The sequence below is a fragment of the Lepisosteus platostomus genome, chromosome 3 (genome assembly GCF_059453375.1).
Source record: "Lepisosteus platostomus isolate fLepPlt1 chromosome 3, fLepPlt1.hap1, whole genome shotgun sequence".
In the NCBI taxonomy this organism is placed as follows: domain Eukaryota; kingdom Metazoa; phylum Chordata; class Actinopteri; order Semionotiformes; family Lepisosteidae; genus Lepisosteus; species Lepisosteus platostomus.
In genome coordinates this window covers 70125870-70251477 of record NC_142613.1, presented here as the reverse complement: position 1 = coordinate 70251477, position 125608 = coordinate 70125870, and the positions used below count along the sequence as shown (strand labels likewise).

The following is a 125608-nucleotide window of genomic DNA, read 5'->3' as shown; positions in this document are numbered from 1 at the left end:
CTCGCTATGACAAAATCAAACTGATTGTCTGCCAAAACGTGGCGACCTCGCGGTACTTCACGGCCATATACGAGATTAGGAGCCGTGATGAAAAGTCGTGAGGGAATCGTGTCATTACTCACCCCCTGCGATTCCTAGTCGTATAACTTGACACCCTCTTGGACAGAAAAGGCAGGGATATTCAGCAACTGCAGTCATTATATCTGACACGCTCTGTCATGTCGAGGCCTGTAGTGTGATGCCGGCTTTAGAATCAGGTGGTTAAATAATTAGGGAAAAAGTAACAAGTTCTGAGTCTGGGCCACCCTGTCCTGTATAGTGGTACGAACCTTTGCGGCTTTGTTGCAGATGAACAGGCAAGATTTCAAAGTTTCCTCCGAAAAGAGTTGTTTGTGTTCATCAATCTGCAGATGGTTACAAAACTATCCCTACACGTTTTTGGGCTCTATCCATCCACTGTCAGTCTACAGATGGAAACTTTTCAAAGTCCAGATCTCCCTGAGAGCAACCTGGAACATCACCCAGGAAGTCACAAACAACCCAGAGTAAGCCTCATGATCTGCAGGCCTCTTTTGTTGTGGCAAGAGTCGCTGTTCATGCCTCAGCCTTCAGGAAAACACTGAATGGGAGTGGAGGGATAGCCAGAAGGACACCATTGCTCTCTGTAAAGAATTTTGCCTTCTGTCTCAAATAGTAGGCCACAAGGAAAAAATGTTTTGTGTGGCGAAAACCAAATGTTCTCTTCCAACAGAGGAACCTCATCCCAACTGTTAAGGATGATGGTGGGAGTATCATGATTTGGATCTGCTTTGCTGCCTTGGGAACCTAAATAATTTGCCATCATCGACAGAACCATGAAGTCTGCACTGTGACAGCTGAAGAAGGCTCCACAGCCAAAATGTTGTGTGTCTTTTCTTTTCATCACGGAATAAATCTTTACTTGTTCCTTTACATACCAAATTTCTCATTTCAGACATGTGGGATACCTCAGAATACAGTGTGCTCCAAACATTGACAAACTACAATTATATATTACATATTATATTTACATAAACTTATAAAACTGCATAGAATTTATATAATACTTAGGCTTTATTTCTACTTATAGGTAATCAATTACTTTAAGTACTGGTAAAGTTATTTTGGTAAAATTTCAGGTAAGAGGTACAGAAAAATAAGTAGATCTATTTTTCCGTTAACATCCTTTACAAACCTTTAAATTGGGCTCTGTTGCTTCATTGTTAATCTCTGCCACTTGTAAGATATTATCCCTAAGCTTAACAATTTGTCTTCCTATTTTTACAACATTTTGTAAAGAAAGATAATGGTATCCAGTTCAAAACGTGACATTTATTTCTCACATTAAAAAAAAAAGATACGTTGGCGTTTCAGGATAATAATAATAATACAATTCTAGTAAAAAAAAAAGAATCAAACGCACAGCACTCGATGAATTACTTGAAAGATGGGAGCAACAGCTCTCTCAGCGCAGACAAGGCCACGCCGCTCCAGCTGGCTGGCTCAAGCTCCCTCATGGCTCGAGTGTTTACTGTCGGTGCTCTGACAACCGGGGTAAACAAGACAGCGCTGCGCCGCCGAGCTCGGCTTCGGCGAGCCCCAGTCGGCAGCATGGCTCTTTCCGAGAAACAGTACCTGGAGAGAACCGGAGCCCTTCAGCGGAATCTGCACGAAGGGTGAGCCCGGGCGGCGGAGCTTATTATTTCCGAGTATCACGGCGCATAAATCCATTTTCTGCTTTCCCCGTTGAACCGAACAGGCCGAAGCAGGGACCTCGGACTGGATTGAAGTGGTTTCCGGTCCTGCTCGTTTCTTCAGCGGAGGGGTTTTTTTTTTTGGGGGGGGGGGTCGGAAAACTGTGCATTATCGAGTGTGTAACGGCGTTTAAACTTTAACTTTAAGAAGAAAAAATGTCGCGTCCTACCAGACATTTTGAAGACATTGTTTTACGAGCGGGGGTCTAGTCGCTGTGCTAGTGTGAAACCCCGGTAATAGTTTTTTTTTGCATAGCTGCAGTAGTTTAAACTTCGATCTCTTGTGGGCAGAAACGTTTGTAAAGGGATTTCTTTATGTGTTGTTTTCTTGTATCATATTGGAAAATCTACAAGGTTGTAAAAACCGATTCGTCTGTATGCGATATGAAATTAAAATGTAACGATAGCAGGACTCAACTTTTCTCTAGACTCATTGATTTTTACCAGTACAGTAAATTATACTATTGGTAGTAAAATTATCTCTGTTAGTTGTAACATTCCTGGAAATTAGACATCCAAATGCACTAAGGTGCACATCGAGCGAAAGGACATATGCTGTTGTCTAATATATTGGTAGGGAGGCAGGCGTCTGTTTGCTGATGAAGGAGACAGTTTAACGTTACTGCTGTATTGTTCTTCTCGGGAAGCATGCAGTCCATGAATGTATATTGCATACAGAATTGTAATTCCAGTAAAGTGCAGTTTAATTTAGACCTCTTGGGTGTCAGAATGAGGATGGGAATAAGCGAAATGCTTCAACTGACTATTCCCAAAAACCAAGATAAACAAACTTAAGTGACTTCAGTCCATCAAAGCAAACATTTTAAACTTAAGAGACAAATGTGCAGATTGTCATATCACGAGTTACATTTTCAGTAGAGGGAAAAGTTCACCTTTTCGAATATACAGTGCTCAATTTTAATTTGCTTTGGATTCGAAAGCTTTTTTTTAATAAAAAAAACCTCTGAAGTTAGAAGCTTTGGCTTTATCTCTTGTGATGTCTTCCTTGACAGTGAGAAAAAGAGATTGGAGTTGGAAAGAGAGCTATTTACGTACTGCAGGTCTGACAGAATGTGAGTATGCAAAGCGGTTTTCTTCCTCTAGATGTGACTTCAGCCTTTGGGTTTGTCGAGCTTTTAAAAAAAAAAACATGGGAACAGTTGTTCACACATTGTAATCTGCTGATTACAGTATTGTAATAGTGAAGTATGGTTCACTGTATGTTTATTACGTTTAAAATGTATTTGAACTTTATCTCTGTCAATCTTTTTGTAACAAGTTTAAAAAAGTAAAATTGAGAAAGACTTTCCCCTCATATTGTCTGTATTCCTTTTTTAGTGTAATTCCATACATTTAACTATCTTCTTTATGACCACATATATAGTAAAGAGTGTAGAGCTTTAGAGCTTCATTTTAGTTAATACTTAAAAGGTGCAGGACAAGCTAGACCAGGAAACATTCCTTCTTGCTGTGCTATGAAACCATTATATATTAAAACTGCCCAAGTTTAGATATTTTCATAACTAATGAACATATTATGCAGAATTAATGAAATACATTGCATGTGTATTAGTGCCTGTGCAGGATAAAGCTAATTTCTTCTGTGGTTGAATTAAATCACATTTTTCAAGCTATGGGTGATTTTCTGCTTCCAGTGTAATAAATGTGCCCCACAGCAGGCACCAACACCACTTGCTCCTCCATTTTTCCCCAGAACAAAGTGTCCATATGTTGTTGTGATGACACTTAACCTATGCAACTTTTGTTTTAAAACAATTGGAGCAGTAACTTTTGGAAATGCTGTTTGCATCCCATTAAATGTTGATATGATTGCACTTGGAATGAGTACTCCAAAGCCTTTGTTTTAAAATGAGATGCATTTTAATCTGTGGTGTAAACAAACACATTTAACAGGAGAGACACTGGATGAAGTGATTATGAAGTGATTGGCTTGCTGATAAAAAAAAATAGAATGCCATGTTATCAAAATGTTTGGGAAACAATGATCTCGTTATCCTTTGCAGTGTACTATTAAAATGTAAATAAGAAAGTATCCGATTATAGGACAGTATAATCTTAAGATGCATTGTATTATTTTAGGAGACACCTTTAATTAGTGGGTTACCTTTACAATATTTTTAACTTTTCTTTTCAGATCCCAGATAAAAAATACAAAATTGCGCTGCTATCTGAAGGAGATCTGTGAAAGAGAAAAACAAGCTAAGATTAGAAACCTCCAGTTTCTGAAAGACTTTCAGCATATTGAATTGCATCTAAAGACTCTGGTTCCTGACTACAGCACATTATATCAGAAAAAGGTAATGCATTTAATGCATGTAGATTGGAGAATTTAATCCTTCTTCAGTATGTACATTGCAAACAATTTTATTTAATGTTTTGGTTTAACATTTTAATTTCATATACAGTGGGACCCAGGTCTTATGTTGTGGAAAATGAAACAGAACATCTACATTTTAGAGTAGATCTTCATCTTTATAGTGGGAATGTGTTGCATTTTTGATATGTAAATGCCTATGGGCCATGGCAGTGTGGCGGTTAGCTCTTAGACCTCATACCTCTTGGGTCCCGGGTTCGATTCTGAGTGCCTTCTGTGTGGAATTTGCATGTTCTCTCTGGTTTTCTGATTGTGGATAGATTGAAATTTGAATCCAGCCCCCCAAAAAACCCCAAGATTAAAAACAAGATGATTGTTTTTAAATCTCCACCGCATGACATCTTGGAGTTGTAAGAATGCAATTCTTACAATCTTGGAGTTGTAAGAATCCCCAGAGGCTCAAACGGGAAAGGCACTCAGTCGCCTGAGGGAGGCGCTCTTGTGCTTCAACAGTGCAGCGACCCCTGTGGTGTGCTCGTTACTTGCAGGCATACAGTGCTGTCAGTGAGGGACATGATATAGTGCAGAACCTGCTGTACAGGGCTGTGTTGTCTGTGTTAAAAGAGGAATGGACTCAGATCCCCTGTTACAATTCTGCCTTCTTTTTAAGGACACTCCCTATACCGCCTCCTTCTTTCCCTTGTGCGATCACAGGCTTTGTAGTTATGAGCCACAACACAAAACACACGCAATTGCTTATTCCACGATCAGGTGGGTGCAATAAAAATAATTGACAAATATAATTTACAATAAAAAATAGCTTACAACTTCAAAGTGGATGAGCTCCATCGAAGGTTTGTGTACCAAAGTGATAAGGACACATTTTCATGTATGTTGGAGATTGAAGAATAGTTTTTTAAATTTCAGTCATGTGAGTTGTCAACAGGTGCTGATCTGAGTAACATAATCTTTCATTTAGTGCTTAAATGTGGTGAATCTTATGTTTATATAGATTTTGCTAGTGGTGTTTTATTGTATATTATTGATAAATAGTTCTGCTTCTGCCTATATGTGTTCTGCATTTTGTGATGGTTCATTTTTTATTTTTAGAAAAAAAAACCTCATTTTTTGTGATTTCTATAAAAGTGCAAGTTATATCATAATGTCACTGACAGTTGTTAGGCACACAAGTGCTTTCAAAACACCTTATCTCTAATCTACCAATGGGAATGTTTCTGTTTGATCTGCCATTTTTGGAATCTGTAAAATTATATACAGTTTCATTGCAAACTTTAGAACCATTCTAAACATTTTTTCTTGGGCAAACATACCACAAAGACTTATTGTAAACTGTTTGGCGGGATTTTATATTTCTGCTGCTTCAAGTTTAATGGAGGTGGAAAAGAAATAGCTGTGGTTTCTTTCTGGATACTGTCGACTTTATTTTCATCATAATGTCCTTCCAGAATTAATTAAGTTGATTTGTTCTCCTTCTTGACCACATGTGTGAGCTTGAAAACTGATTTCCAATTCAGCATTTGCTATTGTGTTACACAGAAGCTGAAAAACGTACACATATCTGTGGCTATTACATGTGGCTTGAACAGCAGAGAAAATATTTCTGCAAAACCTTAGTAACATTAAATAACTCCTCGTTTCCTTTTGCAGAAATACTTTAAACAGGACAGTGATGTTTATTAACGTTTTAAAAGATCATGTCATTAGATGTTGACTCAATAAATATACATTCCTGAAATCTATAATTATGGACTCCAGACAGAAATTTAATGTAAACATATACAAAGTCATGGTTATAAAGAAGTTGGATTTGGGTTTGTTGGCTTTGTGTGACAGCACTAAACTTTGCAATCAAGAGGAATGCAAAGCTTGACCTTTTCTTGTCCTTTGAAATAGAATAGTATATGAAGCATATATTGAAAGTGCTCACTGTTCGATTCTTTTTTAGCAACGATGTACAGATTTTGTAAGTAAATTGGAAAATGGGCACTGCAGAAGAATTCAGAGATATACTGTAGGTCTACGTAAGCTTCTGTAAATATTTCTTCTTGCTTACCTTCCTAACAAGATGAGAAATGATCTTTATTGATATCTATTAATCTGCTTTGCACCTGGAATATTATTGAAGGTATGGGTCACAAAATATTTGGGATTTTAATTATTCATTTAAAAAGCTAATAAAGAGAAATGCATGAGGATGTAAAAGTAATACAGAGTATTTTAGCAATTTAAAGTCTTCAGGCTGCGGAATTAATTTTTGAAGGAAATAAACTTGAATATTATCTGCTCTAGATGACAATACTGCAGGCAAATATGTAATTAACTTAGTCAACAACAGCAAATAAAAAACACAAAGGTAGGAAAATGATTGATACGCTTATCATATCCACCAAATGAGTCAGATTATCACTTAAAAATGAATTGCAGTGCTCCAAATCTTAATATCAAATTAACAAAACTAGTTAATTATGTCCTTCCAAATTAATTGCCTAATATTGAAACATCACATTGAAGTGCTACAGAGCTGATGTTCTTTCTTCCCAAAGGAGTTGCTCTGTGGTACATCAGTTTTTTTTCATAATGATTTTTTTAACAGTTTACATGTTTTGTTTTTCTCAAGTGATAAGTCACAGTATGTCTAGGTTCTAGTATTTTATTTGTTATTTGTTGAACAGTGAGAGGCAAAGGTCTACAAAGTAGACATACTGAATTTGAAAAATAGAAAATATAGTTAAATTCTTAAATTCAGGATAACTACTGTAAAATCTAATTATATAAGAATGCATGTAACCTATGTGTTTGTACTTTTAATAATATACATTCTGTAGTGTAGGCCTGTATTTTTAATAACAGCTGGTACAATATATATCTTGAATCTGAAAATTCTTCTTTTCAGGAAGAAATTTAATTTAAAGCTTATTTTCTTATTCAAGGCAATTGAAAATACTGCATATTATTATTTTGTGGGAAAGCAAACAGATATGGATGAAGATGAAATCTGATAGAAATAATGAAATAACTGCTTAAAGCAAGCAATGACAAAAGAGTATTGTCTAAGAAAAAAATGTTTCAGATATCTGACTGCCCCTTAACCCTGTTATTTTTATTTTCCTATTTGTTAGGATTAAGGATTAGCAAAAACTCCTTCTGGCAAAACATTTAATTGATTAATTAGAAGTAATGCTGTTACATCAGCATTAGAATGAAGTGTTTAACATTGGGGGAAAAAAATCTTTGTTGACACTTAATCTCTGTGACCAATGGCCCATTTTTATAATGGTAGAAGAGATAAAAATAGAATTATTACTGAATAAATATGATAAATACTGTGTTATTTTATATTGCTACATTCCTGATTGAAGTCTTCTTTAAAATTACACCCATTACATAAATAACCTATTGTTTACAGAACCATTCTACAGAGTGTTTAAATAATTTCGACATCCATACATAATATGTGGGCTTAATGATTAAAATATGAATTATGTTTTCTGGCTTGCAAGATGCAGTGAACTGTCATTTTCTTGTACTTTCATCTGCAGAATACACTAAGGTTAAATGGTCTCTTAAGATATGTAAGTCTCACATTCTCAAGAAAACATTATTAAGGTTTGCTATGCCTTGATTTGTTTTGCTTCACAGTTTTGACGTAGTTTCCTTCTTTGTAGCTTAACTGAAAATACAGTATTTTGAATGTCAGAAGACCTAAATATTCATATTTCCAAAGGATCTGAAAATGTGATGTAGAACTTTGAAACAGATTCACTTATGTTCAAGTGATTTGTAATTATTCTTTAATGTAACAGGTGGAATGTGGCAATCAGATTGCGAAATTACTGGCATTATGGAAAAATGAGAAGGAAAATTTACAAGAAGAGGAAATCACAAATAAGGTACTAAAGTGATTCATTGTGTGACATTCACAGAATGAAAAATATTAATTTTGAACAAAATGGTAATAGTATTTTAAATGAGAAATTGTTCTCAATTTACTTATCTGGTTAAATATTTGTATATAATTGTCTTTTAGTCTGATGTGTTTCAGGTCTGCCACATAGATGCTGATGAGTTGCGACTCTTCAGACATATAGGCCTGTATTTAGATTGTAGTGTTTTGTCACATTGAAAGTATTAACTGTGGTGTTTTAAGAGGATATTTGAGTGTACTATATATGTAACAACCTTATTTTTGGTGTTTTAGTTGTGAAATCATGGTTGAACAGTATTTTAGTGATCAGGTGGAGCTGCATCAGCATGCGTAGGCTGCAAAGGAACAAGTAATAGGTTTATTCCATGGTGAAAAAAAAGAAGAAAGAGAACACAACGTTTTGCCCTTGGAGCCTTCTTCAGGTGTGTGAAGAACACCTGAAGAACACCCCACACCTGAAGAAGGCTCCACGGACGAAACGTTGTGTTCTTTCTTCTTTATTCACCATGGAATAAACCTATTACTTGTTCCAAATTAGTGATCATATTTCCTAAATCACTCTCAAAATAAAATATATCTGCCAGAAGCAATTTGTTTTTCCATATACAGTACACTATAATGTAAAGCTACAGGCATAGTCGTCGCATAGTGGTTATAGCACTGCTACAGCTCATTGGTCCTGATTAACATTGTGAGTACAGTTTGTACATAAGGTATACTGCACTACAGGTGTTTGGGTTGCTACAATCTATTATTTCAACATGCCTTATTCATCTATATTTTCAGTATTTTGGATCATTGTCACATCAGAACATTAAGCTCTTTTCAAAATATAACTTCCTGGTTGAATTCCATGGTGTTGTTGTATTTTCACATACACAGATAGTTCTTTCATCCTTATTCTACACAAAACACTGAGACATTCCCAGTGGTGTCTTCCCCGGCCCTGTGTTTCACAATCAACTGTAAACACTAGGATGTAAAACTGTGATGCTCACCAGCAGTTCTCCAGATTAATTGTCACTGCTGAGAAACTAAAATGTTTAACTTAACTGTGATACTAAATTTCACTATTCAGATTAGTTTCTTGGATGCAATCCCTCCATTAACACCTGTGGAAACAAATTTTCTTCCTAACTATTAGAAGACATAGGGAACATTCACATAGGTGGTTGTACTATGTGGTTGTTTTGCATGGCATCTTTATCTGTTTTGTCTGAACAGATTTGATTTATTTGAAACATAGTTTTGGTTGTACTCCATTGTAGTAAATCTTCAGGTTTTTATACTGTTGTCATGCTAAGTCTATAGTGCCACCATAATTATGCAGCTTTCTTTTCCCGATTGACTAAATATACATTGTTCCTTTTCTTCTGTCTTTTGGAATCATTATAATGTTTCCATAAATTACCAAGTAACATTAAAATGGTTTATAATTTTAGTTTTTTTTTAAAGATTATTACTCTCTCAAAGACGTGTTTTCATTTAAAACATTACTACTAGGTCTCATCCATAATTAACATAATCTAAGAAAAGCCATCACATAGACTACGGTGTATTCGTCCTAATTTAAGAACATTAGTAACACCAGCCTCCTGCTCATCGATAATTTATCCCCTATGTGAAACTATTTAAATATTTAAATATAGGTAATTTTCTTGGCATTAATTTTGATATTTTCCCATTTGCAAAAATAAATAAAAAAATTGTTTTAAACAGTTTTAATCTGAACTTGATATGAATACTAGCAGATTTTAAACCCTGGAATAAAACTGTGGTTTGGTGCTGGAGGTAAAGGTTTGCATGTCATTTTACAATTGCTATGGCCGTGTCTGCATGATAACTGTGATTCTTTAGGAGACTGACGGTTGAAAAGCGAGAGGTGATACAGATAACAGCTGATAACTCATCCATCCATTATCAGAAATGCTCTTTCCCCTGGTATGGGAAGCGTAAGGAATGGGCCAGGATGCCAGTCCCATCAATGACTCAGGGAACATCAATGACAAACAGGAGTGTGAAGGGGCAATTTCGAAAACAGCAATTGTCAATATGTTAATTGTTAATATGTTGTTGTGCATTACAAATCAATAATTGGAATGCTTAATAAAGTCTCCAGTTAAGAGATTATTTGTCTGACAAGGATATAGATTAGTGCTCACGTTTAGTGAAAATTATTTACAGTTTTAGTACCTAAAATGTAAGAATGATGTCTGTAGACCAATACAATCACATATTCATTAATGTCTGTAAGCCTTATGTGAATGTGTTAATATCTACATTTCTTTTAGTATGATGTCAAGCTTGTATGCTTTAAAATAAAGATCACTAAGCCTGACAGGGTTAACTTACAAATTATCACACTTTAGAAAATGCTGACGGGCTGATGTATTTTTTAAAGAAAACAATCTGAGAGACTTGTGTAGCTGATGTCACGGTAACGTTCTTTGATCCGTTGATGTATTTTTAAAAAAGGCTTAAAGAAAAATGGAGCATAGCATGGGACAACCATTATAGATATAGACTAATTATTTTAATGTGTCCTCTAATCATTATACTACAGTTGTGGACGTTGTAGCTCTTATATAAAGCAATTAAAGTGTCTAAGGCACTGGAATTGTTATCTGTGTTTTGTAGTAAAAGGCACAAAATAGTACCAGGTTTCTTTGATTTAGTGTTGCAACATCACATACATAATGTAAATATTTGCCAGAGACCTTCTGTTGTACAGTACATACGTTACGAAGGCATAGAAACATCTGAAATGTTTAAGTACTGATTGCCCAGTTTTACATTTATTTTTCCACAATGGGAAAAAGGCAAATGAGAACATTTCCACTAAATGACTGTAGGACCTGTAATTCTTACTCATAGGATATTGGGCAACCCAAACCAATGTTTAAATTTGAGCTGATAGTCATAAATGTTGTTTGCCTCTACATGGTTTGAGACTGATATCCACAAGAAGCCGTTCCCAACCTCAACCCCTGAAAAAACAGACTACAATTTATTGAATTGTAGTTAACCCACTCTAATTCATTTTCATCTATAACATATTTCACAGTTATTTCTGCAGTAGTGGTCTGTTTTTACAAAAACTCATTGCATTTATTGTAATTATAGCTTGCTTAAAGACTAAGTTTATTTTATGCTAAAATCCATATTCAGGATATGTTAAAAGGAACTACAGAAAAATCTGTTCATACATGTTATTCGTGTTTTATGTGAAAAAACTCTGAATTTAATCTTTGATATTCAAGAAGGAAAAAAATATTTTGGCCCAGTAGCAATGTCGGTGTTTTCAGCCTTTTGACAATAAACAAAAGTAGTCATCATACAAAGAAATCTGTAATATGGTATATATTTAGCGGTGTATCTGTAATAATGCAGGTGTCTAATCCCTGCTGGTGTGTCTGTATAAATGATGTAGTTCAAGCCCATAGCTGCTTATTCCTTCACTTAAAGCAGTTAAAGCTCTTTTAGATGAAATGTCTAAGACATCTCATAATAACTTGGAGCATGCTGTCTAGAGCAGTCACTTGTGACTATGTGCAAACCCCCCTCAGCTTGCAGATATTGTAATGAGCAAAATGGTACCATCACTCCATTATGCATACAAGCCATTGCTGGCAGTGTGCATGTCCCTTAGGCTGCAGCATTCATTAAGAAAAGCTTACCGGGCTGAAAGCTGGAAACAGATGATAACGGGATATGATTTTCATATTTAATACATTCCTTGGAAGAGCACGCGCGTGCCGCAGATTGATAGAAGAATCAATTGCTACTTTAGTGAAACACTTTCTACTTTGCCCTGCAGCTACCGATGGAATCACTCAGCCAAGAAATTAACTTTTCCTCCTTTTACCTACTTTGTGGATCTGCTGGGCAGACTGCATGGTTTACAGTGAATGTTATTAAGCAGCTAACTGTTTGGTATTTAAGACTCTTATCAGAAAAGAAACAGAAGCAATGCTTTTTGTTATTATGTTGGGAAGAAGATTTTAGCTTTTGCCCCCTTGGTGCCATACCAGACATAAATCACAACTTTCGTAAAGGATTGTTAATAAGATTAAAAGTTAAAACATTGATCTTGTAACATTTTTCTAAAGCAGTTTTAAAAAGAAATTTAACCTTGACCCACATAAACTGTAGTTTGATATCATTTAACAACAAACTATCACTTTCAAATATTGTAGTGGTGAATTGTGAGTGTATGATTTCAGTTGATGTTATGTATGTGTAAGGCAGGAGGAGGAAATGACGGCACTCATGCAAATATAATTGTGAGGGAAAGAGTGACAAAAGATTTAAAATGCACTTAATTAAAAATAAATTTACTACAGGACATAATCTTAAGGCCTGGTGCATGATTTTGGTATTTATAGTCTTTTGTAGTATGTTTTTGAATGTGATTTGTATATTTTTTAGATCCACAACGATATATCACTATACTTATAGGTTTTGTTAGGTTACCAGTACTGCGGTATCATAGTCTTAGTACCCATTGATACCTTTATGTATAATGTAATGCAGGGTTTATATGTCTTGCCATATATATTAAAAAATAAACGTAATACTTTATAGCCAAAAGGGCAGTGCAAAAGAGCACTGTTCATGGTCTGCAGCTGATTAAAAATTCTGCAACTGAGGACTAGCTAATACAGTAGGTGTAAGTCTTCCATATTTTTAATGGGCTTCACAATTGATCTCGTTCTAGGCAAAGATGTTACCAGGATCGATGCACAATAATGCCACTTTACACCTTGCTCAAGGACTATACCAGCCTGCTACTATCTTTATGGGCCGCCAAACCTCAAGAGTTTTTAACGTTGAAATGTCACCAATGAAGCCATCCCTTCAATCTGCAGATTGCATATCTAATCAGCATCCGCTTTCTCTGCAAGAGTTAGATTGTAAACTTCCAAGCAAGGCCAGTGTTACAGCAAAAGAAGCAGAATGCTTTACAGATTTGTCAGATGAAGTACGCAGTTCCCGGAATTTCAACACTAATAGAAGTGTACCTATAAAAAATGAAAACAGTGTTCCATCTGCTTCAGGCAGCATTCTAGGTCCAGTTTCTTCACCAAATCTTGAACATATGGCATCACATGTAATTGTAAATGCACCTGACAAAAGAGTGCCATCCCAAACTAGTGTCGGACAAAGGGAAAGTAATTCTCCGTTTTCAAGAAATAGTGATTTAAGCACTGACATCATGAAGAAAAGTCATCATGAATCTGGCAGATGTGTTCCTCATGTGGATTTGCATAAAACTGAATCTGGAAAAGTAAATCATAATAATGTTGGTATGTATTTTCGTTTTTTTATGTTTTTTTATATGTAATTTTTTTAAATGATCTTTTCTGCACCTCAGGATTTTATTTAATCTATATGTGGGTGTCATTTTTCAGATCTGGAAAATGGTCCCAAAAATACTGTCCCTAATGCAGCCATTAATATGGAAAGGCTGGAAAATGAGACTGCAGATACAGACAGTGATCTTACTGTTTCTCTGAGTGAGGATGGGGATCCTTCAGGGTTACTTGAGAGTGGAGGAGACAAGGACCTTGACAGCAGTAAGATTGATACATGGAAGAGCCCCAAGCAGGTCGTTACCGGTACAGAGCGAAATGTAGAGCACAAAAACGGAATTTCAGAAAGTGCTGTACAGTCTTTGCGCTGCAAATCATATGTGAAGACAAAAGATGAAGAGTAAGTATGCTTTTTATGCAATCATGAGTATTGTTGGCTGTTTCTCTAGAGAATCACATTTTGTTTAGAACTTGTTTAGAACTGTTAAATCTTGTGAAACTCTGTTTCATCTCTTGTAGTTTCATCTCTTGCAAATGTATGCTGGTCATAACCTAGGGAGAGCTAAAAATCTTGACTAAAATGCTTCAGTGTTTTAAGGAGAAATTCATCTTTAAGGTTCATGAAAGTGAAAATTGATTTAGGTATTGTGTCGTAGTAGTTTTGTATATGGAATGCTTTTAAAATATGGTAATCATCATGCTGTGACTGATTGCAAGACATCGGGTAAGTTACTCCCTGGGAAGTTTTGATGAACTGTTCACTAGCAGTGTGTTTAATGTCATTTTGGCATACAGTGGGACCTGGGAACTTTTGTTTTATTTGTGCACACTAGAGAGAAGTTTAAAATGACAAGTTATAAATGCTCTCTAGGGCAAGGAAGATGAAACATCAAAAGGATTCTACTTAATGGTGCAGCATTAAAATGGCCAGGGTTATTTTAATGTGGCTTAGTGATGAGAAGGCACAAGTAGAGATCCATCAAGATCCATCAGTCCAACTTCACCATCTGCAGCAAGCTCTGAGTAATTGTCTATTTTGGGCTCAATAAATGCAGCTGTGCTACAGCACACATTGCAGAAAGTACCCGGCAACACAGTGCATCAGATTATACGATGAGGAAAGGATTATGGATTTGTGGTAGATGAAAGATTTTGAGGCTGTGAAAGAAACCCTAAAGTGTGCAAGATCCTGAAAAAGAATATTTAGACTTTTCCCCAGCACTTGGAAAGTACTGTAGATTTAGTTCCACATCCTTCTCTTTCTGAGCTTTCCGTGTCCTGACTAAATGAGCTGCAGGTGATGAATGATTTGGCATTGCAGCAGTATTTTCTCATCCTAGCCCTGGGGGTATACGGATGGTGTAGGATTTTTTGATCCAACCAACAAATAACCATTTATTTTCAAATCTTCACTGCTTTACGTTTCATTTACATCCAAAGGATTTATGTAGCGAAATTGGCTGCAGGTATCATTCATTGTGTGCCACCATTCTACAGGCAACCTTTTTTTCCAAAATATTCCAATCAGAACTTGGAGAAAAGCAAAGCTTGGGCTGAGTGTATCCCCAGGACTAGGACTGGGAAATGCTGGCATTGATGATCCACACGTGGCTTAAATGTGACTGCAAGGGGGTGTGTGATCTGAGCATTTGTTTTAGCTTTCTATGTTGGAAGGTCTTGTTCCAGGAGTTTATGAGTTGTTCTGTTCTGAGGAGTGCATTTGTCAGTTGTCCTAAATTGGTTCTCGCTTGAGAAAAGGTTTTTGTCATTTCAGACATTTATCATCCTCCAGCAAGTATACCTGCAATGTGTGTAGCACAGGAAGCTAATGGTGCTTTGTAAAACAATAGAAATCAGAAGTGATTGCCCTTAAAGAAATTGAAAACCCATTAGATATTATGATGGTAAATAGTTTTCATCGGTTTAATCATACGTGCTAGCGTTGACAGACTTTTTTTTATTCTTGATAAAAATTTGTCACCACCGTACTTATAGGAAGAGAGCATTGTACTGTCAATAGAGGAAACTGCAAGATGCTGAGCCAGCTTCTGTCATTTTAGCTGTGTAGTTCTGACTGTAGCAGTAGTAAGAAAGGCGGTAATAATACTGTGCCAAATCTGCTTACTTTGGCTGTTTTCAAGTCTGTAGTTGAATATACTTCTTAATTTGACAAAACTATTTTTAATTGGGCTTTTAGGGTTATTAAACGACATATCCCATTTTAAACCATTATTCGCATTCTTTATTTCGAGGTTGTACTGTGCTTCTGTTGCCGTGTAAAGTCTGGCAATGTTATGTTGTTAAACCATTAAGCAAGAAAATAGATCAAGTTGGCTGGTTGAAATTCCGTTCGTTCAGTTCACAACATTTTCCAACACTCATTGCTAGTCTGACATTAGTTGAAGGAACTAAATAAACAGATACATGAGTGGTTATATTAATAAGTTCTACATCCTGGCACTGCATGCTTCAGCTCTTGGTGATATGAACAGTGAACTTTGATAGGGATTCCTCTAGCAGCAGCATAAAACTGGCCAATTGACATTGGGGCTGGGTGGGCCTGAGTTGGCACAAGTATCCTCATCTTTCTGTGCAAAAACAACACCTGCACCTCGTGTGAAATCCAGGCCTTTTTGAACTTGTCGTGTTGTCATTGAGAGCTGTGTCACTCTTCTAAACAATGCTAATTCTCCTATGCGTACCATGAGACTCACAGCATGGAAGATGTCAGATGTCTTTGAAAAGTGCACGTTCCTCATTCCCTTCTGTGGTGGTGTGAAGGTCGAAATGATGAACCAAGTTAATTAGCAAATGGAGTTCTTTACCAATGTATAAAAATACATTATAGGTGATTAGAGATTCTGTACCAAAGTAATAGAGAAGACATCTGAGGTATCAAGGCATGCTTCTCTTATAATAAAACACAATGGTACCGAACATTTTTTTTTGTTATTGTCCTTGGTTGAAATCTTGGTTTGTGTAGTAGTATTTGTACTCCTTTATGCTGCTTAATTACTTTTAGAGTGAAAACTGAATTGAATGATAAGAATTCCTACTTTTAATAAAACAAGGACCACCCGTGCTTTCAGTTAAAAGTGAGGAGCAAGCTATGATGAGATTTCACGAATTGTTTATGCTATTCTAAACAAAAAGAAAATTTGATAGAGGTGATTCAACCAGAATTTTATTTTTTGACAATCAAGATTCCACAGATGCTTTTAGTTTCTTCATTTCTTTAACATTAGTCATTTGAAACCATTTCACCATTGATACCTGAAAGTAACCTAGTTGTATTTTTATTGCTTGGAAGCCATTTGCAGTTGAAAGGACATGTGATGTGATGTTCTTGCAAGAAAGGAAATAGTCTCTAGATCTCAACAGTGAAATAAGTTAGAACACTTCAAAGTAATCGGTAAAAGAGATTATTTAGTATTTATAAACTTGGGATGCTAGAGAAACAAAACTGTTGAGTTGTTCCACTATCCAATGCAACATTTCTATATACTGTAGGCTAAAATGCTGTAAGTCCTGGCAGTGGAATTCATTCTGCAATGTGGCATTTATTTTTAGTTTTGTTAGATATTTTCTTATGGGCAGATGTGTGTTGAAATCCATCAGTAATATTCTAGATCCTCTCCTAAATGAATAACTAATCCATTGTTACTTTTCTACAGAATTAAAGAATTGTACCTTTATTCTAAAGCATAGCATGTGCTTCAGACTCTACAGCAAAATGTTGTGCAGGGTCAAGGTTAGCATTGATATCACTCTTACCATTCATCTGAGAAGGAGAAAAGCAAGGCCACACATCTCATGGTGTTATTCGATTATAATTCATTTCTGTGTGACCCGTGTGGTGATGTTCTAAAAATCACTGGCTGTTCCTTGGCCCTTTAGTAATACTGTGGGTCCATGTTTGAAAAATATTTGTCGTATATTGCCGTCTGCTAATTGGGTTTTGTTTTTCTGTTCCTTTTAATTTTAGACATGTATTGTTTAGAACAATAAAGACTATTAACATGATCAGATTGTATAATGGAATTGTAATTCACAAGTGCCTCTTTAGTTACCATCTTTTGAATGACTGCTGACAAACATGTGTTGTAATTATTTAATAAATGATATGCTTAAAGTAAGTAAATTTGGTGACCTGGGGACAGAGCTGTAATGTGTCAAAAGTGGGAAATCGCACACATTAGCAGATTATTATTTGCCTTACCTAAATTACCAGATCAAAGTGGCTTTCTTTTTTCACAAGTGCTGTTCTAAATTAAATATCCAAATGGTACTGAGGGTTCATTTGCAGTTTAGTTTATGTTTATTCTTTATTAATCATTTATTTTAATAAGATCCTCACATTAATTGCGTAACCAGCAGATGGAAAAAGATCATTTTGGAGGAGCTAAAAATGTGGAAGTAATTCTTCCATTACAATGTTATGTGCTCACAGACTTCTGTAGTTTTATATTCCACATAGTTTTTTCAAAATGCATTTTTTTTTCAGAATTTGTCGTCTTAAATTGTACAGTAACAATGGCACCTACCGTATGTTATCATCTTGGTGTTCTGACTCGGGTAATACGGTTTAAGGTCTGTGGATTACAATGTGTTCATATAAAAAAAAACGTAGCTCTGCAAACTAATTGTGGCCAACACAAAAAGAAGATTGTTTGAAATTACAAGGCTTATCATTTTCTAACGAACATTAAAATGGATTTAAATTCCATATTCCAAACAAAACAGTAACCCGAAATTCTGGGTAAGCAGTAATGATGAGAGCTGCGATAGGAAAGCTTTGTTCTGATGAGACAATGGTAGAAAATCTCTACATTGCATAACCATAAAATTGGTAAAAAGATTGAAGGAGAAGAATGTAAAGGACAGTTGAAATAATACTTAAACCTTTTGTTTTTTTAGATAATGTGTGGCCTCTGAACCAGTGTCCTGTTAAATTTAGAAAATAAGTGGACCAGCACAGTATTAATGTATGGTACATACTCAGTACATTTAGTTCGGTGTATGGGAATAAAACAATGACTTAATGTAACAATTCTGTACTATCAATAGATCGCTGTATATAGCAGTATACTGTATAATGGTTCACAATATAAGCACAGATGTATTGCATTTCACATTAATTGTCTCTTGCCTTGTAATGTGTAGCCAAAGTATTGCAACAATGAAGGAGGAAAATGGAAAAATGTCTGGGATGTAATTACACCTGTAGCCATTTACAACGCAGAAATAGAAATTAATTTACAGTGGAATATATGTGGATACAATGCCCTGGAAACATTATTACAGAAAAATACTGTGTTAATTCTGCAGTGCTGCTTAATGACTAGAGCACACAAAGAAACTCATGAAGAGGCTGAGGCCAGAGGTTTGCTGGTTTATTTGCAGGGTACAAATCTCAACAGGGCAGGGGAAGCTATTCATCCATCAGTTGTGCTGAACTGTCCCTTCGGTCAACTTTTCTGATCTTATTATCTACCTCTTCTTATTTTCTATTCTATCAACAGCCTAGATATACCATCCTATACTTAGAACCCACCACTAAGTAACAAATGGCCAATAAGGTTTTCTGACTTTATATATGGATACATTACTCATTTGTGACAGGCTGAGACATGAAGGACTGGTATTAAGTATAATTAGAGCAAAAAGTATTCACCCACCTTGGACTTATGAAGGACATTTTCTAATTATGCTATTATTGTGTTATAAGATGAAATCATCATGTATCTATTAGGATTATTTGCCATTGATGGACACAAAACACAATGTCGAAGCGAAAACAAAATTCTACAGATCCTCCTGAATTAATTAAAAAATATAAAACAGAAAATAAGTACTGCATAAATATTCACTGCCTTTGCTGACACACCTAAATAGGCTCTGGTGCAACCAATTGTCTGTGAAAATCATATAATTAATTAAATGGAGTTCTCCTGTGTGCAGTTAAGATGTTTCACATGAGTTCAAGTTAAATACACCTGTCTGTTACCTCTTTTCAAGAAAATGTGAAAAAGCCCATGGTGGGTGAATACTTTTAATAGACACTGTACAGTGGATCTGCACCTAGAGGCTGCTAAAGGACCTCTAAGCTCTATACAGGATAGGTGGGTGGTGAGGATCAGTGGGCAGTGATTGTCAGTTAATATATTATTGAAGATGGTGAGAATTGCGTATTTCCACATTGTGAATTTTAAACGTGTTTAAACCTCTCAAGGCTTCTTACTTAGGCCTGTCGCATTTGCGTACTCATCTGGGATTCATGCCATAGTGAACAAAAGTAATGCACACTCCATTACTTTTGTTCACTATTTGACTATTGACTATTTTTCTTTTACTTCTTTAAAAAACTGTGTGATGGGCAGGGACAGATACTGGCAGCAGCTGCCACAAGCCAGGTCAGTGATCCATACCACTGATTGGACCTCAGCGCCGGACCAGACCAAAGTGCCACATGGCCTTCTTAGGAGTGGCTAAGGTGCTAAAAGTCTCCAGCCCAAAGAAGAGAACAAAGAAAGGTCAGAAGTCCAATATGGGACATAGGAAACCAGCTGCCACTGAGGAAGCAACACCAAACAGACAGAGAGTCGGTAAGGTTTTCAGTTGGGAAGACTGCCAAGAATGTACCAAATTCACCTGTGATCTTAGGAAAAAGAATGAGGCCCTGCAGGCTAACGAAGAACAGAGTAAGAGCCTGGAGAACCGATTGCTGCAGCCCAGTCAGACTGAGAGCGAATATGCACATTGAAAGCAATTGAATTGAGCGCTCAACTGGAAAAGTCTTAGAGCAGTGGCCATGCCTCCAGACACAGCTGGAAAAGATCACGCAGAAGATGAGTATCTTCCCCGAGCTCCAATCCAGAATGACCAGCACTAAAATAAAGGGGCCGGGCAAAAAAAATGTCCCTTCTCAGACATGATAAAAAGGGACTGATGGAAGAGAAGATTCTCTACAGAAGCCTTTGCTGGAAACTTTCCCTGCATTTTCACCTTTCCTCCGTCTGGATAATCTCCAACTGAAAGAAGAAATTCAGCGGCAAAAGATCCAGGACCTGTTTGTTGGAACACTCAGAAACCATCAAAGCACTGGTATCTGCTGAAAGAGACAGTACAAGTTGAATTCTCCTTAGACAGGAAAGGGTGTTGTGGAATAGAAACTGAAGCAGTCACCTTAGGAAACAAGAGGTGCTCTTCTGATGCTTTCCCTCAGATGCCTTTTGGCACACAGAGAAGAATGACTGAATTCAAGGAGAACACGCATGATATTCTCAGCCATTCCACCAGAAATACACTGCACAAATGTGTACGTGCCGTTATTTGTGGTTGAAGGGCTTCAGAGAAATGTAAAACAGGAAGAGGTGTAAGACAGTAAATGTAAATGTAAAACAGAGTCTGCAGAACCAAGATGGCTGAGTCTAATGTCAGTTGAAAATGGCAAAGCTGACCAGAAAACTTGCTTTGATTATGTAGTATCAAGGGAGAAAGTGCTGCTTGTGCCCCAAGAGACCACAAAGATCAGGGAAAAGGTGTAGTGGTCTGTGACCCAGGAGTCTGCAGAGGAGAGTGAGGTTGCAATCAATGGCCCAAAACTCCCCATAGATGAGGGAAATGGTTCTCTGCCCACCACTGCCAAAGGCAAATAACGATGGACTGAACCTCCATAAGAAGAAAGGGACGCTTTCCCAAGGTCTTGGGCATCCACCCCATACACCCCAGTAAAAGCGACATTGAGGGGAGTCATGAGAAGGTCTCCGTTTACTCCAGTCTTCCCTGGAGCAGTGGAAAGAAAGGACAATGGCGTGGTGTCAGCCCCAGTGACTCCAAGCATTTCCCAAGAGGCCATTGAGGCTTTGATCTGTTTTTCAACTCAGATGGAAAAGAGGAAGCCAGCAGGAAAGGAGAATGTCCCCTGGACGACAACACCGCTTTCCCTGAAGTCTCTGTCAAAGGTGTAGTGGGTTGTGCTTTTTCAGGACAACAACGCTGTCCTCACAACATCCAAAAAATCATTGCGCAACATCCAGGCTTGTTAAGACAGTACAGATGACTGCTGCTTACAGTACCAGGCTGGGGAGTGCCTCACGTAGCAGGGTGTTCGATCTGCAGGTGTACTTGGTGAAGTTGTTGACCCCTGGCCTATATTTGACAGGGAAGCAGGTTGTTGCTTTCCCTGTTGGCTTAAGCTGGGGGAGGACATGCCATGAAGGGCTGCAATTACAGCTGACCTGCCCCCAGAAGGCGCTAAAGGAACTATGTTCTGTAAATAGTCACATTGGGTGGTGATTGTTAATTATTAATTAATTATTAACAATTGAGTATTGATGATGAAAGAATTGCATATTTCCACATAGGGTTAATAAATGGTTCCCTTTTTGCTACAGTGGATTTAAAAAGTCTACACACCTTTATTGAAATTGCAGGTTTTTGTTGTGTAAAGCCAGAAATCAAGATAAATCATGTGAGACATTTTTCCATCTTTACCGTGACCTTGCAACCACCAAAATTCAAGAGTAAAACAAATAGATAACTATTAGGAAAAATAATTGAAATTAAAAACCTACAACACCCTGGTTGTATAAGTGTGCACCACCCCCAGCTAATACTTTGTGGAAGCACCTTTTGCATTTATCACACCAGTCCTTGTGAATAAGTCTCTATCAACTTTACACACCTGGACTTTGCAATTTTATCCCACTCTTCGAAAAGTTCAAGCTTCTTCAAATTGCCAGGGGATCTCCTGTGCACAGCCCTCTTTAGGTCATTCCACAGGTTTTCTATGGGATTGAGGTCTGGGCTCTGACTGGGCCATTCCCAGACATTGATCTTTCTTTTCAGAAGTCGTTCTTTGGTTGCCTTGGATGTGTGCTTTGGGTCATTATCACGTTGGAAGGTGAAATTTCTCTTCATGTTCAGCTTTCTGAAAGATGCCAGCAGGTTTTGTGCCAAAATATCTTGATGTTTGGAGCTAGTCATTATCTCATCTATGTTGACTAGATCCCCTGTCCCAGCTGAAGAGAAGCAGCCCCAAAGCATGATTCTGCCACCACCATGCTTCACAGTAGGTATGGTGTTCTTTGGATGATGATCTGTGTTGTCATTGCGCCAAATATATCTTTTAGAATTAAGGCCACAAAGTTCATCCTTTGTCTCATCAGAACATAAAACATTTTCGTACATGGTTTATGGTGATAGAATGTATTTTTTTGCAAAATTTAGATAGGCTTTGATGTTCTTTTTTGTCTTGCCACCCTACCCCATAGCCCAGACATGTGCAAAATACGGGAGATTGTTGTCACATGCAAGGAGTGACCAGTACCTACCAGAAATTCCCTTAGCTTCTTTAATGTTGCTGTAGGCCTCTTGGTAGCCTCCCTGATAAGTTTTCTCCTTGTCCTGTCATCACCTTTGGAGGGTCGTCCTGATCTTGGCAATGTCCCTGTGGTGCCACATTTTCTCCACTTATTGACGATAGTCTTCACAGTGCTCCATGGTACATCCAATGCCTTTGATATTCTTTTATACCCCTCTCCTGATCGGTACCTTTCAACAATAAGATCCCGTAGATGTTTTGTCAGCTCCTTGTGGATGATGGCTATCCCAGTAGGACACAACCACGAAAGTTTCAAGGAAATCCCACAGGAACAGCTGATTTTTAGTTAGGGTTAATCAGAATCACTTTCATTGATGGCAGGTGTATGCTACTTACTGTACCTTTGGACATGATTTTGAATGTGATTGATTAACTCTGAACACAGCTACAGCCCTCATTATAAAAGGGTGTGCATACTTATGCAACCAGGGTGTTGTAGGTTTTTTAATTTCAATTATTTTTCCTACTAATTATCTATTTTTCTTTTGAATTTTGTTGGTTGCAAGGTCACATTAAAGATGGAAAACTGTCTGACATGATTTATCTTGATTTCTGGCTTTACATCACAAAAACCTGCAATGTCAATAAAGGTGTGTAGACTGTTTATATCCACTGTATATAAAGGACACACCCTTCCCAGGGGCTGGGTTTTTAGTTGCAAAGTGTGTGTATTTTTGTTTAGATTCAATAATATCAATAACCGCAATAAGACTCCTTCCCTGTACTTCAAGTCTAAAATCTTGTTTTGATGCGTTCCAACCCTCTTGAGCCACCTGACTAAGGTTGGGATCTGTCACACCATCATCACTAGCAAGTACTGATGGAAGTCTGGAGGTCCTGTGTAATATTTAGAATTTTTGCTTTCAACAGGAATTTTCATCACTTTCTTCATTCTTTTGTGGCTCAATAGCAGTGGCCAACTATACAGTGGCCATTGGTTAACAGCATAGAACCTTCTTTGCTACTTATTATTGAGTTCCCTAGCTCCATGTGTTTGCTTGAGGTAAAACTTAATTTTGCTTTTCTCTAACTGGAATCTGTGATATATATATGTAGACATTGCTGTTTGCTATTATTACAGGTGCAATACAGCTCAAGTATGGTGCTACTTCTGGGCTTATTTTTATTATTGCATTGCTGTGTGTACTCCATCGAATAGCAAACTTGGAACACATAAAATTTTGATTTATTGTAGCCCTTTTGTGCCTCAACATCCATATTGGTAATGTTTTTTGCATCAAAATATCATTGTAGAGCGTGGTGTTACTGGTCCAATAACAAATTTACGTGTACACAGAAACACAGTATGCAGAATCAGATCCTCAGAAAAAGCAACACCACGATCCCAGTTTGAGACTTATTGATAAAGCCAGCCATAATGCAGGTTTGGTGCACACAACAATATTCAGTTTTTTTAAAGGTCTCTTTTGAAGAGCACTGACAAATAAAGTGGATAGAAAGATGATGACTATTTCAAGGCCCACGCTGAAGGGAAAAAAGGCAGAGCTTTTGCTTGTGCTACTTCAGCTGCATTGAAGAGGACTTAGCGCAGATGGATTGTGCACTACAGAATGTCATGGATATAATTCAAGCTGCCAGCTTAATCAGGATGTTACCAGGAAACAACCTGCAAAAGAGAAGGACCAATTGTTTGCTGACCTTTGACCTGCAAGCCCATTATAGATTGTCATAAATTCTTTTTTTTTTCCTTTTATGTTGGGGGGCTCAGGATATCTGCTGGGTTTTGTGGAGAGTACAATGAGGGCCACCCAGCGCTTAATACTGAAGAAAGAGATAGGACCACAAAATCCACATGCATTAGGCATATATTTCTCATTTTGGAAGTATGAAAGACCAGATTACATACATCTCACTCAGTTATTTTGATTAATTGTTAAATGTATTTGTTGTAAAATATTTCTGTGTATGTAAGTGAAGCTATTATAATATGTGGTATCATGGCATGTAAGAAATGGCAAAGATAGTTGTAAAATATTTTTAAAAACAACAATTACTGTACTTTACTGAACATGATGACTGTTGACTATAATTTCTGAAAACTGCATTTTCAATATCTTCCTCTTATAATGAGTTTTCAGTCTGCACTTACACTTTCCTGTTCATTGTACTTTGAAAACATAACAAAAACATTAAAAAGGCTGTTTAATCTTTATTTAAGAAAAGACTTTACTGACATTTAATTTTTGACATGCTTGATTTTGTTAATATTTGTAATTTTTCATGTACATTGTAGTTTACTTTTAGTTAGGCATATAAATTCTAAACAATAATATAGACAAATAATATAGACAATCAAAGTGGTGTTTTGTTTTTTAACTTGCTGCACTGGATATCCATAGAGTTCTTTTGACATCAGTTTTCATCAGTTGTAACATTATTTCTAAACTGAATATTCATCTAGTGTTTTCCTTTGATCTGTTGTAGTGTTACCCATGAGAGCGTATCATTTTGTCTTCTTTTAAAAGGACTGACAATGACAGGACTGAATGGAGTTGTGGGATATTAGCCCTTCTTTGTGTAAAAGATTATGATGCTATTAATGTTGGTATTCAGATTTATTTTGGTCTATTCACTACTATTTGTTGCTTTATCTTAATAAGTATCGACAGAAGTAGTTCTGCCTTCAACTGGTGGGTTTACATAGAGTAATGCAGAGAAGACTTTTACAATTTCCTGAACAAAAATGTTGACCTCCTGGAGGTTTAAGACATTCAACGTTTTTTTTTATTAACCTAAAATGAATAATTAAATCTAGTGACTAACACAGAATAAGAAAAATTCCTATTTTAAATTAACTTTTTGGTAGAAGAATGGACATTCTTCAACAGTGCAAATGTACTGTGATTTCATTGGAGGGGAGTCCCCATTACCTGTAAAGTGCTTTGAGTGGAGTGTCCAGAACAGCGCCATATGGGTGTAAGCAATTATTATTATTGTCTCTTTATTCTGTACGAGTATGATTAAGGAAGAAGGAAATTATGATAAGTTTTGAAATGAAGTAAACTTTTATTGCCAGCAACTCTGGAACGTATTAGCTTCAAATATAAAGTTCAGATAAAGTTTGATGTAGAATTAATGTTTTCCTACTTGAAGCTAAAACATTTAGAGGAAAGTAACTAGATAAATCACATGTAAAAGTTGAACTAGCAGGTCAAAAAGTAAAGATAAAAAGTGACTTATTAAAATAACTGTAATAATTATTTCAAGAAAAGCAAATGTTTACCTATAGTTGGGCTTTCTTAGGCAGGAACTGCTTGCTGCAATGTTCATGTTTTTCATGCAAGCTTACACACTGTATACACTCGGCAAATTGCAGTCCTTCTCTAGAAGAAAACTATGGGATACATAGAAATTACTACTGAAATATGCACAACATGATAATTTTTTCTTGCTGCGGATTATTTTTACCTGAGTTTCTCCTACATTTATAAAGTGGAAAAAGGCTGAGCTTGACAAAGGAACACAAGAAAAAGAGGGGGATTTATGTTGACTTAATGTTATATCTTTGAGACAATGTATTGAAGCACTAAAAAGGACAAACAGTGTTAGGTTAGAGAGTTAAAAGCATTCATTTAAATCAAGGAATAGTTTTTTTTTATCTTATAACTGTAGTAAGGCCTAATTTCGGATAGTTCTATTCAGGGTGATACACAAAAGATATTGCTGCTCTGGAATCTGTTCAGGGAGGATCCATCACATTCCTGGGCTCAAAGGACTGTCCTGCTCTGAGAGATTAAAAGGACTGAATCTTGTTCAGTTGAACAGGAAAGATTATGGAGAGGATCTGATTCAAGTGTTCAGAATCCTCAGAAGCATTGACATAGTTAACCCGATGGACTTCTTCAAGATCAACAATGAAACACAAACCTGAGGATAAAAATGGCAAACTAAGTGGAAGGGCATTAAAACTGAGAACAGGAGGCACTTCTTCACACAGAGATCTGTTGATATTTGGAACAAGATGCCCAGCCATGTTGTCAGAGCAGATATCCTGGCTTGTTTGAAGAAACAGCTGGGGCAGATTTTGGAACCATTGGTTACTAGGCTAGATGGGCCAAAGGCCTTCTCTTTTTTCAACTTGTTCTGTTTTTGTTATGCTTTTTGCATCTTCAAAACATCACGATATTTTAAGATAATTCAATTAAGATTTTTATGAATGAAGTGCAGTCTTTTCTAGACAAGAGTTCACAACTTTGTCAGTGAGATATTTGTTGAGTAGCTCTTGAAATAGAATAATATTCTAGATGGAATTGTGGCTCAGAGATGGGCTTTTCCTTCAGGAAATATTTGTTTGCTATTGTTATTTGCTGTTCAGTTTGAGTAGCTTTTAAAAACGTCAGTGATAGCAAGGGTTTTGAAGTGAGCTCAGATAATACCTAACACACATAAGGTCACAGGTTGTAATCAGTGCTGTTTTCTTTTACTTCTGTTTTTGAACCTTTACTAGATGAGATAATTTCATAATTATCCAAAATGCAGTTCAACATTTTTTTTTATTTTTGCCTGCATTTTACCACTGTATTATAGACCATTGTTAAAGACAGATTAAATGTCACTTCTTTGCTCAAACTGACAGAATGTCTGATTTGATAGCTGCCTTGCAGCCGTCTGCTGTTTCTCTGTTTGGAGTTCAAAAGTCTTAAAATAACACCTGGGATACTCTCAGTCAGCCTCTTCTGACGCCTTTACATTGGAGATAGGATTGCCTAAGATTGGCTTTGAAACTTTGCTTCTGGTTTGAAATAAAGCCTTGAAATGTCTTAACGTGTAAGTGTTGTATGATGTTACAAGTTCCTTGAATACCTGCCTAAAAACATGGAGCAAAGTTTCTGAAATTTCCAGTATGATACTGCTTTTGTTGAAATATAGGCTTAAATTTGAATCTTTATATACTTGGAGCATTAAGTTCCAGTTCTTATTTGTGGTGTTTTGAATCCTTCTCTATAATCATAGATTTTTTTCTATATTTCTGACAGCTTTTTTCTTTCCTCCAGAATACTTTGATGTGTTTCATAAAAGTGTAGGATAAAAATAAATCTTAATTGATGCATTTCTTATGTAAACCCATGTAAATTATGACTTTTATTCTAGCTTTGCTCTGAACTGGATAGAAACGCAAGACATGGTGATTAAAGACAATAAACAGGTCAATCACATTTCTTAAGCCAGGGGACAGGTTATGAAAATAAGGTCCACGTAGTGAGGTAATCACCTCTAAATGAAGACCTTGCTTCATCTTTCTGACTGTGGATTTCTGTGATTGTCAGAAATCTCCACCCTCCTGTTCGGAGCGTTTGAACAAGTGAACTAATCTCACATGTCCCTCACCATGAAAACAGCCACAGAGGCATCCCAGGTGACAGGAGTGACGAGGATGAGGCACAGTAACTGTTTAACTTCCTTGACCTGGCCCTGTTGATAACACTTAGCCCTCACATTAGGACAGCCTTTCTTTTCCGGTTGGTAGGAGGTACCTATGAAGATAAAAACACTGCAGTACCTCCATCTGACTCTTCAGTCGTTGATTAATTTTCTTTTCGGCTCTTTTCTACTTCTGAATTCAGAGGTGTAATGCGAAACAGACTTTTCTGAGTCATTATTGAGATTACTTTCCTGTCTCTCAACCCACCCCAGTCAGTGGTGTTTTATGAAACTGTGGTACTGGGAGTTTAAAAAAAAAACATGCCAAAATAATATTTATGATATTTATGATAAATAATATAATATGATATAATAATATAATATGATATAACATATCAATATAAAACTATTATCTGTCAAACATCTTTTTGACCATACCTAATATAATTTCCTTGTATAGATTGATTTAAAAAATCTATTTTTTTATTTCATTTCTTTTGCCGCCTGAGTCAGAAATCTAGATTTTAACTGCAATAGGATTGCACATTTTATAGTAATTCTGCTAAAGCTTTATGATCAATATAAAATAGAAAACAAAGAACAGCAATTAAAAAGATTACATTTCACTGTTTCCAGTCTTTTACCTGAGGGACTCGTGCATTTAATGAAGAGCATAGAAGAACGACTGCATCAAAGAGAAAAATATCTGGAGCTCTATAAGACCATGTCAATTAGTAAGGAAAAGCTCAATGCATTGATAAGGTGAGATTTTTTTTTTACTTATTCATAACATCTTCCTTTGTCTTGTGCACTATGAAATAATCTCTAGTGATTTGATAAACTAGAGCCTTATCAGAATTTTTTATGACATATTAAGGATCTGGTCTTTGAAGTGATCTCACTTTATATCAAGTGTCATTATTTGGTATTAACAGCGTACTTACATTTCACTTTGGTTTCTAAGGGTTTTAACACCCACAATTCACATAGTAATTATATATTGGTCTGAATTATTACAGACATGACACTGAAAGAGGATATCTTAATTTCTCACAATGCAATGCATTTATTGAACATTTGCAGTGGATATGTATTTTTGAATATTTTATGATTGTCCAGATGAATTATATACTAGTTATATGCAAAATAAGCTAAAAAAGAACATTCAATATAATGTACTGTACCATTGCAGTAAGTATCTGATTTTGTTAAAAGCTGTAGTTTACTTTTTGCATTTTAATACTAATTTTATTTCTTAATTTATCCTCATGGTTAGGTTTTCTTCCTGCTTTCCTGTTTTAAGCTGAAAATCATTGATGGATCTAACCCATTGAGACGATTATTAATAATCTAATCACAAACGTGAGGTTTCTATCTGTTGCGTTTTTGTGGAACTGTTATAAGTGCATTTATTATCTCCTCAAATTACCTTGAAAATGAAGTCTTATTTTTTGTTGCAGTTTTGGGCTTGTTTCCATTCTTTGTTAATGGTGCAGGACCTAGGCTGAATGCATTAATTTACTGCATCTGTTCATTTTTATTGTCATTGTTAACATGCAGTCCCCATTTAATTCAGATTTCAACAGGAAAATTATAGAAGTACACAAGTCATGCTTCTCTAGGTTTTATTTTTCAAAAGTAATTTTTTAACATTATTTATTTGTGAATGTTGTAATGCTGTTTCTGCTGGGGTGCTAACTACTTTAAAGACAGTCGTTGGTCAGGGGTTCATCCATCTGAAAATGTATTCATAGAAAAGGCTTTCATGATGCACGTGTGTGTACATACTGCAGTAATGGTCAGTCAAGTCTTTTTTCAGTGTATGCATTGATGCACGTGTGTATTCGTCGATCAGCACATCCATGCACATGCATTTCCAACTGAACACCCACTGTTTTAAAATGGAAAGCAAGGAAATACTAAGAGCGCTGCGGTTGTGTTTAAATGGTCCAGAAATGGCCTTTGCCATATGTTTTCTTGAGTTGATTTATTTCATTCCTGACGCGCATCATTTGAATGGCTGTTGTGATCACAATCTTGACCAGCTGGCTCTGACTCTGACTCCATGGAAATGGCTCACACAGCTCTATATATTCCGCAGCCTTTGTAATCACAAGGCTTGCTTGAATGAAGAGGACCTTGAAGCATGTGGAGCAGTCGTCCTTCATCAGCTTCAGAGGTTGTCATGGAGCACGTCAAAGGGATGCTTATTACCCGAAGAGATAGTTAGCGGTAACTGGAACACTGTGGAGGAGAGAAAAATAAGGTATACCACTTTATATTAACCTGGAATCAAAATCAATTTGTTGCTTTTGCTTAAAATTACAATGCCTTTTTATTCTGTTTCGTGAAACGTTAACCACCTTCCTGTTTGAAATAAAAGATGAGACAAAAAACTATAACATGCATAGAATGAATATAATTATTATATGAACTGCAATGAATGGTGGTACTGCAATAAATGCAGTTATTGAATTGTGTGAGGTATGCTGTTGCCTAGCTTTTTATAAAAAAAGTTTTTTCTGAAAGCATTTTATTTACTGTATGTTTGAAGTTTTTTTAATTGTTAGAAAAGTAATTGAAAATAAGTTTTTTAATATGTTTTGTTATATAAGTAAATGTTCTATTCTGTTTAAAGAATTGCACAGTATTTTTATAAAGGTAAACATAAATGATATAACTTTATCACTGAAGATCATATTAGACCTTTGCAGACTTTCAAATGCAGTACAGGATGTTAAATGATGTGTAACATTTAATAGAGGATAGCTGTATTCATGCTGGAGAACTGATAGACTTCATTGCATCGAGTTAAAAAAACATTAATTGAAATGTGTAAAGACAGAATTAAGACTTTTCCCTTGCAGGGAAAGTAAGAATGATTTTTATGGAATTTCTTCATGTCGGGAAAGGGTAGAAAAAAGGAAACATTTTGTTTTACTATAACGTACTCTTTCTTCTCTTTGAGAAGTAAAGGGCATTCTTTTTCTTTCCACTCCTTTTCACCTGCAAAATATCATAAGCCCTAAGGAAAAAATCATCGTTGCCATGCTCCTGTACCGCTGTGAACTTGTGTTCTCATACTGGCCCCTCGTTTGGAGGTCTGTTGGAAAGGGGAGATAATGTCATTGATTTCCGAATTTTTCCTTTTCTGTCACCTTCCCCTTAGAACTGGATGTGGTGACTCAGCAGAGTAGCTGGTCTTGACAATACCGAAGCTCCACTACCACCATCTGTTAGAATCTGCAGTGTAGACATATTGGTGGATAGGCTCCCTCAGGTTTGCACATGAGCAGTTTTCAAAAAACAGAAATAAAGAAATCACTTTATTTCTTGTGTATTACATTTAGGCCACCCACTGGAGCATTGTGCAGCTTTAGGTTACTTTTATTGCTACAGAAATGTGTGTTTTGGTTTAAAGTGAAAATTCTAAAGCCATCACAAAGTGACAGTTCTTTGAAAATATTATGGAATTCTTTATTTGTTATTAGGATGTTTACTGCTTTATTTCCCAAAGCTTCAAAGTCAACATAGAGTTCAGTATAACTTTTACTCAGTTTTTAGTTGAGTGCTCATTTCAAACATGAAGTGTAAGATTGTACATCTTTACATTTCCAGAATATTTTTTTATACTTACTGAATTCCATTAGTATTATTTATTAGCACTCTGTTCCAAATATTACTCCTTCCATTATTCAGAAGTATTTAAGTGCTACAATTAAACATTTGTAAATCACTTGCACACTTGTAGTATGATTTTTTACAATCTTAATATGTCTAAACAATGTTTTGATGAAATTGATACTTTTCCTCCACAGAATTCCCTTTGGGGACAATTCCCCCACAGTTTACAGTCTTTAGTCTGATTTCTGTATTGACTTCTAAACCTTTCGTTAAATATCTTAGTTAAGGCATGATTTTACATATTGATAAAACGTGTATTGTTTAAAGATCTGAAACTTCCTTGTAAGAATGTTTAGAGTAATTTAATCTGTGCTTCAGTTCTTAGTAAATTTAGAAATAATTCACAGAAGAAAATAACAAGGGCTTTCAAGAACAAATCTCTTAAAATCAGTGCAACACAGTCTCAGAAGAGAAAGAGGTCCTAAATTATCATTGTAAAAGTCTTTACTAGGGAAAAATGTGACTATTCTGTATGAATATCTGACAAAACACCAATAGTGCATTTGAGAGTACTCAATTTAGAAAATATGGCCCGGTAAAGTTTAAACAAAGTAGTTCCACCTGAGGTGGAAAAGTGTGAAAAACATTTTCCAGAGTTTTGTTTTCATTTTAAATTGCAGTATCTAATATATTATACACCGGATGGAAATTCAGTTATTTTGAAAGGCTTCAGGCACTGTCATTATTGTCTTATGTCTTTATGCCAAGAGTTATAATTACCGCGTTCTCATGTCGTTTTTGGTGATGCCTTTTATGTTATATGCAGGAGCATTTATCACATTTTAGGGATTTTGATATGCTTTTTCCTGTTTACACAGATCCTGTCTACCTCCAGATTCTGCATTGTTGTGGGAGTGTTGGTACAAACATGCTCTTATTTTGGAAGACTGCCACATTTTAACCACTGATGAGATAATTGATTTATTCACACCATTACTGGTTTCTGAAAACTCTTCAAATATCAGCAAGGTAAAGGGACAAACGTCAGTTTAAATACTCAACAGTTTATCGATACATTTTCATTATAGGGTCTCATGGTTTAAGGTAAAGATTGGTGAATGAACATGAACAGTTCAAATAAATGTTTTCATGACAGCTGTGTACAATATTGGATCAAATGAAAAGTACATTATTTCAGACTGAGGTGTCAAGTTCATGTGATTGTGGATTGTGATTAATCCTGTTTTTTAGAATACAATCATTTATTTTAACGCATTTAGAGACAGAATGTCAAGTTTTATACATCATACTAGTGCCTGAAAAAAAAATACAAATATGTTGCTTTAGTATGTACAAGCTATATGTAGAAGGCAATTAATTATATGTGTTTAAAATTAAGCATGTGAATTAGAATAATTTCTAGAGCACTGACTTTTAATTAATTTATGTGGTTGACTGACTGCTCAATACTTAAAAGACATGGAAAAGGTAACACTTGTAAAACAAGATTCCTTGTTTCTGCTACGATTTATAGCATCTCATGAATCAGATAATGAGACGCTATAGGGTAGAAGGAACAAATTGTACGTATGTACTTTATAGAGTGAAAGCTTGTGAAAAAGGCCCAAAACGATAGCTGTACTTTTCTCAAGAAATGCGTTCCATTTAAAAGCATTCAGGGGAATGCCTACAAAACTTGATAACTCTCTTACTACATGGATGAAAGATTTCAGCAGCCAAATTTTACACAAACATGTTGGATTTGCAGTATATTGTAGTTTCTTATCGAAGACAGAGATGTCAACCAGCTTTTCTTTTCTGTATATGTAGCTATTCTTTTCCCTACGTAAAGCTGTTGACCTAAATGAATATCATGCAGCAGAAATGTGAAAACATGATGTGTTAGTCGGGTGACCCAAAAAGTTTCCATCTGTTGGCCCATTTTTATTTTCTGATGGGTGGGGGTGGAGATCATGTGGTGTGCCTGGTTTCTAGATTGTGGGATTTAAGTATCAATGTGGGTTCGGAAATTTGGAGCATGAGATACTCACATTGAGTTTCTGGATTTGATATGTATGATTAGTATGAAGGCCTCATGTCCCCATCACTTATGTCTGAAAACCAATGATGACAACACTGCAACAAAGTATTAACAAAACAGGCTTAGTGAAGTGAATCAGTCAATATACATTTATGCCTGGTGTTATGAAAAGCTGACTAGAATTCTGTAGAATAAAAGTGAATTGTATTTCACTTTTTTTAAATATATGACATATTAGTTTAAATGAAACTTCTGTATACAGTACATGATGACACTGTGGATGAGGACAAATTTCACTCTATTTGTAAGGACTCAGGAAAAGATCTCTCCTGACATGATTACTAATGACTCTTTTGATCAATTTAGTGTTAGTATGGCATACAATATTCTGTTCATAATTAATGTAACTTAGATGATATTCTTCTATCTTTACGCTATTGTGATTCTACTCATATTTTTGTTTAAAGTATTAGGCTGTTTGAAGAGGTCTCTTACTAAATCCTTCTGTCTCAACACACCTGTGCTTTTTTTTAAATTTGTGGAAATTATTTTAAATGGTAAGCCAGGTTTTGCTCAACAGAGAGAAAGAGAATCAGTATTGCATTTATCCTTAAGATTGTAAAAAGAACAGATTTTCATCACTTATTATCTTTTGAGAAATGTTTGTAATTTGAATAGCTGCATTACAATTCCTTTTCAGTCACACCTATACTAGAAGCAATTTAGTGATAAGATCGTGTTTGTTTTTATCCCAAAATATTTCATGTTTTATCTAATTTTCCTTACGACATAGATACCATTTTACTGTTTATATTCTGCTGACAGAAGAATTGCAAATGAGGGGAGGCCATTTGACCCACCTTATTCTATTACAATAGATGTGAAAAATATTTTATTTATTTTTACCAATATATTAAATTATACCATTCTTTTAGATTATGCTGATGGTGCTATGGAGGCAAAATAGTTGCAAACAGTTCAATTTTATCTTCCAGACCTTTTCTTTAAAATGTTATGATTTAATTTGCTATTATTACAGGCTAAAGCTTTACTGAAGACACTTCTTCCACAAATGTCTGAAGGAAGCCTTTCTATTCAGAGTAATGAATCGTCTCGCAGTCTGCCATCAATACTCAATGACAGTTGTGAAATAAAACAAGCAAAACCTGCTCAATGGCTCTACAGTACTGTCATTGGGAAACAAGGTAATTATTGTTGCAAGTTCTGGCTGCCTTTGCTACAAATGGATTTCTATTGTACTTCACTGTTCAACAGTGAATGGCATAGAACTGTGGAAGAGATGTTTAAGACTAAAAAAGGAGGCTTTGAGCATTTTTATTTACACCTTTAATTGGAACCATTAAAGCTGCTTTAATCTTTGATTATTTCTGCCAGGAGTCGTCCTCTCGCATAATAAACATCAGGAATAAATTTAGTACTAATTTCTATTTTATATATAGCATTTGTGCTTTGGGCGTCAGTGAGGATAAGTGAGAAGCTGCCGAAATCGGTAACCTTCAGATGACTTTTTCAAATGTCAGTGTGGCCTGTCCCACAAGGGAAAAACATGGGGACTTGATTATGCTGCAAATGCAGAGATAAACATGAAAGGCTTTTCATTATGCTATAAATAGGACAGTCCATAAGTTCAGAAAGTTAGAAGCAACATGACAGGTGATGTTCTGTCCATACTTTATATTAGAGGTAGTTATGATTAAATAGTTTTTCTGAAATGCTTGGATGTTTACTAGTTGCACCTCTTAATAATGCTGAGACAGATCAGTGTATCCCACTGACTGCAGGCTTGATCATGATCGCAAATGGTAAAATATGCCTTTTTCGATTTTTTTTTATTTTAGATTTGGTGCTTAGATTTAGTGTTTTTTTAGATTTTAAAGATGGTCATTTTTAAAATATGTGAAGAATAATCACAAATCAGCAAGTGTAGCAGTATTTCAGACTGTAATAATGTTTAATATGAACAAAAACGGATGGTTAGAATTTTATAATACAAAACATAAAGAGCCAAAATACAAGATAATCTGTTTTTTGTTTTAGATTCCTGTCGCATTAGCTAGCAAGCTTTCATACACGTAGTATACTTTTTGTTTTCTCAGGGGCAAAGTTAAATGACATCTTGAAATATTCTAACGTGCACACTCCTCTGTTGTGTCACCTGCAGGATTGAATAGGAAAACGTGATTCCCATATTCATCATTTGTTTTCTGCAGCGATGGAAAACTACACCCTATTCTGAGTTTCTTTCAGTTTATTTCTTACAGAACTACAAAGTGGTGAAGAGGACAGCAAGGAAGAGAGCTTAGTGGAAAGTATTCCTATTAGAGGTAATAAGGCAATACAAAAACTTGCATTCTGAAATTGTCTGTGACTTTGGTTTTCCCTTTACAGCACAGAATAATGGGGGCTTTTAAATGTATTAGTCTATGTGGATGATCAAGGTGAATCTAAGGTCAAACTCCCACCTGAAGAGCTGCAGAGTTCCTCTAATTATCTTGGAGAAACAGTACATGTCTTTGCTGGTCAAAGCGTACTGAAACTGATAATTCGTGCAGCATAATGCTGTAGTTTAATTGTTAGGATACCGAGTATAGTAAAAGATCTGTCATTTGTTCTCATTATCTTCTAAACACTGCTGTTTAAAAGCAGACATCAAATGTTCTAACTTGAAGGCCTCCTGAAAGTATCCACGCTACTGGTTGCCATCAGAACCTCAGAAATGTAAAATTATCTATTACAGTTTGCAATCTGACTTCACACCATGCTTTTTATGTGTAGGCATCCCAAGGCGCAGAACAACAAAACAAGTAGTAAGGCCACAAATTGCAACTAATCAAAAGCAATATAAAATAAACAGTTTTCAGCATAGTTGTATTAATATGAAAAGCATCTGATCTAACACGGCAGAAATTCTAATAGGCAAATGCAAAGCTACGACAGTATAGTTTTGTGAGAATGTAACTCTGTTATAAAATATTATTCCAATGAATTTATTTGTACTAAATCAATAGGCACATTATAATTCAGGATTTTGTAAAAGATTTGCATTTTCGAGGACCTTTAAAGGTTTACGACTGACAGTTTAAATGTCAATTTTTGGTTTATTTCTGTTGTATTTTTTTAATGTATGTATTCATTTTTTAACTTAAAGGGCATTTTCCTCAATTTGCAAAAAGAATAAACTATAAGTAGGTGAAGTGTTTGAACCTTAGAGGTCCATGCTGACTGTCACTGCACACTGAGTGCCCATCTTCACAGAATGATTACTGAAAAGCTACGCTCAGTGCTGGAAATGGAACATTTCTGAAAGAAATGTCTTTTCCATTTGTAGTATGTTAATTTTTGTGACAGAGTGCTCTTGCTTTATAATGTCTCTGTATCAAAGAATGAAACAGTAAGTTGGGATGTTACGTCTCTCAAATTAAAAGTTAAAAACCTCTAACATTGTTATAGCTACAGTACAGTAAGTAGGGGTTTTTATTATCCATTTTGTTTTTGGCAGTTGAAAGCAATTACTGTAAACCCACTGGGTGTTTTAATTAAAACACAGTTATATTAATTATAAACCAACCCTGAATGTTTTTGCACGTTAAACAATCCTTAAAATCACAAGTCTGAAAGGCAGTGAACAATGCTTAGATATGCTAAGCATACATTGAACGTGTAAAGAGTTAAAAATGTACGCAGTTGCAATAAACACATTCAAAGAATTGATCTCGTTCCTTTGTGTCTAGTGAATGGGATTCACAGTTTAAATGAGACCTATGTCTTATTTTTAAAAAAAAAACAGTTGTCAAAGCAGAAATCAATTACATCTTCATGAAAAATAATATTTGAAAAACAGGTACTGTGGCTGGTGCTTTTGATATTACAAACTTTCATGAAAACTATTGCTCCCTTTAGTTTATGTGCAAGTATGTTAATCAGAAACCTCCAAGGTTAAAAACTATAGGATGTTGTTTAACCAGATTCTGAATGTCAAAAGCCAAAGCTCAAAATAAATATTTAACTGGAGCATTTTATTATTTGGAATAAAATAACTCTATGTTATTGTTTTTAAAATAACAGAGACTAAAGAATATCAGCTGCTAAAACAATCAGCCGTGCAGCATGGAAGACAGACTTCTATAGAAGAAGATGGTCTATCGGATATGGAAATGTCAGGTATAGAGACAAAAGATTCTGCATACAGCTTTTGACTAAACCTTTGGTCACAGGAAGCATATATATTTTATATTTTCAAAACAATAGTTATAAGCCCTGCCCTGAATAATTCCCTGCATTATATAGTTAATGTACAGCTTTGATGACAATATTAAACTAATAATATGGATCAATATACTTCATGACATGTACAGTGCAATGTTGTTAATGACTCTAGAAGCCAGATCCATTGCATAATTTTTTTGTGTTTGTTTATGTATCTTTTACAAAGGACTAACACATGAAACTGTTAAGAAGGAAGAAGCATTTGAATCAAAAATAAATTCTACCAGTCATCGGGAAAGTCCTCTCTTTGGGTAAGACACTCCTTCCTTATCTGGTTTGGATTTGATTCTGAATAATGCTTTGAAAATATCAGTGTCATATTTGACATGTCACTGGGGCAATAATAATGACAATTATGTTAACTTGTCCATAATCTATGTTTTTTCTTTTTGAAATTGTGTGTTTGAGTGTTATACGTTGTACCATGCTTTAGGAATTTGTTTGCTCTTTTTTAAAGTCAAACATGAGCTGGTTATTCCAGCAACCAAACCTGTCTGTCAAAGTCATCCAGGAATTATAGTACATTTCCCTTTCGCTTAAATCCTTTAATTACCCAGATTGCTTTGATTTTCTTTTTCATTTGTACAGCTGGTTTTACGTTTTTAAATTTTAATGTATCAGTTCAGTGTTGTTTCTGGTTTCTACCCCTCAGTTTGATCTCCTTTGCACTTTGTTTTGAAGATAGCGGATGTCAAGAAAGTCATATTAGTTTGTTAATTAGGTACATTTTAGCTATCCAGTACTGTTTCACTTTAATCATTTAACTGTGTGTTATGCCATCAGATTTAAACAACAAGCGTCTTTTTTACACATAAAAAATGTTGGCATGCCAAATACACTTGCTTAAAGAGAGTAATTCAACTATTCACTTAAAAGGATGATGAAAACATTTGATGTTACATTGATGTTTGAGATGTTTATTGAATTGTATACCCACTGGGAGAGCATGCAGTAACTTAATATTTCTTTATTAACTGTATCTGCAAAATTTTGTGATACAGTTTAGTTAATAGTGTCTTTTACCCATGTAAAACAGAAAACTCTAATGATATGATTATGAAAGTAATGCAACCTACATAGATAATTTAGGCAAAGGAAAAGGAATAATTTTATAATTTTAATGCATACTTTTAACCACTGTACACGCCTTCACAGGATTACTTTTTTTAATACTAGAGATTTTACAAAATGCATTTTCAAAAATGCATAATAAAGTGTTTAAAAATAGACATTTGTATACTTTCATCGATTATGGAACATCACAGGGGCTCTCTTTGTGAGGGTAATGGATAACTAAATATTTTGAAAAAAATCTTTGATTTCATACAATTACTGTGCACCATGCTGACAGTAGGATGACATTGAAGATGGTATTTACTTCAACGCAAGAGTGTGTCAGAATATACTTAGGCTTTTATAATACGTTGACTAATGTTGCTTTTGGAATGAGTGCAGTTTTCTTAGGTGTTTTCTTTGTGGGATCTTTATCAAATCGTACAGCAGATTGCAGTAACCTTGTTCGCCTTAGTGTGAGTGGAGAAAACAAGTGTAAACATGCAAGCTATGGAAATATTTTTAACAAGTTTAGAATAACTGTGGTATAGCTGTAGAATAAAAAGACCTGGTAGCAATACATGGTTACAGACTCTTGACATCAATTTTACAGAGACAAGATTAGCTGTTTTAAAATAGACATAGAAGCTTAAAAGAGCTGAAAATAGAGAACTCAGGTGCAGTCTTCTCCTTTGTGGTGTGCACACAGTGAAATTTTTCAGATGCTCGCATTTAAGCATTCCACTTACAACAGTCACTTCTTGCGCTTTATTGCTTCTACAAGTGGTCTCGAAGCCCAGTACTTGAGCATAAGCATAACACTGCTGTATGTACTGCCGAGTTTCTCTGTTTTTTTAATTATTTGCTTTATTTTGTCAGTGAGCTGATGAGTGACATCAAAAGAAGCTCTAGCTGGACCCAAATAAAAAATGGCTTCCTCTGTTGTCTTACAGACAATAATTATGATGTGCCAGTTAAGCCTAAACTACAGCTGAGGGATTTTAGTTTAAAGCAGAGGCTTTGGCGCAAAAAATGCATTTATAGCTCTTTGTGTGGCACCTCATTATGTGTGGGCCCGATTCATTAAGTAATTGGTTTGCAGTTGTTTACATGAGTATTAAGGCTTTCTATTCAGCAGCCTTTGAGAGATACATTGTGCAAATGTTGCATGTTATGAATGCAGAATGAGAAGCAGGGGGCCAGTCCCATTGGCCAAACACTGCACTCAGCTGAAAAGCAAGAGAAAGGCATTGGGTGCTGCTTTGCATAGCAATGACTCCTTCTTAATAAGCTTTACAGATTAAATACATGCAGTCTATACAAGATGCAAAGAGATACTCTTAACACATTTATATGTGCTCATTTCACTATTATGGTATTGGAGATGGGAGAGAATTGAGGTCTTTCATATTCAGGGTTTTTTTTCAGGGCAATGTTTTGCAGCAAGAGACTTTATAGAATGTGCTGTTTATTGTATTATAAATCATGGGGATGTAGACAGATCTGCAACAGTTTATTAAGGATTCATTCATTATAAATCTTTTGCTGCTATTGTACACTCTAAAGCAAAATCATTTTGTGGTTGAGTGGGGATGAAAGGCATAACGTATGAAGGAGTGAGTCTTAATAAGCAGCTGCACTCCATGTTAAGGCCACTTGTTCCCTTTTGTTTGGAGGTGGATGCCACAGCTTCCTCTTGTCCAAGAATCATTGTAGTGTTTTACTGTAGGCATCTCAGATTGTTTTTGTTTAGTTTTTTTAAGTTCTTTTTTTCCCCCCATTATTTTCACTATCAGTCTGTGTGTTAAAACAGAATCTGCTTTAAAACCTGCTTGACAAAACCTTGACTCGACAATCTGAGGTCACAGCCTGCTCTACAACAATAGGATGTCTTCAGGCAATTGCCCCCCAATCACTTGTAGGCAAAGTGTCATCAGCAGAATGTGGACTTGTGTCATGAAGTAGCAAGGAGAGCGATGTGTGTGGCATTTCTCCTGCGTGTAGCAGTGAGAGTCACTGACCAGAGGAGGTCACTCTCTTTCTTTTCTACTTTCCACTGCTCGCCATTCTGTTCATTAAACTGCACCGCAACACTACAGTTTTAAAGCCCTCAAACGATACAAATCATTGTTATGATTGTTATTTTGAGTACATTTTAAAACAGATTTTTTTTTTTTAAGCAGACAAGGTCTACTGCATTATGTACAGGTATTATTTATTGTGCAGAGCTATTACTGCATTAAAAGTTATTGTATGTAGAAAATTGAGAATTAGACTTTGTCTGTTTAGTGTCTGTCTGTACAGAAGTTCCTTAACCTACGTAGTCAAGCTTAATGAAGGATTATCTTAGTAGAGACCATCATCTGCTCATGTTATGCTTATGTGTGTGTGGGCATGACTGTATGAAAGCAACAATAGGTCTAATTACATGTTTATTTCTATTTACATGTCAGAAAAATAATGAGACTGGAGATTTATTTGATCAACTTTCTTCCAATATAGAGATTCTGACAATTTAGTTTTGGGACCAGGGTATTTTGCTAGGAGCTGGATGTCTCACAGATATAAAAATATGGAAAATAAGGAATAAGAGTTGAGACTGCCATTGATCTGTGCTAACAGCTCACAGACATAAAGTTTACCTTTATCTAAAATTCAGTTATTTTTGTTTTTAGCATACGCATTTACAACTGTGACTTAATGAAGAACAGAAAAGAAATATGTAGATATTTCTAAGTTGGCAGAAGCCTTTTACCATTTCAGTAGTTTCAATAGATGTCCTTTTTTTTTAGTACTTTGTATTATGCAGCTTTCAATCAACGTAAGTATATATCTGGCCATGGCAACCTCTCTCTGTGTGATCACAGGAATCATGAGTAACAATTCTTTTTGCTATTTTTATATATATTTCAAAAAGGAAGCATCATCTGTCATTTATTTTCTCAAATTTCAACATTTCGTTAGGGTTTCAGTTTTTAGCGATGAATATGTGCTTCAGTATGTGTTCTTTAGTGATATGCGTTTGCCAGGCTTACATTGGAACAATATTAAACCTGGCAGAATAAATACTGAATATACAGTATACATATAGTCAGTTACAAAAAATTACTGCAATCCATGAAGTAAAGGTCATCATAAATGTCCAGGAAATACAGTTCTTAAGAAAATGTGGATTTTTAAAATATCCTATTTAAAATCTATTTCAGATTAAAAACATAATAATTGATCAATTGTACTTCATTTTTTCCTCACTTTCCTGATGTAATTATTACCCCCTGATAATGGAGTGTAAATTGCTCTCTGAGAAGGCAGTAGGCAGCTTTCAAAAGATGAATTGAGAAAAGATAACAATATGAAAATCTGGAACAAGGCAACATTTGATTGTCCAGTTCGTTTAAATGAAAGAGTGTGAATGGAGTTACCATGGCATAGAGGAAGAACATAAAATATAATTATTGTGTGTGCATAAATACCCTTCACAAAGAAGGGGGTTCTTTGCAGGCTAGTTGCAGAAGAGTTTTTTAAAGTTTTCAATCTAAATGCAACCCTTAAAACAGAACATTTGTTCATAACGAGTTTTGTTGTTTTTTTTTTGTTTTAAAACATCTTATTACTGTATATCACTTTTAATTGATGACCAATGTTTTATGGCAAAAGAGCAAGATGATTATCTTAATTTACTGGACATTTTTTTATTCAGCAATTTAGCAGAGCCATGATAAATACCACCATCAGAAAAAGAGCTCTATAAAAACAGTGGTAGTGTGGAACAGGGCTGAGAAACTGTAAACTCTGTAAGAGGAAGTGTGTAAAATGAAAAAGAGGTGGGAAAAGAAGGTTTCCAGCATGATAAGGTGGTACTGGTTGTCTTAGCTAAACAGAAGATGTTATAACATAGTATACATTAATTATTTAGTTATTTATCTTCTGAATTAAATCGAAAGCTTTTATTGGACAGATTTGACTAGATCAAAAAAAGAAGAATTCAGGAATTCATGAAAAATGCAAAGATATGAAATAATTGTAAAAAATAAAGATGTGCTGCTAAGCACGTGACAAGATGTCTAGTGTGCAGTATGTGCAACTGATTGCTAAGTGTGTATTTTGAGTGTATTTGATGAGGGAAATACTGAGGAAATGTTGTTGAATTTATTTTTGAGAATATTTTTAGGTTAACAATGTATGCTAGTTCCTCCTTTCTTAATTGTTTCATTAAAAAATCCCAAAAATATGACTGCTAGTTTGTGTAAATATTCACAAATACAGTACAGTTAATTATTGCAGCTGGCTTAACAGGGGGTATATAGGTAGCTACACAGGCATAGATGCATACATAGATTAGTTTGAAATATAAAAGCTAGTTGCAATAATTAAGCCTATTTATGCATAACGCTGCTATTGAAGGCTCTTATATTAGTGCAGTAGTCAAAAGTTTAAAAGCTAAATTCAACCCTTAACAGAACACTTGTTCAGAACAATACTGTTCATATCTGCAGTTTAAAAGCAGATCCTATTCAAATAAATTAAAAAGAAAAGTCACTGCGGCTACCCACCTGTGTTTTGTGACCGATAAGCAAGATGACGGTCTTTGAATGCTTGATCAAAACCCCAGATGCATCTCTCAGAGTGTGACTGCTGGTGATAGCAGCCATTCAGCAGAGACTTTAAAACAGCTGCAGCTGCCCCTCAGAGCCAGCAGGGGTCACTAACACTTTGAAAAAGCCGAGAAAGGCCCAGTGCATACCTTACAGCCTACTTTTAAGTGATTTTAGTGAAGCAAAGCTCTAACGTTTGAAACAGTCCAAAACTGAAGCAGTCTGCTGCAGGTCATAACTGGGACGGGAGTAGGAGTTGATGGGAGTGATGGGGTGCCCCCTTCTTGCCTTCCACACAGCGTGGTTCTGGAGTGCTTGCTATTAGCATTTTCATGTGGGTGTGAGGGGCTTAAAAAAGGGAGGGTAAATAGAGGCAATATTTTTATCAGGTTGCACTAATTACACATGAAGTGCTAGGTAAGTACTATTTTAATAGATTGTCAACCTTTTTAGCTTCTTTATTCCCATTCTCTGTACATAATGTTGGATTTCTGTTCCAACGTCACAAGACCCTAATCTTCCGTTTCCTTCAGCATCAAGACGTAGTGTTAGCGGTTAACACTCTTTCCATTGTTAGGTCATTTACCAATGTTTTGCGAAATTGGGTAGTATTGTACCCATAGAGTTAAAACATAGTTACAGGAGGAATATGCTTTTATTTATTAACTTTAAATGTCTGCCCTAATGTAACACCCTGTAATGTGAGGTTGGTAGAAAGAACAATGATGAATTGAGAACATTCTTCTTCAAAGTAATAAAATTCAAGACCTTCGTGTGTAAGTGTGATGTGCAGCCCAGTACTCATTTTTGGACTGGCACTTTTATCCAAAGCGACAACATTTGTACCCATTAATACAGTTGGGCATTTTATTTCACTGAGTGAAATACTTTGCCCTACCTGAGAGTTCAACCCAAAACCTTATAGGTACAAGTACCTGAGCCCTAACCACAGCTGTTCTTTACAGAGTTTACAGAAGAGTGTGCTTGTTGCATGACACACAACTGAAGGACATTGCATGTTAATTGTGCTGCTAACTCTGAACACAGTTTCTTTCCTCTATTAAGAACATAAAGAAGGTTACAAAGAAGAAGAGGTTATTTGGTGCATCTGGATCATTCAATTCAACTTTATTGTCATTAAACTTACACAGGTGCATAGTATAATGAAAAGTGTTTCTCATTAGTCACTCAGGTGCAGTATATAAATAGGACAGAAGATAAGACAATAGACAATTACACAATAGCAATAACAGTAACATGTAATAACATAACATAAATAACATGTAATCAAGTAATCATGTGATCTAGTGTTGATCTCATCCAGCCGTTTCTTTCAAGAAGACAGGTTATCAGCTTTAATAACGTGGCTAGGTAGTCAAGAATCCAGAATGGCAAAGCCCTTTGTGTAAAAAGTCTTCTTCTCGGTTGTAAATGCCCTTCCCCTTAGTTTCTGTTTGTGACTTGTTCATTTTAAAGTGCAGTTTCACCACAGTTTAAGCAGTAGCTCAGACGTTTTCCTATTGATACATAATTTACGGGCAACACACAAATAGTCTCCTGCTGTACAGCATTTTGTGTGTAAGGAGGACAAATTAGGGTGCCGTCATCCCAGTAGTCAGAGTGAATAACTACAGGCATTGCTCCCAGTTGCTCTGAATGTTTTATTGACTGATTTTTTTCATGTGGTTTTTTGAAGAAGCTAACACACTTAGTCAACACAAATTATACTTATGTTCAAACAAGAACACGTTGCCACCATTAAATCAGATTTGAGAACATTACTTAAAAGAGACTCACTTCAGATTTCTCAAATGTGTGAAGCAATGCCATTCCTATATGTTTTTCATTAACACATTTTTTTAAAAAAAATTCTCACAAATCTAACAAATACTGCCCCAAAAAAAGTTTCCCCTCCCCCCACAAAGTAAATTCAAGGAGTTGTGTTTAATTTCTTGATGAACATTTTTTCTCTATTTGACATTTTACTGAAATGGCTGTTTTTACTTGCATTGATGAAAATGTTTGAAGAATTCTCCTAAAACTGTGCAAAGTGCTGTATCTGTAAAAGAATGTATTATCAGCATTTACTGAAAACTGGCTTTAGTGTGTGCTCTACAAGTGTGTAGATGTGATTTCTAAATACTATACAACATTATAGAAATGTTCATCATATTGTACAGTACTTTCAGTTCTGTTTTTTTTTTTTGGACTGCAGAGCTCAAAATAGAGACAATTGCAAGTTAATATTCATATCATTGCTTCACATACATAATGTAAAATTTAACACATGATGAACCAGCATAAATGTTTATGGAAACAGAGTATTAGATTTAAAGGGTCAAAGCCATTTTCAGCTTTCAATGGTAATAGCAAAATCTTGAAATCAGCCCGATCATAAATAAAGTGAGACAGCTGATATGTAATTTCCATGTTCAAGAAAATAATGAATCTACCCTTTTGCTGGACCTACTGTATAACTACCTGAGAATGACCATTTTGAATGACCATGTAGTTACATTTTTTTCATTTATTCATATTTTTATGTACCATCTTATTGTGTGTAATTCTTGCATGTGGTTCCCTGGTAATCACAGTTGAATGGTCACTGAGAAAAGTACCAGGTTTTTTCATGAATAATGATAACAGTCTGTTAAATATGAAAAGGATATATACTGCCTGCTGTGGTGTATATGTGATACACAACAGGCATTCTTTGTCTTTGTGTTTGGATGTGTATATATACCATGTACTATAAATAGAAGAGGTAATCAAACATATATAATGTATAATCATTGACACCAACACATACCCATTGAAGTCTCATATAAATTATGACAAAATATAATTTATTTCTGAGAAAATTAGTAGTGTAAACAATGAGATCATTACTTATACTGTGGGCACATCTAAGTACAAAAATGATTAAAAAAGGCAATTTTACTGTACATTGCTACACAAATATGGCAAAAACCTTTTATATTCTTAGAATGGCAGCATGAGCAATTATGGAGAAGTACAAGCAGGCAAGTGCAGCCAAGACCCTCTACATAAACACCAAATAAAATACAGGGTGTGTGCAAATAGGGAGGATCAATAGTTCAATAGGTCCACCGAACCAGTCTCCAGGGACTGCAGAAAGGGTGCAGTGGTACCTGAACCAGCAGGGCAACAGGACTGTATTGCATTGCATTGTATTGTGATAATGTCAGCAGAAATAACTAAAAAAACTTTAAAACACATGTGTAGAAAAATGATGAGTACTTTGATGAATATTCATTAAAATTACATTTTTTATTGATAATTCAAATTCTTTATGCTGTTTTTGTATGTAGCTTCAATGCATGAGATACCAAGAGAGTATACCAGAAGTAAAATAATATATTTTACTGTGAATTTGATTAAAGTATTTGATTATGCACTTTTTTCCTTCCAGTTTTACTTATTTCAGTACATTTTGTATAATTTTGACTACTTTGTTACAGGGTAAAATAGATTTATTTTACATATACAATAGAGAGTTTGCCTTGACCATTTAAATATTTGAAAGAATGTCTTCCAATGCTTTTTTAACTCACGTCAAGTAAGAAACATACTCTTCTTATGTTTTGATGATGCAAAGCAAATGTGATATTTTTATTTAAACGTGTCTCTCAAAACCAGCTGAACCAGTAACTTTAAACATTTTAATTTGTATTGCTTCTGTACATACGTGGCATTTGGACATAGCAGAAAAAGGGCACATCGATATAAGATGAAGGGGACACATTGTAGGGATTTGAAAAGGCCTTGTGATGATGTAAATAGAAGAAGAGGCTTTTAAAAGCAGAACAGACTGCTGCATATGCATCAATGCAGATCAAAGCCTGCTCAGGGGTCACGCATTTACATAGCGATATCACTGATGCTATGGGAACCCAGCAACCCTGTTCTTAGAACACTTGTAAATAATGAGAGTCTTGTGGAAGTCCTTTAGTACTATTAGAACAGAAGTCAATGAAGTTTCTTGGGTTTATGTCTACACATAAAGGGCTTTACATATAAATCTTTTTCCATGAGAATTAGTCCAGAACTGAAATTGGGCACTTTTCCTCCTCCTCGAATGTAAGAAAAATACTTTGCTTCATTGTTTGCAATTTTCACATTTTGGGGGTGTTCATAAGAACGATGTTTTTTTTTGTTACCATTAGGGATGAAGGCAAGAAGAAAACAATTTCTGCTGTGAAATCTAAAGGTGAGTCTCATAACAAACTTCAATCTTTTTGTTAAATTGCTTATGAAAATCATATCCTAAAGAGTAGTTTAAATTGTATTACATAAATATGCATATACAGTATGTAGTGCATACTAATGAGTTACTTTAGACTGTTTAATTATACTATAGAATTACTAGAATTCCTTCACCATCTGACATTTAAATAGTAAGAAAACTCAAAATCAAATCTGTAGACTGAAAACAGAATGCGTACATTTGAAGTATGCACATAATCAGTTCCTTCTATGAAATGCACCACCTTCAGGATGGTTAACAGCCTGTAAATCATCACTAACTACTATATTGTATATTTCACAGGAACGTTGATTATAATCAGAATAGCCAGTTTTCTCACTGTTTGTTTTCATGGCTGGTTTTGTTATGGACTTTCTTGTTGCTGGTAATATAATTTATTCAGCTTTCTTATTTTGAAAGGGAAGACAGAAAAACTCATTACACTGACTTTGACACTGATTATAACGTTGCCGACACTCAACTAAATATCACTGTCCCTGGCCCAATTTAAACAACAGCAGGCCAAACAATGGTACTAAAGGCAACTGTAGTTTGAAAGTAGTAACAAAACATAAGTAGTCTCATATGTTTAAACTATTCATCTGGGGTGACAGTTTTTGTGATTCAGTTAGCAAACTGTACATCTAGCTCAGTATTCCTGTTTCCCTCCATTTACCCCTGTGCCACATCCCGTGCCCGTGACTGTAATATGAGTGCGGGTTTCAGTGCAGACCCCTTCGCTTGTGATTTATTTCACTCCACAAGCCCTGCCTGATAAGAAAACACATATTTTACTAGTAAAGACAACAAAACAGTTGAGACTGAGGAAGCTGAGAAGAAACACAGCCAACACAGTTATTATTTCTATAAAAATCGTATGTCTGTTCTCGATCTCCAATTATATAGTTTTCATCTGAAATATGCCACTTTAAACTAAAGGCCTAAATTAAAGATATTCGGTTTTATCAATCAGGTTAAAAAATAATGTTCTCTGTGTCTTCTGAAGTCGTGGAGCTGCACAGCACTTTATAGGTATCCGTCTGATCTGAAAAAATAGTAAATTCAAGCATTCAGACGTTTTAATCGTCACAAAGTCCGGAAAGTAACCAAGTAGTGGCTCACAGCAAATCTTACAGTAAACATTGACTGAGCCGTTATTATTTTAACCAAAATGGCTTGTAAAGCTGCTGCCGCCTTATCCCTGCGCAGTGTGTCCCGCCGCCTAGCAACATGCGAAGACGGCCCTCGTCACTGGACGCTGGTTAAACACAGAAATGATCTTCTGCGAATGGCTTATTGCGATGAGGTGGCCAGGTAGCGTTAGTGGTTGTGTGGGGAACTGGGAACTCCCACGAAAAAAAACCCACACAAAAGGGCACCACCGTGGTCCAGACGGTGGCATCAGTCGTACTGGTTCCTAATGCCCTGAAAAACATTTCATATTTTACATTTTTTGTCCGTTATCTTTTCGAAATTCTGCTGAATTCTTTCTTCATGCCTGCCAGCACACCATTTAAGAACACTGATCCATTGTATTAAACAGCCTCTTTATATGCTGCTGATTCTTGACCACATTTTAAGGGGAGGCAATTTATAGAACTTAAAGTCTTATGTATACAGTTTGTCATCAGTATCTCTGAATATGCTGTAAAATCTGATATTATTTGAACGTTGAAATGACAAATAATACATTCACATTGTTGATATCATTTTCTTAAGAAAAACTGTTTTCTTCTTTTGAGATCTCTTGAGCACGATCTCTACTACAGTTCTCCTGTAGGTGAATTTGCTTGGCAGTTTTGCCAATCTGGTCTTTGAATTTGTGGGTCATTCTATCTGACTGAATGGTTGGCACACAATCTCTTGAGATTGTCAGTAGAAGTGGGTTATAGTTTAACTCAGATCATGGGCAGGCATAATTTTAAATTGTATGTACTCAGTGGACATAGCATTAAGAGCATGAAAGTATCAAAATATTAATACATTTAGTTAAAAGAATATGAAGACTTTATTTTACCAATATTGGAGATTCACATTAAATTTCCCAAACGTTGCTGTAATTTATGTATCATTGTGAGAATTATTTATTGAATTTGAATTTCTTGGAAGGGCAACCTTAAAATCTGTATTTGAGATTTTGCACAGTGCACTATGCATTTCACTTTATTACACTTACTTGTTTCTTTTCTCTTCAGCTTTCTGGGGTGAATCAGATGACAGCAACACCGATATTGAAGCTGCCTTGCGTCCTCAAATTCACAGCACAAACAGTGACGACTTTGATGACTTCTACGACTAACTGTGTGGCTTAGTCAGACAGATTAATGAAAAAGGACTGTTTATTAAAAGTATCATTGTAATGCATTTTGTACAGTATCTTAATTACAATTATGTATTTAAATGAACAGAATATAAGAAATACACTTGGGTTTTCAGATGCATGTGTCTGATTTTTCTTTTTTTTCATATTTTCCAAAGTTAATATTAAATGTTAAAAAGTAAGGTCTCATACATTGTTAACAGTGCTATATCACGAGCATTTGCCCTTAATAGTCCGTAACAGTTTGCTTGAATTTTAATTGTAATGTACTTTGGTTCTGGTACACAAAAAGCAAAGGTATTTTTATTTCCCATGTTAAATATTCATTCAGAAAAATGAAAGATCGGGACACCTCATTAGCTTTAAACAAATGGTTCCCACAAGCCAAAACAAGGTCTCAGGATCCAGGTCCCAGCTCTGCCAGCAGGCACCTGTGACAGAGATTGTCTGAGCCGCAGGGTACTGTGCCCGAGGGCTGTGTGTAGCAGTTTTGAAAGTACATTTTTAGTGAAATACCCACTCATTCCTAATCCCTGCTGTTCTGGTATGAGGTTTGTAAACCTGACTTCATGAACGGTTGTCTTTTCCTAATTAAAAGGGTACAATCACCATCTATTGCAATTTGTCTTCTTTTAGTGGTATAATCACAAAAAGCTGACATCAGGCATTTTCATATTTAAAAGTGCTCATTTAAATAGCTGCAATTTGGATATAAAAGAAAATTAAGTTTTTAATTGTAGAATTAAGCATGTCTTTATTATTGGAAATATACTGTATATTCAAATGCATGCACTTTGACCCTGATGTTAACCGTGTTTGAAATATTCAATCTAAATGACTTTTTGGATTGGAGATTAATAGATGAAGAGATTAAACTTGATTTTAAAAGGGGGATTGTTTTTAATTTTAAGTGTTGTGGAGCTGGTACCTAGGCTTCCTTCAGGAAAAGGCTGGATAATATCCTTGGATCAATTAGCTACTAATTGCCGACCAGGCCAAATGGCCTCCTCTCATTAAAAACTACTCTTATGTTCTTATGAGATGACACAATAAAATAACAGCTTTTAATCCAAGGACAGTGAGCCAAACACATTAATATTGTAATTACAATTTAACACACTATTTAGTGAATTGTGTAATACTCCATTTGAAGCTCTAATTATCCGCGTTTACATAAAAGAAACTTTCAATTTATTTTAATGTCATTAATGTGAAAAGGGCAAAACATTGAAGAAAATTCCAACTTTAACTGAATTTCAAAACTGACAAATACACACTCTGAACACATTATGCCAAAGCCATTCTATGTTGTTACATCTTTATAATATTGTTGGAGAAATTATACTAACCTAATATCTCTGTGCGTGCTGTACCTTTCTGATATTATAATCATCCAGCTTCTTAAAATCACGAGTATTGTTTATGGGTTGTTTTCAGTGAATAACTGTTTACAAACAAGACTTTCGAAATCAGAAAATGAACCAAAAATATGTTTTCATTAGTCTTAAATACATTACATAGGTGTGAATTGCCAATACTTCTGGACAAAGACATTTTACTTAATTTTCAGAACACTAGAACACCATATAAATCCGAATGTTTCAATGTTCAAATGTTTCAAATTTCATTACGAATGTCTGTTCCTCTACTGTTTAAAAACTCCCATTGAGTTACATCTAAAAAAATGGCCATAAAGGCACTTGGAGTTCAGGTTGAGCCAAATAGTCCAGACATTATAGAGCACAGGCCGTATAACGGTGTCTTGGCAGCTCAGTCCCAGTGCACGATATCTAGGTAAACTGGCATCTCTGAAGGGAACTCCCCTTCCCCTGAATGCCGAACTACTGAAAGTGGAGGGATGGGTTTTCCCCAAAGCAGCACTGTACAATTGGCTGAGCATCTTGGGGTTTGGATGGACTCAGTTTCTCTTGGATATTGGGGCTACAGTGACACAGGTGCTTGCAAGGTACTGCTCCTGTCGTCAGTGCTACAGCTACAGCTACAGCAGGTCTCCTGCAGGCCTCTGTGCAGCCTGTCAACTGAGTTTGTGACAAGTGGGTGTGTTGGAAGAGCTGATCCACAGGTATTCTTCCTCCCCAGGGGGTATAGCTAATCATGTAGCTATAAAACCTAGATATAAACAATTAGCAGCGACAGGCTGCGTCAGTTTAAAATACAAAACTATGAAGTCTCTTCCCATTTGGCATGGTTGATCGTTTAGTTGTATTCTTACAGTTTGTACATGCTCAACTGGGGTTTAAAACTGTAACTGAAAGGCCTATTGTCTTCTTTTTTTTCTAAACTAAATAGCCAATAAATTGATTTCCTAAATATTTTCTTAGATATATAGACGATTTTTCTCAAGGCCTTTTACAAAAAGAATTGGTTTAGACTCCAGGTAGCAGTCCCTGATACAGTTTAGATTTTGAATTGCTGATTTATGTATTCTAGACAGTGTTGAACCTGTCCACTGTACATAAGACTTCCTGCTACCATTCCTGTGCTATATTTAATTTTTCTGAATCCACATCATTCTCTGATATGAAAAGCACTGGCATTCAGTATACCAGCACGATTCAGATTCCATTAGTCAGCTTAGGTGACTTTATATGCCTGAACCTTCTAAAGTAGGAGGACTCCACACTCATTACCAATAATGGCTACAGTTTGCCTTGACCTAACATGGAAGGTGAACGTGTCTGAATAATTTTGAGTTTGCTAAAAAGCTCCCTCACATAATATCTGTTAAGGAGCATGTCAACAGATACTTGTGCACAGCCGATAGCACCGTAAGAGTCGAGTTATATTGTACTAATATGTAACAACACAATAAACATTTTTTAAGAGAACTTTTCCTGAAAAAAATCTCCTCATCATGAGTCTCCATTAGTTTGCCTCTATTATTTTGATGTGCTATGAAACCGAGTCAGAAAAACAAGGAATTTGTGCTAGAATTTTTTCTCTTGTTAAATAAATAATGGAAATACATGCCCCACCCATATTAAAGCGTGTGTACTGTAAAAATACAAGAAACATGCAAATTGATTTTATAAGATATTTATATATATTTTTTGTCTTCTTGCACAAGCTGCTTAGAAGTGGTGGGGATGAGAAATTGTCAAGTGGTCTATCATTATAATGTGAAACACGCCGACTTGTATTTTCACAGTGTATCTGTGTTTAATGTAGTTTTTTTTTATTTTTCGCTTTTCTGCGTGGATTCTGATCAATTTACGGTACGATTCAGCACCGATCAGAGCCAAACGTTCCAATCGTACTATAATTCCTGTCCTATGGGAGAACGTAAATGTATTTTCGCAGGCAATTGCTACTACATTAATATTTGTGTTTTGAGATGTACGGTATACAGTTTGTCTTAACAGTGTACTCGTGGGATGAAATATATTAAACATCACCCTTAAAAGATCTGCACCACCTCCACTGTTTCTGTTTTCCTCTGCAGCTTTCCTTTCCCAATTTACAGTTTATGATTAAAAATAATAATAGTAAATTAATTTAAAAGCAAAATTCCACGATGAAAACGAGGGGAAAACATCTCTACATGTAATCAGAAACATGTAAACAATATTTTATCTCTGTCAGGCATTTAATACTCATGCTCACGTTTTGTATACAACAATGAAAACCCAAGAGAGTGACCACTTTTTGTTTGCAATGTACAAAGTGAGAAAAACTTAAACCTGTTTTAGTTGCCTTTTTGCAAACAATTTAATTGAAACTAAACCACACATGTTTTTTGGATCTTTCTCCAGCTCACACAGGCAACTTTCCCAAGATACTATATGTCAGTCAGTGAAATCGAGTACAGTCAAAACATTGTGAGCAATTGCTTTTAAAAGGGAATTTTATTTTTTGCAACAAATACATCCTCTGCTAAACAAGCTTTACTCTACAACTTTTTTACACCTTCAAATCAATATGTAAGCCTACATGAGGCAAATAAAAAGCAAAAAAAAAAAAGAATTGTATAGTAATTGGTTAATTCAATTTTCGAATTTAATTTAAAACATGAAACAAATGCAGCAAATTATATAAGTCATTTCTGGTAGTGGAGACAGACTGCATGGGTTATCCTGAAGAGATTTTCAATGTTTTGCACTATGCAGATCATTGGGGGGAAAAGCTGTGTGTCCACACTGGAGAAGCTTTATCAGAAAGCACAAGTCAAAGGATGTATTAAAGTCAGAGCCCTAGGGAAAGCGTATATTCTGTAGCTCAGATACTTAAAGGAGCTCTGTTTCCTGACCGTCTGTTGGTGGAGCTTAGGCTGAAAGAAAAACAACTAGATAATCCACTACTGTTGCCTGCTCTGGTAAGAGATATCTAAGTGGAACAACATAGCGAATCTTAAGAAGGCATTTGCACATCCTCCAGTTCAAGTTCATCATGCCTGAACACCTGCTGTCTCTGTCCTACAGTAGCTAAAGCCAAAATGGATCATTTGAAAGACACCAAAAAGCAAATCTCATTTCTTGGTGTTCAGTCATCACAAGCAAGGTTCATGTCTATGTAAAGAAGACAGTATGCAAAGCCACTATTCATCATCCTACAGTATTAGTTCTCTGGTAGACTAGGGGACTGAAAGAATGCCCACCAAAGCTCTGAGTCATGGCTCCATCCAGAGTTATCTGTTACGACTGAGTACAAGATATACACAAAATAAGGGAACGCGTTAGATGTGGAAATGTCACACTGGTTGCAAAACTTCTTGAGGCTCAAGTACGTTAAGCACTTGGATAACTGCAAAGGTATCCAGTGGAGCACAGTCACGAATCCCTTCCATTGAAACAGAACTCCACTTTACAGCCTTATATTCTTGTGAAAATTGTTCTTCTTACTAAACACCAAACAGGCAATACTGGTCCTGGCCAATAATGGAAAGTGTGTCTGCAGGATTTTTAGATTTTTTTCAAAGCACCAACACCTGAAGAGCCTGGAGAAGTCATTAAATTGGTTAGCCAATTAAAGCTATAATAAACTCTAGGTCAAGGATCAGAATCAGAACCAGCTGGGCCGTGTGATTCTAAAACCAAGATAACATTGAAATTAGGATAGATTTACAATGTAATCTCAGAAACCACGTCACTGTTAACAGTAATATTTCAACAATACTACCCAGACCACCTGAGCCCGCTGCTCACTGCTGTTTTTTTAGGTTGAGAAAACACAAATGTCCACATCTTGATATTGTTAGAAACGTTAGCTCTTGTCTGCTATCAGTTGTTGACCAAACCAATTCCCCATCCAATAAGGACTGATGCTGCAATGTTTGGAGTACTTGTTTTGTGATCTAATTGGGGCTGAGTACACAGAAAATCTAAAGCTCTACGATTTGTGCCATAGGCAGCACAGTGGCACAGTGGCTAGCATTGCTGCCTCAGCGCGCTAGGGCCCTGGGTTCAATTATGGACCTGGCTTGCTATCGGTGTGGAGTTTGTGTGTTCTCCACATGTTTGCATGGGTTTCCTCCAGGTCCTCCGTTTTCTCCCAGTCCAAAGACACACTGGTACGTTAACTGGCTTCTGGAAAACAATGAGCCCAGCTGTGAGTGTCCGTATGTGGTCGTTAATGGACTGGCGCCCTTTCCAGGACTTCCGGGTTCCACTGTGACCCTAGACTGGAAGATGCAGTTAGGAAATGGAGAGATAGGTACTTATCTGCGAGAGACAGTTGATCTTTGAAAAGTGAGAAAATTCATTTTCTGTTGTTCACTGGTGAGCAAGGTAATAAGAGAAAAAAATCAAGGAAAATAAAAAGGGGAAAACCAGCACTGAGAAAGGACCCACTGGCTCTCAAAGCAGGAATATTCATCTTGGTATCCATGTTATCTTTCTGAGGGACATATCGTCTGTGAACTGGTGAACTGTGGGCTGGAGAAGCCAGTGGCACAGCTGTTAATGTCATTTCACCATCACCTCCAGGTTCACTATTAAGGACATTAGGAAGGTTCTAACAGAAAAATCCAGGACAGTCCCACATTTTTTTTAGAATGTTTGCTCTAGTGCCAAATAAAATTAAAACAATGTTAAAGTGATTAAAAAATGAATTCTGGATAAAGAAAACTTAATACACATTTTCTACACTTTAAATGCACTATAGGGGTTGGTCACTTATTGTCAACATTACAAAGGAAAGACAGATTTTGAGATACCAGGATTGTTGTTAGAGATTGTGACATTATTGAATTTAGCGGAGATTTTACTTTCTGACCATTTTATTTAATCCATATCATTTATATTTATATATTTGATCCATACATACCTTATTACCGTCTAAACAGTCGTAGATACATTCAGTGTCTGTGCACGAATTAAGTGTATAATGATGTATAAGGTAATTCCCAAAATATTTTTTTGTACACCGATGAAGAGATAGAGGTTAATTTACTCAACTGTGGAGGTACTGCGCACCCTAATTGAAAACCTACTAAACCCAGACAACTGAAACAATGTAATTTAAAACCCTTACATTTGCATAAAATAAAGTGGTTTTTTTTGTATATTATGCATCTACTACCCCGTATCGGACTGCAATAGCATTAACACTTTTAATCTGTAAAACCGCACAATCTGAAAATCTGCACAAAATACATGTATTGCTCTCCTGTTTTAAGATTATCCTCCCCACAGTTTACATAGAACACAGATCCAGAATTTAGAATAATTTAAAATTAAGACATTTAGAGAAAACGCCTATTAAAACATGTTTTTATGTTACATATCAGGGGGGTAGGTTGTGATATGTAACATGTTACATATGTACAGCGTTACATGTTACATGTACAGCGATATAACATGTTACAGATCACGGGCTGCCTGAATCTATGATAACTATCTTATTAGTGAAACGTTTAATTTTATTTTCATTCCTGTACCGTTTCTGCTCGATACGCTACACACAACCTAAAAAAAATCCAACATACTATTTTTTGTTACCAGAGTCCACTGTTCTAAATTCGTTGAAATACCCGACGTCACGAACCCAGCCAGTCCTGACTCGCGCTGCTGTTCAAACCTCTCCCCGTGGTAACGCGAGCGCTCCCGCAGAGGCTCGGGCGTCACTACCCACAATGCTCTTCAGTGAGGTTCACAAACAAGCCGGAGGTGCGTCATGTGGTTCCGGTGGCTCTTGGTCACGTTGTGGATGCAAATTTGTCTCTGGTTTGTTTTCGTCTTTTAAGTGCGAACGCATTTTTTAATAAAAGGAAACCTCGCTGGGAGCCAGTTGTCTTGAATATTTTTTATCGGAGATGGGAGTCCCAGCGTTTTTTCGCTGGCTGAGTCGGAAGTATGCCTCAATTATTGTTCACGCCGTGGAGGAGAAGGTAAGTGTGTTGGTATCGCTATTAGGCTTGTTAGTATTAAAGTTATCAAGGCCTGAAGCATCACCACAAAGGGCCTAACATTTAAAATTTCATTTCTTTCGCCTCGTTATTGCAGCGAATTCGGGTTCTTCCAACATCCCTGTTATGCGCAGGGGCGTATTCGTCACATTATTTTATGAAGTTTGCACTCGTTCATAATAATGTTAATAACTTAAACGTGAGTCATAAATTTTACTATTTAAAAGTTTTTGCAGAATTTACGCAGGGTTGTGGTTTACATTCCAAATGCTTTATTCAACATGCTAAAATTTACGAAAGGGTACAGCTTTGACTCTCGTGGGAACTGGCGCCCTGACTGTCTAATAGGGTTTGGGACGAATTCTGTATCCTCATGGTTTCTGTTATCCCCAGAGCGATTTCTTATCATTGTGGAGCTCCACTGTGCCCCTCAGTATGAGCCAAAATTAAAAGCAGGTTAGGGCTGCTAACCTGCTTTTAGCGATAATAAACGATCAAGGATTCTTTTTTAAAAAAAGCTTTCATTTGTTCATACTTGTTAAGAGGTGATATGCCATGACGTCCGAAGAAATGACTCACGAGTAGAAATGTTTAGGTTTCTTGGCACAACAGTCTCTCCACATTGACATGGGAGAGTAAGGCACACCAGGCAGTGAAGAAAGCCAATCAGAGACTGTTTTATCAGGCAGCTCAGAAAGTGAAGTGTGTCTCGGGAAGCCGTGGTTCATTATTGCAGGCTAACCGCCGAGAGCGTTTTTACTCGTTCTGTTACGGGCTGGTCTGGGAAAATAGCTGCAGAGAGCGGCCCCCTCAGCTTCTGAAATCCTGGCTTTGACCTGACATCGGTTGCTTCCATATACGCAACACGTTGGAATGGGGGGAAACTCTGAAGGTTATCAGTGACCCCTCCCACCTAGCTTCTCCCTTCAGCTGCTTCCCTTGTTGTAGATTTGATTTAGATAAGAACTTTATTGGCTGTATACAATTTATTGTATTAGGAATCTTGTCTTTTCGCAGACCCCAGCTTGCTCTCCATGAGACACACAGACAGGGAGAGAAGCTGAGGGTCAGAGCGCAGGGTCAGCCATTTATACAGCTCCCCTGGAGGAGTTGGGGTTAAGGGCCTTGCTCAGGGGCCCAACGGAGTAGGATTCCTCTGCCGGCCGCTGGATACAAACCGGCAACCTTCCAGCCACAGAGCCAGAACCATTTCCCCCAAGTTCGAGTAGGGAGCTGCATCAGCATGCATTGGCTGCAAAGGCGCAGGTAAAGGTTTATTCCCTGTCGAAAGGAAAAGAGCCAGAAGAAGGCTCCACAGCTGAAACGTTGCACCTCTTTTTTTTCCCCTTTCAGCAGGAAAAAAACCTTCACCTACTCTTTTGAAATCTAAAATTGAGTAGTTCCACAAGAGCACCAATCCTGAAGCTACAACTGTTATAAAAGTGCTGAAAATTTTGCAGAAGTAGATATTACAGACTAGTACTTTGCATTATAATGAATGTATTTCTATCTGTACAGCATTGTATTGTATTTTGTATATGACATGTGCATGTTATTTACGCCTTTTCTTTCTCTGATTTCTATCTCCGTCATCTTGGAAGGCACCAAAAAAATCCTAACAACCAGAGAGTTTGTTTTGGCACCAAAGTTGACTTTGACTTGAACTGGAAACATAGAATAAAGCGGTTTTTACTTTCTAATCTGCAGCAAAGATATTGAATTGATCTCACTTGTTATAACTGGTTTTCCAGTCAGCGGGAGCTTCCTCGGCCAGACTGGTCTGTTCGGGCAGTAGGGTTGGATAAACAACGCATACAGCTCCCACAGGAAAAACATTTCAATTGTGCGGGCTGTCTCAGAAAATGTGAATTTGCCCTCATTAATATGCGGAAGGCCGAAGTAACGTTTTTAAGATCTAAAATTGAGGTGCTTCATATCGGAACTAAATGTCGTGTCATTTATTTTTCTTATTGTTAGTGATAGCACACCAGAACCATGTCTGTGGTCAGAGTAGTGTTTGAGGTGTGAATTCGGTTTGTGCAAAATGTGAAACTTCTAAATCGCAGTTTTTGCAAATCTGCAGCAATCGCTGTTATTCCACATTCAAAATGGTGGTGCATTGCAGTGAAACTTAAGGTTCTTGATTTTTATGGTTGTCTCGTTGATTTTTTTTTTCCCTGGAAAATAGTTTGTTCTTTCAGAAAGCTCCAGTTGTCCTAAGTATTGCTCTGATCTTTATTTAGGCAAAAGAATGCAATGGAGTTCGCATACCAGTTGATACCAGCAAACCTAATCCAAATGAAGTTGAGTTTGACAATTTGTACCTGGATATGAATGGAATTATTCACCCATGCACGCATCCAGAAGACAAGTAAGTAGTTTTCTTATTGTTTTTTCTTGTTTTTGTGTCCTCACTCCTGTATTTATTTAACCACAATTTGTTCCATTACATTTTCAGACCTGCCCCAAAGAACGAAGATGAAATGATGGTGGCAATTTTTGAATACATTGACCGGCTGTTTAACATTGTTCGTCCTAGAAGAGTCCTGTACATGGCTATTGATGGAGTTGTAAGTGTTTAAAGTTTAAAGTGGAAATGTTCTTCCTTTTGTTAAACAAAATTTTCATGAACTAGAAATGTAAATTTGCAGATTTTAAAGTACTGTTATTATGTTGTTTACATGATTTATCGTTAAGGATATTTTGTTAGCAGTAATTGGTGCATGTTGATGGTGTGGTGGAAGGTGTCATACAGTCTGGAAAACATGCTTTTTGTCAGACACCACTAATTGAATTTAGATTTTAGCCAAACCTGAGAGAGAATATTTCTAGATGAAACTTTGCATCATGAACTACAAGATTAAGTCTGAAAAGAACTTCATGATGCAACCAATTCTGGGTTTCTTGCAGTTATTTACAGGCTAAAAATTGGAGCCACCTGGGTAAATGAATGTATGAATGCCGACCAAATGTACACAAGAACCCATATTGAAATAATGTTCTGTAGTGATACACTGCAAGAACATGTACCATCCAGCAGCCATGTTGGTAATAGCCGCGTAGCTCTCAAGCCTCGCACATTGGAAGATAATCTCCCTGTCTCATGCTTTGGACTGAAAATCTCCTATTTGCTCAAAGTCCAGGTTGATTAAAAAATACTAATGTAACATTTACAATTTTGTGTACAGAGCTGTGATTCTCGTGTGTTTTTTGTATGTAAATTAAGTCAATAGTATGCAGTTGCAATAGGGTTTGGGACCCTTGAGACCTATGTTTGGAAGACGTAGGGGGAAAAAAATAAGGTTACCCCATGCAGACAAATATTGTGTCCCTTTGTTGTTTGCCAAATAATTTTCAATGTGAAAAAATATTTCTTGTCTCAGTGAGTGCAAGATAATAAGCAAAGCCTCAGTAGTGAAAATAATACCACGATGGCTTGATGCATACAGAAAGTAGCAAATAGAAACGTGTTTCAAGCACACGAGTAGCATCATGGTAAGCCGACATCTTTGATGAATGCTGTATAATCAAACCAGTTACAATAATAGGGTAGCTAGTTTGTTCACAAACGAGTAGAGTAATCCAGCTAGTTAGGGAGCTAAAGGGCAGGGCTGGGGGGTGCCATTACCACTGCTCCCTTTGAAAGGCTGTAAGTCAACTGGCTTTTGGTTTTGTGAAAGTATTTGAAATGCTGTCTAACCCATTTTGTTTAGGCTCCTCGTGCCAAAATGAACCAGCAACGATCCAGGAGGTTTCGAGCCTCAAAAGAAGGAGCTGAGCTGACAGAGGAAAAGAAGCGCATAAGAGAAGAGATTTTTCAAAGAGGTAAGTGGTTTCCAGCAGTTTTGAAAACGTTGCAATCGGTCATACACAGGTCTAGCATTTCCGGGAAATGTCTACCAGATTTTAACAAGCATTTGCTCCTGGTAAAGGAAAACAAAACTTTAATGACAAGGAGAAGAAAACATGGGAGGAATGAGTTTCATCATCATGTGTTCTGGTGATTTAAAGGTGTGTGCTTGTGATGGTTGAATCTTCAGATGAACCCGGAGTGGCCTGAGGTTTTTGTGTACTTTTGAGACGTTTTGCTTTATCCAGATGTAAAATGGCTAGTCATCTGTACAAGTCATTGGATAATGTAATACTTCCATAAATGTATCTACTAATTTGATTGTACAAAATATAATTACTTCAGAAAGTGTCCATTTACAGGCTGCTATGGCTCATAATCTGTTGAGATGTTGGATTACAGAGCTGTGTGCCAGATACTTTCTCTGCATGTTTCCAAGACTGTAGGAAAACAAGCACATTAAAAATGTATTTCCTTTTTTGTGTTTGTGTGGCACAAATTCTGTGGCCTTTTTTTTTAAGACACAAAGAAACTTTGTGATTTTAATGTGCCATGACAAATTAATGGGAAAATCATTAGAAATACCCTTTCTATTGTGTTTTTATTTTAATAATGGCACAGTCTGTATTACCAATTGATTTGCAATGGTGACTTGACCATATTAATAATAATAATAATTGCTTACACTTATATAGCGCTTTTTCTGGACACTCCACTCAAAGCGCTTTACAGGTAATGGGGACTCCCCTCCACCACCACCACCACCATCACCAGTGTGCAGCCCCACCTGGATGATGTGCCGGCAGCCATAGTGCAACAGAACACTCCCCACACATCATCTATTAGTGGGGAGAAGAACAGAGTAATGAGGCCAATTAATAGATGGGGATTATTAGGAGGCCATGATTGGTAAAGGCTGATGGGAACTTTGGCCAGGATGCCGGGGTTACACCCCTACTCTTTTCGAGAAACGCCCTGGGATTTTTAATGACCACAGAGAGTCAGGACCTCGGTTTTACGTCTCATCCGAAGCACGGCACCTGTTTTTACAGTGTAGTGTCCCCATCACTATACTGGGGCATTAGGACCCACATGGACCACAGGGTGACCCCTGCCGGCCCCACTAACACCTCTTCCAGCAGCAACCTTAGTTTTTCCCAGGAGTCTCACATCCAGGTACTGACCAGGCTCACACCTGCTGAGCTTTAGTGGGTTGCCAGTTGTAAGTTGCAGAGTGAAATTGCTGCTGGCCATATTAGTACTTCTGTTTAAGATGAGTGTGTATATAGAACTCCATCAACTGTATTATTGCTTTTAGGTGGATACCTGCCCCCAGAAGAAATTAAAGAGAGGTTTGACAGCAATTGCATTACTCCAGTAAGTAAATATATTTTTATGTTTTGTTCATACTAAACTTCTGAATACATTGTATCACGTTAGTTGCCAGTGCGTCCTAACATTTTTCAATGCATTACCTTTTTTTAAGCACTTTAATTTAATGTTACATTTAGCTTAATACACTGTACACAATTTTATTTATATCAAGATATAAGAAGTATAATCTTAAATCTATTATATTTTAAATGTTTGTTTCTCAATGAACCAAGTTTTTTTTTTCTGAATCATAGTAGCAAAAATATTCAGTTCATCTTAATTGATGTACTGGAGCCAAAATGAGTTCCAGGTTTGTGGTCCTTTTCGTGAAGAGGCGCTGCTGCTATACTCGCATAGTGTTAATCCTGGGCAGACTACAGTATTACAGTGTGGGATATGGGCTTTGGGAATAAGCTACCAATCCATGCTGTTAAAAATTATACAATGGCTTCTTTCAGGAAATTGCAGAATAAAATCCTCTGATCAGTTAGCTGCAAGCAGCTAATTGGAATAGATGGGGCCCCTCTCGTTTGTTATTACTTTTTTTGTGCCTTTTAAGTAACAGCTGCCTACAAACACTGCGGAATAACACAGGTTGAAGAAGATAACCTGAAGATACCATTCAGCCTTAACAGTGTAACAAGTAGCGTAGATGTGAGTAGCAGAAGAGGAAGCTAAAATGATACCTACCACGTTTGGATTTCATTGGCCAGACTGTTTTTAAAGGAAAGCAGTTAGCAATATTAGGTGCACTTACCAAGGTGTTGACTTGACTTGTAAAATGTCTAACTGCCCATATGTGAGGTCAGGTCTGCAGCAGGTTTTAGTGTGAAGAAACCTAGCATGTTACAAGTCATTTGGTATAGCATTTCTTAAGCTGTCAGTGGCTTCAAATGTGAGAACGAAATGTTCAGCACAGCAGGCACCCTTTACGGCCAAACCAGGAGCCTCGCTGTAACGTCTGTTATTTGTATTGTCACTAGAATGATACCTGTTAATTTTTTCCGGGGAAAAAAAATAGACCAAACTATTTGTGCCCAGGAACAGTTAGTAGTATGGGATAAGTATCAACAAGAGAACAAAGCTATGGTCAGGGGGCCATCTTGCATCATGTAAAAACCTCTTTTACCATATTTTAGTTACATTATCTCTAGAATGATGACATGTAAGTAATTGCCCAAATGTTTTTAAGGAGCAGCAGCTAGGTCCAAGTAGGTGTTGACGCGCTATGCAGCCTGTTAGGCGCACATCTGAAACATGTCTGGGATGAAACCTGCAGCAGGTCTTAATACAATGGTAGCCTTTTCTTGTGAACAAAATGGTCATGTGGTCATTGTAGCTTATACAGAAGTCCCATTTGTCCCATGTCTTAACTGTATTATCACTAGAATGATCCCAAGTTTGAATTTATCTAACTTAAGAGCTTTTAAAGAGAGCCGGTGTGTTTCACCAGCAGGGTAATGACCCATGAGTGCCTGCAGCAGCCTGTGAGATGCAAGTCTGAAGCTCATCTCGGTGTAATGGGGTCTGACAAGCTTCAAGTAAACCAGTGAAGAAATAGCTTAAATTTTGAAAACAAAATGGTTTTGTGGTGGTTTAAGAAGATGCTGCATTTTGTCATATGTTCACTTGTCACTAGATTGATACCTACAATGTTAAGAGTTAAATTGTCCGAACAGTCATTTAACGGGAGAAGCTAAGCTTAGGTGTTTACATTTCACCAGCAAGCGACAGTCTTGTCTGGGTGGGAACATGATCGCAGCAGCTTTTGAATTTCAGGTAATTCGGTGCAGTGGTGCCTAAGACGAAGGCAGTTTGAGTTGAGATAAGGAAATAGCAGAGATCATAGTTTGTGCAGGATTGACAGTGTATTATGTTAATTTTGTTTTACCTGCAATGATGTTGACAAAACTGTTAACTAGGTGGCTATTGTTTTAAAAACGAGAGTTAACACTGGACTGCATTTCGATGACAAGAAAGAGAAATGGGGGCTATCTTGGTTTATGCAGGATCCCACTTTTCACGCCCCTTTTGTCAGAGTGATACCTGCAAAGCCTGGACTTAATTGCACAGGAGAACTGGGTTAGAGGCTACATTTCTCCCAACAGCTAATGACCCAAGGTAGATGGAGAGCATTCTGTGAGGTGCAAACCTAGAAAGGCTTTGATTGTTTCTGCAGTTTCATTTCAGTAAGTCCAGCAATTCAGAAGATGATTGTGGAAGCATTTTTGTAAATCCACTAAATTTCGGGCCACCATTTTGGATAATGCCGATTATTTTCTTAAAAGTTATGGCTCATACAGTATATCCCAATGTAATCGTTTTACAAAATCGCAGTCCTTTTTCACACTTTACATTAATAACGCACAAATTTGCGGAATACTAAGCTGTAGAATGGTAATGTGTGTTGTATGTGCAAACAATGGAGAATAAGAGAGAGAAGAGCACCTTTGTTATGTACAAGCTAACAGTGTAAGAGGGCGTAACATACTAATGCCTACAGATCAGACTTAATATCAGTGTGTGTATTTATGTATAGTTGCTTTTAAATTACAGGGCACGGAGTTTATGGACAATCTTGCCAAGTGCCTGAGATATTACATCGCTGATAGATTAAACAGTGATCCAGGATGGAGAAATCTAACGGTATGTGTAATAAAGCAATTTGTTACCAATCCAAGTATAAGAGTTCATTTTGTTGTACAGTCTTGATGTTCCTGATTTTGTAACGTGTGAAACCCCATCATATAGGGGCAGGAAGAAGAAAATCTGTAAAATTTCAGACTGGAAGAATGTTGTGATGTGCTTTTGTTGAAACTGGGGGGAGAGGATTGCTGATTTTAAACTTAACATGTTCTGTCAACACAGAAAATCATATTTGTGGGTAATACGCAAATGTGTTTTTTAGATCAGAATCGCTTCAGTTGATGTCAGGTGAAGGTAAATTACCTTTGTGCATTGTTTGGAATGTGATGGGTTAAACCTGAACACAGTTACAACCCCCTTTTATAAAATAAAATTAAGCCATTTAATTTTTAAAATGTTTTAACTTTTCTCTAAACGATCCATTTTTTTCACTTAAAATATTATTGGTTACAAGACCTTATTAACGGTGAAAAAAGCCTGACATGATTTGTCTTGATTCCAGGCTTTCCATCAACAAAAGCTAAAATGTCAGTTAGTGTCTATAGACTTTTGATATGCACTGTAGATATTTTCTGTCTTAATCACTTGTGGCTGTTATCTATAACCATTCTGATATATTGTCATACATGTTTTTGTTTCTTAAATATAATATTCCAGTTCATAGCAAACAAAATCTGTTAAGCATTTTAAAATGAATTTTTGCTCTGCCTTTTGTATATGTTTTCCTTAGAGTAAAACAAATGTAAAATTTTCTGCATTTATATTTTTTTATGATCTTTCTAATAAAGCCAATTGAGTCTCATTGTAGAAATGAAATAATTCTCATTTGTTTCAGGTTATTTTGTCTGATGCGAGTGTGCCAGGAGAGGGAGAGCATAAAATCATGGATTATATTAGGAGGCAACGAGGTATCAGTCCTCTTCTTTCACCTGTATCTGGCTACTATGATTATTTGTTATCCAGTGATAATGAATTTGGAAGCATAGTTTTACTCACACATTCCCTTCAGTTACATTTGACTTCATTGACGCCCCTGCCTGATTTTGTTTTTTATTTAACATTACTTAATTTTTACTTAAACATAACACCAAACACCTGTTCTTGTCTAAAAGTGAGGGTGGCCAACAGCAGTTTTTATTTTAAACCTTGGGCATCCCAAATGTGATTTACATCTTTTGAATAATGGATTTCTTTTCTCTCCTCAGCCCAACCCAACCACGACCCCAATACTCATCACTGTCTCTGTGGAGCTGACGGTGAGTACAAATCATTATCATGTTATTAGTATTTCTTAAAGAAGAGGGGAAGGTGCCAGACTTGCAGTTACATTTAATCTGTCAAATGGATTAGATGAGCTCCTTGTTACTAAAGGATATGTATTTTTGTCCTATATTTCAAGGTTCTGTGCCCACATTTAAGTTAAGTTAAGGATGGGGGTGTAGCATTCATATTCCTTAGTGTTTTGTTTTCCCTGAGAAAATTGTATTTAGTTGCTCAGTTTGAAAGCACTGCTGCAACTAATAAAGCCATCATAAGGACTGTTTTCTTTGTTGTTTATTGAGAAATTTTGGTTTTAAAACTCAGGCTTTCTAGAAAGAAAATGTTTTTCTGCTACATTGTGCTGTGGTTGCATTACACAATGGAATGAATGTCTGGTAAGGACTGAAGGTTGTGTTTTAATGAACTTTGTGAATGAAAGGCAGTATGTTTTATGTCCATAACCTTAATTAGAACTAAAAGTACATGTGTCATTGAAAATTTATTCAGGGTATTTGATGCATTTCAGCCAACCTGGGTATAGAAGAGGCTTAGATATATTGTAGTGTTTTATATAAAACCAGACCTTGAGTAATCTTTCAACTGCAGATCATTTTATTATCGTGAAACCATCAGTATACTTTAAGTCTTACTTTGTAAAAAATGTTTTTCAGCTGATTTGATAATGCTGGGACTGGCCACCCATGAGCCTCAGTTTACGATCATCAGAGAAGAGTTCAAACCAAACAAGCCGAGGCCCTGTGGCATGTGTGGTCAACTTGGCCACGAGATAAAAGACTGCCAGGGTCTTGCAAGGGAGAAGAAGGGAGAGGTATTTGTTCTGTCTTTAACCGAAGTTAAGGCCTCCTCTGATGACACTGTGAGAATGAAAAATCCTGATGCATGACTTAGAGATGTGAAAATCGTGTTATTTTTTTGCAGCATGATGAATTTGCTGATACCCCGCCAGCTTCAGAACAGGAGTTCATATTTATTCGGCTTTCCGTTCTGAGAGAGGTGTGTTTTTTTGTTCTCTTTTTTAACTGAATAATTCTCCTGCTTTGCACTTAACAGTAGGAAAAACAGGAATTTAAGGACATATGTTACTTCAGTGTGGCACATGGCTTTTAGAAAAATGTTGGTTTCAACAAGGCGCTATATTTAATGTATTCTTCACGTGCTTAAAATCTTGACAGCATAAGTCACCACTTGTCAAAGCTTGTCACTTTTTTGCACATTCATGTTCCTTGTATTTTTGACATAACGTGTTATCTTTGTGCCTTGCAGTATTTGGAGAGAGAATTAACTATGGCAAGCTTGCCATTCCCTTTTGACATTGAAAGAAGCATTGATGACTGGGTGTTCATGTGTTTCTTTGTGGGTAACGACTTCTTGCCTCATTTACCATCTCTAGAAATCCGGTGAGTTTACTGGCAGAGCCTTTTGGTCTCTTGTCACCTTGGATCATTTTACCAGGAGTGGCTTGTTGCCCTTCATCAGAAATATATGTTCTTGAATTTTTATTTATTTTTTTCAAGAATTTTGTGTCTGGGAGGATCCAAATCAAAACCACACATGTAAAAGCGTGAATGAAAATGTGTGCCCTTTTCAACTTAAATTTACTTGTTTTCATTAGCTGTGTGACATTGTATGTGTATCAGGTCAAGATACTTTTTCTAAGCCTCTTCTGGATCTACAAAAGTTTAATTATTCATTTTAAAAAGATGAGCACCAAAACCACAGGCACACAGCCTGTTGTACTATTTGAAAAATCTGAAAGAACTACATCTGACTGATCTGGAAAAATGCATAATTTCCAGAGTGAATTGCATTGAATGAAGCCTTAGGATGAGATATTTTTTCAAATGAAGGATTTCAGTTCATACAGTCACTGTGCCTTAAGCTCGTCTAAGCTGTTCCTCATCCAAACAACAGAACCACAGTCTACAAATGTATTAATACATTTGATTAATGGAAACTTAGTTACCTCTAGATTTCTCAATATTCATTAAAATGCATTACAGATGGATGTAAAAGATTACTGAGTGTGTTTACATTGTAACTAAAATTAATATTTTTAAATGCCAAATTTATTTATACCCTGTAATTCATACCATCTCTAAAGGAATGCTCTAAAAGCAGTCCTCCTTTTTAGTCATATATTAATTTGCTAGGGACTCTGGAAGGGTTTGGAAGTCCTCTCGTTTGCCACCTCAGCAACCATCGGTACAGATGGAGTATTGTACAAATATCTTAGGGTAAATATCAAGGCTAACCTAATAAATCTGGGGTCTGTGAATAGTTCCAAGACAACATAAGATATGAATTTGCCAGACGGCAACTTAGTGTTTCCCAGGTCAGAGGGCACCATGTGGTCCAAGGAAGGGGATGAATACATTTGAGGGGTACTGTATTTCTGGTGTTGGTGTTGTAATCTGACATTTTTATTTATCTGAATATGTACGCAGGGAGGGTGCAATTGATCGACTGGTCGGCATTTATAAGGATGTGGTACACAAGACAGGGGTGAGTATTTACAAGTAGAATGATTTTCTCTTGTTTCAAGGCAGCTATTGAAATATTTGACATAATATTTATTATGAAGGAATATAAAAGAAGCTTTGACTGTAAAGTTGTGCGGTTTATGCAGTTTGTTCTTCAAAGATACTTGAGCAGGCCTGTTTGTTTTATTTTAGGGATATCTTACAGAAAATGGCTTTGTTAACCTGGAACGAGTGGAGCTAATTATGCAAGCTGTGGGAGTGGCAGAGGACAACATTTTTAAAAAACGGCGAGAGGATGAGGTAAGACATTCTGTGTTTGTAAGGGAAGATGACTTTGTCCTCCTAGACTTGTGTGTTGTGGACATTGCCATGTTTGCATTGTAGATTAGATGCAGCTAATTTACACTTGTTAATAGTGGCAATGCTTAGATTGCAAGGGAAAACGGGTATGATTTTTTTAAGGTGTTTTGGATAATTAAGAAATGTTCTATATGGTCACCTGTTGTAGCCACCTGTTTGGATTTTAGAAGCGATCCCTTAGTGTTATTAAGGGGTCTTTACATTGTATACACTCTCTTGGAGCCTGAATGAAAGCGTTCACACATTTGCTGCTCCTGCGTCTGTGTGGTCTGCTAGCATCTATTTCTGATAATGCCTAGTATAAACACGTTTTGTCCAGGAAATTTTAAATATATTTTTTATTCTATGCATCGCATTGTTTTGGGTAGTTGGGTAGTAAAAACAGTGCTTTTGTCCTCTTTAAGGAAAGCTTCCGAAAGAGAATGAAGGAAAAGAAGAAGCGAATGAAAGTAAGTGAAAATGGAAGAATCCATAAATACTGCATTGTATTTTGTGTTTGAAATGTATGTCCATTTTTATCCAAAGTTAAAGCAAGGTGCACATTCAGAACTTATTTTTATTATTGAAAGGTGATTCTTTCCTGATAATCATCCTTTCTAAAATTATTGGCACGGCATTCTGCTTTAAATAAAGATGAATTCACAGTGTTCCTGGAAAAGTATTATGTATTCTAAGGAAATGTTTCAGAATCCATGTGTGTTGCATGACATGCAATTTTTTTTATTAAATAATTTTTTTAAAGGATCTTGTTTCACCTTTCTAACTTATATTGAAGAAGTCTGTATCTCACCCACCACTGCTGCCGGGACTGATGCGTATGATTTTCTCTTTCTTCCTCAGGGGGGAGAGAGACCAGCTTTTTTGCCTTCAGGCCAATTTGCTCCTCAAGCTCTGGGAGGGAGAAATGCACCACGACCTGTTCACAATGCAAGGCAAGCTGCATTTGACATGAGGATGCAGGGGAGAGATCAGCAGAACAAGGTATGCCTGAATGCTAAAGCCATCTCGGTAAAGAATACAAAAATAACAGACAATGGAAATATTTCCTGTTCTGGGAGGTTGGATGCAGTAAACGGTACAGTGGGTGATTCCCGATCTTGGATATGCTCCCTGTAGACGCGCCGCTCATTTCCTGAGATCAGGCATCACACGTTCTTGAGGCTAAAATCAGGGAAAAGATAAAGGTTGCTCTCAACGAAGTATGGTGACATCAATTAACATTCAGTGTAAGAGTCAGGTTTATGTGCAGAATGTACTTTTTCAAAATGTTACTAAGTAAAATGCTAACAGACCAAAGGTAGAATAAAAATGCAAAATACAGCAATAATTCAATAGTATTAGCACATATGTTATACCATTTTAAATATTTGGCTAATTCTAATCTCCAGACTATTTGCAAAAACATAAATAAGATCACTTTATTGGCCATATACAATTTCTTGTATTAGGAATTTTTCTTTTTTGCATACCCCAGCTTGCTCTCCATGACTCACACAGACAGGGAGAGAAACGTGGGGTCAGAGCACAGGGTCTGCTGTTTATATGCCCCTGCAGCAGTTGGGGTTAAGGGCCTTGCTCAGCGGCCCCACAGAGTAGGATTCCTCTGCCGGACGTGGGATTTGAACCGGCAACCTTCCAGCCACAGGCGCAGATCCTGAGCCACAGAGCCAGTCTTTTTCGGGGGCCTTCAGTGGTTAGCTCCTGCTGTTACCTTAAAAAAAAATTGTTAACTTTTAATCTTTACTTGTTGGTTAATTTTGAATATTTATGAAGCAACACCTTAGTGGAATTATACTGATGGTTATACTGTGTTTTATACTACATTTAACACAAAACATACAGATAGAGTCAGTCAGAGAGATATTTCTCCCAGATGCATTACCCATAATGTGGCAGGTTACATTATGAAATTCACCAGCCAAAGATGATCGATAGGTGGTACTTGTGGTGCGTTAGATATAAGTGAAACAATTGAGTTATTTAATCTGTTTCTCTCCTGTGCATGTGTAAATCTGCTTAATATGGAATATTCATATTGGATTTTACAACTAAAGGGACATTTTGGTAGCTGAAAGTAAAAACAGAAATATAACATAATATATATCTAATGTACTTAATGAAACAATGTAGTAGCTGGAAGTTTTGATGTGCTTCTAAAAATAGGCAGCCGGCAGCTAAAAATATCACTTGTGGGTATTTTGGAAATATTTTGACATTCGTTTGACTTTTGCAGTTGTTATAGTTGTAATGAACAATGAAATGCTCATGGACTGTAGTGTAGCGTGTTGCACTCAAGTGGTAGGCACAACAGTTTAGACAACTGGCTGCTACTTAGGAGTTGACCAGTTCACATGAAGTGATATCCACAGATATACCGAAACAGTACTGTACACGTCAGTGGACTGCAGTGTGATCGTATACCCTATAAATACACTGTATATGCATATATGATACTGTATGGATTGAAAGCCACTACAGTACAGTATGTGTCAAATATATTTCTCATAATCAGAATTTGAAGATAAATTGTTTCCTCACTACTTTTTGCTGAGATTTGCATCAAGATAAAATATAGATTACCGCAGTGCAGATGTAATCCTGAGAGTAGCATATTGTGTTCACAACAAGCTACTGTAAAAAATAAACTTATTTTATTTTGTAAAATAGCCCTACTTTAATATTAAACATACTGTGATACACAGTTTAAAATGATTAAATGTCTAAACGGTATACAACTTAACTTCTATAATTGGAAAAGGATTGTCACAAGGGGCTCAGCATTGACCAGGATTCCAAACCAGGCGTTTTCTGGTGGCAGCCCAAAGTCTTCCACACACCATGTTCTTTACTGTGCCACCTGCAGTTTTACAAAATAGGGCAGTCCTACAGCAGAAAATGTTTTCTTTTTAAAATGCAGTGCGGTATGTTGCGCTGTAGCATGTGCACCGCTGATTGCTGCGTTATCCCGCGCGCATTCTGAATGGTTGGTTCTATATACATTAACATACATAGATTTAAAGTGATCTATGGCAGTTCTGAGTGACTTGTGAAAGGGATTAGTTTTAAAAATGACCCACTGGAATCGAGGCAAAGAAGATCAATGTGAAGTCACTTTAGGGTTTAAAGATGTCCTACAAGGATCAGTTTTTAAAAGCTTAACATTTAGCTTTATCTTGATATTAAGTATTGAACAGGGAAGACTAAGAAGACCTGATTCAGATATTCCAAATCCTGAAAGTCATTGAACTAAGTCAATCTTCAGGATCAACAGTGAGACTTGAGCCAGAGGTCAAGAGTGGAAGCTAGGGGAAAGTGTATTTAAAACTGAGATCAGGGGACACTTTTTACAGAAGGGCTTTGGGAAAATGCTGTTTGTTGGATAGATGACGATTTTGATCAATGACCTGTTGAGAACTAAATGAGCTTGAAATTCCCCTTCTCGTTTGTAACCACTTTTATATTCATCTGCACATTTAAGTACAGGTTTACGTACCAGTACCAGTTTGTCTGGGTAGCACTCCACTGACTTGGCAATGATTTAAGGAGAAACTGCATGTTTAACGTGTAACAGGAACCAAAGAGGAATGATCATTAAGGCTATGAGATTTTGAAAATAAATTGACCTTTAATCACCTCTTAAAAAGGAAAGTAGTATTGTCTTTCTTCCAATGGTTTCACTGAACAACAGTCACAGAAAGGTGATGTGAAATTTTAGTAAGGCATTTTGTCAGACCATTGCCTTTTTACTTATGTTAAGTTGCCTTACTAAATGTTCTCATCAGTATATTTCAAAATTAGTATAAATTGTAATTAATATTTAGAGAACCTTTTCTAAATATTAACTCAATATTCAACAAAGTGCAAAAAAAGTTAAGTGGATTGAGTGCCTTGCTCTTACTTGAGTTCTGGGGTATTGAATTTTAAGTTTCTTAAATGGGTCTGAGAATTTGTCCACCTAAATCATTATTGTCCTTTAACGTTATTCATGTTCCGCTGTGATATTGATTGGCAAAAAGAGTAGATAAGAGGTATTTGTTTTTTTGTAACTTGTGCTTAATTGTCCATAACCCTTCTTTGACACTCCAGGTGATAATGACATGCAGTGTTTTTTTTCTGTGACTATTTTTGTCATGCGGTATAAATGTCTTTTTCCTTTTTTTCCTCAGAATGCTGCATTATCCTTAAAGGCCCAGATGAAGAATGGAAACCAGGCATGTCTCTGTTCCAGCTTTCTGATATGTACTGCAATACTGTAAAGATGTGTACATAGGAGCATTGTTTTTTAGTACTTCTGAGACTAGCTAAATAACATTAAACAAGTCACTTCTGGAAATGTATAGTTATTTCAGCAGTGTCCTTTATAAATTATTTAATGTAATTAGATTATTTTTCAATTGAGGTATTATAAAAGTAACCTGTAGCATTTCCTCTAGTGGTTTCTAAAACAAATGTACAATTACGAATTGTCAACAGCCGCTTGTAATACCACAAAATGAAGTTACTATGAAACCACTGAACTAAAAAGATGTGCAACATGCTTGCTCTAATTTTTAACTAAATGCAAAATATTATTTCACCTTGATTATTGCTGACTTTAACATCTGTAAGAACGTATTAATGAGAACCATAACATCAGCAGTAATTTACGCATCAATAGTGATGTGAAATGTAATTCAGAATAAACTGCATTTCCCATAATCCCTAACCAAGTTGTTTAATAGCTAAGTGGCGCATGTATAGAGACAGTTCAATATATAATTATAATTGGCAAATAAGCTGAGGTTCTCATCCAAGGTGTAAAAAAAGTGTCTTGGTAAAATAGATACATTTTCATACACATCTCATATATTTGTAATCTTCCACAAGCAGTTGGGCTGTTATTGTACATACCGTATATATATAAGGAGGTTTAGCAGCAACCTTATGTTAACATCCATTGAAATGTCGATAATCAAGTTACAATTTTATCATTCATATGTTTAATAGGAAATGGTAGATTTGTGGGAAAAAATGCATAGCCCTCCTTATATTGGAGTGAAGTTAGAACCCTTCACATCTTTCTGTACAAGTGTGTTATGAACCTAACCCCTGCAGCTGCAGATGCTAATGGCATTCCACTTGCCCTTCTCGTTTACATAAAGATAGCTTTCTCCAGGCTGGCTAGGAGTTATTTTAGAGCCACTGTACAGAACCCTTTGAAATCATTTCATTTTTTAATCTTAATTGTTGAGGTTAAAAGGTAGATTTTTTAGTGAAATGTCTTAATTCTATTTTAATGAAAATATTTCTGCTGTCGATTATCATGTTATGTGAAATATTCTAGGTGACAAATCTTCAAAATTTATTGAAGAGTTTAATATTTACATTAGAAACTGTGCAGTCTTGTGTTTTTTTTATATTTCTTTCGTAGGAATTCACATTTGTTCTCTGGTAATTTATTTCGTCAGTCACCCCATTCCTCGTTAATAATAAATCATTCTGGGGGACAGCTGCATCGAGCTGGTTGTCTACAATGTTTCTTGTTTTGTCTTTCCCATGATTGACATTACCTGCTTCTTCAGTCTCCCTCAGGATCCAGTGATACGGCTGATGGCAGGGGGGTTAAGAGAAAAGCAGAAGATAGCGACAGTGAGCCTGAACCAGAGGATAATATTAGGTAAAGCCGCGTTATTTGACAGCAGTTTGTTGAATTGCAAGTCGGGGGTGCATTCTAATTAATGGCATTTAAGTTGAAGCAGCAAGTGTCTTCAGATGTTTTTCTGTGATCTTTTTTTTTTTGTCTACGAGTAATTAATGTGGAAAGGCAGAATATTCTGCAAATTCCAATGAGATGTGCAAGCCAGAGCTGTTAAATCCAAGTAGCTGAATTAGTATTCATGCAGGTTTTCCTGTAACAAGTCAGTTTTCCCTGTGGGACCAAGTAGTGGATTGGGTAGACGGACATTGTTCATCCTTGATTATGTGAGCTGAATGTTACTGTACCGCTGGAGCTTTTTTTGAAAAAAAAACAATCCTTAGGCACCAAACGAATTTCTGTAAGCTGCTAAATGGAAATCGCTACAGTGTTATTCTAACCCTGTTTGTCAGAAAAAAATGTTATTGTTATAGTCCATTATATATGTTCTGTACTGGGTTTAATAACCATTTAATGCTGTTGTTGAAATATACAGCTTTCTCTCGTGATTGTGCTGCAGTAGGAGTACTTCAGGACATTATAGAAGTCTTTGTTTTGCTATTTTACCATTCTCAGTCTCCCAACTAAATTATTATTGATCTAAAAGAATACTGTAAAGAGTGGTGTACAAATTAAGTGATGTGATTTAATATTAGGGGTTGTAGTCAAAAACAGCAAGGGAATGGCTGTAATTTAATGATACTTGAAAGCTCTACAGTTTGCTTTAAGATTCACAATTCATTATTTTTGGTCTGTATTTTTATTATTAAAGATATGCAGCTGTGAGAGAGGATTCTCTCTCTGATGTTGCCTAATTATGTTTTCTGTCTGCTGAACTGTTCAGGCAGTATGAAATTTGGTTTTTAAACCAAATGGTCTCATCTTGCATATAATTATGTTAAGGACAGCAACTTCATAGGGTGAATTGGAATGGTCCACCAAATCTACATTTCCATCTAAAAACTAAAACATTTTGATGCAACCATGTTGATGAAACTTTCAAAGAATTTCAAAGTATTTTTATCAAAGCATAAACTAATGGCTATTTTTAGGATTGTGTTTTTGGTGTTGGACGGTATGTTTTTTTTTTCTGAAGCTGATGTGTAAAGGTCCACGTTTCCATTCTATGGATAGGCATTGTTGTCCATTCACAAATTCATTTTTTAATTTTTCAGAAAATAGCGGACAATGAACAATTCCTTCATGAATTCTGTTATATATATTGATCTTGATCTTCCTATTTGGGATGTGTATTTTGAATAGTTAAGCCAATTGAGAATCATAGATCTCGGTTTATTCGGCTTTTGTGTTTTACAAGTCTCATGTTGGTGCTTAATACCTGTTTGTCAGTTAACTCTACATATGCAGTGGTATCAAAATCAAAGCCTCTCATTGGCATAACAAGTAGCAGATTGAGTTGTTCACTGGGTGAACGAAACGAATGATTGACAGTTTCTTTAACTGTAAATATTTAATGCTGAAATAAAACCCTGTGATGGAGACCTTCAAATTAAAAACAGGAAGTTTCTGAAATCTGAAACCTGAAATCTGTGGTGAGGCAGAGTGGAAGGCTGGGCACTAAGCCATCACAAGCCACACATGCACATGGGAGACAGTTAAAGGTGTTCTCTAAACACTGAATCTAGACAAACCTGCCTTTAGACTGTGGGAAGAAGTACCCAATAGAAATTCATGTGGGCACTGGGAGAACATGCAAATCCACATAGAAGGCCTACTGGGGAAGAATAAATCCCAGGACCCAAGAACTGAGAGGTAGCAGCATTAATAGTCACACAACTGTGCCGCCTTTACATCGTTTCCATTATTCTACTATTTCAGTTCTATTTGTGGCTCTGTTTACTTTTCAGTTCTTTCTATCCTTATTGGAATTTTACTAACTTATTTTTACCAACTATACAGTTGCATTTGCACTTATTAGAACTTTTCTATATTGTAAGTTGCCTGGATAAGGGCATCTGTTTAGAAGATGGTAGATATATCTATATATTTATGCAACATTATTTTTTAGTATTGGTTCCGTCTTTGAAATCCATTTTTTTCTTTTAATAGGTTATGGGAAGAAGGGTGGAAACAACGTTACTATAAAAACAAGTTCGATGTTGATGTGACTGATGAAAACTTTCGGCGCAAAGTGGTCAAGTCTTATGTTGAGGGTCTTTGCTGGGTCCTTAGATATTACTACCAGGTATGTGTTTTTCTTATCTTCTGTGATAATCCTTTAATGAATCTAGCCTCTACACTTTCATTTCAATGCTACTTTTGACTTAAGACGTTGATAATTTATAGCCAAGTGATACTGCTCTGATATCAATCATGTCAAAAAGCTTAATATTAAACTTTGAACATTTTTATGAATCTTTTAACTAATTAATGGACATTTTTGAGGTTCCCATTTGTTGCTATTAGCATGGTAAATTAATCCATAATATCTATTAAGTTATATGTGGTATTTTAATTAAGATATGCTAGTGGTGGCAGTGATATTTTTTACTTGTACGTAATGATGGGATAGATGACGGATTTTAGAGGTTAGGTTTTGTGAATCAGGTATATATAGAGAAAGGGTCATCAGCTGATTTCCAGTTCAGTGTCTTGTCTATTCCTTCTTAGTGTTATGAAACAGTGTTTGAAAATACTTCTGCAAACACAGGATAATAAAATTAGAAGATGAAAAGCAAAGCTAACCCATATCAATAGAACACATTTATGATACCATCCGAAGTCAACTAATTCTTGTTCTGAAGTTGGGAGAGGTAGTTTAGCCATATCTGCTCCTGTGACATTGAACAGGTTTTCCTCTGCTGTCTGTTATCCTTTAATAATTAATAAACCCTGCTGAGGCAGCAGTTATGCTGTCCTGTCCCTCCTTCCTCACTGGCTGACATGCTAGGAGAAATTGCCACAATGTTATTAATTTTAATTCTCTATGTATTCACACAATGGCTATGAACTTCTGTCTCACATAAGATCCGGGATACATAAAAACTTGCAGAACTGAACTGATGCGTAACCGGGGAGTGGCTGTATATGCAGTGTTTCAAATAAGATTGGCGCCAGATACTCAAAGTTTGCATTTCTTAGTTTTCTTATACTTGCCAGGCTAGCATCCGAGCCTATGGATTTTCCTTTAAATCAATGACATGATCTTATTTCAGCAAACATTCAGAATTAAAAAAAATCTTTAGTCAGTTGTAAAGATATGCATATGGTCAAGTTATTTTCTCCAGAATTGATTGAAGTCGTAGCTTTTTTTTGTTACTGTGACTTCAAGTGGTCTTTTGTGCAAGTTGATTTGCTTTTGTGATTCTGCACAACATTGCACAGAATGGTTTCCTGCTGCCTTTTTGAAGGATATCAGGGTACTCTTTTTTTTTTTTTGACAGTTACATTATTTATAGGCAAGTATAAAAGGTCTATGACTGAAGGTTTAGTTCTGGCAGTTCACAGGTTCCATGTGTGTGGTTTCTGCAGCTAATCGTATGGATTTCTGTGGCTACTGTGATTCTGTAACAAATGGGAGTTATATTTTCAATTTCTGCAGAGGCTCCTGGAGATCTGGCAGGTTAGATTTGTTGCATTGTTTTCTTTTCTTAGTGGAGCATCAGTGAATGTCTCTTCAGTTAGCTGGACAGCAGATGAAAACAAACAATTTACAATCATAATTGATTGGTTAAATCACTTTGAGTGTTTTGATTGAAAGTCTCATTTTAAAGGCAACCCGTATAGATTAAAATAAAATGTATTTTTATAGTTAAGAAATTGAGTTGGGTGTGTTCACAGATGCTAATATTCTGGGTTCAGCAGCATGGGTTCGCCACATCTGTAAATAAAAAAATATTGAGAGATTTTGTTGCCTTCATTTACGCTAATAGCATACATTTGCATTGTAGACCTCACTTTATGCACCTCAAATAAGCTATTACCGACATCATATTTCCCTCAGATAAATTACCAACCTGTGAATAAAGAATACTGAGAGGAGTTGCTTAGTTTCAATGCTTTTGTAGCCCCTTGTTATTTAAGTTGAGAGTGCAACTTGGTAACCATTGGTAACCATCTGTCTGTTCACTTATCTGAAAGTTGAGGTGTACTATAGCGAATGGAAGGAAGAACTGGACACATTCAGCTGTACCATACAGTGAACCAAATCTTAATCGTCTGCCACTGGCGTTAATTGGGTTTCAAGCTGGAATGAAATGAATGAATGAAAGATTATTGTAAATGATGGAATTGTGATACCTGAACATAACTAAACCTGGGCATCTTCTCTCCTGCCATGCTTTGAGATGAGGCTATTAAAAATGCTTTTTGTTTGAAATTCAGTAAGATAATATATAAATAGGTTACTGTGACAATAGCTGTTTGCTATTACAGCATGGAATGGATAACTTGTCTTATGATGGAGATCTGCATTTAAGCTACATTTACCTCTCCAGACAGAAGTATATAGACAGCGTTATTTTGAGAGCACACCAGTCCTTCAAACAAGATGGCATATATAATGCATGGCTTAGAAGCTTGTAAATTTCAGTTTGCCAGAGGATCAAAATGATTGGAGCAGTGAACATTGTCACCTTGGTAACCGTGGTATAAAAAAAGTTTATGGTTATAAATTGCTTCCATCTACATTGCAGTAAACTGTTAAACCAAGTTATCGTGTCATCCTTACAAGTAGCGTATTGATCTGAGGATCTTATCTAGCTGTTTTCTGAAGAATGTTAGCAAACCTGCTTCAACAACATGACTTGTGCTCCAAACTCTTTTACAGCCCTGTGTGTGACGAAGTGCTTCCTAATTTTAGTCTGCTTTTTCTGCTTATGTCTTTAAATCTCAAGTATTCTTGCTTGGGGAAAAGAAGATTCAAGATTTAAAATAGTTTTTAGTCTTCTCTGTTCAAGACAAAAAAAGATTACTGTCCAGGAGATATTCCTCTAAGGCAAATAATTAACCTTGTTGTCCGTCTTTGACATATTGGAGGGCAGCAGGGCCTTTTTTTTAATGAGGCAGCCAAAACTGTCCAGTGCTGTAAGGTAATGTTTTAGATACTCAGTTCTGTTGTGACTCTTAGTCTCAGATATTTCCAGCTGCACAGAAATTTTTCATTTGTCGTAAATATCTTTAAAATACTAGTGGTTACAGAGCTTTAATAAAATTATTAGAGAGCTTACTATTTTACAATTATAGATTGTTGAAAATTATTTAACTTGCATGAGTCAATTGTCTCAGTCTTTCTATTAAAATAGAAAAAGCAGAAATCCTTATAAAATTAACTTGATGGGATCATGTAGTTATATGCTTAAAACAATTTCTAAAAGTTATGATTCACTTATTTTGGTACATATAAATTTTAGTCATCAGAAATTTTGGGCACTTAACCTTTTCATTTACTATTCGAGTCTTGTATATTATATTGTGATTTGATTTGGAACATGTGAGTGCATATGAAGAATAGTCATCAAGACCTCAAAGATGAGTTCCCTCTGCCTTTAGATGTCCATCTTTTATTGATTAAAACTAGAATAGCAGTATTTATTTTGTTGTCTATACATGGTATTGGCACCTAATGTTTTGAAGACAATCTCGGGGGATCCACTTAGTAGAATTGGCATGAGGGTCATAAATTTATATAATCTTCCCAGATGCAGCACATCCAGAACATCTGCTGCTGTGCATCTCTTCTGAGAAGTTTCACACTATTCACACATGATTAATTAAGGGAAAATGTTTAATGCCGTATTTTACAGAACAAAAGTTTGGTTATTTTTCCTCTCTAAAGCGTGTCCTAGCCACATGTTTTAAATATAATCTGAAATAGCTTATTTATGCATTCCACATGGCAGTTTAGTTTGCACATAAAAATAGCTTCATCTAAATATTGGGTTTTTATGCCAAGGGAATAGTAATGTTTGTGTACAAGTCATTGTGCAGTCCATCTGGACTACAAGAAGCCATATTGTGGTAATCTCCCTGTGAATTAAATCTGTTGATAATAGAGATGTTAACATTAAGATGAGATTAGCCAAGACATAGTGGGGATTGTAGGACTGATCGTTATTAACAAGCTTCGTGCTCTGAGAGCAAAGCATGCTAAATTCTCTCTACCAGGGGAATAAAGTTCATCTATTAGCATGAATGGGAATTTGTTAATGCAGAACTAGAGACTTCTGAGCAGAAGCTCTGGCCATGTGTATTTACTATTAGGACTTAAAACGATTGTTTTGCCTTACCAATGCCTTTCAATCTAAAGTAAGTTTGTTGTTAAATTTCAGCAGTTGAATTGGAAACACAATATTATGCATGTATACATCTCAGAGTAAGACTCATTTAAATAATGTCAGCCATATTGTTCATGCCAGGTCAATTATAGAATCTTGTGCTGTCATCTCGGTAATAGATTTTTTTTTCGTTTATTTCCCCTGAAATTAACTTTATTTGAGCAATCTAGGTATCGGTATAATCAAAATTGTAATAGCTTTAGGTTAGATTTATCTATTGGGGAACCATTAATGTATTTCAGAAATTACTTTTAATAGTTCCCTTTAAAAACCAGGGCTGTAGACCTTTGTAGGGTTTAAGATGACAGGATGCCTAAGACTAATAAATTAAGATATTGTCATCTCAAATGATGTATTTTATGATGTGTTTATTGATGTATTTTTCCTCCCAAGGGCTGTGCGTCCTGGAAGTGGTATTTCCCCTTTCATTACGCCCCATTTGCATCAGACTTCAAAGACATTAAGGACATGTTCACTGAATTTGAAAGCGGTACTAAACCGGTAAGTTATGATCAAATGGGAATGGTCTTTGATCTTTTTCTTACGGTGGTTCAACCCGAGAATCTTTCTTACTCTGTTTTACAGTTTAAGCCACTGGAGCAGCTGATGGGAGTGTTTCCTGCAGCCAGTGGGAACTTCCTCCCCCAGTCATGGCAGAGACTCATGACCGAACCGGTATGCTGACCAAGTTTACAAACATGTCTTTGTTGTTGGTCCTCCAAACGAAAGACGTTAGGTGGTTTATTTCCTATCTACTGTTTGTTTGCATCCTTGGATAAAATGTTGCCAAGGTGTTTATTTTAAGCACTCTCTGTCCTATATTGAGAATTGATTGTTCCTCATTTTTAGCCTATTAAAACTTGAATTCAGTATTTGCGTCCATCTTAGTTATGCCTCACGTTTTTGTAATTGTTTTCGACAGGACTCCTCCATCATTGACTTTTATCCAGATGACTTTGCAATCGATTTGAACGGAAAGAAATTTGCTTGGCAAGGTTAGTATCACTCTGGCTTTTCCTTTTTCTTGCGGACAAATTCTCTGATTGTATTCCTTGATTTACTGAATCTTCTTTTCATTAATTGTTTTACCAGTGTGTTTATTGATTTTACTTAACTGTTTTAAGTGGTCTTTGCTTTCAGGTAAAAGAGCAATCATAAGTTAAAAAAAAGGTTGCATCATACTTGACTTGCCTTGCCCAGAGCAATGTAATAAGAATTACAACGTCTTAAGCCCAGAATGAGTGCGAGAATTTTCTTTTCTGGAAACATAAGACTGCTCCTGTTTCAACTCCTTGTAGCTGATCAACATTTCACCAAGTTATCTTTTACGGGCAAAGTTTTAGAGATCCATCATGTTGCAATTCTGTCAGTGTGACAGAACAGTCAGGTTTCCATCTTGGTTGATGCAGGACCACAACAGCCGTCATTGCACAGCTGCAGTTAATTGTACTGAGACTAAAATAAAACAAATGCTTAGAGGTGTGATCAAGACAATATTTTCTTTATACCCTGTAGCATTTTTTCATATCTTTGCAATTCTGAAGCCCAGACCTGAACAAGATCGTGGTATTCAGGAGAGAGAATAGATTTTGGATTTCTCCTTAACTTTGCAGGAGTGAGAGGCTGCTGCTCAGCTTATGCTTAAATGGAAGTTTCCCAACTTAGACAACATTCTACCTAAGATGTTGCTAGCAGTGTTGGATCAAGTTGGCCCTTTAATAAAAAGTTTAATTCTGTGAACTTTTCATTACACACTGGCTCTTTTTTATAGAAATAAAGATCATTTTTAGTTGTGCTGTTCCTTCTTAAAAAGGACCAAAACACAATAAAATTTTTCTAGCTATTCTGCTATTGCCATTAAATGCAAAACATTGAGCTATTTGCAAAGATAGTTTCTAAGAGGATATATAGCACATTATACATCATCACCAGGCAGATTTCACTTAGAGCTGATTTGCTTTCAATACTACATGGTGCGTCTTCTATATTCTAGATATGGACGTCCATCAGCCAGCCTCTTGTATAAGGTTTCCAAACATGCCGTGGATGTATTCATTTACCTGGAATGGAGCAGTCAATGGACTGTTCTAGAACGCTTTAGTTTTGCCCATTCATTTATGAATATGATCAGTACCTTATACAATGGTCCAACCACTGGGATGTAGATCAGGATTAATGATATTCATTCATTTCTCATTGGGCAGTGGCACTTAACTGGACTGTTTGTTATTACCATTGTTGTGCATTCTTTTGTTAATGTGCACAGGGTATTAGACAAAATATCATTTTTTGTCACTACCTTTGACAAACAGGGGCACAAACATCATATTTTATGCTGTAAATTTTTAATCTTGTTTTCTTTCTTATATTTCACATTCATTTGATCATGCTTTAAACTAATATCATAACATTGGTAGTCTCTGGATATAAGATACTGATTCAAAATCAATTCGTATACCATTGAATCCCGCTATGACAATTTCTATTTTGTGTTTCATTTGTGTTCAACAGTTTATACATGTCTGGACATTAAAATCTCCTGTAACTGCCAACAGATTCATAAAGAAAATATGCTCAAGGTCGTGAATACATCTAATGCAGTTTTTGCTAAATTGTGTCCTTTACAGGCTACTCTGTAACATTTTTATGACATGATCTCTGTTATAAAAATGATGCAATATTTATAAAAAAATGTTTGGAGATGGTTTCTTTTATTTTTGTGCTCCAAAACCTTTGGTAGCCTGTCTATACCTAACTTTAAATACTGCTAGTGTGTTATTCATTTGAGGGTGTTTATGACATGGTTATATTCCAGAGCATCAGCTCCATGACATCAGCTAATAACCTAAGTTTTAATAAAGATTAGATTTCAGGTTGCGTTGTCTGCTCTGAAGGGGAGGGACTCCCTTCATATGGGCGCAGTCATTTTACATTTGGAAGAAACTCAACTGCTTTTTTGTCTTTTCTTTACTTTGTAAATTTCTCTTAATAACAGGCTCTCAACTCTAAACCTGGTCCAAACTCGTTCATATTCTTGGTGACATCTTTGACTGATAGAGGCCTTTCAGGCACAGGACGCTAGAAGGGTTTATGTGCTCATGGGGGTTTTCCCGTTTCATGCATCCCAGACTCTGCTCAGCCCTTCACACCCATGGGTCACTGTGCTACCCTCCAAGCCAGTGACTGATCCGACTGTTTAATCAGTCGCCACAACTGGACGCTTTTCCTCATGTGAACTCGGTCCCTTCACAGTTACCATTACAAGGGATTCAAGCCAAGGCAAGCTGGTCACACTGATTGTGCAGTGTGGGCCAAAGCTTCATCTTCTTCTAAAGACCAAAAACTGCATTAGATGTATTCACGACCTTCATCTCTCTGTCTCTTAAAGACCAAGTGTGCTAGCTAATCCATTTGATTCTACCATACTGACAGTTTCCGGTGAAGGTTATAATTAATCTGCACTATCAAAGATCATGTGATCAGGTGTACCTGGTACCCATCTATGTATAATAAAATAATTTTGGGGGTGCCCGTTTCCTTCCAACAATATATTTTACAAGGTTATTTGGAGACAGAGATTATTGTAAATCTACCTGGAAATGAATTTTATTGACACAGCTGTGTAGCAGGAAATCTAGATTTACCTTGTACTGGTGCATACATTGTCAGTACTTAGTTTATTTTTCTTATCTTTATACTTTACTCACTTTACACTGTTTTATTAGAGATCCCCTCCCCCAATTATTTGTATCTCATTTCCAATATGACTAAAAACTATAAAGCAGTCTCAGAGTTTTCTATGTCTTTTGTAATATTATTTTCCAAGTCACATTTCTTACTCTTTTATGCATAAAGGCGTTGCTCTGCTGCCATTTGTTGATGAGCGTCGACTGAGAGCTGCCCTGGAAGAGGTCTACCCTGACCTCACTCCTGATGAAAGTAAGCATTATGATTCTTCATGATGTTGAGCCTGCTTTCATTAAGGTTTTCAGCATTAATGTGCTTGTTTAATGTTCAGCTAAATCTCAAAAGAACCGTCTTTAATAGGTGGCTGCCATTAATTGTTACACTGAAGAAGCATTTGCTTGGTGAATGTTTTAATGATAAACTTAATAGAAGTAATATCACTAAAGAGATCTAATGTGGCCTTCAGCTGAGTTAGCATTCATAAGAACTAAGACTTCATTGACCTTGGCGACACTCGTTTTATGCTGAAATACACACATTTTCCTGTTTGACTGCACCTTCAGTGTTGCTTTGGTCACCATTTATCGAACTTCTTTTTTGCAGCTCAGAGGAACAGTCTTGGTAGTGATCTGCTGTTTGTGGGAAGGTCCCATCCCCTTTCAGACTTTTTAAAGGAGTTATATCAAACAAATTCAGAAGAGGTAAAAACTGAAATCTGTTTAAAATGATAGAGTACTTTTTTTTTCCTAATTATGTAGATGCTGAAATTGTTTAATTTTTTAGAGTGTGGAGATGTCTCCAGAGCTGTGTCATGGGATCTCTGGAACTCTCACTTTGGATGAAGACCCAGTTCTTCCAGATAAGTAAGGACCATCTTATGACTTAATATTTATAATGCCCCATTACTAATTTTCTTAAAAAGGTACACCAAAAGGATGGCCTAACAGTCTTGTTTCATCTTATTTTAGGCCAGTGCGATCCCCCATCCCAGTGTTGCGAGATGTTGTTGAAAACAGTGCAATAGGGTAAGGATTCGTTGCTTGTTTTTTTTAGATGAAACTGTTGCATTAAAACTTGTTCAGGGTTTCTACACAATAGCAAGTTGTGGACCCCTCTGACCTTTCTGTGTTATCAATGAGGACTGGCCAGTATCTTAAACTTGTTTTCTGTGCTTTGGAATAAGACTGGAAAAATGGAGATTCTCTGAAATGCACAGTCACTTTATGTATCAAGGTTCTTTGTTTCTCTTTTATGTTCCTTCTGTAGTTGACAGGGTGATTCGAGTTGGGCATTTGTATTTTTACAAGTTATATAGGGAAGACAAAATGGGGGAATTTGGGATTTAAAAAAAACAGCATCATGGATTAGATTTCAGTTTTCATTGCCATTAAAATGCTAGCATACCTGTCCCAAACTATGTGCCTTGTTTATGATTTTTTATTTGTAAGTGAATGAATACAGACACATCTAGCTCTGATTAAAATTGATTGTTATGCATGCATTTTAATGTTTAGCCAAAAAAATGGTGTGATAATCCTATAGATGTCTTGCTTTACATTTGTTAATTGTGTTTAATAATTTTGTAAGCAATCTACTTGTTTTCTGTGTGTGTGCGTAATATGCTTTGTGCTGTTGCTGTAATATATTAAAGCTTTGGAAACAATAGCGACAACAAAGGCCAGACCTTAAGAGGACAGTAGTTATTACCTCTAAATAGCTCTGCATTCATTCATTGTTTTTCTGGATCATATCTTGCCAACAACCAGGTAGTATCTGGTATTGACAGTGTAGGTCAGTGGCAAAAAACTGCCAGGTATGTTGTTAACTATTGAGCTGCACCCAGGGATTATGTTTTTTCAGACAGTTTCAGAAAGATTCTTAAATTTGTAGTCCCCAGCCTTTTTAAACAAGATCTAGATTATAAGTAGCACTCGCCAATTAGTGTGACACCTGTGACTATACTCTGTCTGGGAGTGCAGACCCTTTGCCAGTCTCTTACGGTCTATCAGATGACATCTCTAAGACAAGTCCTGTATTTGGATTTGGCAAGCCATAGAGGTCTGTGGTATGCACAGGATGACAGAAGAGGATAGGTCCTAGGTTTCAGCTTTAAGTTCCTATCTCCATGTCAAGTCCCCCGCTTTGCTTAATTACCTGCTGACAGTTTGCTGTCAATTCATGTCCACCTAAAGGGCTTAAGAGACGCATAATTGGTCTGCCAAGTCCATCTTGTGTAAATTGTTTACTCCTGTTTGCTCAGAATTCACAGAATATTTTTGGACAGAAGCCTTTCTCTTTGACATTTTGTGAGATATTCTGCAGATTTTGGAAGTGCTCTGTCGTTCTATTGTTTTTAACTGTGAAGACCACAGACCTAGATTCATCATGTGTGAGACGTCTCTATCTACCCCTGCAGTTTGCAGATTAGTTAATTCAACTGTTCATTTGCTGTTCTGTCTGTAAGAATCCCCAGATTCTTACAGAATTCCTGTTCTGAGTGGAGGTTTAGAAAAGAGGAATGGCGTTTTCCAACTGATTTGTATCTCACTTCTTAGTGGAATCATGGTGTAAAATGTTTTTTGCTTTCATTTGACTTGTGATGCCAGTGCAAAGTTCCATTTTTTGTCTTGAGGCTAAATTCTTTTGGCAAATGAGTCAAATACTCATCCTTAAAATTGCTACTCATTCATCATCTATGCTTTACATTAATTATTCTTATTCTGAATTATTAATCTTTGAAAAATGTTTAAAAATCAAAACTCAAATTTTGACAACAGCGGCAATCGTGAGAAACCAGTAGTCAGTACAGTGGCTGCCTCATAGATGGATAATTTGTTGTTTTAAACATAAGTGTTTAATTGGCCTGTACGCTGAAATGTAGCCTTTTTTTAAACTATCTGGGATTTTTGCAATTGAAACCCACAGTCACAGTTTTAACTCCAACTACCCGTTCAGAAGCTTGTCTTTTCCTCATTAGGCTTCTATTTTTCTCAATGTTAAGATCAACTATCAACTATTCAAGCCACAAAGATCGACAGTTTAATTCTTAAACTACTAGGTTTTCACTTGGGAACCATCAGAATTTATTGTTGATGTCCTGTCAGTTTAATACTGGTGCAGTGATTTTTGCCTGTACCTTTTGATGTCTAGTCTTTTTGAGAGCAGATATATGGATTTGGCTAGCCTTTAACATTGTCCTTTAGTTAGTCAAAAGATATAACCAAAAACTTCACTTATAATTTGCAATATTGAGGGACTTTGTGAAATTTAAACTTTAATCTTTTTATTGCACCATTCTGATTAATTTCATTTTGTTCTAGAGGATTAAAATATACCTCCATTTACATTTTTTATTTGTAAGTTTTTCCAGTTTTCTTCATAAATCTTTCTTGCCTTAAATTCCTATAAATAATTAATCTTGTCTTCACAGAATTAAATTCAAGGATCCACAATATAAAGAGGGTTTTGTGTTTAAGGCAACAGTCCTCCCAGGAGCGAAGTAAGGATTTTTTTTTTAATTTTAGGTAAACCATATTACAAAGCAGTCAAAACTATCTGTGGGGCCAGCTGCATGGAGAACCCAGATTAAACTCCTTGTCGGGAAGCAATTAAAAAGTTAGACAACAGTTAAAAGCATAGAATTTAAATAGAAAAAACAGTAATAAGACTTCTTTTAGAGTATTATGTACGATTTTGGTAACCAGACACATTCCTGGGATTAGAGCAGTGGTTCCTAATCCTGTTCCTTGTGACCCACACACCTTCTGGTGTTCATTACATCCCACCTTAATTAGATAATTGAAGCCTTAATTGATCTAAAAAGTAGCTTCATTGGAATATTTGCACTCTGTTTCTAGTCATAAGTTTGGGATTTTACTTCTCTTACAAAATACAACAATTAAAGCTCTCGCATGTTTCAGAGATGGGAACAAACAGTTCAGATTAATTTTATTATTATTAGGTCAGTGAAGGGTTTGATGGTGTAACTGAGGGCTCGTCTGGAACAAGAACCAACAGGTGTGTGAATCACCAGCACCATGATAGGGAACCACTTGTTTTAAGAAATGTCCTCAATCAGCAGGCTAAAGAACAGAAACGTTATAGTCTTGAACAGAGAAGACTACAAGGAGAAGTGGGAGAAGTGATCTAAGTGTTTAAAATCCTCAAAGGCACTGACAAGTCAACCCAGTGAATTTCTTCAGAATGAACAGTGTAATACAAGCCAGACGGCACCCAAGGAAATTACGTGGAAGTGTATTTAAAACCTAAGGACAGGAGGCACATCTTTACACAGAGGGTAATGGGAGTATGGAGCAAGTTATCCAGCCATGTTTTTGTAAATTGATACCCCTGTTTCTTTCAAGAAGCTGGTCAATGAGATCCTTGGATCAATTAAGTACTAAGTACCTTACGGGCTAGATGGCCAGGATGGCTTCCTCTTGTCCAGAACATTTTTTAAGATCTTAAATTGTAAATCGCATATTACATGACTTCATCATCTGACTAATGTGAACGGTGACGATAGTTGTCTTGCAGTAAGATGACATCAGTGCTGTTTAAAGTTTAAATGCCTTTTTTTATTTTGTCTTGAAGGTGTTTTATGGATTTTGCTCTTAATTTATCTGATAGTTTTGTAAATTTGCAAATAGCAGTTCCGTGAAGTGTGATCCTTGACCAACTGTTTTTTACACGTCCTTTAAGAATACCTGCTAAAGTCCTCAAACCTGGGGACTGGGAAAAGTCCAACCGCGGTCCTTGGAGACCTCAGCTTGGGTTTAACCCGGACAGACGGCCAGCCCACTTGGATCAGTCTGCGTTCAGAGCATTAAGGTATGGATCTCACAGAACGGTTAAGTGAACAGCTGAATATACACTTTCTTCTTAACATTCTCCAGACAGCAAGACTTTGCTGGATTTCTTTTAATGCTCTGATATTTGCCCTATATTTGTTTCTGAATACAGAAATTCAAAATTCTTCATCTCCCAGGTCTAGGTCAAATATAATCTGGAAATGGTGTTAAATACCTTCGGTACTTTCGTTGTTGAAGTAGAAGTGTTTTCTGCCTTGGTTCCTTGCCTTATTGTGTTGTTGGAACTGTATTGCCCTGGTCTGTGATGATGGTCATTTCCAAGCGGATTTTCCAGTCCCTGTGTTTTTGGTGCATGATTGTATGGGTGCCTGATGTCCATCTGCCCCTCCTGTTATGGAAAATTGGAGTCAGTGCTGCACTGGACACCTCAAGCCTGCGTAGCAGAGCGCAAGGCCCCATGGCCTTCTCCATCTCTTTACACTTTATAGGGAAATTTGTGCATCTACGTGCGTTAGATGGAGCATAATACTTTGTATTATATATAGGTAACTTATATTTTTTGTTACATCATCCCAACATCCTGTCCCAGTGGCCTGCTTGCCTCCCAGGAATGATTGGATGCTTGCAAGGGGGCCAGTGAGCCAAGCTGCTACTAGTTTCCCTGAGCTGCCAGTCGAAACGCTGTGGCTGAAGTGCTTCACCCACCGATGAGGTCAGGGACCGGGGTGACAGTAAAAAAGTGTCCACCCCCGTCTCTGATCCTGTCTGCTTTCAGGGACACATTTTAGGGAATTGAAACATAAAAACATGTTGTTGAAGCAAAAAGGTACACAGCCCTCCAGGAGTCCTTCATACAATTACGTTGTTTGGTTACATCCTCGCCAAAAGAAAACAAATTTTCATAATTCCGCTTAGTCACTCACACCTGAAGAAGGGTTCACATCGGATTTCTTTTCTTTCTTCTTTTCAGTATAGAATGTGTTTGGTGCGGCTCACACATAGACATAATTCCCCTCCATGTCCACCTTAAGTTGTATCAGAAATAATTGGGGTTAAAGTTAAAGATGATTTATGTTTGGCCTGTTTGATAACAGTGCATGTAGTGCTTTCTGTCAGAGGTGGTTAACCTGTAAACTCTAACGGTATAAAGGTAAAAAATTCAAGCATCAGTTTTCACATGTATATTGTAGTGATAACTTAATAACAAATGAAAATAGAAAAATTTGTTCTAAATTAAATTGAGGACTGGCATCACAGGAATGGCCCCCTGCATTCGTTAGTGCTGCGTTTGTGCTGTTGAAAGTAACTTGCCAGCTGCTTTCGTTCCTGAGATATAGCGCCTTGTTTTTCGGGTGATCGCGTGACCATACAGTGGTGTGAAAAAGTGTTTGCCCCCTTCCTGATTTCTTTTTTTTTTATTATATTTTCTTATTTCTTATTATGTTTGTCACACTGCAATGTTTCAGATCATCAAACAAATTGAAATATTAGACAAAGATAACACAAGTAAACACAAAATGCAGTTTTTAAATGAAGGTTTTTATTATTAAGGGGAAAAAAAATCCAAACCTACATGGTCTGTGTGAAAAAGTGATTGCCCCCCCTGTTAAAACATAAATCAACTGTGGTTTATCACATCTTTGGAAAGCTGAGTTCAATTTCTCTAGCCACACCCAGGCCTGATTACTGCCACACCTGTTCTCAATCAAGAAATCACTTAAATAGGACCTGCCTGACAAAGTGAAGTAGGCCAAAAGATCCTCAAAAGCTAGACATCATGCTGCGATCCATAGAAATTCAGGAACAAATGAGAAACAGAGTAATTGAGATTTATCAGTCTGGAAAAGGTTATAAAACCATTTCTAAAGCTTTGGGACTCCAGCGAACCACAGTGAGAGCCATTATCCACAAATGGCGAAAACATGGAACAGTGGTGAACCTTTCCAGGAGTGGCTGGCCGACCAAAATTACCCCAAGAGCGCAGCGGCGACTCATCCAAGAGGTCAGAAAAAAACCCACAACAACATCCAAAGAACTGCAGGCTTCACTTGCCTCAGTTAAGGGCAGTGTTCATGACTCCACCATAAGAAAGAGACTGGGCAAAAATGGCCTGCATGGCAGAGTTCCAAGACGAAAACCACTGCTGAGCAAAAAGAACATAAAGGCTCGTCTCAGTTTTGCCAGAAAACATCTTGATGATCCCCAAGACTTTTGGGAAAATACTCTGTGGACTGACGAGACAAAAGTTGAACTTTTTGGAAGGTGTGTGTCCCATTACATCTGGCGTAAAAGTAACACAGCATTTCAGAAAAGGAACATCATACCAACAGTAAAATATGGTGGTGGTAGTGTGATGGTCTGGGGCTGTTTTGCTGCTTCAGGACCTGGAAGACTTGCTGTGGTAAATGGAACCATGAATTCTGCTGTCTACCAAAAAATCCTGAAGGAGAATGTCCGGCCATCTGTTCGTGACCTCAAGCTGAAGCGCACTTGGGTTCTGCAGCAGGACAATGATCCAAAACACACCAGCAAGTCCACCTCTGAATGGCTTAAGAAAAACAAAATGAAGACTTTGGAGTGGCCTAGTCAAAGTCCTGACCTGAATCCGATTGAGATGTTGTGGCATGACCTTAAAAAAGCAGTAAAGGCTCGAAAACCCTCCAATGTGGCTGAATTACAACAATTCTGCAAAAATGAGTGGGCCAGAATTCCTCCACAGCGCTGTAAAAGACTCATTGCCAGTTATCGCAAACGCTTGATTGCAGTTGTTGCTGCTAAGGGTGTCCCAACCAGTTATTAGGTTTAGGGGGCAATCACTTTTTCACACAGGGTCATGTAGGTTTGGATTTTTTTCCCTTAATAATAAAAACCTTCATTTAAAAACTGCATTTTCTGTTAACTTGTGTTATCTTTGTCTAATATTTCAATTTGTTTAATGATCTGAAACATTTCAGTGTGACAAACATGCAAAAAAATAAGAAATCAGGAAGGGGGCAAACACTTTTTCACACCACTGTACATGGTGACTTTGACCTCTAGTGACCCCGTCTGCCAAGTTCAAGCGCTCTGTTACCAGCGCGACAGTAACAACTCTGGAATTGTGTTTCTCTGTTTGCCCGGTTGTGGGACGGGGGTTGATTTTGCTTTTAATACTTGTGTGCGTATTTCATACCCTAATCAGAACAGTTGTAGATGTAGCCTTAAAAGGCGAACATTAGCAAACATCTTTATGTTCTTAGAAAGAGGCTTTAACTAGCACGTCTCAATATTTTGTAGCTGTGTCCTTTTTTAAAAATCTGAAGAAGTAATCGGTTTCTTATTGTCGTTTTTATATTTATATGTGAATTGAGGGCCATTTAAAGATTTCAACCCGTCTTTCGAGCCACCTATTTAAAAATAGTTAGGATTAGCAATTCCTGTATCACAAGACCATTTTTTATATATTTCTTATGCAAAAAAATCATAAATGTGAAACAGAACCAGGATTTTTTAAAGGGGCACTATGCACTAAGTTGACCCAGGTAGTTCATAACGCAACCACAGAACAACATTGGAAACTCTACCGTCTCGCACATGCAGACCTCAGAAGTTAACCAACACATGTAGTTTTATTACTTGATGTGATGAAAACAACAGGTTTGCATTTTGAGCAGTCCGGTGGAGTGGATTGCATTTCAATATAGCGCCTCCCTTTTCGGAGAATGACACATATACAGAAAGATCATGACCGCCAGATCTTTCAATTGTGATCTAGGACAAGTTGATCCCAGCGTTTAGAGTTGAACTGATTTCTGATATATTTTCTGCATCGCCAGCGAAGACCTCTTTGAAAGCTTCATTTGTCGAGATCGTTATAATGATTGTTACACATGCTAGTAAAACTTGAAAAATATTGTTACAGTTGTGAATATAGAATATCACAGTTGCAATTCACGAGGAAAATGCCCTCTACCTTGTTGGTATAAGGAGGTCACCCAATGAAACTTTTTTGGCTGCAAAATTAAAGTGAGTTTTAACACATCAAATCTCCCATAAGAAATTAAAAATACATGAGAATGAAGAATTAGAAGAGATTAGTGACTCAGTGGATAAAAAATATTAGTGATGAAAGAGTGGACGAAACTGATACACAAGCTCAGCTTGAGCCCAGTACTCCAAACATACAAGTGGAGGTCATCAGTGTCAAGACTGTGGGTATCATGCTTGTTATCTGGGGCTATAGTTTTAGTGAGGATGAGGAGGAAGGAGGATTTAGCTCACATATTTTGTGCCCTCTATGAGTGAACAAACAAAACACTTTTAGTGGTTGATGATGCCAAGGTTAATGTGGTGCAGCAAGCAGAGAAAATGAAAAGGCAATCTGACAAATAATTCCTGCCAGTTCAGAGAGGTGCGACATTCTGAGTTCCTGTTCCCGTGGTTGGTAGAGGCAAAGGAGATGCTCGCGATGTTTTCACCTGTCATCGTGGATGTGAAAAGTGATGGGTTTTATCAGCTGGGTACAAGACAAGGGATTTTAAAACAACTGTATGCAAGATCACAGTTCACAGAATGTCAGAAAGGATTCATAGGATTAGAAGATGTCCCAGTGGATGAAGAAATATCACTCAGATTAGCATCTACTCCGCCATCTACAGGGACTGGACAAGGATTTGTTAAGTGCATGTGCAAAAGAAAAGGCCAATCCATTAAATGTTTTTGTGTGAAAAAGAAGGCACTTTGCAGTTCCAAATGCCATTCTAGTTCTGCTGACTGCACTAAGTAAACTTGTTTCAAGTTATTACATACTTTTGTAATCATTTTAATTTTTAAATACTTTTGTAATCATTTTAATATTTTTATCAACTTTATTAAAAAAATATTTCATAATATCTTGACAACTGACAGCATTGCGTACGTATTTTTCATTCATACTTTGTCAACAAATATGAAAATGACACATTTTGCTTACTTACACTTTGTCTACATCACTTTTGGTATTTTATATAATGCCTTTTCAAAGTAGCGAATATAATATGGAAATAATACATTTCATACATTGCCAAAAACGTTTGCTAAAAGTTATTAAGTGTATAAATACCTAGGAATTTTATGCATTGCCTGGATTTTACACTTTGCCTGTATACATGTACATGTGTGCAAAGCAGTGTGCTTTCTTGTAAAAGCTGTAACACGTTGTGATGTATTTTTCTTTCTCTCAGCCACAACATGTCGCGGGATCGAAAGCCTGGTTTCTACAGCAATGCGCCACCACCTGGGACTTATAACCACCCGGCACAGAATGCACAGTCATCAATGCGATTCCCAGTACCACGTAAGTCTTCTGAACAGTCCGTTTCTTCTCTTGTTTTCCCACCCATCTGTCGAATATGTGAACAGTAACGTGACAGTAGTAATAAAAGAGCAGGATGGGGTAGAAGGAAGGTGGAAGTCTTGTTAATTTTTATAATAAAAAAGGTGTATGATGTTGGTTTCCATGGTTATTCTGTACATTTGAATACGTACGTTGGTCACTAGTGTGTGATTTTAAAACATGTTCACATAGATTCAGTTTTTGAGATACCAGCAGACATTGTCATAAGTTTATTTATATGTATATTATTGTTGTTAAAGGCACACGCATTTAGGTTTCTACCCTTAAAATTCAAAGTGAATTTAGTCTTATGAAACACTTTACCTGAGCTCAACACTTAACTGGACAGAGGATTTCAGTGCAGGGAACCAAGTCTGATAATGAGGGTCTACAATTCTGGAAGGGCAACACGGTCAATCAAAGGCTACCTTCTTTCTGAATCTCGGCTATGGGTGTTTCCAACAGTAATTCTCTGATTTGACTTTGATGTGCCAATTTGCAGTTGATGAATAATTGTCTGGTTGCTGATAACTTGTGGGAGTCAAGTGCATTCTGGTAGCACTCAATGCAAATGGGATATTTGGTTTCTGCAAATCAGAGTGGTATCTTATGTATGTCTGCCTTTCATTTCTGTGGGTAAACTTGCCAATTAGCTGTGTTTGAAAAGCGATTTTTGATTAGTGCAATCAGTAAACACTGAGGCTTCGCCTTGATTGTCCTACTGATTAGATGAGTTGTCACTTGAGAAGTTGTTGGAGATTTTAATTTATGGCCTTATAGTCCTGAAAAGTACAGTAATTACCTTATCCATTTTCTGTAGTTCAGTACTCAGATTAAAATTCATTGGCATTGTAAATTCTGACAACCTAATTTCGCCTACTAAAGTGGCGTAGTAGTGTCTCCCCTTTGTAAAGCAAATGTCAGATTCCTTGTTTAGGCACTGAGAGAAAGAATGTGAATTAGCCATCTATTTATGATCCGGACATATGGTAATGGTCTCAAGTAGCAAATCGTTGGTCTAAACCTTGCTGGCATTATACATTAAAACAATAGTTCTCAATTTAAAAGATAAAATGCAAAAAGAAACCTTGTAAAACTACTTAAAACTAAAAATATTGACATTTGTGGGATATTATGAACATGCTGTTAAATGCCAGTCATTGCTTAAACATGGGGCACATTTGATAGAAAGGCAAGAATAACATTCTTTAATAGATTTTTTTCCCCATTTATAATAGGTTGTCATTATAGCTTATAAAATGGGCTTTTGTTACAAAGTACAGGTTCTTATCTGAATGATCACTTCAGACCAATTTGTACAACAAAGCTGTATCTCTTTTATTCCCTCTAATTTGTGAGTGTTTGTGCATTTGCAATTAACACTAAACTGGATTTTAAAAAAGCTATAGGAATAGGACATTTCTAAAGGTGTGGATACGATTGCAGCTTTTACATCACCTGTGAATAGCACAAAATACATACAGATTTCCTGGATCAATATTTCAAAATGTGTAAGGTATTTCTGTACGATTACCGTCATGAATGTGACGATGCTTTAATAATTGCAGGCTGGAGTCCTCTTCATCAAGTTAAATGTGCGTATGTTCTAGAGCTTCGGTTTTCTCACTTCTTGCTGTTTTGTATGATCTGTGCCAAACAGAAGTCACATACAAAAAGGAACTTGTCATCAAGATATTTCCTGTTTTTCATCATGTTTTCTGTCAGTGTTTTTGTAGTATCAAAAATAATGATTGATCAATAACCTTTGAACAATCTGAATTAGATTGCATCTCTGCATATTCTACATAAATTGATTTCTCAGCGGATCCTTCCAAGAGTATATTTTTGATTCACCAGTGGCATATATACTTTTTGTATTCACGTTCTGCTTTCCTTTTTTTGGCCATTACAATGATGCTACATCATGAAATCAAAATAACAGTAATGAAACATATTATTCTGTATGCTTACTTCTGCAGTGTGCATACTCTGGCTTTTTTTGCTACTTCTCTATGATATTTACTCAGTTGAAACTGCCTAGTTAAGTCACATTTTTGACCATGATAATTGTGTATAATATCTGTGCCAGTGTAATGTATATATTAGGTAATGTTAATAACAGCTTCTTTCAGGCTGCAGCACTAGCCATATTTGAGTAATATGCAGTAATTTCACAAATGTATTCTGCATTTTATTCACATTTTATTCGCTTTTTAATGTGATTTGTAAAGGAAGAATTCAAAGAAATTTTGATTGTTAAATATAACTTATGCAGCAGTGTGTTGTCAGGTTTTGTACTGCACTTCTTAAGGGAGGTGACAGGTTCATGAAGTAAGAAAGGAATTTGAACAATGAATTTGAAGTGGCACTCTACAAAGTTTTCAAAATAAATTAATAACTCCATTATAGGATTGCTCATGTTCCTGCAACTTGTATTTCCTCAACTTCAAGGTGCTATAAATTGTTACTCGGAGGACTCAGAAAAAGTCCTGCAAAGCCTTAACCTAAAAGGGCCTAGTTTGTGAGTGACGTTAATTCATATGTAAAATGATGATCAGAAGATATAGGTTTGAATATTTTAAGAATACTTTAAGTATTGTATGATACAAACAAATTAAATGGTTTTCCTAATTTGAAGATTGGATAGGGACATTCAATTTTATTCTACTTAAAAGTGAGGAGAGTAATTCAGTTTCAAAAGTTCTCAACATGCTGGCAGTATGAATTTATTTTTCTAATGAATGTTATATAGAACATATAAACTTTATGAGTTGAAACATATTTGTCCTGCAAAAAATAGATTCTGTTCTTCAGTAACTATTGTTTTACCCTGAAAAGTTATTTGTACTTTGCTCCCAAATCATTTATTTGCTTTAGTTTAGCACTTCATTTTAAAATAAAAACTTAGAAACACACTACTATACCATTTTTGTTCTCTGTTATCTGGTTCTGTTATGACTCAAACTCAAACTTAAAGCCAAACCAGGAAACTGCTAATTTGACAATGTTCCTCCAATTACTGTGTGAAAGTACTGTATTTGGAGGGATGAAATGCTAAATAATCTGAATATTGCGTTTAAGGTATGGTACACACATGGTGAAAAGATTTTCAATTAAGTCCCGGAGTTAGGAGCTTGCCGACATGGCTAGACATCACAGCAGCACTGCAGTGTGCCATGTCTTTGTTTTCTCAAAAGCTTCCTTGAATGAATCCTTTTCTGGATTGGATGTGTGGCGTTGGAGAGAATGTTTAAACAAAGTTAACTTTTCCTTTCACAGACTCGCTACCTCCTGTGGGGAGCTATCAATGCTTGCTTTCTCCTCTTCTCATGGGATTGCATCTCCAACCAGCTGTTTTAATTAGGTCTAATAAACACTTAAGCTTGTTAAAGATAATCAGGGTGGCAAGGAAACAAGGGATTTCTATCTAATTCACTTTGTCCATTGTGTGATGTTGACCAGAGACCTATTGATTTAGATTTTTGTTAACTGCAGTTTGTTAGTTTATTAAGAAGAATACCCACCATCTAATGGTAATTCCCTTGTGGGCATAATGTCTGTTGATTAAGTGAATTACAGACAGGTTGCTGAAGGATAACAATTAGAAAGTAGTGGGTGGTCCCCTTTCACTTTTGGACTTCCCTTTGTTGAGGATATTGTATTTGCTACTACACTAGTGTTGGTTGAGCCACGACCCTCACTGGGACAAACAAGCTGAGGATGGATGTTGTTGGTTGAAGAGATTATTTAATGTCAAGCTTGCTGAACCACTTAGAGCCAAACTTTCTAGATTTTTTTTTTCTCCTCTCTGTTCAGGTCACAGCAATCGGTTGTGGTTTATTGGGTATCAAGTGGAAGTTTTACAACTGTACGAGCAAATGTCTATGCATGTGCTGGTATCAAAGTTGAGGGGGTCCTACTGTCTTACTGAAATGTGGGTCTCTTAAGTTAGCGGTTTTTTAAGATGTTTTTCAAATTGAAAAGGTATCTTGCACAGCAGGATGATGTGATTCAGATTCTGTGTATGAGGTATTTGTCACATGATGATTTTCATGTTCTTGTTCCATGTGTTACATGTGTAACACTTCTGATCATGAGAGGTCCTGTATGAAGAATTTTAAAATTGCAGTGTATTTTCTGCTATTTTCTAGTTTGTTAAATAAATGGCTTCAAAGTGCATAAATGCACAGTTAAATTATGGTATTGTTTTAAAAAACTCAGCATCATTTTATAATTTAGGCTTTAAAGATGAAGATGGAGATCAAACAGTAGTAAGACCTGCAGCCTTTGTTAAACAACAGAAAATAACAGCATTTTTCATCTAATAAGTATTTCTCACTGACTTACATCTTGGGATTTTCAGTTAATGGTTTTAACAGTTAAATCTTTCACTTTAAAAACGTAATTCGCTGGTTTTATCTCAATTATCATTTTATCATACCATTTTTAATTCATTTGGAAGTAGTGCCCCAGAGCATTTAAAAAATATATACTAGAAATGAAAAGGATCCAGTTGTAATAACACTAGTGATCTTTAGTCAGCAAAATAATAAAGAATATTTGTTTTATTAATGTATTTCGTAGGCTCAGTGTGTCATGGTTTTTTCTGCTGTTACTAACTCCTAATGTAACAGTTTACTTACAAAGGGTAAAGCCATTACTTTCATTATAGTATTTATTTTGTGTATCACCTGGTACCTGCATAATACTGAAAGAGCACAGTACGGCTAAGAAAATACAATTTCATGGACTTTGTGCTGAACCTGTTAACCTTCTTGGAAAATGCAACAGATTTTATACTGACATTACTGAATGCATTTCTCTTCAAAATATCCCATCTTGTGAGTAGTCTCAGCTGCACATAATCTTTAGCTTTCATTCGCACAACAATCAGCCCATCTCTTTTCAGTCTTAATCGTGTCCCAAAATGTTATTTTGCACTTTTTTGCACTCCTCAGTCTTCTGTCAAGCGCACCTTCTAGGATTTCAGTCAGGTTGATGCAAAGGGGTTGTTCTAAAAACCTACTGACAGTGAGAATAGGGTTTGTCTCGCTGCATGTTAATAAATACTATATTGAAAATCCAACTGTTCACCCACAAATAGACTTCCCTACAGCACTGCTTCATGGGGGAGGGTTGAACAGTAATGTCATTTTTCAGCATGTCTTGTTTGTACATTCCCAATAGAATCTTAAGTCTCTATCTTGCCACCTCTGTTTTTTCTGTCGACCCTACACAATACTGCCCATATTCCTCTATAGGCAAAGCTGTAAAATTCAGACTTTCGTGCATATATCAATTTGTCTCTATTTCTTAGATAATAATAAGCTTTATTTTATATAGCGCCTTTAAAGGTGACTTCTCAAAGCGCTTTACAGAATGGCAACAACAACAATTAAAAATAAACAAAAAATCCACAAGATAAACACGATGAGAATACACAGAGGAGACAGTAGATGGTGGTACTAAATACAGTAGGAACAGAGGGGTAAAGAGTGGAACCAGTTATGTAAAGGCTCTTCTAAAGAAGAAGGTTTTGAGTCTGGATTTGAAGGAGTTTAGAGAAGGTGACTCTCCGATATCCTTGGGGAGAGATTTCCAGAGCTTGGGGGCATAACAGGAGAAGGCCCCGTCACCCATAGAGTGTAGATGGGCTTGGGGGACAGTTAGGAGACCAGAATTAGAAGAGCGATGTAAATAAAATAGGCGTTCAATTTTCTGCCATGCCTGTTTTAGTTTGCATCCATACCATTTTCTGTTTGGGTTATCCATGATGTGAAACCTCTACACAGCTTGACTCGTATTCAGTGCCTAACGCAGAGCTTCCCGAATCCAGACGCAGAGCACCAGGCGAGCTGGTTTCGTGGGTTTCCTTAAAGCAAACTGCTGGCGTGTCTGCAGAGTGTTTCAGTCCAGCTGGGCTCTTCACTTGAATCAGCTCATTACTGGCTTGATTGGTCCAATTTAACAGCTTGTCCCAGCTCTTCAGTCGCTGGCGCTTTAGAGAGACCTGGAAAACCTGCAAAACGTTGATTTGCTAAAAATGAGTCTTGTTTTTTTGTCAGTGCACCAAGAGTATAGGTGGTACAAATAGGAAGCAAAGATATATTAAGCAACTCAAGTGTGACAATGCCTGAAGTAACTGCAGTTACTTCCTTTCACGTTTAAAAGAGTCTTCCATTAAGTCTGGAAATAAACATGTTTTAGACAAAGAAGAACAAGGACAGTCTTGGCAAGCTCTTGATCTGTCTTGTCAGGAATTGGGGATAAAATAGTAGTTGGTATAGATTTCCTTCACTTAAATTGTATTACCATATTTTAGAATTACTTTTTGAGCTGTAGCGTTGAATATTAAAATTAAGTCTTTAAAAAGTACTTCTATCAAAAACACATTGACATTTTTGAAGAGATCCTGGATATAAAATAGAACATTTTATAGACCCTTGGAAAGTTGTTTTTTTTTTAAGGAAGCTTGAATATCTGCCTCAACTAAAAAATAAACAGTATCTCAGTAAGTATTCAAGCAGTTGTTGCCTTCAACTCAGGATAAATCCTTTGTTTTTCTTCAATATTACCTTAATTTGTGTGAATACATATGACATTACCAATAGCATTTTCCTAGTGTTTTATTTTTTTTATATTGAGACGTGCAAGATTTTTATCATTAAGCTGAGGATGGCTGAGTTAATGCAGCACAGCAGGCCGTTCTGTTCTGTGTAATTATAGAAATTGAATACATTGTCCATCGCCCACTCTTTACCTTTTTTTTTTTCAGGATTAGAATTGTCTGCAACTTTTTTTCCCCCCTCAGTTGAAACACTCACCAAACCTGCCCATATAAACAAACCATCTAAAGACTTGCAGCTGGTCATTGCCTTGGCAACAGCAAATTGGGAAGTCTGTTTGCCGCTTCAGAGAGTGAAGCTTTGTTGAGCCCATAGAGGCAGTAGAGGCAGGCAATCTGAATGCCTTATCTGTAGAAGATGTAACAGGGTTTCCTGGGACAAAAAAAATGCAAAATACTTCAGGAATATTTTACCATGCCACTGTTATTAATTTTAAATGCCATTGGGAAATCCAAATGCACTTTTTTTTTCTTTCCCTATAAACTTTAGGCAGTTTTTTTTTTTACTTCATTTAACTTGGAGAACATGTATATTCTTCCAGCAATATTGCACTTTTAAAATCCTATTACTATGTATGCTAGCAGCTATTGATGCAAATTAAGCTAAATGATGTAAACTAATATTTTATTTCATTTTATTAGGCTTACTTCACTTAAAATGCATTTCGGCTGATGGGTGTTTTTTTTACCTAATTAGACCGCCTATGAGGAATATTGCATGTCATCCCAGAATATTCTCTCATTGTGTTACCTGCTAGCAACATCTGTTGATGGTAGACAGTAGCGAATCTTTAATTTAATTTAAAATCCCCTTCTTTATATTAATGTGAAAAGGTCCTGTTTTCCAAAGAACTTACACAAAGTGCCAGATCTTCATTTGAAGTAATAAGATGTGTAAAGTGAGATGTTCCTTCAGTGATGTTTAGTGTCTCCTGCATTGGTGATCTCATTTTATATTTGGTTTGGTTATAAGTGACTTAAGTGATATCTGCTTTGGCTCAGAGATCATTTATCTGCATTTTACTCTAGTAGCCCTGCTTAGTAAATCCCTACAACTGACCAAACAGCTGTTTTCAGTCAGGAGAGTTTGAACTACTTTTGTAGAGAACTTAAAGGATGTTCTTGTATCACCATCAAGCACTGTTAAACCCTTGATTTCCATGAACAATCATGTATCCATTACTGCTGTGTTAGAATTGGTGTAATGATATGTCTAGATGGTACCTTCCCCATGTCCTGATTCCAGCTTCAATCCAATGTATGTTTACTTCCATTGAAGTGAAAAGTTATCGCTGAAAAATGGCAAGTCTTTTTTCTACAAATTAGTAAATAGTGAAAATAATATCCAGTGTTTTTTCATTATTTAGCCATATAGCTTGGCTGCAAGTAGCTATTAGATCTGGGCCTCCCTTTCAGCAGTTTCCTCAAACAAGATAAGGGTATTGACAAGCAGGTACCTAACACCTACTTCAACAAAAGTGTGCCTCCGGTGCCCAATTTAAAGTGCACTTCCCCATAGTTTCCTCTGGTCCATGTGTCTCTGTTAATACTGAAGATGCCCAGTGTGTTGTCTGTGCCTGTGAGGATTTTGAACCTGGTACGCTTACAGTTTTCTCCGTTAAAGATTTAAAAAATCATTCTTTTAGCCAGTTTGTGTAGCGCATTCCTTTAAACTCAGGAATGTACCTGCTCTCTTCATTGTTTTAGTTATAATTGCTCTTATTGGATTGTGGTGACCAGTACTGTACAAAATGTTCTGAGGACTTATTAGTTCTTTGTACAATTTTCTGACATCCTGTTTATTTATATCCTGCACTTTTAACTATTATATCCTAGCAGTTTGTGTGTTGTATTGCTCCCCCGCATTGTTTAGCTTAGGTAATTAAAATGTCAACATAAATACATTGGCTTTTTGATCTAGCCTTTAGGATGGGAAATTTGTTTTTAATGGTTGGTGGCGTTTTCACACTCATGGAAAAATACTCATGCGCTTCGTGGACCAGTCATTGAAGAAAGAATTTGTACTTTTCAGTGTGTCATGAATGGTTTGATTTAAGTGTTTCATGTCTTTAACAGATTCCAGGCAGCAGGGCTCTCTCCTTGGTGCACCACATGGATTTAGCCAGCAGCAGTACCCCAGGTAGGAAGGTTTGGTCACTTTCCCTTATCTATACAAACGTGAGCTCGCTGAAGTGCTTGTGTTCTCCCCTCCTTTGCTAATGCCTGGTAAGGATTTCACTGAAAATACATTGATTTAAGAACTATAAATACTTGAGATTAAGAAAAGCCAGCTCCAGTTCCCACAATACTGGAGAATATTTTGGGAATCATGTTTTACTGCTGTCAAGAGCAAGGTGAGAAATGCTAAGGTTCTGAATTTATGCTTAATCTTTCTGTTTCTGAATAATGTTTTCTTTAGTGGTGCTTTTCTACTTTTTTGGCCTTGCCTTTATTGAAGCTGTTGAGTAACTATAAAATTCAACACAGAGGGCTTAAATCTGTATTAGATTTTGGACAGGCTAAACAAATTTCTCTTAAGGAGGTTCGCAGAACTTAATGAGGCATAACTAATGGTGTTCTGCTATTATCACTTCTGCGTTGCAACCACAGCATTAGTACAGACCAGCCATTGATTCTTGCTTCAAACCTCTTGAAGTACTAATCAGCTTCTTTGGTACAACTTTTCAGGCCTGACAAGCCTATTGTGGGCCAGTGTCACTTTAGGTCAGTAGTTATTAGTGGCAACTGAAAACAGTTTCTTTAACTACTTATGGCTGCACTGAATAAAATGCATTAGGAACTTGCAGGAGGATTACAGAATCCACAGCTCTATCCTGGCGGGCATTGCAAAGAATGTGACATGTGTTCATAATAAGGGATGGCACATTTTTCCCTCCTTTTTGTTGTATTCATATAAAAGAAATCGACTTTATAAGGTTGCTTTGGTTTTATTATACCACATATTATTAAAATGTTATTCATGGTGAGAAGCAGAATTACACATTTTAAGCCTTAGAAAGTGTGTTATTGCTGGCGTTTGTTATCTTCAAACCAAACGCAAAGACAGAGTGTGGTTTCATTTATTTAATTTCATGGAAATCTATTAGAATGAGAATTGCTTTCAGAGTCCTATGACCTCCTCGAAATGTTTTTCATTCTGTTGGAGAATGATTATTTGCAGGTTTTTTCCAGTTTGAAATGACTAGAATAAGAAATCTTTTTGGTTCCTAAGGCAGAATCTGCTTTGATCCTGACTTTTGATGGTTTTCTAGAACCTCATAAATGTTACAACAATTCATTTTAGAAAGCTAAATATTTCGTTTTAAATCTTAATGTTAATTTTTTTTCTTCTACTCATATTGTCAGAATTACAAGACATTATACTAATTAAAATCTTTCACAGCACTTCCCAATCCAAAGTATCCTTTTACCATGCTTTGAAAAGCGGTGCTTGTCTTTTAATCATTATACATGGAGTGAGATTGAGGGAGGATCTTTGGCTAGAATTTCACAAAAAAAGAAAAAGAAAGCACGTAGCACCTTTTTAAAATCTTGGGTACTTGCCTATTAAGAATGAGCATATCTTTATCAAGGATCGGCCTAGGTTTGACCCTGAGAGACAGTTTAGTGACAATGAAAGCATAGTATTCATCCCATTACAATCTGTATCCGTACTTTGCAAGAAAATGTTGGCAGAGAGAGCAGCATAGAAGTTTCTATTGACTAATTCTAATAAGATATTCCTTACAAAAATAGGTAACCAGAGTTCTTTTACCTTTCTGTACAAATGTTTAGGGATATTTTCCCTAAAGAATAAATAAGTACATTGAAGTAAGACTATCGCTATTAAAATATATTGAGTTGGTGGACACCTGAATACGTTGTTTTATAGTCCCTAAAATTCTGCTAATATAAATTCTAAATGCGAATATAATATCTAAAATGCTAGTTTTCTACATTTTTATGTTTTTGTTCTTTAATTGTAGTCTTGTACTCTTGATAATTAGCTTTGTGTGTAATATGCAATATTGTGCAATAATTTATACCTTTAAACCTTATATTAAAGATCTTTTTAAAAGGAATCTTAACCTATGATGCCATTTCTTCATCTATTTAGCTCTTTTTCTGTTAAATTTTATGTTAATTGAAGCATTTCTCAGTGAGGGCAATGTGGATTGAAAACTAGTTTTTAATTGTAGGATTTGTGTTCCCATATAAACTGTACACCAAATGTCAGTCAGTCTATGCCAATTAGCGCTTATGTTGCTAGGTCACCGTGGTCAATTGAGAACCGCATCAATAGAACTTGAAAAGGTTTCTCCCCGATCAGACCTTCTGACATATTAAGTAGAATAATGGATGGGAAAATACAGGCAAGGCCCCTAGCCTAGATTCAAAATACTCAGCAGTAAGAATTCATTTGTAACCTGCAATTAACTGAAAAGAATGGAGTCCAAGAAATTGTCTGGACAGTATTGAAAATAAAGCTTAATTCTCTCGTACCGGTTTTAATTCTGTTTGGGGTCGTGCTGAATGAAGAACCATTTCTGTCTTTCAATACAATTAATATTTTCGTTCTTGCTGACTGCAGACTATTTGCATGTGCTCTCGCTCGTCGCCGAATGGGGAAGAATTGGAGGGGAAAAAAAGAAAAGAAAGGCGGGCTGACACACCGCAGTATATGCGCGAACGTCCTGCCGAGGAGCGGGTTTGACTTCTTCCTCTGCGTCCGTTCGGAGCTGAATGTGACTGTTCTCTTTCGCGTGTAGGCAGTACGGTAGTGACGCCTCGCGGGGCTGGAGCCAGGGGATGCCGTCTACAGGTGCTGCCTTCCAGCAGAACCAGTACAGGGGCCGCGGGGGCCCGAGCGGGTACCAGCCGCACCAGGACCGCAGGGACAACCGGGGACGACAGGTAGCCCGGCCTCGGCTTCCTCTTCCCAAAACGGCTCGCCTCTGGGCGGATGAGCCCCAAAACCTTTTCACTGCTTTCTGCGACAGTCTGGCAGCATTTTTTTAAGTGTCTAAGCAGTTGTTTTCGGGAGAGTTTTGTCCCGTAATTGATACCTTTCAGTCTAAATTAAAGATCTTTTTAACGGCAGGGGAAAAAAAATATCTTAACCTATGGTGCCATTTTTTTCCATCCATTTGGGCCTGATTTAGAACTTCATACAGCTCAGACCAATTGTATGTATAATTGAAGCATTTCTCAGTGAGGGCAATGTGGATTGAAAATGTTTTTAATTGTAGGCATTGTTGGGCAGGGGAGGTATTTAGTTCAGTTTTTATGGGTAGAAGGCTGGCAGATGGTGAAAAGAGCTTTAAAATCTTACAACATATACCACCGCTGTTCGGTGAGGGCATTGCATATCCAGCAGGGAATCATATGTAATACTGTATAAAGTGTTGGCATTTAAAGAAATAATCTGAAAGTCATTTTTAGGTGCCAACACTGCAGTTTCACATGGCTGTCTCTGCCATTTTCCCCTTTCAAACAGGGGCTGAATGAGTGAATCGGCCTTTAAGACCAAGCTGCCATGTCATGGAAAACTGCTCCCAGAGAAGCAGCAGCTAAATTTGAACTACTGTGTTTTCCAGTGGAACATGAAGAATTAAAAGTTTGCATGACAGCAGTTGTGAATTTAAGGTCCCCCCCTCCTAATAAATTGCCTTAAAGAGGGGTCAAATTTTTAATACCACGTTTAAATTGTCTGCTCTGCATCTAAATTGTAGAGCCCAGCAGTAAATGCTTGTCATCATTACAGTCAATGGTTGTAAAAATAGCACTGCCTACTAACAGACTTGTGTGATGTAATTGTACTGACCCCATGGTTTCCCATTTACCTGATCTGTTTTAGGGATATAATTCTGGGAGAAATTATCCTTCGCAACCCCCTGCAGGAAGATACAACTGGTAAAGGGGGGAAGAGAGGAACGTGGCCTGGGAGAAGGGGCTGAAGATTGTGAGCATCAGAGTTGTTTTTTTAATAGTCTTTTGGTTCTGTTTAGTTGTTAAGCTGTAATGAGTAACTTCGTTTTTTAAATATGATTTTACTAGATGTTCTTAAGAACTGATTTTTAATGAAACGCTTGTACAACTCTGTTTAAATACAAACCGAATGGGGAAAAAAAATGAGTGGTGTGTCCTTATTGTGGGGGGAGATGCAGTATATGGACGCAGAGAGGTAATCAAGTCTCCTATCCTGCAGGTTTTCTTAAGTAATTCTTTCGGTGTCACCCTGGGTAAGGCTGTCGCACTAGACAGCAAAGTACTGTTTCCATCTTCCTTCTAAACTTGGGGTTTTGTCTGAGAAGGAAGGTAGAAAGTCAACTCTTACAGAAGCCTTTAAGTACCCTTGGAAAAACAAGCGGTGGAACCGAACTTCAATCCACTTGGTTTTATTACATGTTTTTTTTTTAACTACCCGTTAACACTCTAATAACCGTTTTCTTCCACGTACAATAAAACGTTCCTTTCGATGTCAATGTCACTCGCTTGTGGGACCTAACTAATACTGGCATCAGGTATTACATCACATGTGCCTTGTGGCAGGCGGCTGATCAGACAGCATTGACCTTTTCATACAACGTGAGTTGTCTGTGATAAAACTGTTGGTCAACAAGGCCCACCTTTATGGGTTTGTTTGGTGTTTTTACATCTTCATAACATTCTTTTGCACAAATAGATTCAAGTACCCAGCACCTGTAAAACTCTTAGCTGTAATGCACCATCTCCGCCTGACACGGAGAAAGTGATTTTTCTGTCGCCTGTCTTTAACTCGGTCAACCTGGACTCTAACCCAGAAAAAAAAAAAACTAACGACGGTGTATGTAGGCCCTGCGGTTTTACGGTGTACACTTTTTGTTTTGTTCAAGAAGTGTTTTATTAGAACGGCCCTTTTTGACTTAACGACTTGTGTGGGAGCGTGTGCGGCATTGACGTCTCCTATCGTTTTAGGTTTTTCGGCTAAAATGAACATTTTAAGTTTATAATGGGGAACGTTGCCCGTTTCTTACGAAATGCCAGAGTAAAGAAAGTAAACAACTAGCCATTGCGGGCCTTTCGACACTGTTGTCGTTCATATTTTTATCCTGGATCTTTATTTAACTCTTTTTTTTTCTTTATTTACATGCACATGTAATGTGTTCGAGTCGATTTTGCGAAATAGTAAATGTTTTGACATTCGAATCTTCATTTATAAGCGACGAAATCTCCCTCTTTCGGTACCTTGGTGAAAATCTGTAATTCTTTTAACGTCCAGCTATAGAAATCCCTTGGCGGTTCACGTATCAGACTTTTTTCTTTGTGTGGTAAAGAGGATGTATGTCTGTCGGTAACAAGCACGGATTTGGTTATGGGCTTGTGTTAAGTAAATAAACTTGAGTTCTGTCTGTACCGTCGCTTTGTGTGGCGTAAGAAAGCTTTAACCTCGTTTCCAATAAAACAATTTCCACTGCTTCTCCACCGTCAATTCGTGAAATTGAACAGCTGAGAAATTCGATTTTTTTATTTTTATACCTGGATCTCGTTTTATGGTATTGGTAGAAAATTAATAGCGACTGCTAATTTTAGTAATATTTGAAAAGTAATGAAATTCGCATTTACAGGAATCTATTCGCTTTCACTGATGTGACGATTGTTGGTTTGTTGTTGGGGGGGGGAAAGTAAAACTTGGCGGCTTTTGGTCACGTCGTTTTTTAAATGTTTACTTCACCTGTGCCAACGTATTTTTTTCTTTTATAGTTCTTGATTTGGAGAGTATGTTTTTTAGTGCATCATGTACGCTCTATGTAAGCGAGAAGTGTCAACATTTAAATCCACTTCACGGCTTTGGTTATCAGACATTTGATTAATTCATTCTTTTCAAGTAGTTTACGTTATTCACTATTACCTTAAAATAAACACAAACACAAGATAGGTTTCCAATTGGCTTACTTGTGAAGGGGCAAGTGGGAATTTCAGAAATGCCCATATTAACTCCTTGAAAACCTGCTCTCGACATGGACTTCAGAGGCATTTATTATCAGTAACGGAATCACAGAAGTTAAATTTCAAATTAGTCATTAAAACAACAGTGTCATTACCTAGAGGTGTTTTAGTATTGCCCTGGAGTTTTTCACATTATCAATAATCTACACACACGTGGAGCTCAGAATTCACACAAAATATGCTACTGAAAATTAACCTAATCAAGGGTTTGGAAGGCCTTTATCGAGTATTGAAACGAAGTTGAAAATAACGGAAATACGCTATTGCATCCGCTATATGAGACCTATCTGCTCTGTTGACTTTTTTTAACCAGAAATGCATCCAATTTAACATAAATAAGGAAATAAAGGGTCTTTATTGTTCCCCTCTGCTCTGTTTGCAGGTGAATTCCGTAAATGGACGAAATAGTGAAACGGTAGTGTTTTATGCGTGCGTTTCGTGTAATTTATATCTTGTGTATTGCGTGTATGATGTGATCTCTCGCTTGCAAGTGGTCTGCATGTACAGTAAGTACAAGCAAAAACGTTTTTGATTAAACGAGAAATAAGCTTTAAAATTATTTCCATGTGTATAGTCCTTCGTCACAATTGATAATATACTATTATAGCTTTTTAGAAATATGTTTTTTTTTGTTACATAATATAAATCGTATGCAGTAGTCTCGGTGCCATTAGTTAATATTGCACTGCAATGTTGCCTATAGTTTTGTATGTTGGCGTAAAGTTTTACTAATATTCTTCTTATTTAAGTAATTTATCTAAAACTTCTTGGAATTTCATAAACGTAGAATCTATAATACTCCGTTTCTTTAAAAAAAAACATCGAATAATTTCAAAATTCAGGAATCCTTTAGTGTAAAGACGACCATCCAGTGATTTCGTCATATTAAACACATTGCGTTCATTTTACCGTGAGGGTTCCTTAATTAATAGCACTGTGAACTTGCACATTTATTTTAAAGGGTGAGATGGTATCGATTGATTAGTTTCAGGTTCAGCTGTGTCTCTTTTGTTATGTTTACCTTCGGTTTTGTAACGGTTTTTACATGGCGAGATGAGAGTTATGTCCATGTCGCTAATGCGCGCGCTATATTAATTCGCAACATCAATACAGTACAGTATTTCAACACAAATGTCCAACAGTCACTTAAAAGGGTTAACTACATAATTTATCCTAATTACCAGCAATTCCGGCAGTAGTTCGTGGCATTACTGTTTTTTTTTTTTACAATATATACATTTACACAAACATATGAATCACATCAGTCCACTAAACCATTAGAATAATCCGTGAGGTAACTGGGTTTCATTTTATTAAAAATAGAAAACTGTTACAGTTTTCAGTCTCCGAAAAAGTCTAATTTTATACGGAAATATTGCTATTAGATATTTACATTTCAAAACAATTAAGTTTTAATTCTGCAGTTACGGCTCAATACGCGCAAAGATGGCTACGAACAGGCCAACGAGAAGATTACCATCTTGAGAAAAATTAATCCAAGGTTCCCCCCTTTCTTTTGTTACTTAAATTGAATGAGATTTCTTTGTTTAAAATAATTTTCGATCCCATTTATCAGCAGAAACCTAAGTGTAAGGCATTGTTTAGATAAAGGCTACATACTCGTTACGTTGCCGCTTTTTTCGCGCGTGGATAATGTTGGATACACCCCTTCGACCTTACATTGCAACTCAATTTGTTTTCAATCAGGTTATAATGAAAATGCACTCCATCTAGATCCTTATAAAATTAATTCCTCAGAAATAGCTTGCACTTCAAGTGATTTATTGTTAACGTTCAATGGGTTTGAAACATATATACAGCAGCCATCGCGAGTCTTCGTTTTTTTTAAATTACAAAAAGGAAAAAAAAAAGTATTTTTTCCTTTAAAACAGTATAATACAGTAATCTCATTCTTCGGTGTTAGCCAAATATACAGTTTCTACTTCTGTTAATTCTAAAGTTCTAATTTTTTACAATATTTTTATGTCATAAAATATCGGGTAGAATACTGTAAGTATTGTGGTTTTACAGTAACCTTTAGAAAGGTTAATACCTGAACTGTTTACCCCCGCCTCCCGTTTCTCTTTTGCTCGTACCATTCCCCACGTCGTTTGGGCACCAAATGTAGAGCAGCATTCACATTCCTGTTAACAGCGTTTACTACATTAACATCATTAGGAAGTCCCCCCCCCTCCCCAAAAAAAAAATCAACAACACACATAGTTTCACCGGCAACCCTTTCGTTAGTGTTCAAAAAGTGTCGCGCAGTAAAAGTCAGGAAATGATGACCCCCAAATAGGCGGTCTTCTTAAATATATATAGTCCTTCTCGTCGTTGGAAGGCTATGGTCTTCACAGCAGGAAATACAAACATGATACATGTTTTATTTTTGCTCTTGGCCTCGTGTGCATCTCCAGCGTAAAAAATAAAAATCAAATCAAATCGAACAAGGGTCTGTCCTACCATGTTCTGCCATAAAGCAGGTTTGAGCTGACCATGTTACTGGTGTAATCTACAGTAGACGTGTCTATCTGAGCCATGTTACTGATTTGGCTGTGTAGAGATGGAGGGCTTGGTGACATTTCCTCTAGGTCTTGGGCCTGGGCTAAGGGGTTCACCTGTTGGCTCTGGTGTTGACTGAGTGAGTTGCTGGAAACTGGGAGGACACCCCCGGAGCCGTTCTGCTGCTGCTGCTGCTGCTGGACCTGCTGCTGGCTTGGTGTCGGCGTGTTGGACCCATTCTGACAAGGTTTGCCGTCCTTCACCAGCACGGGCACCGCCACCCGCCGCGGCGACTGCTGCTGCTGCTGCTGGCACAAGTTACCCTCCTGCTGCAGCTGCTGCGACGCTTTGTCCTTGGCCTGCCTCTTCATCTTGTAGCGGTGGTTCTGAAACCAGATTTTGACCTGGGTCGGGGTGAGGTGAATCATGCTCGCCAGGTGCTCCCTTTCGGGCGCCGAGAGGTATTTCTGTTGCTTGAATCGTCTTTCAAGCTCGTAGACCTGAGCCTGTGAGAAAAGAACCCGTCTCTTTCTCCTAGGAGCCGCGTGTAAAGGTGCCATCGATTTGGCGGCGTCCGCCATGCCAGTTAAGGTCCCCATTCCGGTCATATTCATGCCTGTGGAAGGTCCCATGAATCTAGAAACTTAAAAAAAATGAACTCAATTAATAGCGCCTCCAGATCACCTTGCCCAGCAAATGAACGTAACTCTGCTCTTTACGCTCATCACCATCTTTTTAAGGCTGGTTAAAAAATTTACTTTCTTGCCCGTGTGGTGTCACTTTATAATATTATAAATCACCGGCACAAAATAAAGGGTCAGTGAATACAGAAATTGGCAACAACGTAACACACCAGGTCAGCAGGATTTATTTTAGCCAATCCATAGAAAATAAGTTAGAACAGAATTCTATAACCAATCTATAGAAATAAGAGATGATAAAAAAGGCATTTTCACCTCGTATAGTATTATCTATACTACATTTAATTCGTTAGTATTATAAAGTATTTTCTATACGACATTATTATTATTATTAGTAGTAGTAGTATTATTATTATTATTACACGGTTTAAAATACAGCGCGATTGTGGAATGATAGTTGGAAACTTACTTGTTGAGTATCTGGGGTCGGGGTTTGCTCCGTACCATCCAGTTGCCGCTGCGCTATTTCTCATGGTCTCTTGGTACGAAGGGAGGTCCCCCATGTTGCCAATGCCCCCATTGCAGTAGCCTCCCATGGCACCGTGAGAGAACTGGGACACACTGTGGGGCATGTGGTAGGTTGTCGCGACAGTGGCGTTGTGGCCCATGGAGTGCTGCTGCATGCCAGGCTGGGAAACCTGAGGCTGGCGGTAAGTTCCCAAAGGAGAAGTGAGGTTTCCTGTGCTATCCATGCCACTAAACTTCTTGTAGGTCTCCTCGATAGGACTCAAAATATCTGTCACTGAAAAAGGCGTTGTGTGCTTTGGGCTCAACGACATGGTTCAGCAACCAGGTAAATTTGTTGAGCGGGATCAGCCGTGTTGTTGTGTTAGCTCTCTCCTTGTGAATGTCTACGTAAGAGAGTGCTTGTAGTCCGCCTGAGATCCGATTGATCGCCTTGGAGAAGGAGGCGAGCCCTGGGCGCTCTTATCTCGGGTTTATTGTAGCCAGGCGCCAGGTTTACGACAAACACGGGGGGCGGAGCAAACGTCCTAAACGAGCAAACAATAGTCATTGACATCTTACCAAGATAATTGAGGAAAATGTAGTTAGTTTCATATTAAGATAAGCACGATGCCAACAAAAATATTTGATTAACCGGATTCCCCCGTTTAAAGGTAGCCTTCAATCTTATTCACCATCAATTAAAAAGATTTAACGCTGGAATTCTGTTTGATATTAGACATAACCTCTTATTCCTTGAGACTTACATTACGAGGCTGTTGAGCAGTTTTTTGGGGGGTCAGCGGGACTATTGCCCTGTTTTAAATGGTGAATGCCATACTTTCTATAAACTTAGAGAGCACTTTGACCAGGCATAAGCGCCACAGAGCGTAGTCAAAGAGGTACAATGAAGGTTCTCTTCCATTGTATAACAACCTAATTTATGCGTCTTAAGCATCATTTTGTTCCAACAGAGGGGGGCACTTCCAAATTAGCTCAAGGTATCAAATCCAGAGAGGAGAGAGAAATAAGGATAGAGATCCTAACTTGTAAGTATGTCGTCTATACTTTTCAGGGATTTTAACATATTTACAGCAAAGCATAAACATATAAATGCTTAAGACTGGAACAGGTGAATGGCTGCTACAAAACATTATAGTGTTACAAGACGTAGAATATTATGAAATGATCAAGAGGATCTTTTTGACCTGAACAGAAAGGTGCTATTTATCAATTGTACCAACTGGTATTTCAAGGAGGACGTGTGCGGGTGAACGTGTCTGAAAATTCACGAACATTAGCCTCACAGAAACATTAACAGTATGACATGCTAAAGTTACCGGGATATGTATCTGATTCTCAAGATCTAAAAAGGTAAATTAAAAGGGGGATAGTGAAGTAATCGGTCGTTTAATAACTTATTTACAGAGGCGCTTTTCAATAACATCCGTCTTCAGCAATGCATCATTTGGGATATGTTTTCTCTTGACAGTCTTCTCGTATTGACAGGAATTGTCATCTCAAGAAGTATGTCTATGCTGAACATTTATAGACGTTTGATTTCTTAATAGCATGCTTTTATTCCGTTTTGGTGAATGAAATTAATGTATAAATAAGAATAAGCGACTATGTATTTAAATACAATGTTAGGGAGATTTCTTGTTTCACATAATATATACACCTGTGGGGTTTTCATAATATTTAATTGTTAATGGCTGCTAAATACTTCACACGTTAAGCTTTCTGTAACTCAATGGCGACAGTTTGGTTATGATTGCACAGTTTAGTTTGGATCGCTCGGGTTTTTGCTACTTATTAGAATAAGATCATAAGTAAAATCTTACATGATCTTACTCTTGACACAGAATAATCTCTTAAATCCAGGAGGTTCTCGACGAGTTATTAAATTTCGCTTTCGTCATGTTTATCTTGTGAATTTTATAAGAACTAATTACAAACAACAAAAATACAGCGTCGTTTTGCTCCACGACCAAATTTAAAACCAGGGTCTCTAAATATATCACCGCTAATACTAACAGTTTACAAAAACAACATAAAATTAGCTTTTAAATATATAGCACTGACAACAAAAGGGATGAGGAAATTCAGTATTACGGAGTTTATATTCGTTCAGGACAAAAGATTTAAGGGAAAAGCATTTTAGCGCGGTAGCTCGGATGAATATTATTATAACGTATGACAGTTTACAAATGTCTTTTTGATGGATTTTACATGAACCAACAAAAAATGAAGTTAAAAAGTAGGCTTTGGAAGTAGTATACAGGATAGCATTGATACTGTTTAAGAACATTAGTCTGAAAAATTCATTAAATGTTTCAGGAATATATAATTCCTATATTCCTATATAATCGTATCAATACAATACATATAAAATAAAACCATACCATCGTAAATTTTGCTTTCTAAATGGTGCATTTACAATAGTACCACCGGTTCCGAAGCATTCAAGTCTATAATTTTAAAATAGCTCCGTTCACGACGCGAACACAAGTGACGTGTACTTTCGAGCTTTAGGTAAATTAAACAACTTCAGTCTCCTTTCGTGATTGTTTTGAAATCATTGTCTGAATATAGTTTCTCTGAGCAACATTTATCTTTATGGCAAAATACAAACACGATATGTTAGTGAATCGTTTTCTTGTAAACTAATACGCATGGATTTTAATGAATTTATAAAGCTCTCCTTGTAAAAGCCATCCTTCTATTTATCATACAAACACTGTGAAGGATAGAAAAGGTCGTGTAGCAAACTAGATTCTTGATTTGCTTAACTAGAATTTTTCAGAGCTCGCTTTGAGATAAAGAAGAAACTTTTAAGATTAACCAGAAGTTTGGTTTCCACTGCGAGCTATAGCACAGTGTAATCCATTAATTCGTCTGTGTTATCACTTCATGCAGCAAAAAAAAGACATTATAAAATATTTCAGAAAACATTTAGAAAATCAAATATCACAGTCTACTGTATCTCACTAGGTAGATAAGGGTTTTTTTTTTACAAAAGGCGGGCTAATCTTTGAAAACAATATTACAGTCCCTCCCGTTCAACACCGTCCAGGTATGGAGGGCAAAACGTTTGGTTTAAATGTCACTGTAGGTAGGAAAGTGTACTCTTTAGCAAGGTGCTTGTCTCCTAACTAATGCAGCTACAGTCCTGTACCTCTACTACCTGAGCCCATGTTCATTGATGTTTACCTGAAATCATAGCATGAGGAGCTTGACATGAATGGGACTGACAGCGAGGCGGGTGTACTGTAGGCCCCTGAGTTTCACTGTTAATGTAATTTAAAAATGGCAGTAGTTTATGTGGTAACATATTGCTTCTCAGTTTCTTGCGTGGATCTGTTCATACCATTGTTTTGTTTACAGTGTGACAAAAGCTGGCGCCTTTCGAAAGCAGAAAATGCGCTACATTGTGCAGCTCCCAATAACCATAATATGTCGACCTGAGCCTTTTCCAAAAGCCATGACCTTCTGCAACTCCCTTTTCTTGCCGAGAACGACCTTGTTATGAAGAACGTATATAATTTACCGTTTGAGAACTGTGACATGTCATAAAAGGTTGCTTCATATTCTTTAGTCTAATGATTCATGTGATTCTTCCAGCAAAAATGTATTTATTAAGATAACATTAAATAACTGGATTAGCGAGTATATTGCATTAATTGCTGCACAATTGCTAAAACAAGGTCTTCGGTGCTTTTACCCTTCATTATATAAAAGAATACAATATCATAAGGAAAACAACATCTCAGTTCTTGTGTGCTAATTACATTTGATACCGCATTGTTCTTATTCCGTTTAATTCAATAAATATTTACGCACTTGCCTGCATCCTTCAATCACATCGAAACGCTTACTATCACATCTATTAACACAAAGTGGGTGAATTCACGTTACCAGTATTTTAGAAGCATAATAAAGAGGCAAGCTAGGTTACAGCACTTAAAACACCGTCACTTGAGAAGTTGAAACAAAAAGTAGGCATCACAAACATCGACTGAAGCTCATAATGGACATCTTCATCCAAGGCACACGTGTATTGTCACCGGAAGTTGTACAATGTATATTTGTGATAGCTGACTAAACATATTGATCATTTTGTGCTCGTGTTTTTAACGCCAAGATCCAGGATGCCCAGTCGAACTCCATCAATTTCATGTTCTCACAGAGTCTTGTGTAGCAGCAGCAATCTTTGGTCAATCCCTGCCAGACGTAAATGATCAGGATTTGATCAGGCTATAAGTGTACTGTCTTTTTTTTTTAATGTATAGTACCTTGGTTTTAAAGTAATTCGTGTTACAGAAAAACTCCCACCAAAGCCATTGTTGCCACTATTGGGTTTTGTGTAACGTCTATAGAGCATTTTAAAAGATACAATCACCGTATTTCTATAATTATCTATTTGCTGCTGTATGTAAAACAGCTAAACCTCCCAACCTCGTTGGCTATGAAGTCAGGGGGCATGGTTAAGAGCCAGCGATGACTTTCCCTTACAAGCCTCAGCGGTCTGGGGATGTTATGTAGGCCAACATTTGTGAGGCGAACCGTTGTTTGACTGTGTGGTTGGATGCACTGAACCCTTATTAAACCATGCTAAATTCGCTTTAAAAAATGCGTCGAGATAAATAGTCTTATATAATTAACGTACGAAGATCGCAATGTGTTGCCTGTCAAGGGGTTACTTCTCGAAAGTAACGTGCTGGAAGTCTAACCATTGCAGAGGAATCCTTTGACAGTAGGTATGGGCTCTATTTAAACAGTTATTTAAACTGCGGTCTCTTAACGTTTCTAAATGTTCATAAAACCGATTTGTTTTTCCTGCAAAACATTGTATTGGCGATATCGCGGAAGTAGATCATCCGAATCAATCTATATACCCCAAATATACTCTCTCCTAAAAAGAAATTAAAATGGATTTGGATGGGAAGTATTTACATACAAAGATGGAATAATGTAAGTACAAAGACGGCAAAGACTTTGTGAGTTTAAAAGGAACTGTGGGATGGCCAACTTTTTTCAAGAATAATTGGGAATCTTGAAATCCCACACCGCCAGTCAGTTAACATGCGGGGGGTATCGTGGGGATCTGCAAAGGAGTACAGGTGTAGTATGATATAGAAATATAGAGCGGTTGCGTTTCCTATTTTTTTGTAATACGATATATGGGTAACTCTAAAAATCAGTAAGCAATAGATTGCAAAAAAAAAACTGTTTTGCCCGGAAAATAGCTTACAAGCATTAATACACTAAAAAAGTACGACATTACTGATTTAAAATACATTGCACGAAGAAACCTAAAATTATTAAAATGAATTACAATAATTAAAAGTCATTGGTTCTAAGTTGGTTCACAATGGAACAATATAGGAAAAATAAGAGAAAGCTCTATTTGCAATTCTACTTTATGAAAACATTATGTGATCCAAATAATATGACGTGAGAGGTATATGTCAAGTACATCTATATATCTGACACCGTTATGGAATATGTACTTTTGTTGGTGTGTTATTTACTCAGAAAGCGCAATACAATATTCTTGGAAAGTTACACGTATAGGCAGGCAGGCGGAGTCAGCATGAGAGGCAATATAAGGTTTCTTTTATTTTACATGACAACAGCAGGATGTTTTCACTCCGAGAACGTCTAGGTTCTCCATGCCTGTAGCAAATTCGGACATGAATATAAAAGCAATAAAACTTTGAAATATGGGATTGTAAAGCTACCAGGTCGCTCAAAATCACAGCAACTGTCTAAAATTAGAATAAAGCGTCAGGCGAGCAGTCCATCATGTCTTAATTATCCATTTTGCCTAAAACTTCAGCAATGGTAATCGGCAGCAGGACAAACTGATCATGTTGACGTGTAAACAACATCCCGGTGGACTCAGTAGAGCCCCAGCAACAGCCTCAGTCACATTCAAAACAATATATCAGCAGTATATTATTGTATACATCTCTTCCGTCACTTGTAAATGTTCCAGTATGATAATAAATACTGTCTCTTAGTACAGATGACTTCGACGAAGTAGTTTCATTCCGACCTTGGCCGTGATGGACTCAGACAGTGCTGTTTTTACTCTAGGTGACGTGAAATAAGTTGAAATACTGACATTTCTTATTTAAGACGTCTATTATTGTAAGTCTTTTTAACAGATTAGTTTTATTGTGCGAGCTGTAATTGCCGTGTGTGGTCATATCTCCAAAGGCAATAGGAATCGATTTTTTTTACCTTTATTTGTTTTTGCAAAATAATAACAAATAGTTTTATAACTGGTGGACGCAACATTCTTGGTCAATGGGGCACTTCACCCATCCAGGCAACGCTGATTGAATAACCTGTGAGAGATTTGGAGAGGTCAGTGAAGGGCTTCAGCGATTGGAACAAGAGCTGGGGTCCTGAACTATAACCACACACGAACGCCAGGGATGTAAGTGAAACAAATTAGCTAGTTTTGGCTCTGGTGGTCGGCACTTGTACAATAATATGATCCAAACGACGGAGTCTCACTATCGCGGCCTCTTGATGAAGACCACAACTTACAAACTCGCCCACACAAAGTACAGCCGCTAAAAAATTGGAGTAACTGATAGGATTTAGATTTACTTATCGGATACTTTCTTTGGAAACATTCCAGTTTAAAGTACTGCTCCGTTCTTTCAATCGTCAACTTTGAGTTTTTTTTTCAATCGCAGCTGTTTTCACTATTAAACGCTCCTTGCTAGACAAAGACACCTGCCTTATACAGCCTCCTGCATCTGAAGACTTGCAGCTGTGCAAAAGGAAACTGTTAAGCTTTATCCAGACTTTACCGCGTGTCATTGTTCCTAATTTACAAGGATATACAATTTACATTGAACAAGTCTCTTGTAACGAAGGCTTATAGCTTAGAAACGCAAACGCAGCTCCTCATCCTTTCTGTTTGAGAACCGTCTTTAAAATTAATCTTAAATGTACAGTTGAATATTAAATACAGCGCTGAAACCGCCATAAAAGCCTTAGAGGAAAGTTTGGTTATTGCACTTCTTTACCAACCACCTTAATATATCTAAATGGTCAAACACAAACTTTGAGACATAAGTAAACGATTTTATTAACTATGATGTCTCAAAAGAGCACAGGTGTCCTGAACGGTACCTGTTAAGAACTACGCACACAACAGGTGGGATGCTTATTGCCTACAGTATATGCGCTCTTAGAGTCCTTGTTTTCTAATCTTAGTATCTTTGAATAGGTCATCAAGTCCTCTTCAGAGACATGCGGGATTTTAATAAATGGATCATACAAAACAATACAACTGGTAGTCTTAGTACTGCAGTCTTGCCCTATTTTGTGCGTAAAGGAATGAAGGAAACGATCGGATTGCACATGATGAATTAATATACACGTGCAGATTAAAAAACATGCATCAACGGATCTATATTATATTTCTGAAGATATGGGGTACCTTTTATATATACGACCAAAGACGTAAAACTTTCCTTTTTTTGGATCTGTTCAATTAAATAATCTTTTGGTTCCACCCCCCCCCCCAAAAAAAAAACAACGCACATGTTTATTGAAGCGCGAATACACAATACATTGTCTTGTAAAATATATTTTAGAGAACCTTTAGACACCTAATATCCCCATTATCCTATAGAATTACAAGCATCCTAAGACTTCTAGTATTGTTATTAATGTATGTTTTATCTGTAAGACGAACTTCAGGATGTCATGTTCATGTGCTGTGATAAATTTATGACTAGAGATCTGTGCATGAGAGATTCATAATGCTAAGAAAAAAAACAATTAAGTAAAATTAATAGTCCAAGCGTTCGTGCCGCCATCACGCGTAGTTAACTTTGTTTTCTAAATTTGGCGATGCAATCTCAAGAGTTAAATATTAGACATTTAATTAAGCCGTTTATAAAAACTAATGCTGAACCTAATTACAACACCTGTCTTTCTTACATAAAATGAGATAAATGTCCAAAGGTATGTTTTCTTTAATTTAATTAACTAAAGCACTCGCAACTACACATAGCACAGACCCGAACAAAGAGCGGCATTCCAATAGCTATCTCATTTCTCTTTACAGAAGAAAACTCCTTGCCGGTCGCCTGCAGGTATTGTAACGTGAATTCCATTTCAGACTGCCACATGCATATTAATTTCAGTATTAACGAAAATAAAAAAGAAAGAAAGGGAAAGACTGAATTCACACACCGCAGTGACAGAAAAATTATCTAACTCAATGAAAAAGAACGTGTACGTTGGACTTTAAATGTAACTTTCAGTATTATTTGAAGGTATCAATAAGATCTACATACTGTATATCACACCAAACTGCCTACATTATGGGCGCAGCCGTATACAAAGAGATGGAGAAAACAGTTTCATCCTCTTTTTTTTCTATTTCACAAATATCAGTGCGTTTTAAAAGAATAACAGCGAGATCTAACGTATTAGGCCCGTTTGCAGACACCACTGCCTCGAAACATATTCAGCAATAAAATACTGTTTTACCCTGAGGTTATACGTAAAAGTCTACATTTAAAGTTTGTAAATATTGTATTAAAAAGTTATTACACACATGGGCAACGTTACAAATATATTAAAAATGTTTTTCGGTTGTTAAGAAAATGAATGAGCTAAACTTAAGTTTTTTTAAAAGCACCTCCACTCTTGGGATATCTGTATCTGACAGGATAGATATTTTAAATTATTGTCATTAATCGTTTAAAGGACTTAACAATGTAAAAACACTTAAGTAAAATCAAGATGGTGATATATGTAGTGCTGCGGGTGTATATGATTAGATAAGATATTGGGTTATTAATGCAAAAAAATGATCCTTTATAAATAATATTTTGTGAACCCCCTTAAAATGTATGATGATAATGATAAGGATTTTTGTTCTTTTCTAAACAAGGCTTGACTGTAGTGTAAGCGATACAAAGAAACGTTAAGGCACCAATACATAGTCTTTAGCGCTTTACACTTTCTTATTTATGCTTTATGAATATGTCTGAAAACCAGAAGCTAAAACCGGTTTTGCCTTTGAGATGCAATGAAACTGGAGACTATAATAAAGACAGAATAGCAGATTTCTGTGCACAGTAACAAGCCTGCAATCCAAAATGGTAGTGATACTTTAAAGAGTTGATTTTAAAACGTCCAAAAAAAGTTTATATGACTGTCGGGCGGCAAAATCCCCTTTTAAGTTCATTACTCACAATAAATGCAATTCTATGGAGCAATGAAAACAATATTTCTTACATTTCGAAATCCTATTTCATGAAATAATTCAGAATATCGAAGACGCAAGACCGATGTTGCAGTATTAGCCCTTATCTGTAGATACTGGTTTCAGTGAAAAATCTTTTTCCTTAATTTTGAATTGTTTTCTATGTAGCTCAAACTCAACAATGTTCGTCACTCTACATACCACGCTCCAAAGTGTATTGTCCCAACCATCTGATAATCTCCTCGTGTGTTTCATTTTCTTTCAGATATCACTAATTATGCGCAATTTAAGAATTGTGCTAATCAGATACATACTGTAACATGATAGGTCATAACTACGTTCAGGGAACTAGGACGTGTTAAACAGTAGAAAGCCTCAGTAAAAAACGTCAGTTGTTGTCATATTGAACTTTGTTCACCTTATTGAGACTTCTAAATGTTTATCCATCTAATCGTCCATCCATTTTCTAATTGCTTTATCCAGTACAAGGTTGAGGGTCCAAATGTTTCTGAACATTTGTATTAAGTTTTCTTTTATAATGGAAAGTATAAATACTTTTATATGTTGTATAAATGCCTCGTGCTTTCCACCCCTCTAAATATTAAATCGTGGGAAACATTTCGTCTTGTTCCACTACCCAAAGTCGTCAAAATACCAAACTTAATTTACAAAATTGAAAATTTTGCTTGAAAAGCATGCTAATTAAATATATTTTTAAGAAAAACCATACAACATCACTCCAATCATTGCAATTGTTTAATATAAATTCAATTTTAAATGGACACGTTTGAAAAAATACAAATATTCCTTGCACTTTTATTGAGCACAAGCTAAATCAAACCAAATAGCTGCAAAATAAGAAGTCTGGCGTATATTTTTTTATTGGAATAACTCGAGTCTCAGAGGAACTTAGGTCTACAAGACTTTATTATGAAGACATATTTGGCAAAGATTTTCTAAAATAGTTGCATTTTAATAACATGAGCGAGAAGATATATCTAGCTTGAAAAAGTCGATTTAACCCATTCACAAAAATCGGTGATAATACCGATAATAATGATGGTCTCTAAACCTGATCAAATTAAGACAGGTCGGAATGATTGCAAGGTCTGTCTTAGATCTATCCATAAATTCCTTACGGCTTATTGTAGTTAGGAGAACGCTAAACGCTATTATGAAAAATCTCATGGAAAACGGATCAATAACTAAAATTTCTCACACTCGTTATCAAAGAGCTGTGTGTAGAAGCTTTAAAACTGTTGTCTTTCAAAGTGCGGTAGCTATAGAAGAAGTGTGAAGGTTTGATTAAGTAATGGGAAAACACAAAACCTACTCGAAAATTAAGTATCCCCATTCTTACCATGTTATTTTCATAAAAGCCATTCATACATTTGAGAAGAAGTCTGCACACGATGTGCAGTTAACTACAGTAAACACCACCATCGCTTTCAAAATAAAGGCGATAATAACTGCAAATGTTTATGATCTGATTGTAAAGAGCCAAGCTTCCCATTCAACACATTTTGGACACTTGATAATTGAATAGAGAGAGAAAACAGACGGTGTAAGTGATCTTATTTCTTGGAAAATGTCTGTACAAGACAGAAAATTAAGAAAAATGTTATTGGCAGAGTGACTGGGCTGGCCAAACCCCAAACCTTATTCTTTGAAAATCCATCGTTTCTCTTCCAAAGAGGCCCATATAGTTTTATTTAATAAATCACCAGCAACGCCTGAAAGACCTAAACGTAAAGTTTATTTCAATATAACCCTTTCTCACCCCTTTTAAAATAGTTTTGTTACATTTAAGCAGAAAAGTCAAACCCTATGTCAAACAATGTGTTACGCAACACTACCAAATAGTAACGTTGTTCAGTGTTTACATTATTATGCTTCTTTAAATGGGAATTAAAAGTTTAGTGCTGTATGAATATTATTATCCTGGCAGTCTGACACTTAGCAGACTGTGTAAATTATTGATTACTGGCTATTTTGCTTAAAATAATACACAAATATTACCTTTAGCTGGGCTTAATTGTTTCTGACTTGTCTGAATTTGCACTCAATTCTCTTTTTAACACAATAATTCAGGAGTATGTTTTTTCAAGCCCATCAACAGAAATTTTGGGAAAAAAAGAGCAGTATACCTTCATGATGGAAGCTTGGTTGGGAATGTGCATCTGTGACACTCTTAACAGCGTAATTAATCGCTCAAACACCAAGGGCGTATAAACAAAGCAACTGATGAGTTTATTTTCGTGATTTGCTTGTGTTTCATTCTTTTTTGTCACGGAGGGATTTCGATGGCAACCTGTCCCTGTCAATCTTTTACTTTAGCCATGATGGAAGCTGTAATTGCAATGCCGATAATTGTCTCGTGTTCGTGAACTTAACACCAACAATGTCCATTTTGTTCGCTTTTAAGAGGTCGTAAAATATAACCTTCTAATATTTTGTTGTTTTTTTTTTGTTGAAAACAATATTCACAGCACCATACATATAATACAACCAACACAACTTTAAAGTTAATTTGTTTTATCTGAGGCTGTGTCGAGGTCTTTTTTTTATACAAATAACTTTTCTATACTCCGCGTATAGAAGAAGGT

General features: G+C 36.5%; 3 protein-coding genes across 8 annotated transcripts; 2 read left to right on the top strand and 1 right to left on the bottom strand.

Moving 5' to 3' along the window:
- The first annotated feature begins 1482 nt into the window (after positions 1–1482).
- On the top strand, positions 1483–50930 carry kiz (kizuna centrosomal protein). Of its 5 annotated transcripts, XM_088626642.1 has the most exons (15): positions 1486–1694; positions 2786–2845; positions 3928–4090; positions 7932–8018; positions 12771–13359; positions 13465–13765; positions 28769–28894; positions 30234–30398; positions 32635–32785; positions 34837–35002; positions 36080–36142; positions 37884–37979; positions 38251–38335; positions 47920–47963; positions 50195–50930. In XM_088626642.1, exons 1-15 carry the CDS (start codon positions 1534–1536, stop codon positions 50296–50298), a joined length of 2361 nt encoding a protein of 786 aa, XP_088482768.1. In that variant the 5' UTR covers positions 1486–1533; the 3' UTR covers positions 50299–50930. The 5 variants fall into 5 exon arrangements, 3 of the variants coding, with proteins under 3 accessions (XP_088482770.1, XP_088482769.1, XP_088482768.1); XM_088626643.1 differs by lacking the exon at positions 7932–8018 and having other exon boundaries at positions 1485–1694; XR_015935509.1 differs by lacking the exons at positions 47920–47963; positions 50195–50930 and having other exon boundaries at positions 1483–1694; positions 36066–36142; positions 38251–38293.
- A 6505-nt stretch (positions 50931–57435) lies between these two features.
- xrn2 (5'-3' exoribonuclease 2) lies at positions 57436–108106 on the top strand. Of its 2 annotated transcripts, XM_088626638.1 has the most exons (31): positions 57438–57664; positions 59926–60053; positions 60141–60252; positions 61396–61507; positions 62851–62909; positions 65463–65552; positions 66388–66460; positions 66758–66808; positions 67484–67641; positions 67752–67826; positions 68097–68230; positions 69278–69335; positions 69506–69613; positions 70078–70122; positions 70514–70654; positions 73840–73884; positions 75235–75329; positions 77418–77553; positions 82037–82144; positions 82229–82318; positions 82566–82638; positions 85499–85582; positions 85934–86031; positions 86114–86193; positions 86299–86355; positions 88761–88829; positions 90032–90160; positions 95343–95455; positions 104196–104259; positions 106889–107033; positions 107977–108106. In XM_088626638.1, the coding sequence occupies exons 1-31, from the start codon at positions 57590–57592 to the stop codon at positions 108034–108036; spliced, it is 2865 nt and encodes a 954-aa protein (XP_088482764.1). In that variant the 5' UTR covers positions 57438–57589; the 3' UTR covers positions 108037–108106. The 2 variants fall into 2 exon arrangements, with proteins under 2 accessions (XP_088482765.1, XP_088482764.1); XM_088626639.1 differs by lacking the exons at positions 90032–90160; positions 95343–95455; positions 104196–104259; positions 106889–107033; positions 107977–108106 and adding an exon at positions 89292–90001 and having other exon boundaries at positions 57436–57664.
- A 3767-nt stretch (positions 108107–111873) lies between these two features.
- Positions 111874–114221, bottom strand: LOC148675376 (homeobox protein Nkx-2.4-like). Its single transcript, XM_088626640.1, has 2 exons — positions 113721–114221; positions 111874–113253 (listed from the first exon to the last, which is right to left on the bottom strand). Exons 1-2 carry the CDS (start codon positions 114088–114090, stop codon positions 112568–112570), a joined length of 1056 nt encoding a protein of 351 aa, XP_088482766.1. The 5' UTR covers positions 114091–114221; the 3' UTR covers positions 111874–112567.
- Positions 114222–125608: the final 11387 nt, after the last annotated feature.

What these genes read in the sequence shown, in the direction of transcription:
- xrn2 (XM_088626638.1), top strand. Translation starts at nt 57,590, where the DNA reads ATGGGAGTCCCAGCGTTTTTTCGCTGGCTGAGTCGGAAGTATGCCTCA. An exon ending in TGCACGCATCCAGAAGACAA is followed by an intron (nt 60,054 to 60,140) that starts GTAAGTAGTTTT and finishes TTACATTTTCAG; the next exon opens with ACCTGCCCCAAAGAACGAAG. An exon ending in AGATGAAGAATGGAAACCAG is followed by an intron (nt 73,885 to 75,234) that starts GCATGTCTCTGT and finishes CTGCTTCTTCAG; the next exon opens with TCTCCCTCAGGATCCAGTGA.
- LOC148675376 (XM_088626640.1), bottom strand. Translation starts at nt 114,090, where the DNA reads ATGTCGTTGAGCCCAAAGCACACAACGCCTTTTTCAGTGACAGATATT. An exon ending in CGACCCCAGATACTCAACAA is followed by an intron (nt 113,254 to 113,720) that starts GTAAGTTTCCAA and finishes ATTTTTTTTAAG; the next exon opens with TTTCTAGATTCATGGGACCT.
- kiz (XM_088626642.1), top strand. Translation starts at nt 1,534, where the DNA reads ATGGCTCGAGTGTTTACTGTCGGTGCTCTGACAACCGGGGTAAACAAG. An exon ending in TACTGCAGGTCTGACAGAAT is followed by an intron (nt 2,846 to 3,927) that starts GTGAGTATGCAA and finishes TTTTCTTTTCAG; the next exon opens with ATCCCAGATAAAAAATACAA. An exon ending in CGGGAAAGTCCTCTCTTTGG is followed by an intron (nt 38,336 to 47,919) that starts GTAAGACACTCC and finishes TGTTACCATTAG; the next exon opens with GGATGAAGGCAAGAAGAAAA.